This window comes from Bombina bombina, chromosome 11 (genome assembly GCF_027579735.1).
Source record: "Bombina bombina isolate aBomBom1 chromosome 11, aBomBom1.pri, whole genome shotgun sequence".
Taxonomy (NCBI): Eukaryota; Metazoa; Chordata; class Amphibia; order Anura; family Bombinatoridae; genus Bombina; species Bombina bombina.
The window spans coordinates 30,319,033-30,463,211 of NC_069509.1; the positions used below are offsets into that span (position 1 = coordinate 30,319,033).

Below are 144,179 nucleotides of genomic sequence, written 5' to 3' on the forward strand. Positions count from 1 at the left end.
ACATTTTAGAGGGGAAAAAGCACCTCAGATGGTGGAAAAGATTAAAGATTGGTTTGAGCTTCAGACCTTCACTTGTGATCGACTCAGCCAAAATAGTCACATATACAGTGGGGCAAAAAAGTATTTAGTCAGCCACCAATTGTGCAAGTTCTCCCACTTAAGAAGATGAGAGAGGCCTGTAATTTTCATCATAGGTATACCTCAACTATGAGAGACAAAATGTGGAAACAAATCCAGACAATCACATTGTCTGATTTGGAAAGAATTTATTTGCAAATTATGGTGGAAAATAAGTATTTGGTCAATATCAAAAGTTCATCTCAATAATTTGTTATATATCCTTTGTTGGCAATGACAGAGGTCAAACATTTTCTGTAAGTCTTCACAAGGTTGTCACACACTGTTGCTGGTATGTTGGCCCATTCCTGCATGCAGATCTCCTCTAGGGCAGTGATGTTTCGGGGCTGTCGCTGGGCAACACGGGTTTTCTATGGGGTTGAGATCTGGAGACTGGCTAGGCCACTCCAGGACCTTGAAATGCTTCTTACGAAGCCACTCCTTCGTTGCCCGGGCGGTGTCATGCTGAAAGACCCAGCCACGTTTCATCTTCAATGCCCTTGCTGATGGAAGGAGGTTTGCACTCAAAATCTCACGATACATGGCCCCATTCATTATTTCATGTACACGTGCATAGAAACAGCCCCAAAGCATGATGTTGCCACCCCCATGCTTCACAGTAGGTATGGTGTTCTGTGGTTGCAAGTCAGCATTCTCTCTCCTCCAAACACGATGAGTTGTGTTTCTACCAAACAGTTCTACTTTGGTTTCATCTGACCATATGACATTCTCCCAATCCACTTCTGGATCATCCAAATGCTCTCTAGCATACTTTATACGGGCCCGGACATGTACTGGCTTAAGCAGGGGGACACGTCTGGCACTGCAGGATCTGAGTCCCTGGCGGCGTAGTGTGTTACTGATGGTAGCCTTTGTTACGTTGGTCCCAGCTCTCTGCAGGTCATTCACTAGGTCCCCCTGTGTGGTTCTGGTATGTTTGTTCACCGTTCTTGTGATCATTTTGACCCCACGGGGTGAGATTTTGCGTGGAGCCCCAGATCGAGGGAGATTATCAGTGGTCTTGTATGTCTTCCATTTTCTAATTATTGCTCCCACAGTTGATTTCTTCACACCAAGCTGCTTCCCTATTGCAGATTCAGTCTTCCCAGCCTGGTGCAGGTCTACAATTTTGTTTCTGGTGTCCTTCGACAGCTCTTTGGTCTTCACCATAGTGGAGTTTGGAGTGTGACTGTTTGAGGTTGTGGACAGGTGTCTTTTATACTGATAACAAGTTCAAACAGGTGCCATTAATACAGGTAATGAGTGGAGGACAGAGGAGCCTCTTAAAGAAGAAGATACAGGTCTGTGAGAGCTAGAAATTTTGCTTGTTTGTAGGTGACTAAATACTTATTTTCCACCATAATATGCAAATAAATTCTTTCCAAATCAGACAATGTGATTGTCTGGATTTGTTTCCACATTTTGTCTCTCATAGTTGAGGTATACCTATGATGAAAATTACAGGCCTCTCTCATCTTCTTAAGTGGGAGAACTTGCACAATTGGTGGCTGACTAAATACTTTTTTGCCCCACTGTATTAATCATGTAATAAAATATTTAACAGATATCTATTTCAGAATCCTACGCGTAGTTAACATATTCATATTAGCTTTTTATATAGCTTGGGTCTAATACTGCTTTTGTACCTGTATGTTTTGATGGATCCCCTTCCTGGAATCCGTTGATATGCAGTTTATATCTGTCCTCCTCAGCAGAGATGGCGAGAGGTGAGATATAGAATTCATTATATGTAACAAACCGTTTCTCATTCTCAAAATCCTCCAAATCAACTCGAAGACGATACAGCTTATTCTGGGTGAGAAGATAAATATTCTGCAAACCTTTGAGAGGCAAATGTGAAAAAATAAAAAGACAATTAAGTGCATTAATGCCATTTCCCATTGGGAGATTAAGATTCTTTTTAGCTGCTGTTGGAAGACAAAGTAATTACCCAGCCAGTACTCCCCGTCTGCACGTCCAAATCCAGATTTATATTCTTCCCAACCGCGGTAAAAGTTTACTGAACCATCAAATCGCTTTTGAAATACCTGGAAGAAACAGAATCAGACAGAATGAAATAAATAAAAGACAGAAAGGTCACACAAGGACAAATGGAAGAATATATACATCATGTATCTATCTATCTATATTTTATCAATGTATCTATCTAACTATCTATCTCTATATCTATCTATGTATCTATCCTCTATATATCTATCTATTTATCTATCATCTACCTATCTTTTATCTATCATCTATATATCTATCTATCAATCTATCTAAAAAAGGTTTTAAAGGGTTAAATAGATATTTGGTATATGCCACACTTACTATAAACACACACACTTTTGACATAAGTCAAATACCTTGACATATGCAATATAATTTTTAACCAATTCTAATATTTTTGTATGTGTGTTTAATAGAAAATTATTTGTATTCCTATGTTCTTCACTTAGAAGAAAATGTTATTTTTAATTTTAAATATATATTTATATATATATATATATATTTTTTTTTGGAAAATATATATCTTTACATCTATCTATCATCTATCTATCTCTCTATCTATATAAACATATAGATGTATACAGGGGCGTATTTTGGCCTAGGCAAACAAGGCACCAGCCTAGGGCAGCAGACTGGGAGGGGGCAGCACTTTTTTGTGGCTATATTAGTAAGAAGCTTACAGTTATTTTAAAAGTATTATACAGGTATGTAAGGGAGATTTTGCCCAAAGAGCTTACATTCTAGGGGGGATAAGAGACTGCCCATGGATCTCACAGTTTAGAGGTAGCTCTGAACCTTTCTTTTATTCAGCTAGCTATTGCCTTTAGTTCTGTTAGCTACCAGCACTTAGTATTGTGTTTGGGGAAGTATTGTTTCAAGAAATCTGTGTTTGTTTTTTGTATATTTCAGCGATGTATATATGTGTAAGTGTATAACTCTGTGTGCATCTGTGACTGTGTGAACATTTATTTTGAAAATGCCATAAAAAAATCACCTTACTCCCTGACCAAAAAATATCACAGCTAAAAAAGGCCTAAAACCTTAGAGGGGGCCTAGGGCAGCACAATACCTTAATACGCCACTGGATGTATACGTATATCTATCTATCATCTATCTATCTAAATTGTATCTATCTCTCTATCTATGTATTTATTCTTTATATATCTATCTATTTATATATCATCTATCTACCTATCTTTTATCTATCTGTATATTTATCTATCTATCATCTATCTATCTAAATTATATCTATCTCTATATCTATGTATTTATTCTTTATATATCTATCTATTTATATATCCTCTATCTACCTATCTTTTATCTATCTGTATATTTATCTATCTATCATCTATCTAAAAAAGATTTTAAAGGGGTTAAATAGAGATTTGGTATATGCCACACTTACTATAAACACACACATTTGACATAAGTCAAATACCTTGACATATGCAATATCATTTTTAATCAATTTTAATATTTTTGTATGTGTGTTTAATAGAAAATTCTTTGTATTCCTATGTTCTTCACTTAGAAGAAAATGTTATTTTTAATTTTAAATATATATTTCTATATATATCTATATATTGTTTTGTAAAATATATATCTTTACATATATATCTATATATTGTTTTGTAAAATATATATCTTTACATATATATCTATATATTGTTTTGTAAAATATATATCTTTACATATATATCTATATATATGTATGTATGTATGTATGTATCTATCTATCTATCTATCTATCTATCTATCTATCTATCTATCTATCTATCTAGTCCTATAGATGTATAGGTATAGATATATTTTACAAAACAAATATAGATATACTGTATATAGAAGTATATATTAAATATTAGAAAAACATTTTTTTCTAAGTGAAGAACATAGGTATGTGACGTATTCCTAATGCCTCTTCGGCTTTAGTGCAGCTGGTCTAGCGCAGATTCTGGTTACCGCACAAGCGATTAAAAGAAAAGTCTTTCTTTAGTGCACCCAATAGAAGTCTATGGGGAGATAGAGTTAGAGTGGTCACAATATCCAAATTCCAGAAGTTAGCGTTCCTGAGTCTTTTTACTTTTAAACTGCAATTCCAGTACTAACTGGGAGCGCTATTGATTTACCTTGAGGGCCGTTAGCACTCACGAGTGATAACAAATGTATTGCTCTGTTTGTAATCTAGGCATAAGGGAGGTTTTAAATGTAAGAAGAGACACATTTATTACAATATTGGGCCAGATTACGAGTGGCGCACTAACTGTTACGTGCGAGCGATATTGGGGGTTTTTCACGGCAGTTTGAGCATGTAGGATGTAGCGCTCATATTACAAGTCAAAAGGAAATGCGATCGCTTGAGCATAATTGAAGTTAACACGCTTCAGGATAGTGCAACCTCAGAGCTCTGGTTATCTGTTTCGCGAAATATAAAAGTGTCATGAAACACATAAGAAATGCATTACAAAGTACAGTTACACTCACAATAACACTGTCCGACACACAAAAAAGTTACAAGGGCTCAAAGATATGAGGTCTCAGGCAAAGGGCTTTAACATAGAGATACATATATATATACACACGTCTAAATATGTATATGTATCTATGTTTATATATATATATATATATACACAATGATAGGTTGAGAGTTTAAAACTATGAGCGGTTAGGTCTGAAGATGGGAGCCAAAAAAAGGGAAACTGTGTCAGCGCCTCTCCCGACACAAACCTGGGCCTGCAGACCGGGCTGCTCACTCCCAGGTACAAACACCAACAAAGAAGAAATCCCTTGTATATTACGGTTCCCAGACCAAAAGAAATGTCCATTGAATTAGGCACAACTTAAGCACTGTACTCAGAGATGCATATAACAGTTCATACCTTTATTCGTGATGTGTAAACAAACACTCTGCATACATATACGAGGTGACTACCAGGAGACACAGGTGTAGGTGGAGTGTGACGTCATCTGACGCGTTTCACGCCCTTCTGGCGCTTTGTCAAAGATGTGGAGGTGTGTGGTATTGGCATACATTTAAATGGTCAAAACCAAAAGTGTTCCTCCCTTTTCGTGATGTCAAAGTATTAAACTATACTTCAATAAATACTAGAACAATATTGTGTAATACAAAAAATGCTGTGTGTATATTAAAAGTGCGTTTAGTGAATTGGTTGTTCAATAGCTGAATATTATAAACTAAAAGCTAAAAACTAAAAGATTACGGCTTTAAAGACAATTCATTCGCAAACTGGCCAGACAAAAGCAACACTGTTATTCATTTATTTCCAATGGGTTACTTAAATGTCGTTTAGGAATGAACTGTTAGTCAATGCTGTTGCTTATTCACAGTAATCTTAATGTTGCTAAAATTAAGATTGTATTTTTGTGTTTTAAACATGATCGAATTCTTCAATGTTTAAAGATTGGAAGCTTTTTTCAATTTATTTATCAATTTTTTATCCATTTACGATCATACTAGCATTATGTCTAGCTCTCTTATTTGTTGTTAGAAATTGCTACACTATATCTCTTTAATAGTTAAGATATTAGATAGCCGAGTTAGACTAAAAATTCTTAAAGCCGTATTATAGTACCAGCACTAAAGATTACAAGTAATTTCTTAAGAGTGTTTTCTAAAAGAATTTTTTTTTTTTTAAATTGAATTTAAAAGTTTAGTTCTAGAAGAACAGACTTTTACTTTACACCTGACTTGTAATTTAAATTTTCATTTCTAAAAACTTTAATTGTTATATTATTTGAATTTTTAAATTTATAAACTTTTGAAGTATACATATTTATTTAGTTACTTATGTTGAAAATTTCGTTACTGAATAATTATCCTTTTGTTTGTTTTATTTTATTTTATTATTTTGGTGAGCTCTTCTATACTTTAGTTTGTTATATTTGATTTAAATACTCTACATTGTAGAATGGTGGCAGTTAATGTATAGAGAGTGAGAGACAACTTTGGTAATATCAAGGTATTATTACTTATATGAGTCTTATATAACCGATGTTTAATTACCTTGGTACAAGTCTAAATCCCATCTGGAATTTATTCCCTTGGGTTCTTTGGTTCCTAATTTAAATATCCACTTGGCCTCCCTATCCAATAATTTTCTGAATCAGTCTCCTCCTCTCTTATTGGCTGGTATAAAGTCAATGGCTTGAAATTTAAAAGCTTTTTTGCTATCTTCAGTGGACACTCTATGGTTAAAGTAATGTTTGGCTACGGGTGTTTTAGGTGGGTCCTTTTCTAATGATGTTAGATGTTCACGTATTCTGTCTTTTAGAAAACGACTGGTACACCCTGTATATTGTTGTTTACAAATTTGAAAAGTTATTAAGTATACAATATATTTGGAACAACAATCTAACCTATATTTAATATTATAGGTTGTGTTGTTTGATGAAGATGTGAACGTATTGCCTATATGACAATGTTGGCATACATTACAGGGATGTTTCCCACACTTAAAGAAACCTTTTTTTGAAAGCCATGATTCTTTTGATGTTGGAGTAGAACTATTGTATACATATTGAATGACTTTACTACCTATTGTTGGCGCTTTTCTCGATACAAATTTAATACCTTTTTTTTAAACATTTATTTAATTTCTCATCTAGTTTTAGAATTTTTAAATTATTGTTTACAATATTTTTGATCTGATTATCCACTAGATTTTGTGAGTGAATTAGATAGTCACTATCATTAGTACAAATTCTCCTGATTCTTTTTAGCTGTCCCTTTGGTATTCCTTTGATAGTGTGTATTGGATGACATGAATCAGCTCTCAGAATGGTGTTTCCAGAGATTTCTTTTCTGAACAATTCAGTAATTATTTTGCCATCACTTGCCTTTAACGTAATATCTAGATAGTTAGCTTTATCTTTGTGTACTTCAAAAGTAAATTTAAGATTAAGGTCATTATTATTAAGGTATTTGACAAAATCTTGACATTGTTCATTCGTGCCACGCCAGATAAACAGAAGATCGTCTATAAATCTGGCATAGAACTCAATGAAACTGCCAAATTCATTCGTCTCCCCAAAAATGTATGTGGCCTCAAACCACCCCAAAAATAAATTGGCATACGAGGGGGCAAATTTTGCCCCCATCGCAGTGCCACAGATTTGCAAATATAGCTTGGAATCAAAGATAAAAAAATTATGCGTTAACAAAAAACTTAAGGCTTCCAAAATAAATTCTATCAATTCGGTTGGAAAAGTACTCTTCAATAACAAGTGATATTCGATTGCTTTCAACCCCAATTCATGCGGTATGCATGAATATAGGGATGAAACATCCACAGTAAGCCACATATTACTATTATCCCAAGGTTTATCTTGTAATTTTTGTAGAATATGTGTAGTATCTTTTGTGTATCCTGGGAGTGTAGGTACAAAAGGCTGTAATATATTGTCTATCCATTCTCCTAGTTTTTCTCCTAGGGACCCTACCCCAGATACTATGGGTCTACCTGGTGGTAGTAGTGGATGTTTGTGAATTTTAGGTTCAATTCTAAAATTAGCAATCGTGGGAGTAGGATTGTACAGATATTCACACATTTTCTGGTCTAAAATACCCAGATGTTTAGCCCAATTTAAGAGTTTGACCAATTGTTGTTGGTATTGGAGAGTAGGATCACTGGAAAGCAAAATATATGTGTTGGTGTCATTTATCTGTTTCTGTTTCATTGCTTCTGTATAGTAATCATGTTTGTCCTGTAGGACAATTGAACCTCCCTTGTCTGCTGGGGTAATTGTTATTTGATCGTTATTCTGAAGATTTTTAAGGGCAATTTATTGTTGTTTTGTTAAATTAGTTTTTTTATAGTTTTTGTTACCCTGTTGTATTTTTGTTTGTTCATATAGGTCTACCAATTCCATATGTGTTTTCTCTTGAAACATATCTATGTACTGATTTCTAGATTGTATTGGGTAAAAAGTACTCTTAGATTTTAATCTCGTTATATTTTTTGTGTACTTGTACACTTTCAACGTCCCTCTTCGTCTCAGCTGCCATTGCCTCTAGCTTATTAGCTGTTTGTAAATCTACAATAGAAAATTCATCTATATTGTAGTCATTAGGCTTTGTCAGCTGAGAAGATGGTTCATCTATGTAACTACTTGTAGAATGCTCAAAATTGTTTATGTTGTCATTATTATCAAAGTGACATTTCAATACAATTTTTCTTACTAAACAATTAATATCTGTAATAGTTCGAAATAAATCAAAGTCCGTGGTTGGAGCAAAACCCAGTCCTTTCTCCAAGACTTGTTGTTCTGCTTTAGTTAGACAGTGTGAGGATAAATTAATCACTGTCCGTATCTTGTTGACATCTTTTTCTTGACTTGTTGAGTCGATTTGCTGCACTTTTTTGACACCTGGGTTGTGTCCTCGTTCTTGTGTGTATTTTTTGCTGCTCCTCATTCTTTCGTCTTGGGCCTAGCTCCTAATTCTCTCTGTTCTGCTTGCAATCCTTCATGTTCTGAGCTATCTGAGCTCTCGGGTGTCCCCTCTTTTGGAGTAGATGCAGTGTCGCTACGGACTGAGAAATTAGAATCTGAAAAACTCACTCTTCTTGTATCTTTATTTGAGGTTTCTTGTTGTTGTCCTTTATGTTTATTTTTGTTTTTATTTTTGTTATGATTTTTGTTTTTATTTTTATTAGTATTTTGACTTGAATGTCCATTTTGGGATCCTTGTGTTGTTAAATTCCAGTTGTATACTTTGTTCATAGAGTAGTCCAGTTCATCTCTAAGCATTTTGTTGTCCTTTCTAGATACTAAATTTTGCTCAACTTCATCAAGATGTTGTTTTAATTCTGTATCGATGGTAGCATATTTTTCATGTTCAGTCAGTAGTTGTAATTTCTTTTGTAGTTCTTTTATCTCTAGAAGGATTTTTTCTCTTTTCTGTGTTCTGTTGATTTTCAACTTAGTCATCAATTTTAGTGAACACTCACTTAGGGTTTCTAACCAATCTTCAAGAAATTCAAAGAAAACTCGTGGAATTATAGCCGATTGTATGTATTTATCAAGATAGATTAACTCGTACGAAAGTTTTAATTCTTTAACTCTAAGATTTTCCATTGTAAGGAATAAGTAACGTAATTCATTTGATTGTACTTGGTCAGGTGTAAACTCCTCCCTGCGCTCCTGGTAAGTCATTTTTCTATTAAAAATATCTTCTAGTGCTGTTGATTGTGCCATTTTTTATTTAGTTTGTTTTTTTTGCAAGGGTGTTGTTTGTTTGAAACAAGTAAATTTCTACTTAGTGCAATTGTAGCAATGCAGTTCTCTAGTTTTCGTAGTGTGAGAATTCCAACTATTATGTGCAGTTTTATTTACGTGTATCGACAGTTCATATTGTACTTTTCTCACAATGCAAATGCTTTGAATAATCACACTTTATTGGTTACCATGTTTAAACACACCTTGCATATTGGAGACTTTTACTTACACTCGCTCTTTTTAAACTCTCTGAGACACTGAAAAGTTTATATACAATGATAGGTTGAGAGTTTAAAACTATGAGCGGTTATGAATGAAGATGGGAGCCAAAAAAAGGGAAACTGTGTCGGCGCTCACTCCCAGGTACAAACCCCAACAAAGAAGAAATCCCTTGTATATTACGGTTCCCAGACCAAAAGAAATGTCCATTGAATTAGGCACAACATAAGCACTGTACTCAGAGATGCATATAACAGTTCATACCTTTATTTGTGATGTGTAAACAAACACTCTGCATACATATACGAGGTGACTACCAGGAGACACAGGTGTAGGTGGAGTGTGACGTCATCTGACGCGTTTCACGCCCTTCTGGCGCTTTGTCACTCTCTATACATTAACTGCCATCATTCTACAATGTAGAGTATTTAAATCAAATATAACAAACTAAAGTATAGAAGAGCTCACCGAAATAATAAAATAAAATAAAACAAACAAAAGGATAATTATTCAGTAACGAAATTTTCAACATAAGTAACTAAATAAATATTTATACTTCAAAAGTTTATAAATTTAAAAATTCAAATAATATAACAATTAAAGTTTTTAGAAATGAAAATTTAAATTACAAGTCAGGTGTAAAGTAAAAGTCTGTTCTTCTAGAACTAAACTTTTAAATTCAATTAAAAAAAAAAAATTCTTTTAGAAAACACTCTTAAGAAATTACTTGTAATCTTTAGTGCTGGTACTATAATACGGCTTTAAGAATTTTTAGTCTAACTCGGCTATCTAATATCTTAACTATTAAAAAGATATAGTGTAGCAATTTCTAACAACAAATAAGAGAGCTAGACATAATGCTAGCATGATCGTAAATGGATAAAAAATTGATTAAAAAATTGAAAAAAGGTTCCAATCTTTAAACATTTAAGAATTCGATCATGTTTAAAACACAAAAATACAATCTTAATTTTAGCAACATTAAGATTACTGTGAATAAGCAACAGCATTGACTAACAGTTCATTCCTAAACGACATTTAAGTAACCCATTGGAAATAAATGAATAACAGTGTTGCTTTTGTCTGGCCAGTTAGCGAATGAATTGTCTTTAAAGCCGTAATCTTTTAGTTTTTAGTTTTTAGTTTATAATATTCAGCTATTGAACAACCAATTCACTAAACGCACTTTTAATATACACACAGCATTTTTTGTATTACACAATATTGTTCTAGTATTTATTGAAGTATAGTTTAATACTGTGACATCACGAAAAGGGAGGAACACTTTTGGTTTTGACCATTTAAATGTATGCCAATACCACACACCTCCACATCTTTGACAAAGCGCCAGAAGGGCGTGAAACGCGTCAGATGACGTCACACTCCACCTACACCTGTGTCTCCTGGTAGTCACCTCGTATATGTATGCAGAGTGTTTGTTTACACATCACGAATAAAGGTATGAACTGTTATATGCATCTCTGAGTACAGTGCTTAAGTTGTGCCTAATTCAATGGACATTTCTTTTGGTCTGGGAAACCGTAATATACAAGGGATTTCATCTTTGTTGGTATATATATATATATATATATATATATATATACTGTATGTAATTATATGTATGTACAGATGTATTTATATGTGTATATATGTATTTACAGGCATACATACATTTATAAACACATAAATACATATGTATACATATATAGACATATATATATAAGTACATCGGAGCCCTTTGCAGTTAAGTAGATGAAAACATGTGAAAGCATATTTATGCCGTATCCATATTTAATAAAGTTATACTGTGTATTTACTGTAAATATTTCACATTCCAATGTTCTGAACGTAGCAGAATATGTTCTATGTATTTTTAAACAGATATTCGATTCTATATTGTATTTATATATATATATATATATATATATATATATATATATACATGTATCTGTATATATCTATACCTATATGTAATCATATATATATATATATATATATATATATATATATATATAGGTATAGATATATATTGTACCAAAATTACTATCATGTATATTTAGAAATATGTATTTATGAATAATCAGAACATATTCTTCTATGTGAAAAACATTGGAATGTGAAATATTCATATTTTCATGTCGGGTTAGCGCACTTAAAGGGACATTAAACTAAAAAAAATGATTTCATGATTCAGATAGCGAATACAATTTTAAACAACATTCCAATTTACTTCTATTATCTAATTTGAATTATTCTTTAGATATCCTTTGTTGAAGAAATAGCAATGCTCATGGCATCTATGTGCAGCCACCAATCAGCAGCTACTGAGCCTATCTAGATATGCTTTTCCGAAAAGTATATCAAGAGAATGAAGCAAATTAGATAATAGAAGTAAATTGGAATGTTATTTAAATTTATATTTTCTATCTGAATCATGAAAGAAAAATTTTGGTTTTAATGTCCCTTTAAGAATATGCGATCAGGTTTACGAGTGAGTAGGGTGTTTTCTCAACATTTTTTGCTCCATTGACTTCTATGGAGGAATACGTTAACGTGGTTGCAATATTCTAACTTCGTCTTTTTGCACGCATGGGGTTAGCACGTGAACTTGTAATACGAGCACTACCCGACGCTCGCAAAAAGCTTACTTCTATCGGAGTTAGCGAGAGAGAGTGGGAGTGTTAAATACCGCTCTACTTGTAACATAAGCACTATCCGGCGCTCGCAAAAAGCTTACTTCTATTGGAGTTAGCGAGAGAGAGTGGGGGGTGTTACATACCGCTCTACTTGTAATATGAGCACTATCCAGCGCTCGCAAAAAGCTTACTTCTATCGGAGTTAGCGAGAGAGAGTGGGAGTGTTACATACCGCTCTACTTGTAATATGAGCACTATCCGGCGCTCGCAAAAAGCTTACTTCTATCGGAGTTAGGGAGAGAGAGTGGGAGTGTTATATACCGCTCTACTTGTAATCTGGCCCTTCATTTTTTTTAAAAAATAAACATTTTTATGTAATTTCTCTCCATGACTACAAGATTTTGATAACCGGGCCCCTTATCTCAGATCTATCATTTGTTTTTTTGTTTAAATGTTTACTGTGTTATTCTTATTATATTTTTCTTACAAAAACTATTTGTAACATATACAACAAGAAGGGGAGTCATTAAATCATTTTGAAAACTTACTGTCCATGGTCCACCTGAGCTGGTCATGTCACAGTACACAGGAACTGCAGGAGAGTTAGGCCCAGATGGGTATATGAGATACACGCCATCCGAGGTCAGTCCCTGTTTGTGGAACACATCAGAGCAGTCGTGCGGGTAACAGGAATTCTCACATGACCTAACTGTAAGAGGACGGATATGAGAGACAATACTGTATTATTTTATCTTTATATATTCATTTTTATTCCCATTTAAACTCTAGGTTTTATGTGTCACATTTTATGCAATATAACAAAATATTCAGCAGCTATTTAAAAATATTGGTAACGTTTTTAAATTAATTTGGCTATCACATTCACAAAGTTTCTAAACCGTAAGACTTTTAGATTCTCTTTTTTTGTTTTTTCTTTTATGTTTGACAATTATCACAGAAAAATGTATCAAATGATTTATGTATAAAAATCTCCATAAGCGTTAATGGTGTGTACTGTAGAAAAATCAGTAGATACACTGTTCTAAATGATTGTGATCACAGCTATATATACTGTATATCAGCCAGTGTCTGCTGCTGGAGAGAGTTCATGTATCAGTGCCAGCTACATTGTTGCACTCAAGTAACAGACAACAAGATCCCTTTATAAAGCTGGTATCAGTCTACTAACTCTCTCACCCTTTACCTCAACCTCTCTATTTATCCACCTCAAATTCACACATCTCTTATATTTATCTCCATTGAAACAAAAAGAAATACATCTATGTAAATATGCCCACATACCTCATAAGCTTCTTATTTTTGTCCCAGACTCATTAACATCATCACATAGAGATTTAGCTATATCTCTCACTATATCAAATGCACACACATCTGTTTTATCATTTAATTTTCAGTAATCTTTGCTATCTGCAGCCAATAACTATATTCACCATATAGAAAATGAGGTTATATTGTCCATCTAAGTTCTGCTCCTGTGATACTGTGTGATATGGTACTCAGCAAACCCTACCTGAATCCTATTAGTAAGGGGAAGGCTCTGTCTGTGAGGGGGGAAGATTCACTCCCTAGTAGGTGTCCTCTTTGCAACATTCCTCTTTTAGTAGGTAGATAACTCTTGTACCGTTTCCTCAGTTTTTCATGTAAATATAGTAAGAAGCATCCAATAGTGTAACACTGTTTTATTTAATATAAAGCCTTTACATGTATGTTGTGCAACTCCCATTTAAAACCCTCAATGAGGTAAGGAAACTCATCTATGAGAAAGCACCAAATGTGGGCAAGAAACGCGTAAGTTATCACAAAGTGGGTGCGGTTCCCGGAATGTTTTGCCAAACGTTTTCTTACCTCATATTGGACTGAGGGTTTTAAATGTCAGTTGCGCAACATACATGTAAAAGCTGTATTTTAGTTGAAATAATTTTTTATTGCAAAACAAATAAAGAATACATCACATATTATACCTTTTCCATTTAAATTTCGTTCCTTGTTTAGAGAGGAATTGCCTGGTATTTCGGTGCTGGACTGACCGTAATAGGCGGGATCAGACTGATATACTACAGGAAAGTTCTACTCTGTGAAAAGCATTGCTGGGCTAAAAGAAGTTGCACCCAGGTGGTAAATCGCCATAGAACAGGCTAACAATGGAATTGAGCTGGTTGTTCGTTCCTGTGAGTGCATTTCTCTCTGTGTGTATTTTAAATGTCAGTTGCGCAACATACATGTAAAAGCTGTATTTTAGTTGAAATAATTTTTTATTGCAAAACAAATAAAGAATACATCACATATTATACCTTTTGGCAAAGGCCCATCAGTTAAGAGTCTATTATATTTGTTGTGGCTTGACAAGCAAAACCAGAAAGTATACGTGATTTCCAATTGAACAATTATTGTTCGGTCATTAAGTCCGGAAAGATCTAACAATCAGTGTGATTTAACTTACAGATGCAGCAGATCAACAACAGAAGACATGACATTTTTTGTGGCATCATCCTCATCTCCGTACCACTTTGTTGTATTTTCTTAAAACTTTCCCCCCTTTCCCTCCCCCTTTATACTATAACAATAAACGATAAACTCCCCCCCCTCCCCCACTCAATGTAGTATCAAATATCAACTTGCCTGCCTCAGCACTGCACCTGCCGCCGATCCAGGGAGAGAGCCCCATCACCTCTAGACATGTATAGGTCTCTGCAGTCATTTGTCGTCTTTTAACTCCCTATATATTTCCATTCCTGTCCTAGATCTAAAGTGGCAGTGTATCTAATCTCTCTCGCTATGTCTAATCAGTATCCACTTAAAATCCAATAATTCCAGACTTTTAAAAATTGTTGATGGTTAGCCTGTATAAATGATGCTGATTCAGATAGCTTGTATGTTGTCTTAATTTTCCCCATTACCTCTCCCCATGAGGGTATCCCTAACTTCCAGTGACGCGCCACACATATCCTAGTAGCTATACATAAAATGTGTATGAATGTGTTTGTGGCTGAGTTAAAAGGTTTTATATGCTCGTTTAACAAAGCTTGAGTCATTGTCAAGGTAATATTTTCCGAGAGCACCTCGCTTAACAGTTTAGATAAGTTAGACCATACCTGTTGTATCTGTGGGCATTCCCACCACATATGAATATATGTTCCTGTCTCCATACAACCTCTATAACAATTTTTACTGCCATTTTGAGTGTAGTGTGACGTGATTATCAGAGTAAGATACCACCTAAAGACAGTCTTAATGCAGTTTTCTTTAAAATCTGCACTGATCATACCCTTTCCAGAGTTATGAAAGATCTCTTTCCATTCTTCGTTGGAATATATTATATTAGTATCTTGTTCCCACTTTTCCATTAAGAGAGATTTAGTAGTATGTTTGGTTGTCTGCAGTGTTATGTATAGGATGGAGATTAGTTTTTTATGTCGGGACCCGGTATTACAGAGTTTTTCTAGTGTCGTCAAGTTCTGTCTGGGATGTTGGGGTAAGACCCTAGTGATGGTTGATGCTATCTGCAGGTATAGGAACCATTGTAATTTTTCTGGCAGTATTTTTTCCTGTATCTGCTGGTGTGTAGCTATTTTACCTTTGTGGAGAAAATCAGCTACCCTATAAAGCCCCTTATTTGCCCATTTGCCAATTAGCCCATGAGAATCTTGACCCATCAGTGTCCTTAATGGTCTCATTAGTGAGTCTGATGGCAATAGCTTTAGAGTAGTGGACAGCGAGTGCCACATTGACATCATCTCTCCTGTAATTTCCAAGGTCTTTGTCAATTTAAGCCTATCCTTAGGGTGCTCCCACAAGATATCGTCTGAATGGTTATAGCCTGCCATCATAGTCTCCACTTTCACCCACACCAAGTAATTTTGTTTGTTGCTCATTAAGGTAGTTTGTGCTAGTCTCGCCGCTTGATAATAGTTAAGTAAATGTGGTACCCCTACCCCTCCTAATTGCCTATGTTGCATTAATATTTGTGAGGGTATCCTAGCTTTCTTGTTCCCCCTTATAAACCCGACCAAATCAGCTTGAAGTTTGTTAAGTTCTGGTAGGGGAATCCTAATTGGCAAAGCCCTGAAAAAATATAATAACCTCGGGAGAACGTTCATTTTAATTGCCGACAGTCGGCCATACCAAGAGAAACCTCCAGCCTTCCAAGTTTTGATCTCTTTTCTAATTATCTTATATAAAGGGACATAATTTAGTCTATAAAGTTCTGAAATATCACTTGACAACCGAACTCCTAAGTATTTAATTGCCTCTTTAGCCCTAAAAGCTGTATTTTAAAGGGACAGGAAACCCCAACATTTTCTTTAATGATTTGGATAGAACATACAATTTTAAACAACTTTACAATTCACTTCTGTTATCAAATTTGCTTCATTCTCTTGATAGTCTTTGCTAAAGGAACATCATTGCACTGCTGGCAGCTAGATGAATAAATCTAGTCAGCCAATCACAAGAGACAAATGTTTGCAGGCTCCAATCAGCAGCTAGCTTCAACTAGTGTAGAATATGTGTGTATTCATTAACAACAAGGGATACCGAGAGAACAAAGCACATTTGAAAATAGAAGTGAATTTAAAAGTATCTTAAAATTACATGATCTATCTGAATCATGCAAGTTTAATTTTGAATTTCCTATCCCTTTAAATAACATTGTTACACTATTGGATTGCTTGGGCAGAAGAAATCTGGAGCATAGCTTATTTTCTGTATATTTACAGTGAAGTGAGGTAGACAAATTAGAACTATTTAATGCATAATTCAGATTGAACTAAAACTCTCTCTGGTGTCTGTGTATCTAAATCAACTGAGCTTCAGCTCACCCTGAGTTTTATTCACGCCTCTCTGTTTATTAAGTCTTGTGCGCTTATATAAAAAACGTCTTTCTTGTTTATGTATTTAACCTTTTAGTGTGAGACACCCACTAGTGTTTTAACAGCACAGAATCACATAAAGTTTTCCTGTAAAAATAGATCAGAAAAACCATTGCTCAAACTATCTCCAACGTGAGAGCTAATCTAAGAACTACAGTTCACTCTGTAGCATATTTTTCTTTCTTTCCAATGTCAGTCAATTGTCTATTTTTTACTTATCCTATGAAAATGATTTCTTACACTTGACAGTTATAATGGAAAAAAACTGAAATAAAATAAAAAATATAGAACATTAAGACAATTTTGCTATTACAATATAATAAAATACTTAGGTCCAACATAAAATGTCCCACATTTGCCAAATGTATCCTCACACTCTTTAAATAATAAAATAGTTGAGTTTACTCCTTTCCTGGTGTCCTGTAAAGCAGTAGTTACATTGATGAAGAAATACAAATAGCTTCTGGTCCTGAGACAGATACTTGTTAGATTAGTGAAGTTAATTGTCACTTTATACTCACTTTTATATTGGTTCTTTGCTATCATGTCTGACGTGACAAGATCATTCTTCAGTGAAATAATCAAGGCAACAACGACTAACAGCTTCTGGTTCATAGAAAAGAAATGGTTAACTAATTTTAACTAGAAATCTATTTACTATCTATTATCTATCTATCTATCCATCCATCTATCTATCTGTCTATCATCAATCAATCAATCTATCCATCTATTTATCTATCTATCTCTATCTATTTATCTAGCTATCATCTAGCTATCTAATTCATGTTTCTTCTAAATAACCTAAATGACCAGATCTAAACTATTTAACCTAATCTATTAAAAAGAAAAAACAAATGTACATAATCTATCAAATATTTTCTGCCACCATCACATAATCTTCTGTATGTTTTTTTTCCATGTTAGCCCCCAAGAAGACTAAAAATAGTATTAACAGAAGTAGATTAGAACCTCGAGTAAATGATGTATTGTTACTACTCCGTAAAGTATTGTACGTAACTCATTTAGAGGTTTATATTTTGACTTGTTCCTAAACATGTATCTGAGCCTCAGTCTTATTTATATCCAGAAAGTAGCATTATGTCTATTCAATTCTCTTGATGTCTCAACCCCATCACCCTTGCATACCTTATCGGAAAAAGTTATCAAGGTTGCAGGCAGACAAGTTCTTTACCTGCAATCGTATGGTAAAATGTACGATTGCACGAGAACTCTCTTCTGCTAAAAAATCTTCCCCAATGTCTAACGTCTATGCCTAATTTCCCCAATATCTTATTGTTGAGGTTTCTCTCTCTGTATCTCACCTGCATGTTGTTTCCAGTCTTCTGCCTAAATACATTTGTTTATAATGATTATGAGTATTTATAGTAATTTAAGAAGCTCATATTTTCACTTAGGTCTACCAGATGTTCCCCTTTTTATTTACTCTGATACAAATTCCTATTAAACTCTGAAAACATCCGTATTCTGTGTAAGTAGGATGGATGAGCTGCCAAGAAGGAAACAGGATGGACGATATTTATCATTTATAATTCATATTAATCATTAGCTAATATTGCACAAAGTAACAAAATAAGGCAGAATAGATTGCTTTAAGTTGACTTCATAGCTTTACCTACTGCATATGTGGTCATATATATTCATGTTCACTGTGCTGAGAAACAAAATCAATTAAAATATTTAATTATTTAAGACTTTGGCTACTTCTACTTTAAAAAAATAATAATTCCTGTGGAAAACTGGTTATGGTCTATCCTCTAGAGAGTTATAAAAGCCTAAATCAATGCTGGAAATAAAAAGTGAATAATAAATCAAAAGCGTAATTGTCAATTAACTTTACTATATAATAGAACTTTAAACCAAAGAAGTCCCCAAAAACCCATGACTGCAAATACCATGATGTGAAATAAAATAGGAGAGTGCATGGATTGGTGTGCTTCAATTGCAAAGTGCCTGGTGAGAGTGCATGGTTGGGCGTATAAGAGTGGGGGAAGGCTGGTTTGTTTTTGTAAGAGTTAGGTAGTACCTGTTAATTTTTGTAAGAGTGTCAGTGGGTCTAGTTAAGTGTCTTAGAATGGTAGCGAGTCTGGTGGGATGTCAAAAGTGTGGGATACCATCTGGTGGTTGTGTAAGGGTGGGAACATACCTGGAGAGGTGTGTAAGATTAGGTTAGTGCTTGGTGGGATGTGCAAGAATAGGTAAGTGTCTGGTGGGGTGTTAAATTGGTAGTGTGGCTGGCTGGTTGTGGAAGAATGCCTGGTGGGGTTGAAAAAAGGGAGAATGGCTAATGGGGTGTGTAAATGCAGTTGAATGCCTATTATCTTGTGCAATATTAGCTAATGATTGATATGAATTATAAATGATAAATATCGTCCATCCTGTTTCCTTCTTGGCAGCTCATCCATCCTACTTACACAAGAATATAATTTATCTAATAAAACCTTCTACACTTATTTACAACTTAGAAACTATGGCCTCTAGTTATCAAGCCGTCAACCGCAAATACACTGGAATTCCGCAGCGTATTTGTGGCGAGGCTGATTCGCCTTAGTTATCAAGCCCTACAGCCCGGCAAAAGTAGAATATAGTGACGTAACCTACGATCCGCCAGACTCAGTCCGACACAGATCAATGGTTACATCACTACAGATGTTCCGAACGCAAGTTCGGAACAATCTGACTACTTTTGGTAGTTATCAAACTACTACCAGGTACGCTCGCCACTATTCCGGGCCAGCGTACCTGGTTTTCAATCCGCCGCCCTGGAGGCGGCAGATCCCATACGAATCAATGGGAGTCTGACAGCAGCGAGAGCTCATGTTCGCTGCTGCCCGATATCCCATTGATTCCTATGGGAGATGTCTGCACCTAACACCCTAACATGTACCCCGAGTCTAAACACCCCTAATCTGTCCCCCCTACACCGCCACCACCTACTTTATACTTATTAACCCCTAAACCGCCGCTCCCAGACGCCGCCGCAACTAAATAAACTTACTAACCCCTAAACTGCCGCTCCCGGACCCCGCCGCAACTATAATAAATATATTAACCTCTAAACCGCCACTCCCGGACCCCACCGCAACTATAATAAATATATTAACCCCTAAACCGCCGCCCCCTATACCGCCACCACCTATATTAAATGTATTAACCCCTATCCTGCCCCCCCTATACCGCTGCAACTATATTAAACTTATTAACCCCTAAACCTAAGTCTATCCCTAACCTAACAACCCCCTAACTTTAATATTATTTTTTATTTTTTTTTATTTTACATTTTTTATTGAAGTTTCAAAAAGCAAAAAGAATACATAATACAACATTTGCCCGTTCATAAGAATAACAGAGTACAACACCTAATATTGTGACATACATTTTATCTATGTAGCTAGTCAAGAAGTTACTGTTCTAGGTATCAAGCTGAGTCATAAGTTTAAGGGCTCACAGAGATAAGCATGACCATAAAAATACGAAAAGGTCAGTCTTTACAAGTAGTAACCTATGTTGTATCTAGAGAGGTGTCAGGAGTGAGCTTGGGCGGACTGAGATGAAACTTAATTTTATATTTTGGCAATTGAGATCTGATCTCCACACCACTAACAAAGATAAAGTGGGAATTTCTGCGGTGATGTGGGGAGTTAGCATTTAGAATGACCTCAAGTAGGCCGAGGAGAACCGGAAAGAAGAGGGATTACAGTGGGCAAAAGCCACTCAAATTGTGCAGGGGGAGGGGGGGGGGGGAAGCGAGTGGGGAACGGAGCCAGCTTTAATAGGGCTGCAGTATGGGCTAGTTTATAGGACTATGTAGGCCATAGATGTACAGGGCCATAACTAAAATAGGGAACTATGCGAGAATTCTTATGTGCTATCTGTATCTATGGGGCAAGGATATGTATATCAGTGGGAGCTGGGGTAGAGAGAGGTCAGAACATTCTAATTTCAGGCCTCTTCGGGAACTTGAAGAGGGGGGATAATTAAATTGTAATTGTGAATATTTCTGGGGGAGGGGATGGTGGTTGCGTAAAAAGAGTGCGTGGTTAATATTGAGCTAAGACTATATACATATAGGGATTACTTATGGAAAAACAGGAGGTGGCTAAGAACAATAATACAGTAAAAACAAAGAATAAAAAGAAAAGCCAGTAGTGGCATAAATGCAGATAACCATGATAATGTAACCCCCTTTGAGCAGTATATAAATAATAGCAGCTGAAGCATTGAACAAAGCTTGATATGTGGCTGCGTAGGATGGTGGGGGGGGGGGGTGAAGGAAGTGTCAGCTGCATTTAATATAGCTAAGGAATCAATGTTGCAGGTGTAAAGAGGGAGGGGAATTTGAACAAGGAGGACAACATTAGTTTTATAGTTATCTGAGTGGTGTCAGTCCCCTTACTAAGGGCAATTTGTGCTATACAGAATTCCCCTAAGCAAAATCCCCAATGAACCAATATTTTTTACCATAAAAAGTTTGCAAGATGAGTCTAAAGGTTGACCTGCTATACTTCCTACCCCACTCTAATAAACAAATGTGCATTCATAACATATACTTGAAATTCTTGGCAATATGTACATATGGCTTTATCTCCCGGTAGTTCAAATAATCCATGGTAATAAAGGGATAACAGTAGAAGCGTGTCTTTCCCTATAGGGGTCTAGTATAAGCAGCCTATGCTGATACACGTGGATTAAATACCAGAATACTAAAACATACAGAATAGGGCACCCTGTCTTGCAGAACCCAAACGTAACATTTGATTATTACAAAACCAAGACAGCGTAACATAATTAAATGAAATACCAATACATATGTAGGTAAGTGGCAAGTCCCGACAAGGGTAGTCCCCGAGTTTAGCAGAACCAGCACTCCTGCAGAAGTGTATTATTTAGCCGATACCGCTTCTCAAGGCTAGCTTGCCATGTCTATCAGTTTGCTTTTTGCGTGGTAGGTGCTCTATCAGAAACGCATCTTGTGGACTGCTGAGTTGAATCGTGGGCCATAGGTAAGATCCCCCTCCGTAATCTAGGCACCGGTCTTTCTGAGCAACATGAAACCTCTTCATAGGAGGGGAAGGATGCGTGGCAGTAAAGGACAAGAGATCCGATGGACCATCTCCAGAGCGACCAAGCAGAGGCATATCTACCCCAACTCCCACCTCGACCGGCTGCCTCGAGACAGGGGCCGGGTAAGTGGCGGTGGATTCGGAAGTAGCGTCAAATTGTTGAGGTAATGTGGAGAGGTCCCGTCTGGTCTCAGCCGCCATCTTGACCTGTTGTAGAGGGTAAGTATCCGGGGGGGGGCGAGGTATTAAAATCCCCCTCCGGAGTGTCAGAAGAAGCTTCTCGGCTGAGAGATAAACTCTGGGAGAGGATGTTAAACTGAATGACCATGCGGTGTCCTAACCTCTCTAGAGCCTGTACGATTAGCAAATCCATTTTCTCAGAACAGAGTGGGGTCAGGTCTGTCCATTAAGGGTAAGCCATAGCAGAGAGGTCAGGAGTAAAGGCTTTCAGATCGGAAGGTTGAAGATTCCAGTAGAAAGGTGGCTGGTTTTTCTTTGTTGGAGCGGTCTCTATGTCTTTATCTCCGTTGTCTCTACAAATATCTTCTTGCTTCTCCGTTCGTAGTTAGTTCTAGCCACATTCAACTACAATCCGTTCTCTTAAGGTACTGAGCACCACGCGGCCCACAAGATGGCCGCCCCTTAGCTGGGTTGTATGTAGGTTATGGGCGATAAAGGAAAGCTCCGTGCATGTAAGTTTAGATCTCCTCTGCACCACCGGGTCTTGTAGCACTGGTCTCCAAAGCATTAAGGAGACGTTTTAGGGATTCTCGGGCAACTTTGAGCGGTCTAGTTAACAGTTAAAGGTAATATGTGAGCAGAGCTCCTTCAAAGTGCGACTGCTCTGATGCCTAGCTGGCTCCGCCCCCCCTTTAATATTATTTTAATAAATCTAAATAAAACTTACTATTATTAACTAAATTATTCCTATTTAAAAATAAATACTTACCTGTAAAATGAACCCTAAGATAGCTACAATATAACTAATAATTATATTGTAGCTATTTTAGGATTTATTTTTATTTTACAGGCAAGTTTGTATTTATTTTAACTAGGTAGAATAGTTATTAAATAGTTATTAACTATTTAAAAGCTACCTAGCTAAAATACTTACAAAATTACCTGTAAAATAAATCCTAAGTTACAATTAAACCTAACACTACACTATTATTAAATTAATTAAATAAATTAACTACAATTACCTAAAATGAAATACAATTAAATAAACTAAACTATAGTACAAAAAAACAAACACTAAATTACAGAAAATAAAAAAAGAATTACAAGAAGTTTAAACTAATTACACCTAATTTAAGCCCCCTAATAAAATAATAAAGCCCCCAAAATAAAAAAATGCCCTACCCTATTCTAAATTACAAAGTAATCAGCTCTTTTACCAGCCCTTAAAAGGGCTTTTTGCGGGGCATTGCCCCAAAGTAATCAGCTCTTTTACCTGTAAAAAAAATACAACCCCCCCAACATTAAAACCCACCACCCACATACCCCTACTCTAACCCACCCAAACCCCCCTTAAAAAAAAACTAACACTAACCCCCTGAAGATCTCCCTACCTTGAGTCGTATTCACTCAGTCGAGCTAAATTCTTCATCCTGCAGACCTCCGACATCCAATAGAATGCGAGGTCAATCCGATTGGCTGATTGAATCAGCCAATCGGATTTTTCCTACCTTAATTCCGATTGGCTGATAGAATCCTATCATCCAATCGGAATTCGAGGGACGCCATCTTGGATGACGTCCCTTAAAGGAACCTTCATTCGTCGTTAGTCCGTCGGGCCAGAAGGATGTTCCGTGACGGAGGTCTGCAGGATGGAGCCGCGGTTGGATGAAGATAGAAGACCCAGCTTGGATGAAGACTTCTACCGGATGGAGGACCTCTTCTGACCCGCTTGGATGAAGACTTCTACTGGATGGAGGACCTCTTCTTGCCCCGCTTGGATGAAGAATTCGGCTTGGCTGAGTGAAGACGACTCAAGGTAGGGAGATCTTCAGGGGGTTAGTGTTAGTTTTTTTAAGGGAGGTTTGGGTGGGTTAGAGTAGGGGTATGTGGGTGGTGGGTTTTAATGTTGGGGGGGTTTGTATTTTTTTTTACAGGTAAAAGAGCTGATTACTTTGGGGCAATGCCCCGGAAAAAGCCTTTTAAGGGCTGGTAAAAGAGCTGATTACTTTGTAATTTAGAATAGGGTAGGGCATTTTTTTTTATTTTGTGGGGCTTTATTATTTTATTAGGGGGCTTAGATTAGGTGTAATTAGTTTAAACTTCTTGTAATTCTTTTTTTATTTTCTGTAATTTAGTGGGGGGGGTTGTACTATAGTTTAGTTTATTTAATTGTATTTAATTTTAGGTAATTGTAGTTAATTTATTTAATTAATTTAATGATAGTGTAGTATTATGTTAGGTTTAATTGTAACTTAGGTTAGGATTTATTTTGCAGGTAATTTTGTAAGTATTTTAATTAGGTAGCTATTAAATAGTTAATAACTATTTAATAACTATTCTACCTAGTTAAAATAAATACAAACTTGCCTGTAAAATAAAAATAAATCCTAAAATAGTAATAATATTATAATTATTAGTTATATTGTAGCTATCTTAGGGTTAATTTTACAGGTAAGTATTTAGTTTTAAATAGGAATAATTTAGTTAATAATAGTAAGTTTTATTTAGATTTATTAAAATAATATTAAAGTTAGGGGGGTGTTAGTGTTAGACTTTGGTTTAGTTAAGTTTAATATAGGTGGCGGCGGTATAGGGGAGCAGGATAGGGGTTAATAAGTTTAATATAGGTGACGGCGGGGTCCGGGAGCGGTGGTTTAGGGGTTAAACATTTAATTTAATTGTGGCGGGATCCGGGAGCGGCGGTTTAGGGGTTAATGAGTTTAATGTAGGTGGCGGCGGTGTAGTGGGGGGGCAGGATAGGGGTTAATAAATGTAATGTAGGTGGCGGTGGGCTCCGGGTGCGGCGGTTTAGGGGTTAAACAATTTATTTAGTTGCGGCGGGGTCCGGGATCCGCAGGATAGGGGTTAATAACTTTAATATAGGTGGCGGCGGTATAGGGGTTAATAGGTATAATGTAGGTAGCGGCGGGGTCCGGGAGCGGCAGTTTAAGGGGTTAATACATTTATTATAGTTGTGGCGGAGTCCAGGAGCAGCGGTTTAGGGGGTAATAACTTTATTTAGGTGCGGGGGGCTCCGGGAGCGGTGGTAGTAGTGGAGTTTAGTGTGGGTGCTTAGTGACAGGCTAGTAAGAAAGCTGCGAAGAAGACGATGAGCAGCGAGTTTGATGACTGTCAGTTAACAACAGTCCTCTGCTCATCGCTCCGTACTTGGTGCGCGGCTTCTTGACAGCTTTCTTGATAACTTTGGCAAACATATTCTGGTCCGTGGCAGCGATAGAAGGCGAGCTTAGGCGAGCGTATTGGGGCGGCGAATGCAGGAAAGTAGACGGCTTCATACATAGAGGCCTATATAGTCGGATATAAAGACACAAGGCAGGAGATTAGCCAATTTGGCAAATTAGGTGATTGTATAACCTTACATAGGGCGGGTATACATGCTATCTCATTAATGTATAAAATATTTTTAGCCAAGCAGGGACAATTAGGCTTGGAATTAGTACAGTCAAATTGGAGGACGTATTTCCAAGAGATAACATTAGAGAATATTATAGCAAGTATCGAATGGGTGAAGGAGGCACCCCTTTCTTGTGTGTGGAAAGAATCGCATATAAAGTTAATTAATAATGCCTACATTACACCTATAAAATTAGCTAAATGGACAGAAGATAGAATAAGTAATTGCCTCAAATGTAATGGAGCTTCTGCAGATTTACTTCATTGTTTTGGGTCATGACCTAAAATCAAACAGTTTTGGCTAAGGGTGGTTTTCTGGCTTTTTTTATGTTCAGGATATACCTCAACATCTTTTAAAGTAATCAATACTGCTATTATGATTGGTCGCAATTTAATTTTAAAGAACTGGGGGGAAAAGTCAGCACCATCAATGGTGGCATTTAAACAAGCAATATATTCCCAAATCATGTTTGAACAATTTAATATTCTTGTATCTTCCTCTAAACAGGTCCAAATCTTCTTTGATAAGTGGCTTAATATTATTTTACTTTGTCCTATCAGTATCCAATACGTTTTAACAAAACAATTCCACAAGACCGATACCTTTGAAATTCTGATGCTGAGAAATATCTTTCCATCAGTTTGGTATTAGCGGTTTGAGTCGGAGTGGGGGGAGGAGAGGAAGGGAGAAGAACTGTATGTATGTATGTATATATATATATATATATATATATATATATATATATATATATACACACAGTTAGCCCTCAATTTACGCCGGGGTTAGGTTCCAGAAGTAATGGTTGTAAATCAAAACCGTTGTAAACTGAAACCCAGTTTATAATGTAAGTCAATGGGAAGTAAGGGAGCTAGGTTCCAGGCCCCTCTCAAAATTGTCATAAGTAACACCTAATACATTATTTTTAAAGCTTTGAAATAAAGACTTTAAATTCTAAACAGCATTAGACACAGACTATATAATTAAACTAAGTTAAATGAACAAAAACATTTGCTAAAACAGCATTATAAACCTAATAAAAAAATCACACAACACAGACTTTACTTGCATTTTTTTGCAAACAGTTCTTTCTATGCATTCCAATCTGGACGGATTTATAGACAGGAAGATCTTGTTCCTTTGAAAGCTGCTCAATAGCTCAGGTCTAGCTAACTACACTGATTAATTTCAGCCTGCTTGTGTGCTTGGCTTGCATATCTTTGCTGCAACACAAGCAGACAGCTCCACCTACTGGCTATTTTAATTAATGCACTGCTTCTCAATGCTTTTCAATAACAGTCACATGACTGAAAAAATGGTTGTTATTCTGAAACGGTGCAAATTGAACCGTTGTAAACTGAGGGCCACCTGTATATATATATATATATATATATATATATATATATATATATATATATATATATATATATATATATATATAATTTCCCTCATTTATTTTTTTTCTCTCACTTTTTTTACATTATTAGTTTGTATGTCTATGGGAAAAACCAAGAAAACGCATCAACATGCTGTACACAATATGTTCATCAAGATATTCATTAACATTTAATTTTTACAAATATTTCTTTATTTAACATGTGGAGTTCTGAACATATAGCGTTAGTGGAGAATTTTTTGTTAGTAAGCTAATTTACCAAAAGGAATACGGTCACATGTATGCTTGTTTCTTGCTATGTATTTGAATTATGTTACTTTTCGTATTACCTTTTTCTTCTGTATTTGTATTATAATGAACTCCGAAGACATGCTAATGTACGCTGTGTTGATTATAAATAAATAAATAAAATAAAAAATAGACTGGAAAATTGACTGGTTGGGTGTTTAAGAATGGGGTGCCATGTGGGATGTGTAAGAACTGGAGAGTTTGTGTATATAACAGTATGCCTAGTCAGTGTATAAGAGTGAGAGAGTGCCTAATGGGGTAGTAAGAGTAGTATATTCCCTAGTTCAGTGTGTTTGAGTAAGAAAGTCCCTGATGGGGTGTGTAAGAGTAGTAAAGTCCCTTGTTGGGTGTGTTAAAGTAGGAGAGTGTCTAATGGGTTGTCTTAAAGTAGTAAAGAGTAGGAGAGTTCCTGGTTTGTGTGTGTTAGAGTAGGAGAGTTCCTGTTGGGTGTGTTAGAGTAGTAGAGTCCCTGGTTGGGTTTGTTAGAGTTGGAGAGTGCCTGGTGGGGTGTGTTAGAGTAGTAGAGTCTCTGATGGGGTGTCTAAGAGTAGTAGAGTCGCTGGTTGGGTGTGTTGAAGTAGGAGAGTTTTACAGAAAGGAACAAGACAGGGATGTCCTCTATCCCCTCTCTTTTTCAACATTGCTATAGAACCTTTAGCTATATTACTCATGGAAGAATTAAAAGGAATAGATCTCGGGAACCAACGTATAGTTTTATCTTTATACACAGACAACCTGCTCCTCTTTCTCAAAAATACTAGTAAAAATATCCCTATTGCCTTAAATATATTTGAACTTTTTAGCTCCTTCTCTGGATACAGACTCAATTTAACCCCTTAAGGAAAAAGTCATTTTTCAATTTCTTTCCCAGGGCTATTTTTACATTTCTGCAGTGTTTGTGTTTAGCTGTAATTTTCCTCTTACACATTACTGTACCCACACATATTATATACCGTTTTTCTCGCCATTAAAAGGCCTTTCTAAAGATACCATTGTTTTTATCATAGCTTATAATTTACTATAATTTTTTTTATAAAATATGAGGAAACCCCCCCCACTTTTTCTAACTTTGACCCCCAAAATCTGTTACACATCTACAAACACCAAAAAACAACCAAAATAAATAGTTTCTCAATTTTGTCTTGAGTTTAGAAATACCCAATGTTTACATGTTCTTTGCTTTTTTGCAAGTTATAGGGCAATAAATACAAGAAGCACTTTGCTATTACCAAACCATTTTTTTTTTTCAAAATTAGTGATAATTACATTGGATCACTGATATCTGTCAGGAATCCCTGAATATCCCTTGACATGTATATATTTTTATTAGTAGACAACCCAAAGTATTGATCTAGGCCCATTTTGGTATATTCCATGCCACCATTTCACCGCCAAATGCGATCAAATAAAAAAAATTGTTCACTTTTTTACAAACTTTTTCACAAACTTTAGGTTTCTCACTGAAATTATTTACAAACAGCTTGTGCAATTATGGCACAAATGGTTGTAAATGCTTCTCCAGGATCCCCTTTGTTCAGAAATAGCAGACATTAATGGCTTTGGCATCACTTTTTGGTAATTAGAAGGCCGCTAAATGCCGCTGCGCATCACACTTGTATTATGCCCAGCAGTGAAGGGTTAATTAGGGAGCTTGTAGGGTTAATTTTAGCTTTAGTGTAGTAGACAACCCAAGGTTTTGATCTAGGCCCATTTTGGTATATTTCATGCCACCATTTCACCGCCAAATGCGATCAAAAAAAAAAAAAAAACTTTCACTTTTTCACTAACTTTAGGTTTCTCACTGAAATGATTTACAAACAGCTTGTGCAATTATGGCACAAATGGCTGTAAATGCTTCTTTGGGATCCTTTGTTCAGAAATAGCAGACATATATGACTTTAGCGTTGCTTTTTGGTAATTAGAAGGCCTCTAAATGCCGCTGCGCACCACACTTGTATTATGCCCAGCAGTGAAGGGGTTAATTAGGTAGCTTGTAGGGAGCTTTAAGGTTTAATTTTAGCTTTAGTGTAGAGATCAGCTTCCCAACTGACACATCCCGCCCCCTGATCCCTCCCAAACAGCTCTCTTGCCTCCCCCACCCCACAAATGTCCCGCCATCTTAAGTACTGGCAAAAAGTCTGCCAGTATAAAAAAAAAGGTTTGTGTTTGTTTTTTTAATTTTATTTAAATGATATATTTTCTGCAGTGTAGGATCCCCGCTTACCACCCAACCTCTCTGATCCCCCCAAAACAGTTCTCTAACCCTCCCCCCTCTTACTATTTGATGCAATATTGGGTACTGGCAGCTGTCTGCCAGTGCCCACTTTTCAAAACTAATGTGCGTTTTTTTAATAAATTGTTTTATTTTACTGTAGTGTAGCTGGCCCCCCCCTCAATACCCCCCTCTCTCAGATCCCTTTTTTAAACAAATTTTTCCCCCACTCCCACTAACACCACAATAGGTGTAGATTGCGGGTTCGCACGTGCACACACACAAGCGCACGCCCCCCACCCCCGTGCACGCTCCCGCACGCACAAGGACTAATCCACCGGAAGTTTTCCAGCGATGGGCCACCCACCCGCCTCCCTGCAGCTGCTCCCACCCACCAACGATCAGCACCATCGCTGGCCGATGTAGAGAGGGCCACAGAGTGGCCCTCTCTGCATCGGTGTGCCAGAAAAGGTATTGCAGTGATGTTTCAATATCGAGGCATCACGGCAATACCTTTAAAGCGTCTGGAAGCGATCAGGATCGTTTCCAGCCGCTTTAAACCCCTAACGTCGTACAGGGTACGTCGCTGGTCTTTAAAGACCAGTTTGTGTAAGACGTACCCTATACAACGTGTGTCGTTAAGGGGTTAAATAAGTCTGAAGTCCTTTGGATTCACCAAAATAAAACTAGTTTCAATTCACATCCTTTTAAGGAAGTTAAGATCATCAAATACTTGGGAATTAATTGCATAGAGATCCAAATGTCTGGTACAAAATTAATTATCTGGATTTTTTTGTAAATGCTGTTAAGAAAATGCAAAGATGGTTGACATTCCCAATTTCATTTTCAGCTAAGGTAATGATAATAAATATATTCTATTTCCTCAATTAGTATATATTTTACAGAACCTGCAACTTTTTATTACAAATAAAGATATAAAGTCCTTTAATAAGGGCTGTACCAGTTTTGTTTGGAGTGGGAAAATACATTGGGGCCAAATTATCAAAGCTTCAACTGACAATACGATTGAATCCATTCGAATTTCGCATCATTTCCGACACAAATTGAATCCACCGTAATGATCAAAGTGTCAAGATCGTCAAATGTTGAAATTTGTGACGTAATATACGATCCTGCGATCTCAATCCAACGCAGATCGCTTACGTCTTTACACATGTTCCGAATACACATTCAACTCTATTTGACCTTTATCCAAATTTAAGAAACATTTAACAGGTACGCTTGTGGCTATTCCGACTCAGCGTACCTAGTTTTCAAACCGATACCCTTGAGGCCGCGGATGCCATAGAAATCAATGGGAGTCTGAAAGCACTGAAAGCTTATGTTCAATGCTGCCAGAGAATGAAGCATATAACATTGGTTTCTATGGTAGAAAAAAAGTTACGTTTACACCTAACACCCTAACATAAACCCCGAGTCTAAACACCACTAATCTGCCGCCCCCGACATCGCCAACACAAATAAAATGTATTAATCCCTATCCCACCACTCCCCGATCCCTCCACCACTAAATAAACTTATTAACCCCTAAACCTCTGGCCTCCCACATCACCACCACTAACTAAACCTATTAACCCCTAAACCGTCAGCCCACCACATCGCAAAAAACTAAATTAAGCTATTAACCCCTAAACCTAACAACCCCCTAACTTTAAATTAAAATTACAAGATCCCTATCTTAAAACTTACCTATAGAATTAAAATAAGCTAATTTTAAACTAATAATTAACCTACCCTAACTATTATACTAAAATTAAATTAAACTACCAATGTAATAAACTAAATTACATATTAAAAAAATCTAACCATACTAAATGATTTAAATATACAATTAAACATTATTACAAAGTACTTAATTACAAAAACAAACAAACACTAAATTACAAAAAATAACAAACGAAATTATCAAAAATATTTTTTTTACACCTTATCTAATAGCCCTATCAAAATAAAAAAGACCCCCCAAAATAAAAAAACCCTAGCCTACACTAAACGGCCAATAGCCCTTAAAAAGGCCTTTTGTAGGGCATTGCCCTGAGTTTAACAGCTCTATTACATGAAAAAAAAAAATACAAAGACCCCCCCCAACAGTAAAACCCACCACCCAACCAACCCACCAAAATAAAAAAACTATATAAAAAAACCTAAGCTAACCATTGCCATTCAGCTCTATTGCATTGCCCTTAAAAAGGTATTTAGCTATTTTGCATAAAGGCAGTGTAGGGCACAATTGGGCCTGGAGCAAGCTAAGGGTTAAGGCCGTAGGGAGAGATAGGAGAAGAGGGCTGGCTAGGGAGGTTAGTGGCAACAATGTTGCTTAGAGGGGAGGAGCCCACTACTCACCTTAAAAGTGGGGAATTTCAGCTTCCTGGCCCTCTTCTTCCTGGAATCCGGTGCAGACAAGTTGTTTCTGTTATTTTTCAGGGTAATTCTCAATCTCTTTGAACAATGCAGCGATCCAGATGTTCCAAACTCCCTCCACAGCGTTTCCACGAGTTGGTGTTCAGGAAGCCTGGATCTGAAAAGCAGAAAAAACAGATAAGTGCACTCGATACTATTGAGGAGCTAGATGATATCATACCACCTACACAATACACTCAAGAGACTAGGCCTCCTGCTCCCACAAAGCAGATAAGGCATACAGTTAGCAGGGCTGACATACATGTCCCTAGTGATGGAGATCCTTCGGCCTATGCACTAGTAGCAATGGCTAAGCCTGATCAGGCATCGGCCTATCTCCAAGCCCAAGGCCATCTGCCTTCAGAGCAAACAATCACTAGGGGTGGCCCTGATGGTAATTTAGGAGTTGACTTGGCCTCTCCGGTTGCTAGGCCTCAAGTACATAGTCCCCCTTCGGTTAGGCCACATGTTCAGGAGTTTACACAGGATTCGGCCTACTCGGAGGGCCTTAATATGGCCTCTCCTGTTTCGAGGCCTACTTCGGATAGGTCCCCAGCTACCAGCCTCACATTTAGTACTATGGGCCAGGCTACTACTAGTGAGGCTTCGGCCTTACCGTCGGCCCTCGTGTCAACCCCAGGGCCTTTTTCTTTATCACAGGCCCATACTGATAGCCAGGCTTCGGCCTTACCGGCGGCCCGCATGTTAACCCCAGGGCCTCTCCCTATGCTACAGGCCCATCCAGGTAGCATTGAACCTTCGGCCTTTCTGGTAGGCCACAATTTGTCCCCAGGGCCTGTTGCCTGTACTACCACTAGCGACGCCTCGGCCTTATCACTAGGCCGCATGGCGCCCTCAGGGCCCGGTTTGCGCCTGGCTAGCACTCAAGATACCCCAGGTGTAGGCCGATCCTTCGCCGGTGGGTCCTCATTGCCCCAAACACTGTCCTATGCTCCCCCACTTGCCAGTATGCCCCCATCTGCGGCCCCCAACCACCCGGCAATCTTACCTGAAGCGGCGGTTTCTTCTTTGTTCGCCGCTATCCCTCCGTCGGCTGCGTCGGCTGTCTCATCTTTCCTGGCGTCCATCGTGGCGGCGATGTCGTCTTCGGGTCCTCCTGCTCCAATCCAGGCCTCGTCCGTGGTGGGTCCTCCAAGCCAGGCCGTAAATGCGCAACCGGAAGTTCCGGTCACGTGTCCATCAACTTCCAGTTACGCATCCGTCTGGCAGAGCAGCGTCGGGATGAGCAGTGAGCGGTCGCATCCTCTTCAGGTCGCAGCAGGTGAGCACCAAAAGAGGATGTCGGCCAGGGGAGGGCTAGTAGGCCGCAGGGAAGCTCAAGTGCGGCAGCGTAAGTTAGGTGCTAAAGGTCCCTCCAGGTCAGCGGCAGCAGGTGGTGGGTCGCTTCGGGGTGACATCAGGGGCCTTAGGGTTGCTGCAGGGTCTGGCAATAACATAAACAGAGGCCTTAAGAGACAGAAAGGTGTTAACTCTCGGGGCAATATGTTAACCCCTTTGGGCAGAGGAGTTATATTGAGTCCTAATTCACAGGGACATGATACAAGCGGGCAAATAAGTGCTATGCCATCGCACCCACAAGGGCAATTAGGCTCGATGCATATGCACGCCCAGGTGTTAATAAGTACAGTGCAAGCACAAGGGCGCACGAGTGCCATGCAGGGGCAAGTTCAAGGGAATATTCAAGCGCATAGTAGTGCAGTTACTAACACGCTGAACGCGGCATTATTGCCAACCACAAAGGGGGTCAATATGCACAGTATGAATGTGTTATCAGGTTCAAATGTGGATGGTTCAGATATGAATGTCTCATCAGGTACATATGCTAACGAGTTAGGTGTCAATGTATCTGCACCATTGCAAGTGCAAACTAGGCCTGTGAATGTTGTTCATGAACGAGTTATTAGTGATGAGGTCAGGGCCACTAACATGCACCACACAGCGGGGGGAGCCAGTGCGTCTGGGGGTGATTCAGGCGCTAAGTGTGTAAGGGTGAGTGCTCAGAAAGGGTCAGGTTTGGGGGCTACTAACCATCCCTTTACCGGTGTCCGTAGTGCTCGCGATTTATTCTCTCTATTGCAGAGCGCAGTGCAGACGGAGACACAGCAGCTTGACATACCTGGGACCTCGGTCGCTTCGACAGCTCTTCAGGAGCAGGCAGGAACATCCATGCAGCAGGATATGCCTACTACTTCCAACCAGCAGGAAGGTGGTCCTATGCCCGGTCAGGACAATACAGTGGCTCTTCCCGGTAAGTCGGCCACATTTACTCATGACCGACAAGACTTAGATGACTCGTCCCTTTCAGACTCTGAATGTGACAGTGACACCTCATTGAGGCTGAGGGGTAAGGGTCAGAAATGCATGTTCTCAATGGTTAAGAGAATGTGGCAGGTACTACAGTCAGGTTCAGTTAAGAAAACAACTCAGACGCAGCTGGCAATAGCACCACCTGAACCCATGCAAGACTGCAGTTCCCCAGCTGAGCAGCGCCCGCCAGTTAGTCTAGTTTCAGAAAGGAAAGTAGCCCTTCATGGTGATTTGTTACAATCTTACACACCCTCTTTGCATGGCCATTTAAAACCAAAAACTATTAGAAAGATACAACAGGGCAAATATGTTAACATATTTGAGTTATCGGCTGAAGCTTGTAGACAGAGGGAGAAAAGTGCAGATGGTACCAGGCCAAAAAGATTTAAGCGCCCGGAAACATTTGAAGAGTGGTTAATATGTTTTAGGGTTTTTGCCTCGTGCTACTTAGAAAAATACCCTAGTCAGTGTCATGCTATTCTTAAATATAATGACAATATACATTGGATTCAGAGGAAGTTTGGCGAAGGGGCATGGAGAGAATATAATGCTGAATTTAGGCAGAAGATGGCTGGTAACCCAGTTCTCACCTTCAATACCACTGATACGCATCTTTGGCAACGCCTTGGCTCTCATGGGTCTCCCTCCTCCGCCAACACCTCTGGTAATCAGTCCTTTCGCGCCTCCAAAGCGAAGCGATGGGGGGGTACCTGCTGGGCATTCCAAGACAATAAATGTGACATAGGTAACTCATGCGCATTTAGACACGCGTGTAGATACTGTAGTGGAGCCCATGCTGGGCTTGATTGTGCCAAGAAATGGGACTTTGCGTCCGGCAGAGCACAAAACAAGCTTGCTCTTGTCCCTAAGAGCGCCAACGCCAGTGAGGGTGCACGCTCTTGAGCCTTGGCTCAGGTTGTACCCAGACCCACAAGCAGCATCTCTGCTTTTCAACGGCTTTACTGCTGGTTTTCATATCCCAGTAACGAAAGCTATTGAGGGCTTTAGATGCAACCGTAATTTGAAATCAGCATATCAATACCCGGAGGTGGTCAGGGAAAAGTTGAAAAAGGAAATCTCCTTGGGCCAGGTCATAGGCCCTTTTCCTTCCCCTCCCTTGCCAAATTTAGTAATATCACCTTTAGGTGTGGTACCTAAGAAAGAATTGGGCAAATTTCGTTTAATACAGCACCTCTCCCACCCTAGAGGCTATTCAGTCAATGATGCAATTGACCCAGAGCTTAGCTCTGTGCGTTATCAATCTTTTGATAGTGCAGTGGAATTGGTATGTAGGGTGGGACCAGGTACCTTGTTGGCGAAATTGGACATCGAATCTGCCTTTCGTTTGTTGCCTTTGCATCCTTCATCATTTCATCTGATGGGTTGCAAGTTTGAGGGGAGTTTCTATGTGGACAGGTGCCTGCCTATGGGCTGCGCCATCTCTTGCGCCTTGTTTGAAACCTTTAGTACATTCTTGCACTGGGTATTAGCTCAGCAGGCGGCCACTGATCACATAGCACACTATCTTGATGATTTCCTCTTAGTAGGGAGGCCAGGCACTGACGAATGCCAGCAACTAATAAAGTCTGTGAGGGCTCTGATGTTGCAATTTGGTGTCCCTTTAGCGGAGGATAAGTCTGAAGGCCCAGGTACTTGCATTACATTTCTGGGTATTGAAATCAATACCATAGACAAGCTCTGCAGGCTACCCTCCGGTAAAGTCCAGAATATGCTTGAGGCGGTTAAAGCGACCGTTTCTAAGGTGACGATTACACTTAGACAGTTGCAGTCACTTCTAGGCCTCCTTAATTTTGCGGGTAGAGTTATCCCGATGGGGAGGGTCTTTAATCGCAGATTGGAGGCTAAGCTAAAAGGCAAAGTTAGGCCATCTGAAAAAATCTGGGTTACTGAGGGTATGAGAGCTGATTTGCAAATTTGGAAAACCTTTCTCCAGCATTTCAATGGGATTCGATTATGGCGGTCTGAACCCATTTCCAGTCAGCTGCTGCACTTATTTAGGGGCCTAACCCGAAACCTTACCCTTTTAGAGCTCTTCCTTATAGTTTTGGCTATCGAACTTTGGGGAACGCAATTTGCAAATCGGACGGTTATTTTCTGGACAGATAATCGCAGCGTCGTACACGCTATTAACAGTCTTTCGGCCACATCAGCGGCTGTGGTTTGTCTGTTGCGGCATCTGGTATTACGCTGTCTAGAACTTAACATCCAGTTTCAAGCGCGGCATGTCCCTGGGGTTAATAAGTTCCTAGCGGACGCTCTATCAAGGTTTGATTGGGTGACATTCAGACGTTTGGCTCCTCAGGCTGCAGCTGAAGGCTTACAGCTCCTCCGTCCTGGATATCCCTGCTCCCTTTAGTGCAGGTGTCACTAGCCCCTAACACCTGGCGCTCCTACGTAAGACTTTGGCAGGAATGGGAAGAGTTTTGCCGTCGTCAGAATGTTGAGGCTGCTGAGGCGTCACAGGTCACTCTTTGTGACTGGCTGGTGAGTCTTTGGCATGCGGGCGCCCGCCAGGGAGCCGTTCACTCTCGCTTAGCGGCTTTATCCTTTTTCTACCGCACGCTCGTTTTGCCGGATCCGGCTAATTCTAAATTTGTGCGTCAAGTTGTTAAAGGTTGGGGCAAGCTGCAAACACAATGAAAGGACTCTAGAGAGCCCATCACGCACGACCGGCTTGAGCGGCTGGTGGAAGCTTTGCCGCATGTCTGCTCTACTCATTACGAGTTTTTACTATTCAGAGCCGCGTTTGCGTTAGCCTATTCAGCAGCCCTCCGGATAAGCGAACTTGTGGCGCCGTCCAAGTCTAGTATGGATAAGGGCATTCAATTTCGCCACGTAAGAGCCGCCCGGGATTCGATTTTAGTTTACTTGCCAAGATCAAAGACGGATCAAGACGGCAAAGGTTCCTGGATCCCTATATCAAAATCGGAAGGGCAATGCTGCAAGGTACTTGCAATTAACCAGTTTCTAGAGCATAGACCATTAGAACAGGGCCCCCTTTTAATTCACGCCAACGGAAATTCCCTCTCACTGTTCCAGTTTCGTAGAATTCTAGCTAGGGCTGCCTCCCACGCAGGTTTTGATGTGTCTAAAATAGCCCCTCATTCATTTCGTATAGGGGGTGCTACTAATGCAGCTTTGCGGGGTTCTTCTGCGGATGCCATCTGCCGGCTGGGCAGATGGCATTCCAATAAGTTTAAGAGTTATATTCGACCTGTTGTTGACTAATTTTGTTTCATTTGCTAACTCTATGTGTCTTTGCAGGAACATCCAGCGGCGCCAAGAGGATTTGGATCGTGGGGCACTCCTACGTGCATTGGGCCTCCATTCGTAGTTCAGCCTTTCCGGGGGGGCAGAATTTGGGCTTTCCCTCCACCCTAGTGTCAGTAAGATGGTTAGGGGAGAGAGGGATGTGTTGGCCTGCACTTCCATCACGCATATCGGAGGCTCTAGTACGCTGGGGTAAACCTCATGTGATAATTATCCACTTAGGAGGCAATGATTTGGGCACCATTCCAGTCTTGGGACTGATTAAAATTATGCAGGCAGACATTGCTTGGATCCGGGCTCGGATACCGAATGTGTTGGTCGGTTGGTCCAACATAATTCCAAGACTGGAATGGCGCCACATGTCTAGCCATAGCGCTGCATATAAGGTTAGAAAAAAGATCAATTCCTCAGTTGGTAGAACCGTCACGGGTAATAGGGGATTCATAGTCAGAAATTAGTCCATTACGGCCGACAAGGTGCATTTTTATAGGAAGGATAGGGTACATTTAGAGACCGTTGCCCTAGATATTTTTATCAAAGACATTCGTAGGGCCATAGCAACCCTCCTTTAAGTCCGGTTGGGTTTATATGTTTTGTGGCGGCGCAGTTATCATCACAATGCTATCTGGATAGCCTCAAGTGCACGTGAGGTGCCCCTCCTTCCCCTTGCGGGTGGGTCATTAACCCCTTAGTAGCAATTTTTCATGAGCAGAGGTCCCGCTCTGCTGCAGATTCCGTTTGGGCCGCTTACCTTCAGCAGTTCTGGGTTTGTCATTATAGCATTCGTTATAGCCGCCATCATATTCCTTGTCGGTTCAATAGTTATTTATTTAATTTAATAAATATTTAACCTGTGACGGATAAAAATTTACCCACAAGAAGTTGTTGTGTTTTTATTTATAGAAGTAAGTAGTTAAATGTACACTCTCTGCGGCTAGCGACTGTTAGGCATTTAATCCCTTAAGGCAGTGTAGGGCACAATTGGGCCTGGAGCAAGCTAAGGGTTAAGGCCGTAGGGAGAGATAGGAGAAGAGGGCTGGCTAGGGAGGTTAGTGGCAACAATGTTGCTTAGAGGGGAGGAGCCCACTACTCACCTTAAAAGTGGGGAATTTCAGCTTCCTGGCCCTCTTCTTCCTGGAATCCGGTGCAGACAAGTTCTTTCCCCTCCCTCCCTTACCTGTTAATACATGATGGCTTTCTAAATTTAAATTTAATGTAATAGGCACTAGGTATGCCTTCTCAGGCTAACTTAGTTAGCCACACCAGTAAATTGGGCATTTCCAAATTTAATTTACCATAATCGGCGCTAGGTATGCCTACTCAAGCTAACTTAGTTAGCCAAACCAGTAAATTAGGCGTCTACCATATTCTGTTTACCCGGTTTGTAGCGGCTGAGTAGCAGATGCCCTTCCTGGGGGTAGTCCTTATTTACACCTTCACGGCGGGAGGTAGCGGCCCTGTTGCGCTGAAAGGGTGAACGGGGGGGAGTGATGACCAATCTAAAAGTGAGAGGGGTGGATAGCCTCAAGTGCATGTGAGGTGCCCCTCCTTCCCCTTGCGGGTGGGTCACGTGATCTCATTAACCCCTTAGTAGCAATTTTTCATGAGGAGAGGTCCCGCTCTGCTGCAGATTCCGTTTGGGCCGCTTACCTTCAGCAGTGCTGGGTCTGTCATTATAGCATTCGTTATAGCCGCCATCATATTCCTTGTTGGTTCAATAGTTATTTATTTAATTTAATAAATATTTAACCTGTGACGGTTAAAAATTTACCCAGTTGTTGTGTTTTTATTTATAGAAGTAAGTAGTTAAATGTACCCTCTCTGCGGCTAGCGACTGTTAGGCATTTAATCCCTTAAACCCAAACCCTAATCTAAAAATTAAACCCACCCAAAAAAGTTTTAAAAAGCCTAACACTAACCCACGATGATCCACTTACAGTTCTGAAGTCCCGACATCCAGGTGGAGAAGTCTTCATCCATTCATCCGGCAAAGTCTTCATCCATCCAGACGGCGTCTTCTATCTTCATCCCGGAGGCGCGGAGAGGGACCATCCTGAAGACGTCCGACGCGGAGCTCCTCTTTAATATGGTCGCCACCGTAAACCAAGCTTGAATGCAAGGGCCGCGATTCAAGATGGCGTCCCTTGCATTCCTATTGGCTGATTTGAGTGTTAAATTCAAATCAGCCAACAGGAGGCGAGCTTCTAAGATCCTATTGGCTGTTCAAATCAGCCAATAGGATAAGAACTACTGAAATTCTAATGGTTTAGTTAGTGGTGGTGATGTGGGAGGTCAGAGGTTTAGGGGTTAATAAGTTTATTTAGGTTACAGCAGTGTCGGGGAGCGGCAGGATAGGGGTTAATAACCTTATTTAGGTTGCGGCGGTGTTGGGGAGTGACGGGATAGGGGCTAATAACTTTATTTAGGTGGCGGCTGTGTTGGGGAGTGATGGGATAGGGGTTAATAACTTTATTTAGGTGGCTGCAGTGTCAGGGAGTGGGGGGATAGGGGTTAATCATTTTAGTATAGTGGCGGCGTTTAGTACAGGGACGTGCAGTCATAGGAGGCAGGGCCTCCCCTGCCATATGGGCCCAAAGTTTATTATTTAAATTGAATTTAAAATTTTAAAAAATTGTTGTAAAAAAATAAATAAAGCCCTCCCCCCATGTTACGCTAATGGTACTGCCACGTTGCGCAACATGGGTGTATTGCATTGGATTACTCTATTCAGACAGAGTAGACTGGAGGATTAGAGTGACAGAACAAACCAAATAATTCACATTTTTCTCCTACCCATGTTACGCAATGGAGAGGCACTGTATTTGTGTACTTCTCCGTTGTGTAACATGGGTACATTTCTACTATCAGGCAGTGGGAGCATTACAGCGCCACCAACTGGCTAAGACTGGCTGAGCGGAACGCATTGGTAGAGAAATGGTCCAATAGGAGGCATCCCTCATAATGCCTCCTAGCGAGGGAGCCAATCAGAGACGGACATGTTCTCCTGTTGATTGACAGCACCAGGAGAACATGACCGGTATTGATTGGCTCACTGCGCATGCGCAAGGGAGCAGGATACTGAGCGGCTCAGCGTAGTACTGGCGGCAAAAGGGAAGGAGACTGAGACTGCTGCCACCTGTGACAGTCGGACCTGTCATCCCATCTGGACGGAGCCATCAACTTGGTTTGGACTAATGGATCTTTTACTACACACGGGCTATTGAAGAGCAGGGGGCACATTGCTGATGGTAAGCATTAGCAGCTATGATAAGTGGCCAGCTTCAGCACAAACTTTTTTTGGCGCGCACATCGGCTCCTGAGTACTGACAAGTTTAGTCAGTGACAGACAGTGAGTCTGCAGCGCCGTAGAAGCAGAGCTGAAGGTGTCTAGGACTGAAGCACAACGGTCGGTGAGTCAATATTATACACATATTTCTCTTATAATGTATCACTGATTTACAGCACAGGCGTAGTGCTAGATTCACTTAAACATTTTGTCTTTATATTTTCTATATTAATTCCTAGAACCATACTATTACATTATTATACACAGGAATGTTTGGTAAATTGAATGTATCTTATTTGCAGATACAGTACATTACTGTATTCTCAAATCAATAGATGTGCAAGGGCAACAAGCTTGTAAACATATTAAAGTCAGAAGCTGTAAATACAGATCAGCATTGGCACATCAAGAAATTCACACCTTTAGTTATTTTAATTGCATTTCTTATCCTGTAGCACCACCTTGTGGACATTGTGTTATTTTTAAATTGAAACCTATATATTTGTTTAACTCTCAATATTATATTGTACAACTACAATCTATTTAAAAAAAAAAAATTGAGTGTATGGTTCTGGATTAAATTCATGTGAATCTTATTATATAGAATAAAATTCATTTGAATAATAAGGGTTAGCAGGAGAGTGAAATAACCTGAAAAGGTTGATGGGTTTTTATTGGAACTGAATGCCGCTATTTCAAGTAGTGGGAATAAAATGTATTTTTTGTTTTGAGCTTGGTCATGGTTTTGGTAGTGCAATATAATTAGTCTGGGAGCTGAGTGCTTTATTTTCATTGATATTTTTTTTTTATACATAACTATTTTTAAGCAAATCTTTCTCTATAATCTGAAGAGATTTTTTTTAACCAGAAATGGCGACTGGTTAATATACATAATATAAAGGAAGCTTTTAAGCAAGCATTCAGGAAACACCTTGTTTAATTAATAATAAGACAGTGAAACAGGCAGTGACCACAGTGCTGAAATTACAGCATTGAGTCTAATCACAGGTGAAAACTCCTGTATTTTCTGCGTAGTGGAGTCATTGCTTGCCAGGGGTTATTAGCACTTTATTTTAACCAAAAGCTAAAATTCACTTTGTATCTTCACCTATAGTAACCTCCATAGGTGGAGTATTTCTGCAGGAAGGAGAGCATGTTTTTGCTTGTGTGGGACAGAGCGTCTATGTGTGTGTGTGTGTGTGTGTGTGTGTGTGTGAAAGATCATCTTTATGTGTGTGTGTGTAAGTATGAGAGAGCATCTGTGTGTGTCTGAGAGATCATCTGCATGTGCAAGTATGAGATACATCTGTGTGTGTGAGTGACAGGGTGTGTGTGTGTTTGTGAGATAGATCATCAGTATGTGCATGTGCAAGTATGAGACACATCTGTGTGTGTGAGTGACAGGGTGTGTGTGTGTTTGTGAGATAGATCATCAGTATGTGCATGTGCAAGTATGAGACGCATCTGTGTGTGTGTGTGTGTGTGTATGAGTGACAGGGTGTGTGTGTGAGAGAGAGAAATCATATGTATGAGAACATGTGTGTTTAAGTGACAAAACGTGTGTGTGTGTGTGTGTGTAAGAGAGATAGTTTGTATGTGTAAGTATGAGAGAGCAATGTGTTTGTGCAAATATGTGTTTCTCGGGCGTATCATAGCCAGTGCATCACTAGCCTCTGAGGTCACCGCACGTCACTAGTGAAAGGGTATAAATAAAGTTGGGAAAAACCTGAAATACGGCGACACTTCTGTAGTTATTTGTAATGTATATGGTCCCAATGAATTAGACTCAGGGTTCTGGGATAAACTATACATTAAACTTTTTCCATATATCAATAAGAATTTGATTATCGCTCATGACTTCAGTATGACAACAGCCCCAGGAGTAGATAGAATTAGAATTGGTAAAGGCCCCATTGGTAGAAAACCAGAAGAAAGATTATTTGGCGCTTTCCGTCACAAACTGAATATGCTTGACATATGGCAGATTAAAAATCCCGATACAAAAACATTTACCTGTATGTCAAAAACGTATAAAGTAATGTTGCGTATAGACTTAATTTTAATAAATGAAAAAATGCTGCCCCTTGACTTAAAACCTCTATAGAAGATATAACTATTTCTGATCATGCGATAATTGTTCTTTCAATAGACGGTATGTGCCAACGGAAGGCAGGCTCTAATAATTTTTTCTTCCCTAAATATCTTGTACAGGATATTGATTTCTGCGGATTTTTAGTACAAAAATGGAAACAATATAAGGCAGAAAATAATAATTATTACCATAAGATTGAAATCTTCTGGGAAGCTGCTAAAGTGGTTCTCTGCGGCGAAATAAAAGCTTATTTAGTTAAATGGAAAAAAAAAATTGGCACGTGATATACAGCAGGCAAATCAACTAAAAAACAAATATATACTGTATATTAATGACCCTAAGGATATTACTTGGCCCGGTTATATAAAAGCTAAATCAGAAAGAGACATATTTTTAAAAAATAAAAGCAGCAAAACAGGACAGGCGATTTAATGCGTTTTTTGCTAGCCACCATGGAAGATCAGCCAAATTCTTATCTAAAATAATTAAAGGGGGGAAAGATGGGAAAAAGAATATAAGCCGTATTAAACAAGGTAATATACAATTTACTGAGTCAAAAGAGATACGAGTAATGTATAAATATTTCCAAGAAGTATACACTTTGTGACCCTGTAATGGAAGGGCTAAGGAGCACTTCTGGAAAGTTTCTCTCCCACAAATGACAGCAGAGGAGAGGGCAGAATTAAACCAACCTATAATGGAAGAAGAAATTATGAAAGCTATAGACAAAGCTAAATTAAACAAAGCCCCAGGACCAGATCAAATTCCAGCCGAATTTTATAGAATCCTTAAAGAGGAATTCAGTGTTACATTAAGAGATCTATTTAATCAATTCTATATTAAAAATTTTGCAGAATCAAGCCTTTTTCTTCCCTCCACGGTTACTCTTATACATAAAAAGGACAAAGATCCGGAAAACCATAGTGCATATAGACCAATATCACTTTTAAACAACGATTATAAACTTTTTATGGCTATAGTCGCAGATACGTTAAAAAAATATATTAATAAGCTGATACATGAGGACGAAACTGGATTTATGCCGGGGAGAAACCCATTCAAAAATATTTGGAAAGTCCTATTGGTCCTGAGTTATTATTGGAATCAAGCTAAGAAGGAAGTTAAAAATTGTGAGCTTGATCTGGCCCTGGCAACTGTGGACGCTGAAAAAGCATTTGACGCAATTGTGTGGGACCATCTATTCTCTTCACTATCGTATTTTAGTCTAACGGGTAACTTTCTTAATTTCATAAAATTGATTTATAATTCTCCATATTCCTTCCTTCTGGTAAATGGACAAATCTCACCTAAAATAATTTTGACAAAAGGGACCAGACAAGGCTGCCCTCTATCGCCACTTTTGTTCAATTTGTCAATTGAACCGTTAGCGATAAGACTTAGACAGGCACTAAGGGGGACAGAAAGGTAATTTTATCACTATATGCGGATGATTTAATACTCTATCCAAAACATCTCAAAGTATTCCAATGTTAATAGAAATAATCAATGAATTTGGTTTATTCTCAGGCTACAAAGTTAACCAAGGGAAATCAGAATTATTATGGATCAAACGCCCTACAAAAGATATTCCCCGCCATCCCTTTCAAGAGGTTAAACAAATTAAATATTTAGGATTACATTTAAGTTTAAATCCCGGGTTATGGTATTCTTTGAACTTTGGAAATTTTTTCCAGGAAAGTAAAAATCTAATAGAGAAATGGAGACCCTTGCCCATCTTAGTGTCCGCTAGGATTATGATATTAAAAACATTTTTATTCCCACGTATGTTATATATAATACAAAACTTGCCAATCTTTATTAAAAACATAGATTTAAAGAAATCGGATAAAGATTGTAATTTATTTATATGGGGGAAGAGAAGGGCGCGTCTTTCAAAAAATACTCTATTTGAAGATAAAGAATTTGGAGGATTTGGACTTCCAAATCTTAGATTATATAACCAGGTCACAATGCTTAGGATAGCAGTTCATTGGATCACAGAAAAAAATAACTGTTCTTTAGTGGACATGTAGAATAGCTTAATAAAACCATTTGCTTTAAAGACAATTCTACATATCCTGATAGCGAAGTTACCACCCTCAGTATCAAATATAAAAATTATTAGCAATACGGTTAAAGTATGGCAAAAATGTTGCACAGATCTTAAAGTCAATTTTAAGATATCTAAATTTCTCCCCATTCTCGGACATCCAGATTTTATTCCATGTTTAAGCTTTGGTATTTTCCACATTTGGAAAAGAGAAGGAATAGAATATTTAATACAATTAAGGGATAAAGAGACTGGGGTGTTTAAGCCTTTTATGCAAATCCAAGAAGAATTTGATATCCCTAGACAGCATTTCTTTGAGTTCCTACAGGTTAGACAATTTTACAACCATCTAACACAAAATGAACATAGTAGTTGGGACTTAGGGATAATAGAAAGTGATATTCAAATATATCAGGCTGGCTATCATGCAATATCAATTTGGTACAAAATTATTATGAAAGATGGGGGTAAAGCGCACTTAGCAATTCTTAGTAATAAATGGCAGAAATGTTTCCCAGAACTATTACCTCATGATATTAAGCAAAGTATAGAGATAGCTGGTTTTAAGTATACTTCTTGGAAATAAACGCATAGTTTCCTTATAAATATCTCATACATTACGCCTAAATTGTTAGCTAAATGGGATACAAATTCTAAGGGGTATTTTTTTCATTGTTGGGCCCCCCAAGCGGATATACTGCATTGTTTTTGGTTTTGTCCGAGAATAGGCCAGTTTTGAAAGAAGGTTGCTTTTTGGCTTAATACATTTTTGAGCCAATCGCTTAGTCTCACCCCGGTGAGTATATTTTTTTTTATTCTTTCAAAACAATATGCAAAGGAAGAATACCTTTTAATTATTACAGCAATACAAATCGCAAGAAACCTGATCCTGCAATACTGGAAAGCAAAAAAATATCCGACGGTAGAAGAATTTAGCCAAAAAATGATCTCCCAATTAATTGTAGAGCAACTAAATGTTGAACCAAATAATGAAAGACAGTTTAAAGTCTTGTTTTCCAAATGGGCAGTTATCATTGGACATCAAACAGTGGATATGCAGTTAGAAATCCTGAAATCTTTCTTAAAAGCTGGTTATATATTACCCGGGGACCTTGTGAATGATAGTGGATGCTTTATGTTTCATTAGCACAGGAGGAAGTTCCTTGCCTACATGTAAATTATATATTATTTAAGCTATTTTTTTTTTTTTTTTTTTTGTCAAAAAATAAATGAAAACTGTTGGTAGATGTTATTTAAGATAAAAATCAAGTGAATGTTCTTTTGCTATTTACTTTGCTAGATGATTGAGATTTGTATTGACGGGAAGGTGCTTTCCCTTGTTTTGTTTTAATTTCTTTCTTTCACCTGGTGATGTATTGCACATATTCTACCAATAATAAAAAAAAACACTAAATTACAAAAAAATAACAAACAAAATGATCAAAAATAAAAATGTTTACACCTAATCTAATAGCCCTATCAAAATAAAAAAGCCCCCCAAAATAAAAAACCCTAGCCTACACTAAACTGCCAATAGCCCTTAAAAGGGCCTTTTGTAGGGCATTGCCTTGAGTTTAACAGCTCTATTACGTAGAAAAAAAAATACAAAGACCCACCCCAACAGTAAAACCCACCACCCAACCAACCCCCCCAAAATAAAAAACCTATCTAAAAAAACCTAAGCTAACCATTGCCCAGAAAAGGGCATTTGTATGGGCATTGCCATTAAAAGGGAATTCAGCTCTATTGCATTGCCCTTAAAAGGGCATTTAGCTCTTTTGTATAAAGCCCAAACTCTAATCTAAAAATTAAACCCACCCAAAAAAGTTTTAAAAAGCCTAACACTAACCCACGACGATCCACTTACAGTTCTGAAGTCCCGACATCCAGGCAGAGAAGTCTTCATCCATCCGGCGAAGTCTTCATCCATCCATCCGGCGAAGTCTTCATCCATCCAGGCGGCATCTTCTATCTTCATCCCGGAGGTGCGGAGCGGGTCCATCTTGAAGATGTCCGACGCGGAGCTCTTCTTTAATACGGCTGCCGCTGTAAACCGAGCTTGAATGCAAGGGCCGTGATTCAAGATGGGTCCCTTGCATTCCTATTGGCTGATTTGAGTGTTAAATTCAAATCAGCCAATAGGAGGCGAGCTTCTGAAATCCCATTGGCTGTTCAAATCGGCCAATAGGATGAGAGCTACTGAAATTCTATTGGTTTAGTTAGTGGTGGTGATGTGGGAGGCCAGAGGTTTAGGGGTTAATAAGTTTATTTAGGTTGCGGCGGTGACGGGGAGCGGCAGGATAGGGGTTAATAACTTTATTTAGGTTGCGGCTGTGTCGGGATAGGGGTTAATAACTTTATTTCGGTTGCGGCAGTGTCGGGGAGTGGCGGGATAGGGGTTAACCATTTTAGTATAGTGGCAGCGTTTAGTGAAAGGCTTTAAATAAAGTTCGGAAAACTCAGAATTACGGCATAATCGATCACTGTTAGTTAACAACAGTCCGATGCTCATCGCCCCGTACTTGGTGCGTGTGTTTTTGACGTTTTTTTTTATAAATAAGGGGATCGTATTCAGATCCGCGGCGAGTGTCTTGATGCCGGCAAATGCAATGAGATTGACGCTTTGATAATTCTGCCCCATTGCCTATCTATAACTAAATTATGTAAACTTCCAGAATATGGTGTTTTTTACCTTCCCGACATAAAATGGTATAGTATTATAATACTTGCGCGGTTTGCAGTTGTTCGGATAACAAGAAAGAATTATTTCACTAATCTTCAAATTGAGGAGAATCTAGTCTCTCTATTTTTGTTTGAAGCCATTATCCATTGCCCTGTATCACAGCTCCCAACAAATGTTAAAAACTTGCTTGTATTTCATAAAATTATTATAGCCTGGCAATAACTTTGCGTAGCACTAGATATAGATTTTCATGTTTCCTCTTATTTACCTATGCGAGGTAACCCTCTTTTACTGCCTGGTTTACATTCCGAAGTATTCAGAATATGGGATCAAAAGGGTCTGGTGTATGTAGCACAAGTTTTATATAGTTTTAATAAAACAAGAACCTTTGACTCCATTTCACAAGAATATAATTTATCTAATAAAACCTTCTACACTTATTTACAACTTAGACACTATATAGTCGGATATAAAGACACAAGGCAGGAGATTAGCCAATTTGGCAAATTAGGTGATTGTATTACCTTACATAGGACGCGTATACATGCTATCTCATTAATGTATTATTAGCCAAGCAGGGACAATTAGGCTTGGAATTAGTACAGTCAAATTGGAGGACGTATTTCCAAGAGATAACATCAGAGAATATTATAGCAAGTATCAAATGGGTGAAGGAGGCACCCCTTTCTTGTGTGTGGAAAGAATTGCATATAAAGTTAATTAATAATGCCTACATTACACCTATAAAATTAGCTAAATGGACAGAAGATAGAATAAGTAATTGCCTCAAATGTAATGGAGCTTCTGCAGATTTACTTCACTGCAAACTACCGCCCCATATCACTGCTTCCGCTAGCTTCTAGCTTTTTAGAGAATATCGGGCAGACTTGCTGGGCCTATGGATCTTATCTGCCGTCAGTATCTGTCGCCTAGATTTAGAGTTCTGAGTTAGCCGTCAAAACCAGCGTTAGGGGCTCCTAACGCTGGTTTTGGCCGCCTGCTGGTATTTAGAGTCAGTCAGGAAAGGGTCTAACGCTCACTTTCCAGCCGCAGATCCCCCTACGCCAATTGCGTAGCCTATCTTTTCAATGGGATCTTTCTAACGCCGGTATTTAGAGTCTTGGCTGAAGTGAGCGTTAGAAATCTAACGACAAAACTCCAGCCGCAGAGAAAAGCCAGGAGTTAAGAGCTTTCTGGGCTAACGCCGGTTCATAAAGCTCTTAACTACTGTGCTCTAAAGTACACTAACACCCATAAACTACCTATGTACCCCTAAACCGAGGCCCCCCCACATCGCCCGCCACTCTAATATTTTTTTTAACCCCTAATCTGCCGACCGCACACCGCCGCAACCTACATTATCCCTATGTACCCCTAATCTGCTGCCCCCAACACCGCTGACCCCTACATAATATTTATTAACCCCTAATCTGTCCCCCCCAACGTCGCCGCTACCTACCTACAATTATTAACCCCTAATCTGCCGACCGGACCTCCCCGCTACTTTTATAAATGTATTAACCCCTAAAGCTAAGTCTAACCCTAACCCTAACACCCCCCTAAATTAAATATAATTTTAATCTAACGAAATAAAATAAATCTTATTAAATAAATTATTCCTATTTAAAGCTAAATACTTACCTGTAAAATAAACCCTAATATAGCTACAATATAAATTATAATTATATTGTAGCTATTTTAGGATTAATATTTATTTTACAGGCAACTTTGTATTTATTTTAACCAGGTACAATAGCTATTAAATAGTTAATAACTATTTAATAGCTACCTAGTTAAAATAATTACAAAATTACCTGTAAAATAAATCCTAACCTAAGTTACAATTAAACCTAACACTACACTATCAATAAATTAATTACATACAAATACCTACAAATAAATACAATTAAATAAACTAACTAAAGTACAAAAAATAAAAAAAGAACTAAGTTACAAAAAATAAAAAAATAATTTACAAACATTATAAAAATATTACAACAATTTTAAGCTAATTACACCTACTCTAAGCCCCCTAATAAAATAACAAAGCCCCCCAAAATAAAAAAATGCCCTACCCTATTCTAAAATAAAAATTGAAAAGCTCTTTTACCTTACAAACCCTTAAAAGGGCCTTTTGCGGGGCATGCCCCAAAGAATTCTGCTCTTTTGCCTGTAAAAAAAAACATACAATACCCCCCCAACATTAAAACCCACCACCCACATACCCCTAATCTAACCCAAACCCCCCTTAAATAAACCTAACACTAAGCCCCTGAAGATCTTCCTACCTTATCTTCACCACGCCGGGTATCACTGATCCGTCCAGAAGAGGGTCCGAAGTCTTCATCCTATCCGGGCGATGTCTTCATCCAAGCGGGGGCTGAAGAGGTCCATCATCGGGCTGAAGAGGTCCATCATCCGGCTGAAGTCTTCTATCAAGCGGCATCTTCAATCTTCTTTCTTCCGGCTCCATCTTCATCCCGCCGACGCGGAACATCCATCCTGGCCGACGACTTCCCGACGAATGACGGTTCCTTTAAGGGACGTCATCCAAGATGGCGTCCCTCGAATTCCGATTGGCTGATAGGATTCTATCAGCCAATCGGAATTAAGGTAGGAAAAATCTGATTGGCTGATGGAATCAGCCAATCAGATTCAAGTTCAATCCGATTGGCTGATCCAATCAGCCAATCAGATTGAGCTCGCATTCTATTGGCTGTTCCGATTGGCTGTTGTACCTGGTTAAAATAAATACAAAGTTGCCTGTAAAATAAATATTAATCCTAAAATAGCTACAATATAATTATAATTTATATTGTAGCTATATTAGGGTTTATTTTACAGGTAAGTATTTAGCTTTAAATAGGAATAATTTATTTAATAAGATTTATTTTATTTCGTTAGATTAAAATTATATTTAATTTAGGGGGGTGTTAGGGTTAGACTTAGCTTTAGGGGTTAATACATTTATTAGAGTAGCGGTGAGGTCCGGTCGGCAGATTAGGGGTTAATAATTGTAGGTAAGGTAGCGGCGACGTTGGGGGGGCAGATTAGGGGTTAATAAATATTATGTAGGTGTCGGCGGTGTTAGGGGCAGCAGATTAGGGGTTCATAACTTTATTATAGTAGCGGTGAGGTCGGGTCGGCAGATTACGGGTTAATAATTGTAGGTAGGTAGCGGCAACGTTGGGGGGGCAGATTAGGGGGTAATAAATATAATATAGGGGTCGGCGGGGGTTAGGGGCAGCAGATTAGGGGTTCATAGGAATAACATAGGTTGCGGCGCTGTACGGAGCGGCAGATTAGGGGTTAATAATAATATGCAGGGGTCAGCGATAGTGGGGGCGGCAGATTAGGGGTTAATAAGTGTAAGGTTAGGGGTGTTTAGACTCGGGGTACATGTTAGGGTGTTAGGTGCAGACTTAGGAAGTGTTTCCCCATAGGAAACAATGGGGCTGCGTTAGGAGCTGAACGCTGCTTTTTTGCAGGTGTTAGGTTTTTTTTTCAGCTCAAACGGCCCCATTGTTTCCTATGGGGGAATCGTGCACAAGCACGTTTTTGAAGCTGGCCGCGTCCGTAAGCACCGCTGGTATTTAGAGTTGCAGTGGCGGTAAATTATGCTCTACGCTCCCTTTTTGGAGCCTACCGCAGCCCTTCTGTGAACTATAAATACCAGCGGTATTTAAAAAAAGAATACACACAAACAGTGTACAGCTCCACAGTATCACAGGTGCAAGTGGTGAGAGGGACTGTCAACCTCTATAATGTGTAGAAAAGTAGAAAAATCCACAGCACCTTAGTATATTTTCAATGCTTTATTGAAACATCTTTATCCCATACAGGTACAAAGCAGGTAGGCAGCAACGTTTCGGGATGTTATCCCTTAATCATGCTAATGAGCCTCATCTGTTGAGGTGCATTTATAGGCCTACATATTAACCCCATGTATAATGTTACAAAGTGAAATCTATCACTTAACACCACCACCTAGTGGTTACAAGTATTATTACAATTTAAACACATAAACAAAGTTAAAAACAATATACAATATACCTATTCATATGTTGTTAAAATACATATAAATTTTAACCAATACTTGTTTTTTTACAAAGTAATACTTTTTCTAAGGACCATTGCAGTATTTTTTAATACACAAGTATATATTACAGAAATACTTTGAAGTCCAGCTCTCTGTTAATACCTTTAGGAATTAAAGCATCCAATTTATATATCCAATATGACTCCTTTTGTTTTAATATGGTTTCCCTTTTGCCCCCTCTTCTTAAATTATCCACTCCATCAATTATTTGCCACCGTAACTGACTTATGTTGTGGCCTGCACTTAAAAAGTGACATGATACAGGGGCTTCCTGATCCCCACATCTGATATTGGATCTATGTTGACTCATCCTATCTCGTACCCTTCTGGTGGTCTCACCGATATAGATTTTGGAACACGGGCATTTAATGAGGTATACGACATAGGATGAGTCACACGTATAAAAATTGTTAATGCTAAAAAAAAATTCCTGTTTGAGGGTGTTGAAATTCTGTCCCTTTAATGACTGCACTACAACTTGCACAGCCCAAACATGGAAATGTTCCATAACTCTTTTTAGTAATGTATTTCTGTTTTTTCCGCGATCCCAAATCATTTCTAACTAGAATATCTCCCAAGTTTTGGACTCTGCGGTATGCCATCATTGGTGGTTTTTTAAAAGATGCAACATCCATATTACAATTTTTCAAAATATGCCAGTGTCTGGATATAATGTTTCTAATTTCTCTACTGATGGGGTTAAACTGTGTTACACAAACTACCCTTTCGTCATTCTCTTTCCTAGAAACACTAATACCTTTCTCCTCTGGCTCCTGAACCCTTTTAATCTCATTCTCAATCAATTTTGCAGGGTATCCCCTTTGTATGAATTTATCCCCCATTTCTTGTAATCTACTTGTAATTAGGGATTCTTCATTAACTATCCTTTTCACTCTTTTAAATTGACTACGTGGTAGAGAATTTTTTAAGGGTTCATTATGAAAGCTCTCATATCTTAGCAAAGTATTTCTGTCTGTTTCCTTTCGATGTAAATCAATTTTAAAATTACAATTTTCCTTATTTACATGTATTACTGTGTCCAGGAATACCACTTTTTCTTCACTGAAGGTCAGTGTGAATTTTAAATTATTAACAGCTAAGTTTAGTTCTTCAACAAATGCCAATAGGGTACCAACGTCACCCCACCATACGCCAAATATATCATCTATGAAGCGCCAATATGACGCTCCATGCTTTAGGAACAACTTATTTTCATATACAAATTTTTCTTCAACACTATTCATGAACATATTGGCGTATGCTGGGGCGACGTTGGACCCCATGGCTGTACCTCTTATCTTGAGAAACCAATCATCTTGAAACAGGAAGTAGTTATTGTATAACACTATTCTTAACAAACTCTCAAAGAACAGTATTTGACTCTCATTATACAATGTGGAATTTCTAAGTGCCAAGATACATGCACCTATACCACTCTCATGGTTAATTACCGTATATAGACTACTTACATCAAGTGTGTACAAAATACATTTTGCTTTACCCAGTGGTAAACCTTTTAATTTTTCAATAAAATCATTAGTATCTTTAATGTATGATGTTATTTTTTGTACCTCTGGCTGCAAAATCCTATCCAGATATGTGGCTATGTTAGTAAAGACTGACTCTATTCCTGCCACAATTGGCCGCCCAGGGGTTTTTGCTAGATTTTTATGTACTTTTGGGACTGTATAAAAGATTGGTGTTTTGGGCCACTCCACATACAAATATTCACTTAATTTTTTATCTATAATGCCAATCTTAAATGCCCAGTTTAGCACTCTTTTTATCTCTGCCTGTATTTTAGTAAGCGGTATTTAAAAGGTGCGGGGGGAAAAAAACACGCGTAGCTAACGCACCCCTTTGGCCGCAGAACTCTAAATCTAGCCGTATGTTTCTATGTTTCTAAAGTCCTGTAAAAACTAGTTTTCAATCGCCTAACACACTTCCTATCCTCCAACTCATTGCTTGACCCCCTGCAATCTGGCTTCCGTCCCCAACACTCAACTGAGACTGCCCTCGCCAAGGTTATTAAAGGGACAGTCAAGTCCAAAAAAAAACTTTCATTTTTCAAATAGGGCATGTAATTTTAAACAACTTTCCAATTTACTTTTATCAACAATTTTGCTTTGTTCTCTTGGTATTCTTAGTCGAAAGCAAACCTAGGAAGACACATATGATAATTTCTAAGCCCTTGAAGGCCGCCTCTATTTTATTCAATTTTCACAGCAGGGGAGAGCAAGCTCATGTAGGCCATATAGATAGCATTGTGATCACGCCCGTGGCTAGTGGCAGACACTGCCCTAATTGGCTAAAATGCAAGTCAATAGATAAAAACTAAAAGTCATGTGATTAGGGGCGGTCAAAAGATGCTTAGATACAAGTTAGTCACAGAAGTAAAAAGTATATTAATATAACAGTGTTGGTTTTGCAAAACTGGGGAATGGGTAATAAAGGGATTATCTATCTTTTTAAACAACAAAAATTCTGGTGTTGACTGTCCCTTTAACGATCTTCTTTCTGCTAAAAACAATGGCCACTATTCTATACTTATCTTACTTGACCTGTCTGCTGCCTTTGACACTGTTGACAATCCCCTCCTCCTATGGACTCTCAGCTCCCTTGGGCTCTGTGACATTGCCCTCTCCTGGATCCACTCTTATCTCTCTAATAGGTCCTTTTCTGTCTCATTTGCTGGCGACTCCTCCTCTCCATTGCCTCTGTCTGTTGGAGTACCTCAAGGCCCTCTACTCTTCTCTATTTATACTTCCTCACTGGGTAAACTTATCAGTAGGTATGGCTTCAACTATCACCTCTATGCTGATGATACTCAGATCTACCTATCCACCCCTGCACTCTCTCCTTCTGTCCTTTCCCACATCAGCGACTGCTTATCTGGCATTTCTTCCTGGATGGCCTCTCACCACCTAAAAATCAACATGTCCAAGACTGAGCTTCTTCTAATCCCCCCCATTTAATTCTACTCCAGTTTCTAACTTTACTATCACTGTTGGTGACACCACTATCTCCCTATCATCCAAAGTCTGCTGCCTAGGAGTTAAACTTGACTCCAATCTGTCCTTCATACCCCACATCCAATCGCTCTCTTCATCCTGTCGCAACCACCTACGCAATATCTCCAAAATTCGTCCTTTTCTGAGTGCTGAAACAACTAAACAGCTAATCCATTCCCTAGTAATTTCCCGGGTTGACTACTGTAACATCCTACTAACTGGCCTTCCTCTCTCCTGCCTCTCCCCCCCTTCAATCCATCCTAAATGCCTCTGCTATGTTAATCCACCTCTCCCGACGCTCTGTATCTGCTGCACCCCTCTGTGAGTCCCTTCACTGGCTCCCCATTCACAGCAGAATTAAATTCAAAATTCTCACTCTGACCTACAAAGCCCTTACCAATGCAGCCCCCCCTACCTGTCCTCACTCATCAACAAATATACTCCAGCCCGTCCCCTAAGATCCAACAATGATCTACTCCTTGCCTCTTCTACCATCACCTCCTCTCATGCTACACTACAGGACTTCTCTTGTGTGGCACCAACCCTCTGGAACACACTTCCTCAAGCTATCAGACTTTCCCCCAACCTCTCCTCCTTTAAACGCTCCCTAAAAACCTTCTTGTTCAGGGAAGCCTATCACCAAATCAGTAACTAGTGAATTCCACTTGCCTAATAGTTGCCCTCATCTAACTCCACACTAACATCATTCCCACCTTTGCAGTCCCTACCTCCTGTTTCTCACCTTCCTACCCATTTAGATTGTAAGTTCCAATGGGAACAGGGCTCCCAATTCCCCCTGTATTTGTTTGTTAAATTTTGTCTAGTGTCTCATATTGTACTGTCCTTTTATCTTTGTTACCAATGGACAGCGCTGCGGAATCTGTTGGTGCTTTATAAATAAAGAAGAATAATAATAAATTGTTTTGGGTCATGTCCAAAAATCAAACAGTTTTGGCTAAGGGTGGTTTTCTGGCTTAACAATATTCTTGATGAGAGAATTATACTAGAATCTCCCTATATTTTTTTTTATGTTCAGGATATACCTCAAAATCTTTTAAAGTAATCAATACTGCTATTATGATTAGTCACAATTTAATTTTAAAGAACTGGGGAAAAAGTCAGCACCATCAATAATGGAATTTAAACAAGCAATATATTCCCAAATCATGTTTGAACAATTTAATATTCTTGTATCTTCTTCTAAACAGGTCCAAACCTTCTTTGATAAGTGGCTTAATATTATTTTACTTCATCCTATCAGTATCCAATACGTTTTAACAAAACAATTCCACAAGACCGATACCTTTGCAATTCTGATGCTGAGAAATATCTTTCCCTCAGCTTGGTATTAGTGGTTTGAGTCGGGGGGGGGGGGGGTGTCGGGGGGGGGGGGAGGAGAGGAAGGGAGAAGAACTGTATATATATATATATATATATATATATATATAATTTCCCTTATTTATTTATTTTTTTATTTTATTTTAATTTTTTTCAATTTTTTTCTCTCTCACTATTTTTACATTATTAGTTTGTATGTCTATGGGAAAAACCAAGAAAACGCATCAACATGCTGTACACAATATGTTCATCAAGATATTCATTAACATTTAATTTTTACAAATATTTATTTATTTACCATGAGGAGTTCTGAACATATAGCGATAGTATATAATTTTTTGTTAGTAAGCTAATTTACCAAAAGGAATACGGTCGGTCACATGTATGCCTGTTTCTCGCCATGTATTTGAATTATGTTACCTTTCGTATTACCTTTTTCTTCTGTATTTGTATTATAATGAACTCGGAAGACATGCTAATGTACGCTGTGTTGATTATAATTAAATGATTTAAAAAAAAAAAAAAAGACTGGAAAATTGGCTGGTTGGGCGTTTAAGAATGGGGTGCCATGTGGGATGTGTAAGAACTGGGGAGTGCTTGTTTGTGTATATAACAGTATGCCTAGTCAGTTTATAAGAGTAAGAGAGTGCCTAATGGGGTAGTAAGAGTAGTATATTTCCAAGTTAGGTGTGTTTGAGTAAGAAAGTCCCTCATGGGGTGTATAAGAGTAGTAAAGTCCCTTGCTGGGTGTATTAAAGTAGGAGAGTGTCTGATGGGGTGTCTAAAAGTAGTAGAGTCCCTAGTTGGGTGTGTTTGAGTAGTACAGTCTCTGGTTGGGTTTGTTAGAGTGGGAGAGTGCCTGGTGGGGTGTGTTAGAGTAGTAGAGTCCCTGGTTGGATGTGTTAGAGTAGAAGAGTGTCTGATGGGGTGTCTAAGAGTAGTAGAGTCCCTGGTTGGGTGTGTTAGAGTAGGAGAGCCCCTGATAAGGTGGGTAAAAGTAGTAGGGTCCCTGGTTTGGTGTATAAGAGTAGTAGAGTCCCTGGTTGGGTGTGTTAGAATAGGAGAGTGCCTGGTTGGGTGTGTTAGAGTAGGATAGTTCCAGATTGGGTGTCTTAGAGTTAGGAGAGTGCCTGGTTGGTTGTAGACATGTGCGTTTCGAATTTTGGCTGATTCGGAGATTCAAATGCATCTGAATTTCCAAATCGGCACCATAAGTAAAATCCTCAAAAATTCCGAAAATGAATAAATCAGTTTCCGAATTTTCGGATCCATTATTCATATTTGGAATTTTTCATTGTTCTAATCTAAATCGCAGTTCGCCAACACAAACTAAATCACTAAATAAAGCTATTAACCCCTAAACCGGCAATCCCCCGACATCGCCGACACCAAATAAACCTAATAACCCCTAAACCGCAGTTCCCCAACATTGCAGATACAAACTAAACCTATTAACCCCTAAACCACAGTTCCCAAACATTTCCAACACAAACTAAACCTATTAACCCCTAAACCGCAGTTCCCAAACATCGCCAACACTAACTAAACCTATTAACCCCTAAACTGCAGTACACCCACATCGCCAACACTAACTAAACCTATTAACCCCTAAATCGCCGGCCCCCACATCCCAGCAACCTAAATTAACCCCTAAAACCTAACACCCCCTAACTTTAACATAATCAAAATACACCTAAATTAAAGTTACAATTATTAACTAACTACCTATTTAAAAATAAATTCAAACTTACCTGTGAAATAAAAATAAAACCTAAGCTAGCTACAATATAACTATTTACTACTTAGTTAAAATAAATAAAAACTTACCTGTGAAATAAAAATAAAACCTAAGCTTAAACTAAAAACACCTAACATTACAAAAACTAAAAATCCTAACATTACAAAATTAAAAAACCTAACATTACAAAAATAAAAAAACCTAGCATTACAAAAATAAAAAAACCTAACATTACAAAAATAAAAAAACCTAACATTACAAAAATAAAAAACCTAACATTACAAAAATAAAAAACCTAACATTACAAAAATAAAAAACCTAACATTACAAAAATAAAAAAACCTAACATTACAAAAATAAAAAAACCTAACATTACAAAAATAAAAAACCTAACATTACAAAAATAAAAAACCTAACATTACAAAAATAAAAAAACCTAACATTACAAAAATAAAAAAACCTAACATTACAAAAAAAAATTAAAACTACAATTACAAAAAATAAAAAACTACCATTACAAAAAATAACAAACAAAATTATACAAAATAATAAAAATTATTCCTATTCTAATACCCCCCCAAAAAAAAAAATATTCTATATATAAACTACCAAGGGCCTTAAAAGGGCCTTTTGTAGGGCATTGTCCTAAAGTTAACAGCTCTTTTGCAAACAAATAAAAACAAACACCCCCTAACATTACAAACCCCACCCCCCCCAAACCCACAAAATAAAAAAAAACCTAAGTAAAAAAAAACTAATCTACCCATTGCCCTGAAAAGGGCATTCAGCTCTTTCTCGTCCCATCAAAATAAAAAAAGCCGTAATCTAAAAAAAAAACACCCCAAAAAACACTAACCCCAAAATCGGTACTCACAGTTGCTGAAGTTCGGCTAAAGATCTTCATCCCAGCGGCAAAGCATCTTCATCCAGGCGGTTCCATCTGATTTTAACAGCCAACAGGATTTAAGCAGCTCTCATTCCTATTGGCTGATTCAAATCAACCAATAGGAATGAGAGCTGATTAAATCCTATTGACTGTTTAAATCAGCCAAAATATTTCGCTGGACTTTTTTAAAAAAAAATTTTAAATGGGGTATTAGAATAGGAATAATTTTTATTTGTATGGATAATTTCATTTGTTATTTTTTGTAATGGTAGTTATTTTTTATTTTTTGTAATTGTAGTTTTAATTTTTTTTGTAATGTTAGGTTTTTTATTTTTGTAATGTTAGGTTTTTTATTTTTAGTAATGATAGTTTATTTATTTTTGTAATGTTAGGTTTTATAGGGGGAAAGCTAAAGTTTTATTTTTATTTCACAGGTAAGTTTCTATTTATTTTAACTAGGCAGTTAATAAATAGTTATATTGTATCTAGCTTAGGTTTTATTTTTATTTCAGGTGTATTTATTTTTAAATAGGTAGTTAATAATTGTAACTTTAATGTAGGTCTATTTTAATTATGTTAAGGTTAGGGGGTGTTAGGTTTAGGGGTTAATACAGTTTAATTTAGGTTGTTGCAATGTGGGGGTGGGGGTTTAGGGGTTAATGGGTTTAGTTAGTGTTGGCGATGTCGGGGAACTGCGGTTTAGGGGTTAATAGGTTTAGATAGTGTCAGCGATGTTTGGGAACTATGGTTTAGGGGTAAATAGGTTTAGTTAGTGTCAGCGATGTCAGGGAACGGCAGTTTTGGGGTTAATAGGTTTAGTGTTGGCAATGTCGGGGAATAGCGGTGTAGGGGTTAATAGCTTTATTTAGTGTTGGCGATGTTGGGGGGGGGTGGTTTAGGGGTAAATAGGTTTAGGTAGTGTCGGCGATGTGGGTGTCAGCGGTGGTGGTTTTAGATCATTTTGTTTTGGCAATCGTTGACATATTAGTTATGTTAAATTAAATAGTTTTTTCACATCCTTTTGTTTTTTCGGATCCATTCTTTATTCATATGCATTATTCTATTCTAAACTTCAGAACAGAATAATGCATATGAATAAAGAATGGATCCAAAAAAAACAAACGGATCTGAAAAAACAATTTAACTTAACATTAACTAATTTGCCGAATTTTTTTTTTTTAAACTTTACTAAACTAATTTGCCGAAATGAAATTATTTATTTAACTAATGAAAACGAAACAAAACAATTTTTTTAGCGTTGCACATGTCTAGTTGGTTGTGTTACAGTAGAAGAGTGCCTGGTTGGGTGTGTAAGAGTAGGAGAGTACCTTGCTGGGTGTGTTAGAGTAGGAGAGTACCTTGTTGGGTGTTAGAGTAGGAGAGTACCTTGTTGGGTGTGTTAGAGTAGAAGAGTACCTTCTTGGGTGCGTTAGAGTAGGAGAGTACCTTGATGGGTGTGTTAGAGTAGGAGAGTACCTTGTTGGGTGTGTTAGAGTAGGAGAGTACCTTGTTGGGTGTTAGAGTAGGAGAGTACCTTGTTGGGTGTGTTAGAGTAGAAGAGTACCTTGTTGGGTGTGTTAGAGTAGGAGAGTACCTTGTTGGGTGTGTAAGAGAAGGAGAGTACCTTGTTGGGTGTGTAAGAGCAGGAGAGTACCTTGTTGGGTGTGTAAGAGAAGGAGAGTGCCTTGCTGGGTGTGTCAGAGTAGGAGAGTACCTTGTTGGGTGTGTAAGAGAAGGAGAGTACCTTGTTGGGTATGTAAGAGAAGGACAGTGCCTTGTCGGGTGTGTAAGAGTAGGAGAGTACCTTGTCGGTTGTGTAAGAGTAGGAGAGTACCTTGTTGGGTGTGTAAGAGAAGGAGAGTACCTTGATGGGAGTGTAAGAGAAGGAGAGTGCCTTGTTGGGTGTGTAAGAGTAGGAGAGTACCTTGTTGGGTGTGTAAGAGTAGGAGAGTACCTTGTTGGGTGTGTAAGAGTAGGAGAGTACCTTGTTGGGTGTGTAAGAGAAGGAGAGTACCTTGTTGGGAGTGTAAGAGAAGGAGAGTGCCTTGTTGGGTGTGTAAGAGTAGGAGAGTACCTTGTTGGGTGTGTAAGAGTAGGAGAGTACCTTGTTGGGTGTGTAAGAGTAGGAGAGTACCTTGTTGGGTGTGTAAGAGAAGGAGAGTACCTTATGAGGAATCGAAGAGTGGAAGAATGCCTGGTGTAGTAAATTTAAGAGTTGTTTAAAATCGTATGCTCTGTCTGAATCATGAAAGTTTAATTTTAAAGTTACTGTCATTTTAATTCAACTACTTTTCCTTCATGTTTTTTTCAGGGACAAAAATCTGTGTGTAAAATGCTGCTTTATATAGTGGATAGTGGAATAAATAATTAATTTGAGTTTAATGTTTCTTTTATTATGACATCAATAGTACAAGAGGAGTCTTTATATGTCAAGTTACATTTTCCAACTTTGGAAGGTTGGCTTGCATACTGTATAATGTAACAGCTCAATAAAATATTGCTGGAACCAAAGTGACACTTTATCAGATTACAGCACAATGCTCTACAGTTAAGATCTAGTATTCAAGGGGTTAATGAAAGGGTTTGAATTGTATACAGATCACAATACACCAGGAAGTGTGTTTCACAGCAAATAGTTTTCAGCTGAGAAGTCACTTGCCTAATAATAAATTGTGCAACTGAATGTTGACATAAAGGTTTTTAAACAATGGTCAATATAAAATATCTCCTGTAATAATTAAACACTTGGCATGAATGGCTACCTCAGATTGCATTTTATGTTATTTGTATATGTGTATTTTTACAGGTTAGTGGTGCAATAACGGGTTTTACAAGATAAACCAAGGGAGATAGATGTTTCTGAGGATTTGAGAATTTACCTGTTGAGCAATATCACAACTCCTCCGGTAAGTTTAATCACATCTGTTGTCAGACAATGGTTTCCTTTCAGTAAGTGTTGTAACATTACAGCAAATCCCCCATAAACCCAAGTTAAAGGAAGATAACTGGATTCCTATAAAAACACAGTAGTGCAGACACTTACTTGAAACATCTCCTTGTACAAGCTCTATGAACCAGGTAAATCATTTGTATTGTACATTGTATTTCAACTGGTTGCTAAAATCTAATGTATTTATTCTCCAAAGATGCATCTGTAATGATCCTACATACAATTACTGACTGCTTGGGGATTGCTTTTGATTTTTGACATTGACCACCAAAGGAAAATGTAATGTTACAGCCCTTACCAATTGCTCTTTGAGAGGGTGGCAAGTTTAGAGTCTCTCAATACACCTCCCTGTTGCCAAAACAGTTTTTTTTCCCCCTGGCAGTAAGTGAGTTAAATTGCTGCACCATGTGGAGAACTTGGTGGTCAGGGGCGGTTCTACAGGGGGGCCTACAGGGGCCAGTGCCCCTGTAAAAATGTCCCTGGCCCCCCTGAGCTGGCCACTGAGCTGACTGAAAAATACCGGACAAGATCAAGGCTATTTAGTCGCTTCCCTGTCCCTGAATCGCTGTCTAGTCAAAGCGTGGGGTTAACAAAGTGAAGTAAAACTTGAGCCCCCTCCACTTTCAGAGATGTGCTACTGTTCCCGGGTTGTTGTGGGGGCAGGGCATATTACAGCTGCAGTCTGCAGACAAGAGTTCCAGAAGTGTCACTGGTTGGTTTTGCAGACGTTCTCTCTAGCCTGTACACTGCAGAAGAGATGTAAGTCTGCCCTCTCACCTCCACAACTCTATAATGACTGCTGGAGTGTTTTCCTTATTTTTCTAATATATGTAAATAATTATTTGACACCATTTTCATTGAATGTGCTATCTGAACTATGTAGCACTAGTTAAGTGCATATTCTTCTTTTTTTATTTTTTTTAATTCTATTTAGTGTGTGTATGTATGTATGTATGTGTGTATGTATATATATGTGTGTGTGTGTATATGTGTATGGATATATGTGTGTGTGTATGTATGTGTGTGTATGTACTGTATGTATGTGTGTACATATATATATGTGTATGGATGTGTATGTATATGTGTGTGTGTATATGTATATATATATGTGTGTATATATATATATGTATATATGTGAATGGATGTGTGTATATATGTGTGTATGTATGTATGTATGTGTGTGTGTATATATATATATATATATATATATATATATACACATACACACACATATATATATATATATATATATATATCTCATTTTGTTTCCGTTTTTTAATGTGCCCCCATGATTAAACACTGGCCCCACCTTGGCCCCCCCAGTAAAATTTGTCTAGAACCGCCACTGTTGGTGGTAGAGGCTGTCTCACTGTTCTATCTGCTATCTAACTAGTTAGCTAACTGGGATGAAATAAGTGTGTGAGAGACTGGCTATATGAGGGTTAAATCACCACACCATGTAAAATACTTGTTAAAATAACGGTTAAATTACAGCACTGTGTGAAGAATTGATTATATGAGAGTTAAAGGGGTGTTAAAGGGATGTGAAACCCAGCTTTCAAATTTGCTTCATTGTCTTTTTATCCTTTGAGGGAGCAGCAAATGCATCACTGACAGTTAGCTGAAGACAGCAGTGAGCCAATGACAGTAGACCCAGATATGTTGCCACCAATCAGCAGCTAGCTCCTAGCTCCTGTGCCTATCTAGATATGATTTTCAACAAAGAATACCAAAAGAACAAAGCAAAGAAATGAATTTGAAAGTTGTTTAAAATGTTATGGTCTATTTGAATCGTGAAAGAAAAAATTAGGGTTTCATGTCCCTTTAAATCACTGCACCATGGGGCCAATTTATCAATGTCCGCCAGACATCGCTGAATGCCGACAGCGTATAACATTGCACAAGCTGTTCTGGTGAACTGCTTGTGCAATGCCGCCCCCTACAGATTTGCTGCCAGGCCGCTAGCAGGGAGTTTCAATCAACCTGATCGTATGAGATCGGGCGGTTTGATGTCCACAGCCTCAGAGGCAGCGAACGAGTTAAGGAACAGCGGTCTTAACACCACTGCTTCTTAACTCCTGTTTCTGGCGAGCCTAAAGGCACGCGCGAAAATAGGAGTATTTAGCCTCATTCATGCCATAATTAATCGGCCCCCATGTGTGAAATACTGGGTATGAAGGGGTTAAATCACTATCCCATTTTAAAGGAACATGAAACCCCAAATTTTTCTTGCATGGTTCACAGAATACAATTTTAAAAAAAGTTTCCAATTTACTTCTATTATCAAATTTGCTTTGTTCTCGTGTTATTCTTTGTTGAAGAGATCCCTAGGTAGGCAGTGTGCACATGCCTGAAGCACTACATGACAGGAAATAGTGCTGCCATCTAGTGCTCTTGCTAATGTATAACATTGTTCTAAAACTGCTGCCATCTAGTGCTCCTGCTAATGTATAACATTGTTATAAAACTGCTGCCATCTAGTGCTCTTGTAAATGTATAACAGTGTTATAAATCTGCTGCCATGTAGTGCTCTTGCTAATGTATAACAGTGTTATAAAACTGCTACCATCTAGTGCTCTTGCTAATGTATAACATTGTTATAAAACTGCTGCCATTTAGTGCTCTTGCAAATGTATAACATTGTTATAAAACTGCTGCCATCTAGTGCTCTTGCTAATGTATAACATTGTTATAAAACTGCTGCTATCTAGTGCTCTTGCTAATGTATAACATTATTATAAAGCTGCTGCAATCTAGTGCTCGTGCTAATGTATAACATTATTATAAAAAACTGCTGCCATCTACGCTCTTGCTAACGTGTAACATTGTTATAAAACTGCTGCCATCTAGTGCTCTTGCTAATGTGTAACATTGTTATAAAACTGCTGCCATCTAGTGCTCTTGCTAATGTATAACATTATTATAAAACTGCTGCTATCTAGTGCTCTTGCTAATGTGTAACATTGTTATAAAACTGCTGCCATCTAGTGGTCTTGCTAATGTATAACATTGTTATAAAACTGCTGCCATCTAGTGTTCTTGCTAATGTATAACATTATTATAAAACTGCTGCTATCTAGTGCTCTTGCTAATGTATAACATTGTTATAAATCTGCTGCCATTTAGTGCTCTTGCTAATGTATAACATTGTTATAAAACTGCTGCCATCTAGTGCTCTTGCTAATGTATAACATTGTTATAAAACTGCTGCCATCTAGTGCTCTTGCTAATGTATAACATTGTTATAAAACTGCAGTCATCTAGTGCTCTTGCTAATGTATAACATTGTTATAAAACTGCTGCCATCTAGTGCTCTTGCTAATGTATAACATTGTTATAAAACTGCTGCCATCTAGTGCTCCTGCTAATGTATAACATTGTTATAAAACTGCCATCTAGTGCTCCTGCTGATGTATAACATTGTTATTAAACTGCTGCCATCTAGTGCTCTTGCTAATCTATAACATTGTTATAAAACTGCTGCCATCTAGTGCTCTTGCTAATGTATAACATTGTTATAAAACTGCTGCCATCTAGTGCTTCTGCTAATGTATAACATTGTTATAAAACTGCTGCCATCTAGTGCGCTTGCTAATGTATGACATTATTATAAAACTGCTGCCATCTAGTGCTCTTGCTAATGTATAACATTATTATAAAACTGCTGCCATCTAGTGCTCTTGCTAATCTATAACATTGTTATAAAACTGCTGCCATCTAGTGCTCCTGCATATGTATAACATTATTATAAAACTGCTGTCATCTAGTGCTCTTGCTAATGTATAACATTGTTATAAAACTGCTGCCATCTAGTGCTCTTGCTAATGTATAACATTGTTATAAAACTGCTGCCATCTAGTGCTCTTGCTAATGTATAACATTGTTATAAAACTGCTGCCATCTAGTGCTCTTGCTAATGTATAACATTATTATAAACTGATGCCATCTACTGCTCTTGCTAATGTATAACATTGTTATAAAACTGCTGCCATCTAGTGCTTCTGCTAATGTATAACATTGTTATAAAACTGCTGCCTTCTAGTGCTCTTGCTAATGTATAACATTGTTATAAAACTGCTGCCATCTAGTGCTCCTGCATATGTATAACATTATTATAAAAATGCTGCCATCTAGTGCTCTTGCTAATGTATAACATTGTTATAAAACTGCTGCCATCTAGTGCTCTTGCTAATGTATAACATTGTTATAAAACTGCTGCCATCTAGTGCTCTTGCTAATGTATAACATTGTTATAAAACTGCTGCCATCTAGTGCTCTTGCTAATGTATAACATTGTTATAAAACTGCTGCCATCTAGTGCTCTTGCTAATGTATAACATTATTATAAAACTGCTGCTACCTACTGCTCTTGCTAATGTATAACATTGTTATAAAACTGCTGCAATCTAGTGCTCCTGCTAATGTATAACATTATTATAAAACTGCTGCCATCTAATGCTCTTGCTAATGTATAACATTGTTATAAAACTGCTGCCATCTAGTGCTCCTGCTAATGTATAACATTATTATAAAACTGCTGCCATCTAGTGCTCTTGCTAATGTATAACATTATTATAACACTGCTGCCATCTAGTACTCTTGCTAATGTATAACATTGTTATAAAACTGCTGTCATCTAGTGCTCTTGCTAATGTATAACATTATTATAACACTGCTGCCATCTAGTGCTCTTGCTAATGTATAACATTGTTATAAAAATGCTGCCATCTAGTGCTCTTGCTAATGTATAACATTGTTATAAAACTGCTACCATCTAGTGCTCTTGCTAATGTATAACATTGTTATAAAACTGCTGCCATCTAGTGCTCTTGCTAATGTATAACAGTTATAAAACTGCTGCCATCTAGTGCTCTTGCTAATGTATAACATTGTTATAAAACTGCTGCCATCTAGTGCTCTTGCTAATGTATAACATTGTTATAAAACTGCTGCCATCCAGTGCTCTTGCTAATGTATAACATTATTATAAAACTGCTGCCATCTAGTGCTCTTGCTAATGTATAACATTGTTATAAAACTGCTGCCATCTAGTGCTCTTGCTAATGTATAACATTGTTATAAAACTGCTGCCATCTAGTGCTCTTGCTAATGTATAACATTATTATAAAACTGCTGCCATCTAGTGCTCTTGCTAATGTATAACATTGTTATAAAACTGTTGCCATCTAGTGCTCCTGCTAATGTATAACATTATTATAAATCTGCTGCCATCTAGTGCTCTTGCTAATGTATAACATTGTTACAAAACTGCTGCCATGTAGTGCTCTTGCTAATGTATAACATTGTTATAAAACTGCTGCCATCTAGTGCTCTTGCTAATGTATAACATTATTATAAAACTGCTGCCATCTAGTGCTCTTGCTAATGTATAACATTATTATAAAACTGCTGCCATCTAGTGCTCTTGCTAATGTATAACATTGTTATAAAACTGCTGCCATCTAGTGCTCTTGCTAATGTATAACATTATTATAAAACTGCTGCCATCTAGTGCTCTTGCTAATGTATAACATTATTATAAAACTGCTGCCATCTAGTGCTCTTGCTAATGTATAACATTGTTATAAAACTGCTGCCATCTAGTGCTCTTGCTAATGTATAACATTGCTATAAAACTGCTGCCATCTAGTGCTCTTGCTAATGTATAACATTGTTGCAAAACTGCTGCCATATAGTACTGCAGAAACGTGCACACTCCTGAACTTAGCTTCCTGCTTTTTAACAAAGGATAACAAAAAACAAAGAAAATATGATAATAGAAGTCAATTGGAAATATGTTTAAAATTGTATTCTCTATCTGAATAATGAAAGTTTCATTGTTATGTCCCTGTTATGCAGGAAATCAGTATCAGCATGTTATTTATATTACCTTTTATAAATCTTGTTGTTGTTTTATATTTCAACTTATTTCTTTTTTTTTGTTTACAGAACTCACAAGAAGACAAAAACAAGGAAAGAGAGAGACGCGTTCCATCAGATCTGGCAGGTCTCACTGTGACATATTATAGAGAGATAGACAGACGCACAGACATACAAGACTGGAACAAATATGCAGGTAAGCCAGGGATTTGATGTGAGATCTGTGCACAATAACAAGAGGCAAGTTCAACAAAAGTTTTGGGCCAGATAACAAGTGGAGCGCTAACAGTTGCACACAAGGGATATCGAGTATATTGCGGCTGTTTGTACACACAGGATGTAGCGCACATATTACAAGTTGAAAGAAAACGCAATTGATTGAGCGCAATTTAATTTAACGTGCGCCGGGATATTGCGACCTCTGAGCTTGGGTTTCATGAAACAAAAAGTGTCCCAAAAAACCTCAAAAATACATTTAAAAGTACAGTCACACTCATGTTAACACTGTCTATAAAAATGATTAAACAAATGATTGCACACATATGTATTTATGTGTATATTTGTCTGTAAATACAGATAAACACATAAAATACATATGTACACTTGTATAGACACATATATATAAGTGCATTGGAACCCTTTGCAGTCAAGTAGATGAAAACTTGTTAAAGCATATTCATGCAATATTTATAAATGTAACTGTATTTACAGTAAATATTTCACATTCAATGTTGTGCACAAAGCAGAATATGTTCTATGTATCTTTAAATAGATATTTATATTTATATCTGTATATACAGTACCTATATAGAAAAAGCTTACTTCTAGCGAAGGTAGCACACGAGCAGAAGAGATAAATACCGCACCACTTGTAATATGGCTATGGGACTAACGCAGCAGAAGTGGGAGACAAATATTACCAGGACAGTCTAGTAAAGAAGGTGAACCTCTCAACTGACAGCACCTTCAGTTTGTGAGCTATTAATGCTCCAGCTATTGATGTGCTTTAAGCAAAGTTGTTAAACACATAGTTAAAGTCCCAGAGCTGAACAAAACGGGTGACTGCTGCTGGCGATTGTTTCACAGTCCATGTCCACTTGGGCCCTTTAAGGGACATAAACCCCATTTTTTTCTTTCATGATTCAGATAAAACCTACAATTTTTTTAATTCCTTTATCACATTTTCTTAGTTTTCTTGTTATCCTTTGTTGAAAAGCAGGGAGGTAATTTCAGGAGTGTGTCTGCAGCACTGTATGTCAGTAGTTTTGCAACAATGGTATACAAGAGCAATAGATGGCAGCACTATGTCCTGTCATGTAATTCCCCAGATATGTGCACGCTACCTACCTAGATATCTCTTCAACTAAGGGTAGCATGAGACCAAAGTAAATTTCATAATAGAAGTAAATTGGAAACTTTAAAAAACAAAAATTATTCTCTATATGAATCATAAAAGAAACATTTTGGGTTTCATGTCCCTTTAATCTATGTGTTAATGTGGCAGTAAAACACACAGAACTACATGGTCTAATAAAATACAGCGTGCATTTGTTTTCAGTGGAATGTCCCTTTAAATTACAAACACAAGCAAGATAAGTAAGAATCTCTCAGTTTTATTACTGTATTTATTGGAGAGATAGACAAACATACAACAATAATGTAATATCCTCTTCTCCAATCAGAAGCTGCCAGTGTTTCTTGCGCTTTTTTTGTCCCTGAGATGTGATTCTGCAACCCCAGACCTGACACCAAAAAACCAAGATAACAGTGAGTATAAATTTCCTAGAAGCCATTCAAACCCTTAGTAGTCTTAAAATCCCCCAATACTGCATACAATACCTGACCCTGTTTCAAACAACACTTGGTGAACAAGGCTAAAAAAGCTATAATTTTTTTCTCATGAAATGCTCATAGAAAATCCATCTTGGCTTTAAAATATGAGCTAATTTCCTTAAAATATTACCTTGTGATACATGTGAGACGTGTGTGTGTGTGACTGGGCATGTGATACATATGAGACGTGTGTGTGTGATAGGGCATGTGATACATATGAGACGTGTGTGTGTGTGACTGGGCATGTGATACATGAGACGTGTGTGTGTGACAGGGCATGTGATACATATGAGACGTGTGTGTGACTGGGCATGTGATACATATGAGACGTGTGTGTGACTGGGCATGTGATACATATGAGACGTGTGTGTGTGTGACTGGGCATGTGATACATGTGAGACGTGTGTGTGACAGGGCATGTGATACATATGAGACGTGTGTGTGTGACAGGGCATGTGATACATATGAGACGTGTGTGTGACAGGGCATGTGATACATATGAGACGTGTGTGTGACAGGGCATGTGATACATATGAGACGTGTGTGTGACTGGGCATGTGATACATATGAGACGTGTGTGTGACAGGGCATGTGATACATATGAGACGTGTGTGTGACTGGGCATGTGATACATAGGAGACGTGTGTGACAGGGCATGTGATACATATGAGACTTGTGTGTGACTGGGCATGTGATACATATGAGACGTGTGTGTGTGTGACTGGGCATGTGATACATGTGAGACGTGTGTGTGTGATAGGGCATGTGATACATATGAGACGTGTGTGTGACAGGGCATGTGATACATATGAGACGTGTGTGTGTGACAGGGCATGTGATACATATGAGACGTGTGTGTGTTACAGGGCATGTGATACATATGAGACGTGTGTGTGTGACAGGGCATGTGATACATATGAGACGTGTGTGTGTTACAGGGCATGTGATACATATGAGACGTGTGTGTGACTGGGCATGTGATACATATGAGACGTGTGTGACAGGGCATGTGATACATATGAGACGTGTGTGTGACAGGGCATGTGATACATATGAGACGTGTGTGTGACAGGGCATGTGATACATATGAGACGTGTGTGTGTGACTGGGCATGTGATACATGTGAGACGTGTGTGTGACAGGGCATGTGATACATATGAGACGTGTGTGTGACTGGGCATGTGATACATATGAGACGTGTGTGTGACTGGGCATGTGATACATATGAGACGTGTGTGTGACTGGGCATGTGATACATATGAGACGTGTGTGTGACTGGGCATGTGATACATATGAGACGTGTGTGTGACTGGGCATGTGATACATATGAGACGTGTGTGTGACTGGGCATGTGATACATATGATACGTGTGTGTGTGTGACTGGGCATGTGATACATATGAGACGTGTGTGTGACTGGGCATGTGATACATATGAGACGTGTGTGTGACTGGGCATGTGATACATATGAGACGTGTGTGTGTGTGACAGGGCATGTGATACATATGAGACGTGTGTGTGTGACAGGGCATGTGATACATATGAGATGTGTGTGTGACTGGGCATGTGATACATATGAGACGTGTGTGTGACAGGGCATGTGATACATATGAGACGTGTGTGTGACTGGGCATGTGATACATATGAGATGTGTGTGTGTGACAGGGCATGTGATACATATGAGATGTGTGTGTGTGACTGGGCATGTGATACATATGAGACGTGTGTGTGACTGGGCATGTGATACATATGAGACGTGTGTGTGACAGGGCATGTGATACATATGAGACGTGTGTGTGACAGGGCATGTGATACATATGAGATGTGTGTGTGTGATAGGGCATGTGATACATATGAGACGTGTGTGTGTGACTGGGCATGTGATACATATGAGACGTGTGTGTGACTGGGCATGTGATACATATGAGACGTGTGTGTGTGACTGGGCATGTGATACATATGAGACGTGTGTGTGACAGGGCATGTGATACATATGAGACGTGTGTGTGACAGGGCATGTGATACATATGAGACGTGTGTGTGACTGGGCATGTGATACATATGAGACGTGTGTGTGATAGGGCATGTGATACATATGAGACGTGTGTGTGACAGGGCATGTGATACATATGAGATGTGTGTGTGTGACAGGGCATGTGATACATATGAGATGTGTGTGTGTGACAGGGCATGTGATACATATGAGACGTGTGTGTGTGTGTGACTGGGCATGTGATACATATGAGACGTGTGTGTGTGACTGGGCATGTGATACATATGAGATGTGTGTGTGTGACAGGGCATGTGATACATATGAGACGTGTGTGTGACAGGGCATGTGATACATATGAGATGTGTGTGTGTGTGACAGGGCATGTGATACATATGAGACATGTGTGTGTGTGTGTGTGTGTGACTGGGCATTTGATACATATGAGACGTGTGTGTGACTGGGCATGTGATACATATGAGACGTGTGTGTGACAGGGCATGTGATACATATGAGATGTGTGTGTGTGTGTGACAGGGCATGTGATACATATGAGACGTGTGTGTGTGTGTGTGACTGGGCATGTGATACATATGAGACGTGTGTGTGACTGGGCATGTGATACATATGAGACGTGTGTGTGACAGGGCATGTGATACATATGAGACGTGTGTGTGACTGGGCATGTGATACATATGAGACGTGTGTGTGACAGGGCATGTGATACATATGAGACGTGTGTGTGACTGGGCATGTGATACATATGAGACGTGTGTGTGACAGGGCATGTGATACATATGAGACGTGTGTGTGTGACAGGGCATGTGATACATATGAGACGTGTGTGTGACTGGGCATGTGATACATATGAGACGTGTGTGTGACAGGGCATGTGATACATATGAGACGTGTGTGTGTGACTGGGCATGTGATACATATGAGACGTGTGTGTGTGACAGGGCATGTGATACATATGAGACGTGTGTGTGACTGGGCATGTGATACATATGAGACGTGTGTGTGACTGGGCATGTGATACATATGAGACGTGTGTGTGTGTGACTGGGCATGTGATACATATGAGACGTGTGTGTGACTGGGCATGTGATACATATGAGACGTGTGTGTGATAGGGCATGTGATACATATGAGACGTGTGTGTGATAGGGCATGTGATACATATGAGACGTGTGTGTGTGATAGGGCATGTGATACATATGAGACGTGTGTGTGTGACAGGGCATGTGATACATATGAGACGTGTGTGTATGACTGGGCATGTGATACATATGAGACGTGTGTGTGACAGGGCATGTGATACATATGAGACGTGTGTGTGACTGGGCATGTGATACATATGAGATGTGTGTGTGTGACAGGGCATGTGATACATGTGAGACGTGTGTGTGTGACAGGGCATGTGATACATGTGAGACGTGTGTGTGTGACAGGGCATGTAATACATATGAGACGTGTGTGTGTGTGACAGGGCATGTGATACATATGAGACGTGTGTGTGACAGGGCATGTGATACATATGAGACGGGTGTGTGACTGGGCATGTGATACATATAAGACGTGTGTGTGACAGGGCATGTGATACATATAAGACGTGTGTGTGACAGGGCATGTGATACATGTGAGAAGTGTGTGTGACTGGGCATGTGATACATATGAGACGTGTGTGTGACTGGGCATGTGATACATATGAGACGTGTGTGTGACTGGGCATGTGATACATATGAGACGTGTGTGTGACAGGGCATGTGATACATATGAGACGTGTGTGTGACTGGGCATGTGATACATATGAGACGTGTGTGTGACAGGGCATGTGATACATATGAGACGTGTGTGTGACTGGGCATGTGATACATGTGAGATGTGTGTATGTGTGACAGGGCATGTGATACATATGAGACGTGTGTGTGACTGGGCATGTGATACATATGAGACGTGTGTGTGACAGGGCATGTGATACATATGAGACGTGTGTGTGATAGGGCATGTGATACATATGAGACATGTGTGTGACAGGGCATGTGGTACATATGAGACGTGTGTGTGTGACAGGGTATGTGATACATATGAGACGTGTGTGTGTGTGACAGGGCATGTGATACATATGAGACGTGTGTGTGATAGGGCATGTGATACATATGAGACGTGTGTGTGACAGGGCATGTGATACATATGAGACGTGTGTGTGACAGGGCATGTGATACATATGAGACGTGTGTGTGACTGGGCATGTGATACATATGAGACGTGTGTGTGACAGGGCATGTGATACATATGAGACGTGTGTGTGACAGGGCATGTGATACATATGAGACGTGTGTGTGACTGGGCATGTGATACATATGAGATGTGTGTGTGACAGGGCATGTGATACATATGAGACGTATGTGTGACAGGGCATGTGATACATATGAGACGTGTGTGTGTGTGACAGGGCATGTGAGACGTGTGTGTGTGTGACAGGGCATGTGAGACGTGTGTGTGTGTGACAGGGCATGTGATACATATGAGACGTGTGTGTGATAGGGCATGTGATACATATGAGACGTGTGTGTGACTGGGCATGTGATACATGTGAGACGTGTGTGTGACTGGGCATGTGATACATGTGAGACGTGTGTGTGATAGGGCATGTGATACATATGAGACGTGTGTGTGATAGGGCATGTGATACATATGAGACGTGTGTGTGATAGGGCATGTGATACATATGAGACGTGTGTGTGACAGGGCATGTGATACATATGAGACGTGTGTGTGATAGGGCATGTGATACATATGAGACGTGTGTGTGACTGGGCATGTGATACATATGAGATGTGTGTGATAGGGCATGTGATACATATGAGACGTGTGTGTGATAGGGCATGTGATACATATGAGACGTGTGTGTGACAGGGCATGTGATACATGTGAGATGTGTGTGTGTGTGTGACAGGGCATGTGATACATATGAGACGTGTGTGTGACAGGGCATGTGATACATATGAGACGTGTGTGTGACTGGGCATGTGATACATATGAGACGTGTGTGTGACTGGGCATGTGATACATATGAGACGTGTGTGTGATAGGGCATGTGATACATATGAGACGTGTGTGTGTGACTGGGCATGTGATACATATGAGACGTGTGTGTATGACTGGGCATGTGATACATATGAGACGTGTGTGTGACTGGGCATGTGATACATATGAGACGTGTGTGTGACAGGGCATGTGATACATATGAGACGTGTGTGTGATAGGGCATGTGATACATATAAGACGTGTGTGTGACTGGGCATGTGATACATATGAGACGTGTGTGTGATAGGGCATGTGATACATATGAGACGTGTGTGTGTGACTGGGCATGTGATACATATGAGACGTGTGTGTATGACTGGGCATGTGATACATATGAGACGTGTGTGACTGGGCATGTGATACATATGAGACGTGTGTGTGACAGGGCATGTGATACATATGAGACGTGTGTGTGACAGGGCATGTGATACATATGAGACGTGTGTGTGACAGGGCATGTGATACATATGAGACGTGTGTGTATGACTGGGCATGTGATACATATGAGACGTGTGTGTGACTGGGCATGTGATACATATGAGACGTGTGTGTGACAGGGCATGTGATACATATGAGACGTGTGTGTGACAGGGCATGTGATACATATGAGACGTGTGTGTGTGTGACTGGGCATGTGATACATATGAGACGTGTGTGTGATAGGGCATGTGATACATATGAGACGTGTGTGTGATAGGGCATGTGATACATATGAGACGTGTGTGTGACTGGGCATGTGATACATATGAGACGTGTGTGTGTGTGGGCATGTGATACATATGAGACATGTGTGTGACTGGGCATGTGATACATATAAGACGTGTGTGTGACTGGGCATGTGATACATATGAGACGTGTGTGTGTGATAGGGCATGTGATACATATAAGACGTGTGTGTGACTGGGCATGTGATACATATGAGACGTGTGTGTGATAGGGCATGTGATACATATGAGACGTGTGTGTGTGACTGGGCATGTGATACATATGAGACGTGTGTGTGTGATAGGGCATGTGATACATATGAGACGTGTGTGTGACTGGGCATGTCATTGCACATAGCATGAGACCCAGAGAGATAACATTTCTCATTCCTCCTCCAGTCAGGGTCTGTATGGATTCCTGTTACCCCCACGACTGCTCGGATGTGTACAGAACACAGGGACTGACAACGGATGGGGTGTACCTGATATACCCCTCTGGAACTAACTCTCCTGCAGTACCTGTCTACTGTGACATGACTAGCCCAGGAGGACCATGGACTGTAAGTGACCATCTTTAATGGACATGAAGCCCAAATGTTTCCTTTGTGATTCAGATGGAGCAGCAATTTTAGAAAACTTTCCAATTTATTTCTATTATCTAATTTGTTTTGTTCTCTTTGTATCCTGTTGAAATGAATACCTAGGTAGGCTCAAAAGCTGCTTATTGGTGGCTGCACATATATGCAACTTGTCATTGGCTTTCAACTATCTCCCAGTCGTGCATTACTGCTCTTCATCAAAAGATACAAAGAGAATGGAACAAATAATAGAAGTAAATTAGAAAGTCGCTATCTAAATAATGAAAGGAAGATGTTGGGTTTCCTGTCCCATTAAGGGTTTGGATAGCTGTGTAACGTGTCTAAATCATTCCATCTGTCACTTTGTGCCTACGCTATCTAGCCATGTGTCTAAAAGCCCTGACTATGAATAACCCTGGCACTAACCAATAACTTCTCTCTCACCTAGATTACAGGTTTTGCGCTATAGAGGGTGTGAAAAGAAGTTGCGTTTTTTCACCCCCCATAGCGCTGACATTACAAGATTTAACAACAAGCCGCCTTGTGCGTGCGATATGGTTGCGTTGAGCTCTATAACGCACAAAATAAAAGCACTGCTTTGACGTGCTCGTGCACGCGATCCCTATAGACATCAATGAGGAGAAAGTGTTAGAAAAAAAACTAATGCCTGCGATCGAGGAATGAAAAGCTCCGTAACGCAGCCCCATTGATGTCTATGAGGAAAAAAAAGTTACATTTAAACCTAATACCCTAACATAAACCCCACGTCTAAACATCCCTAATCTGCTGCCCCTGACATCGCCAACACCTAGATAAACGTATTAACCCCTAATCTGCCACTCCAGATATCACCGCCACTATAATAAGGTTATTAACCCCTATTCCCCCGCACCCCAACATCGCCCGCACTATAATAAAGATATTAACCCCTATTATGCAACTCTCCAACATCGCCACCACTAAAGTTATTAACCCCTAAACCTCTGGCCTCCCACATCACTACCACTAAATAAACCTATTAACCCCTAAACCGCCAGTCCCCCACATCGCAACAACCTAAATTAAACTATATTAACCCCTAAACCTAACCCTAAAACCCCCTAATGTGAACATAATTAAAATAGATCTAAATTAAAGTTACAATTATTAACTAAATAATACCTATTTAAACTAAAAACAAACTTTCCTGTGAAATAAAAAATAAAACCTAAACTAGCTACAATATAACTAATATTTATATTGTATCTAGCTTAGGTTTTTATTTCACAGGAAAGTTTGTATTTATTTTACCTAGGTAGACTAGTTAGTAAATAGTTATTAACTATTTACTAACTACCTAGTTAAAATAAATACAAACTTACCTGTGAAATAAAACCTAAGCTGCCTTACACTAAAACCTAACACTACAAAAATAAAAAAACCTACCATTACAATCTACCCCGTTTAAAAAAAAAAACAAAAAAAACACCCCAAAATAAAAAACCTTAATCTATAATAAACTACCAAGGGCCCTTAAAATGACCTTTTATGGGCCATTAAAAGGGCCTTTTGTAGGGTATTGCCCTAAAGAAATCAGCTCTTTTGCTTAAAAAAAAACATCCCCTAACAGTATAAAAACCTCCACCCCCTAAACCCACAAAATAAAAAAAAAAGTTAAACCTAATCTACCCATTGCCCTGAAAATGGCATTTGTATGGGCATTTCCCTTAAAAGTACATTCAGCTCTTTTGCTGCCCAATAAAAATAAAAAATGGCTATTCTAAAAAAAAAAACACCCCAAAAAGAAAATAAATTAACACAAAATAACAAACTAATTATACAAAATAATAAAAATGATTCCTATTCTAATACCCGTTTAAAAAAAAAAACACCCAAAAATAAAAGAACCCTAATCTATAATAAACTACCAATAGCCCTTAAAGGGGCCTTTTGTAGGACATTGCCCTAAAGAAAACATCTCTTTTGCTACAAAATAAAAACAAAGACCCCCTAACATCACAAACCCCCACCCCCCAAACCCACAAAATAAAAAAAACTAACTAAAAAGACCTAATCTACCCATTGCCCTGAAAAGGGCATTTGTATGGGCATTGCCCTTAAAATGGCATTCAGCTCTTTTACTGCCCTTAAAAGGGCATTCAGCTCTTTTAGAATTGCCCAATAGCCCTAATCTAAAAAAAAAAACACCCCCAAAAAAACTTAAAAAAACCTAACACTAACCCCTCTTTAGGTACTCACAGTTGCTGATGTCCGGCTTGAACGATCTTCATCCCAGCAGCTCCATCTTTATCCATCGAGGGACCGGCATCTTCTTCATCCCTGCGGAGGCGGATCGGTCGATGCGGAGGTCCAGGCGAAGGTCCAAGGCGGAGGTCCATCGATCCGACGTGGAGGTCCTCTTCATGCGATCGCCCCGGCCACACACTGAGGATTCAAATGCAAGGTACTCTTTTTATACTGGGGGTACCATTGCATTCCTATTGGCTGAAAAAATGAAATCAGCCAATAGGAATTAGAGCTGCTGCTAAAATCCTATTGGCTGTTCAAATCACCCAATAGGATTTAAGCAGCTCTCATTCCTATTGGCTGTTTCAAATCTTCAGTAACTGTGAGTACCTAAAGAGGGGTTAGTGTTAGGGGGTTTTTTTTAAGTTTTTTTTTTTTTTTTTTTTTTTTTAGATTAGGGCTATTGGGCAATTCTAAAAGAGCTGAATGCCCTTTAAAGGGCAGTAATAGAGCTGAATGCCCTTTTAAGGGCAGTGAAAGAGCTGAATGCCCTTTTAAGGGCAGAAATAGAGCTGAATGCCCTTTTAAGGGTAATGCCTATACAAATGCCCTTTTCAGGGCAATAGGTAGCTTAGTTTTTTTTAGAGTTAGGTTTTTTATTTTGGGGGGTTGATTGGGTGGTGGGTTTTACTGTTGGGGCGTCTTTGTATTTTTTTTTTCAGGTAAAAGAGCTGATTTCTTTAGGGCAATGCCCTACAAAAGACCTTTTTAAGGGCTATTGGTAGTTTATTGTAGGCTAGGGGGTGTTTTTATTTTGGGGGGCTTTTTTATTTTTATAGGGCTTTTAGATTAGGTGTAATTGTTTTTATTTTGGATAATTTCGTTTATTTTTCATAATTTAGTGTTTGTTATTTTTTAGTAATTGTAGATTTGATTTTTTTAGTAGTGTTAGTTTTTTTTAATGAGTAATCCTATATAATAAAAGGCCAAGTGTGTTTGTCCGAAGCTGTCATGCGCAGTAGAGACTGCGTGCGAGGACAAACACACCTGGCCTGGCGTGTGGTGGAGTGGGCGTGGCCGGGTGGGTGAGATGTGGGCGGGGCCTGGACATGACACAGGTACAAGGAGTATGATTAAAAGATACAACACTCTAACTCTCATAAGCTAATCCCAAAGAAGATGGACCAACCTCAAAAGTCCACCCACAAACTATGCAAAGTAAAATGGAGTGGTGGGATAGCGCTAAAAAAGCTGAGAGGGATAATATACTGCTATAATACATTATTAGACCCTTGGATATTGTACCCAACATTATCAATTTTAATTACATTTCCCTCTCAGCTTTTTTAGTGCTATCCCACCACTCCATTTTACTTTCCCTGGACATGACGCAGACAGGGCTGGGCGTGACGTGGGTAGGGCTGGACATGGCGTGGGTGGGGCCGGGTGTGGCGCAGGCGGGGCTGGGTAGGGCTAGATGCTGGGCCGACAGAGAGCTCTAAAGAGGGGGGATAGAGGGAGAGAGACAGCAAAATAGAGGGTGAGAGAGACAGCAAAAGAGAGGGGGGGAGAGCACAAAAAAGAGGGGGGAGAGAGCACAAAAGGGAGGGGGGAGAGAGCACAAAAGAGAGGGGGGGGGGGGAGAGCAGAAAAGAGAGGGGGAGAGAGCAGAAAAGAGAGGGGGAGATTGCACAAAAGAGAGGGGGAGAGAGCACAAAAGAAAGGGGGGAGAGAGCACAAAAGAGAAGGGGGAGAGAGCAAAAAAGAGAGGGGAAGAGAGCACAAAAGAGAGGGGGGAGAGAGCACAAAAGAGAGGGGGGAGAGAGCACAAAAGAGAGGGGGGAGAGAGCACAAAAGAGAGGGGGGAGAGAGCACAAAAGAGAGGGGGGAGAGAGCACAAAAGAGAGGGGGAAGAGAGCACAAAAGAGGGGGGAGAGAGCACAAAAGAGAGGAGGAGAGAGCACAAAAGAGAGGGGGAGAGAGAGCAAAAAAGAGGGAGAGGGACAGCAAATGAGAGGAGAGGGAGAGCAAATGAGAGGAGAGAGAGAGCAAATGAGAGGAGAGAGAGCAAACAAGAGGGGGAAGAGAGAGAGCAAAAGAGAGGGGGGGAGAGAGTGCAAAAGAGGGAGAGAGACAGCAAATGAGGGGGGGAGAGAGCAAAAGAGAGGGGGGAGAGAGAGTAAAAGAGAGGGGGGAGAGAGCAAAAGAGAGGGGGGGAGAGAGAGAGCAAAAGAGAGGGGGGAGAGAGAGAGCAAAAGAGAGGGGGAGAGAGCAAAAGAGAGGGGGGAGAGAGAGTAAAAGAGAGGGGGGATAGAGAGAGAGCAAGGGGTGGGACCGCTGTACTGCAAAAAATGGCCCTTGTACACAGGATTTAGGACTAGTTTACTATATTTAATTTGTAGTTATTTTAATTTTAGTCTAATAGTTATGTTAGGTTAATTAATACAGGCAGTTCAGGGTTACAGACATCCGACTTAAGTACAACTCGTACTTACAAACAGAGAAAATAGAGCTTTATCGACAATCCTTCTTTCCAGGATAATCCAAATTACTGAAAATCGAATTGTCACAAGGACAGAAAGTGATGTGAAATTTTCTGAACAGGGGCACAGATAGCAAAACAAACTTTATCCTATGCTATCCAAAACAAAAAAAAAATGTTTGGCTAGAGTTTCACCTAAAAAAAGTGCCTGTTCCAACTTACATACAAATTCAACTTAAGAACAAACCTACAGAACCTATCTTGTTCGTAACCTGGGGACTTTTTTTTAATTTCCCAGCTAAGTTTTTATTTAATTTAAGATAGGGATCTTGTAATTTAAATGTAAAGTTAGGGGGTTGTTAGGTTTAGGGGTTAATAGTTTAATTTAGTTTTTGGCAATGTGGGGGGCTGGTGGTTTAGGGGTTAATAGGTTTATTTAGTGGTAGTGATGTGGGAGGCCAGAGGTTTAGGGTTTAATAACTTTATTTAGTGTTGGCGCTGTCGGGGAGCGGCGGAATAGGGGTTAATATCTTTATTATAGTGTGGGCAATGTTGGGTGCGGGGGAATGGGGGTTAATAACTTTGGTATAGTGGCGGCGATGTCGGGAGCGGCAGATTAGGGGTTAATATCTTTAATATAGTGTTTGCGATGCGGGAGTGCCTTGGTTTAGTGGTTAGTAGGTAGTTTATGGGTGTTAGTGTACTGTGTAACACTATAGTAATGAGTTTTATGTAACCGTTTTTTTTGCATAAAACTCATAACTACTGCTCTCAGATGGCGGTACGGATCTTGTCGTTATAGGGTGTAAAGCAAGCTTTTTAGCTTGTAATGGCCGCGCTATGGGAATCTCATGCAAAAAACGAATTTTTTTCGAGGGCGGGACTGACGTTGCGTTACAGGCTAAAAGGCTTTCAGTACAGCTATACCTACAAGACTCGTAATGGCTGTGTTGCTGTTTTAACGCTGAAATGGCCATTTTTTCAGCATTAAAACACGAACGCAAAACTCGTAATCTAGGTGTCTGTGAGCTGTTTCTTAAAGTGGTATCTTCTGCTCCTTGTATCCATATATATCTTCAGTTCTACATCTATACTAAAGATATATCTGCAATGTCCATGAAGGTATTTAATGTGCAATCTGCAAATCATAATGTCTTTTATTTACCCGTCTCTCACACTATAGGAAGGTGGCCCAAGTGCCCATCTCTTATTTCTGTGGCATCATTTATTCACATGACCTATGGTTTCTTCCAGGTATTTCAAAAGCGATTTAATGGTTCAGTAAACTTTTACCGTGGTTGGGAAGAATATAAATCTGGATTTGGACTTGCAGACGGGGAGTACTGGCTGGGTAATTATTGCAACCACCCAATTATGCTATCTTCACAAGTTCCTACATTTTATACAGGATTCTAGATCGCTACCCTTCCTTGCCCTGTACAATATGAGGGAAGCGCAACATGATATATATTCTACAGATATATTTACATTTTTTTAACCATTGTAGGATTGCAGAATATTCATCGTCTTCTGCAGAAAAAGTCCTATTATCTGAGAATTGACATGGAAGATTTTGAGAATGAGAAAAGATTTGTTACATATGGTACATTCTACATCTCACCTCTTGCAATATCTCCTGAGGAGGATGGGTACAGACTGCATATCAGCGGATTCAAGGAAGGCGATGAATTAAAACCGACAGGTACAACAATATTTACTTTCTATATGCACCAATATTTAGTGTTCACAATGAGAATCAATTATTCATATTTTATCATTTTTGTGCTGACTAAAGTGACATGGGATAGACCAGATCTAATAAAAAGATCTTTATTGGAAGAAAGCATGCCCCTATATAGCTTTTAATAACCAGTGATCTCTGTGGTAATAGGGATCACCTGGTGTTCATAATTGGGCATTTATTTGTGTAGAGGCTTGGGGGAGGCCCTATGTGCAGATAAAGGTTATTTAAAGGGACACTGAACCCAAATTTTTTTCTTTCGTGATTCAGATAGAGCATGCAATTTTAAGCAACTTTCTAATTTACTCACATTATCAATTTTTCTTCGTTCACTTGCTATCTTTATTTGGAAAAAAAGGCATCTAAGCTTTTTTTTATTGGTTCAGACTCTGGACAGCACTTTTTTATTGGTGGATAAATGTATCCACCAATCAGCAAGAACAACCCAGGTTGTTCACCAAAAATGGGCCGGCATCTAAACTTACATTCTTGCATTTCAAATAAAGATACCAAGAGAATGAAGACAAGTTGATAATAGGAGTAAATTAGAAAGTTGCTTACAATTGTATGCTCTATCTGAATCACGAAAGAAATAATTTGGGTTCAGTATCCCTTTAACTATATCCACATTTTTTTTATATGCGGATAACCTTTTCTTCTTTTAACAAGAGTTTAGAAAAAAAAACACACAATATTTTTTACAATTTTTTTTTATTAAACTTTTAATAAAATGATTAATTTTTTAACACATTTTGTTGCAGGGTTCTCACATGTTTATATAAATAAAGTAATGGTACAGTTTGAATGTGCTGGGACTGCTGAAAAAAACAACAACGTTTTTTGTCACTAACAATGATCTAAAGCGGGGCTTAATATGAGCAGCATCTTAAACTCCAAAACAGCTTAGCACAAGGGTGGAAATGGCTCAGCAGTTAAAGAGTTAAACTGGAGGTGATATTTGCAGTTCCTCCAATGGTGATGAGTCCCTGAGTCAGGAGTCTGCCTAACCCTGCACAATTGGGTGCTGCAGTGTTTGTGAGTTTAACGTTGTTCATTAAAACTAATCTGCCTTGAATTTTCGGGGCAACCTACATCATGTGACACAATGTGTGACTTGTTCTTGTCTTATTAAAAGAAAAAACTTCCCTAACATGTGAAAATAACACAAGCAATACGTTCCATAGCTCTAAAAAGGCTGATATATATATATATATATATATATAGTGTTTTTACAAACCATGTGTATGTGTGTGTATATATATATATATATATAGTGTTTTTACAAACCATGTGTATGTGTGTGTATATATATATATATATAGTGTTTTTACAAACCATGTGTATGTGTGTGTATATATATATATATAGTGTTTTTACAAACCATGCATATATATATATATATAGGGCGCAATCCGATATACGGCGTAGTTTTCGGCGCAAGCGAGGGAACCCGCGCCGCCCGTAGTTTCACCGGGCACATCGGGGTATTACATATACCCCGCCGGCAGTTGCTAAAGTGCCGTAAATCGGATAAACTAGCGATGTCCAGAAATCAGCGTAACTACAAATTTCTGGAGTCGCCAGTGACTTACGGCACTTTAGAAACTGCCTGCACCTAAAAAAAGTAACTAAAATATTAAATCTCCCATAACTGTCTAACACGCCTCCCAAAAATAAGCCCGACACGTATACCCCTATATCCGCAATCCCCCCTCTCACTCCTAATAATAAATGTATTAACCCCTAGACCCACAACGCAATAAGCCTAATTATTAACCCCTAAATCACCATAGCCCACACCGCAATAAACCTATCCTAGTATTATTACTGGAATAACATAAATCACAAGTGTGTGAATTATGTTAGAAAGGGTTATGCTTTTATACACTGTGTTAGAGTTGTCATCACATGTCAAAGAAATAGATTGCGTTATAAAATATAACTTTTATTTTTATTGATTAAAATAGACAGCTGATATTGTGTTGCTGTCCTCACTAGACTTGTTAAAAACACTTCTCCTTTAAGTTGGCAATTATTATTATTAATTCTTCAGTTGGTTTTCATCATCATCATCATCATCATCATCATCATCATCATAGGTATTGTAAAATATAACATTTAAAGCCTTAAAGAAGGATGTTCCGCGCCGGAGGTCTTCAAGATGGAGCCGTTCCTCATCGGATGGATGAAGATAGAAGATGCCGCTTGGATGAAGACGTCTGCCGGTCCGGATGTCCTCTTCTGCCCGGATAGGATGAAGACTTCTGCCGGTCTGGATGTCATCTTCTGGCCCATCGGATGAAGACTTTGGCCTGGCTGGGTAAAGACGGCTCAAGGTAGGGTGATCTTCAATGGGGTAGTGTTAGTTTTTTTTAAGGGGAGATCGGGTGGGTTTTAGAGTAGGGGTGTGTGGGTGGTGGGTTGTAATGTTGGGGGGGATTGTTCTTTTTTTACAGGTAAAAGAGCTGATTACTTTGGGGCAGTGCCCCGCAAAAGGCCCTTTTAAGGGCTATTTGTAATTTAGTTTAGGATAGGGAATTTTATTATTTTGGGGGCCTTTTTTATTTTATTAGGGGGCTTAGATTAGGTGTAATTAGTTTAAACTTCTTGTAATATTTTTTTATTTTTTGTAATTTAGTGGGGGGGGGTTGTACTATAGTTTAGTTTATTTAATTGTATTTTATTTTAGATAATTGTAGTTAATTTATTTAATTAATTTATTGATAATGTAGAGTTAGGTGTATTTGTAACTTAGGTTAGGATTTATTTTACAGGTAATTTTGTAATTTATTTTAACTAGGTAGCTATTAAATAGTTAATAACTATTTAATAGCTATTGTACCTAGTTAAAATAAATACAAAGTTGCCTGTCAAATAAATATAAACCCTAAAATAGCTACAATGTAATTATTAATTATATTGTAGCTATATTAGGGTTTATTTTATAGGTAAGTATATAGTTTTAAATAGGAATAATTTAGTTAATAATATTAATATTATTTATATTTATTTAAATAATAGTTAAGTTGGGGGGTGTTAGGGTTAGACTTAGGTTTAGGGGTTAATAAATTTAATGTAGGTGGAGGCAGGGTCCGGGAGCGGCGGTTTAGGGGTTAAACACTTTATTTAGGTGTGACGGGGTCCGGGAGCGGCGGTTTAGGGGTTAATACATATAATGTAGGTGGCGGTGGGCTCCGGGAGCGGCGGTTTAGGGGTTAATACACTTTATTAGGTTTTGCGGTGGGGGATTGCGGTTGACAGGTAGATAGACATTGCGCATGCGTTAGGTGTTAGGTTTTTTTTGCAGGCATTTTAGGGAGTTACGGTGCTCCCATACTCAGCGCAAGGCCTGCTACGGCTGCATTTTATGGCGAGGTGAAAATGGAGTAAGATTTCTCCATTTTTGCCACGTAAGGCCTTGCGCTGGATATTGGATACCGAATTGTGCGGGTTTTATATGTTAGTCTATGGGTGAAATATAGGGTACCAAACCCGTGCAAAAACCAGCGTCGCCGACTTTTGCGGGCGACGCTGCATATCGGATGGGGCCCTTAGTGTTTATACAAACCATGCGCATATATATAATATATATATATATATATATATATATATATATATATACACAGTATATTTAGTGTTTCTAAAAACCATGCATATATAACCTAATGTGAATTATCATACTTGTTAACGGGACAGTAAAGTCAACATTAAACTTTCACGATTCAGACAGAGCATGCCATTTAAAAATAATTAAATTATCTAATTTGCTTGTTCTCTTTGTATCTTTTGTTGAAAGCATACCTAGATAGGCTCAAGAGCAGCAAAGCAGTACTGGAAGCTAGCTGCTGATTGGTGACAACACATATCTCATGTCATTGACTCACTCTGTGTGTCAGCTAGCTCCCAGAAGTTCATTTCTACTCCTTTAACAAAGGATACCAAGAGAATGAGGCTAATTTTATAATAGAAGTAAACTGGAATATTTTTAAAACTAAATGCTCTATCTGAATCATGAAAGAAAAGGCTTAATGTCTCTTTAAATGGAGCTTAAACCATTGGTTACTATTAGGGATGGGCGAATGTGCTGAAAGTCCAATTTGTTTTGTAGAACTAATAGTCCTGTGGACATTTGTTTGGTAGAACTAATAGTCCTGTGGACATTTGTTTGGTAGAACTAATAGTCCTGTGGACATTTGTTTGGTAGAACTAATAGTCCTGTGAACATTTGTTTGGTAGAACTAATAGTCCTGTGGACATTTGTTTTGGACAAAATCCATTACAATTCTGTAATTTAATGTTATTTTTGTATTTCTAATGTTACTTTTCATTTAGAATGTTCATAATTAGATTGAATGTCCACATTTGAAACTTTGAATGTAACATTTGATTTAACAAATACTATTCAGAAGTTCAGTAGTTCATGTGCTAGGGCATTTAGTAAAATGATACTTAATAGATACAAGTATATCAATTTGAATTTTTCTATTTCAAATATTATATTTAAAGACAACATTAGAAATACTATTACATTAGTTGAATGTTAGAATATTTTATAAACATTCGAAATTCAAATGAAATTTGTTTCATTTTTCGAATGTTGCAAAACATTTGCCCATCCCTAGTTACTACTCACCATGTTATTGTATTTTCCTCTTGCACCTGCAACTCTCTCCAAAGTCATATTCTAATTTGAACCGTTTACAAGCGCTGGATAGTGAAACTCTGTCTCGTTACACTGGGTGCCACCATTTTGGAGTACAACAAGTATTCTCACACACTGGGTTGGAGTACAACAAGTATTCTCACACACTGGGTTGGAGTACAACAAGTATTCTCACACACTGGGTTGGAGTACAACAAGTATTCTCACACACTGGGTGCCGCCATCTTGGAGTACAACAAGTATTCTCACACACTGGGTGCCACCATCTTGGAGTACAACAAGTATTCTCACACACTGGGTGCCGCCATCTTGGAGTACAACAAGTATTCTTACACAATGGGTGCAACCATCTTGGAGTACAACAAGTATTCTCACACACTGGGTGCCGCCATCTTGGTGTACAACAAGTATTCTCACACACTGGGTGCCGCCATCTTGGAGTAAAAGTATTCTCACACACTGGCATCTATTTATCAACCCGTCAACTGTGCAGCATTCGCTGGCACCAATACGCTCGCCTAAGATCGCCAAACATCGCTGCCGCGGACCTGAATACATTCTCCAAAGTTACCAAAAAAGCTGTCAAAAAGCCGTGCACCAAGTACGGGGCGATGACTAACAGTCATCGATCTTGCTGCTCTTCAGCTTTTTCACAGCTTTATTGGTACCCTGTCACTAAACACCCACACTATACTATACTGTTTTACCCCTAAACCGCTGCTCCCGGACCCCGCTGCAACTAAATAAAGTTATTAACCCCTAAACCGCCGCTCCCTGAGCCCACCGCCACTCTAATAAACGTATTAACCCCTATCCTGCTGCTCCCGGAGCCCACCGCCACCTACATTATACTTATTAACCCATAATCTGCCCCCCCTACACCGCTGCCACCTACATAACACTTATTAACCCCTAATCTGCCGCCCTGATACCTTATTAACCCATAATCTGCCCCCCCTACACCGCTGCCACCTACATAACACTTATTAACCCCTAATCTGCCGCCCTGATACCGCCGCCACCTACATTATGTTATTAACCTCTAATCTACCACCCCTACACCGCCGCCACCTACATTACACTTATTAACCCCTAATCTGCCGTCCCCAACATCGCGGACACTATATTAAATTTATTAACCCCTAAACCTAAGTCTAACCCTAACACCCCCTAACTTAAATATAATTTAAAAAAATATAAATAAATATTAATATCATTAACTACATTATTCCTATTTAAAACTAAATACTTACCTATAAAATAAACCCTAAGATAGCTACAATATAACTAATAGTTACATTGTAGCTAGTTTAGGATTTATTTTTATTTTACAAGCAAGTTTGTATTTATTTTAACTAGGTACAATAGTTACTAAATAGTTATTCACTATGTAATAACTACCTAGTTAAAATAAAGACAAAAGTACCTGTAAAATAAAACCTAACCTAAGTTACAATTACACCTAACACTACACTATAATTAAATAAATTAAATACAATTAATTACAATTAAATAAAAGTACAAAAAAACCCCACTAAATTACAGAAAATAATAAAATAATTACAAGATTTTTAAACTAATTACACCTAATCTAATCCCCCTAACAAAATAATAAAGCCCCCCCAAAATAAAAAAAAGCCCTACCCTACATTACCTTAGAATTCTATCAGCCAATCGGAATTGAAGGGATGCCATCTTGGATGACGTCACTTAAAGGAACCTTCATTCGTCGGGTAGTCGTCGGCCGAGAAGGATGCTCCGCGTCGGATGTCTTGAAGATGGACCCGCTCCGTGCCGGATGGATAAGGATAGAAGATGCCGTCTGGATGAAGACTTCTGCCCGTCTGGAGGACCACTTCTGCCCGGCTTGGATGAAGACTTCTCCCGGCTTCGTTGAGGACTTCGGCCCGGTTGGGTGAAGACGTCTCCCGGTAAGGTGATCTTCAAGGGGTTAGTGTTAGGTTTTTTAAGGGGGGATTGGGTGGGTTTTAGAGTAGGGTTGGTTGTGTGGGTGGTGGGTTTTAATGTTGGGGGGGGGGATTTGTATTTTTTTTTACAGGTAAGAGCTGATTACTTTGGGGCAATGCCCCGCAAAAGACCCTTTTAAGGGCTATTTGTAATTTAGTGTAGGGTAGGGCTTTTTTATTTTGGGGGGGCTTTATTATTTTGTTAGGGGGATTAGATTAGGTGTAATTAGTTTAAAAATCTTGTAATTATTTTATTATTTTCTGTAATTTAGTGTTTTTTGTACTTTAGATAAATTTTATTATAATTTTAAGACCGCTGCTACTTAACTGCTGTTTCCGGCAAGCCTAAAGGCTCACGCTGAAACAGGGGGATCAGGGGCCATTTATCCCTTGATAATTCGACCCCATTGTATCATAGTTAAAATAAATACAAACTTGCCTGTAAAATAAAAATAAACCCTGAGACAGCTACAATGTAGCTATTAGTTATATTGTAGCTATCTTAGGGTTTATTTTATAGGTAAGTATTTTTAAATAGGAATTATTTAGGTAATCATATTAATTTTTATTTAGATTTATTTAAATAATATTTAAGTTAGGGGGTGTTAGGGTTATACTTAGGTTTAGGGGTTAATACATTTCGAATAGTGGTGGCGGTGTAGGGGGCGGCAGATTAGGGGTTAATAAGTGTAATGTAGGTGGCGGTGGGCTCCGGGAGTGGTGGTTTAGGGGTTAATAGGTTTATTTGGTGCGGCGGTGTAGGGGGCGGCAGATTAGGGGTGTTTAGACTCGAGGGTTATGTTAGGGTGTTACGTGTAAACAATACCATAGGAATCAATAGGATATCGGGCAACAGCGAGCATGAGCTTTCGATGCTTTCAGACTCCAATTGATTCCTATGGCATCCACCGCCTCCAGGGCGGCGGATTGAGACCAGGTACGCTGGGCCGGAATAGTGGCGAGTGTACCTGCTAGTTATTTGATAACTAGCAAAAGTAGTCAGATAGTGCCGAATTTGCATTCGGAACATCTGTAGTGACGTAAGCATCGATCTGTGTCGAACTGAGACCGGCGGATCGTATGTTACGTCACAGATTTCTACTTTTGCCGCTTTGTAGGGTTTGATAACTAAGGGGAATCAGGCTCGCCACAAATACGCTGCAGAATTCCAGGGTATTTGCGGTTGACGGCTTTATAAATAGATGCCACTGGGTGCCTCTATCTTGGAGTACAACAAGTATTCTCACACGCTGGGTGCCGCTATCTTGGAGTACAACAAGTATTCTCACACACTGGGTGCCGCTATCTTGGAGTACAACAAGTATTCTCACACACTGTGACAGAAGTAATGCACATTCATAGCTCAGTGATATTGTTGTCTTCATGACGCAGCTTAATAAGCACTTCGGTTTAGTGCGCACAATACAGAGCAGGGCTGTACGTTTTTGTAGTGGCTGCATTGCTCTGAATCTTTAGTTATGTAACTTTTAAACTGTGTATAAAACATGCACATATATAAAGTTTCTGCTTTCCATTTTACAAGCTAACCCAAAGGGGGCCGATTTATCAATGTCTGGTAGACATGATATGATGTAGCGTATCATGTCCACCAGACATCGCTGAATGCCGACAGCATACGCTGTCGGCATTTAACATTGCACAAGCAGTTCTGGTGAACTGCTTGTGCAATGCCACCCCCTGCAGATTTGCGGTCAATCGGCCGCTAGCAGGGGGTGTCAAGCAAACCGATCGTATCCGATTGGGCGGATTGATGTCCACAGTCTCAGAGGCGGCAGACGAGTTAAGGAGCAGCAGTCTTAAGGCTTATTAACACCTATTGTTCGTGAGCTAACCCGATTGCATTTAACCAAGTGCTCTATAGCTGATGTGGGTTATGAAGTTTGTACTTTCCAATGTCCTTCACATATTAGAAAATGTTATATTTATATTAAATATATACCGGTTATAATAGTTTTTTTGTAAAATATATATATTTACCCAAATATTTATATGTATATACAGGTAAAGTTAAATAACCAGAACATTTTCCCTTGTGTAAAGAACCTTTGAAATGTAAAATATTTACAGTATATATACACATTAAAGGGATACAAAGCCCAGATTTTTTCTTTAATGATTCAGATGAACCCATTTTTGGTTCAGCCCCCTAGGTAGTGCTACATTTAGCCACCAATCAGCAAGCGCTGCGCTACCCAGATTCTGAACCAAAAATGGGCCGGCTCCTAAGCTATAATTCCTACTTTTCAAATAAAGATAGCAAAAGAATGAATAAAAAATTATAATATAAGTAAATTAGAAAGTTGCTTAAAATTGCTGCTCTATATGAATCATTAAAGAAAAAAAATCTGGGTTTAGTATCCCTTTAATAAATATTAATACTAATTATAAACATAAATTATGCTTACCTGATCATTTCATTTCCTTCTGTATGAGGAGAGTCCACAGCATCATTGCTGTTGGGAAATACTGAACCTGGCCACCAGGAGGAGGCAAAGACACCGCAGCCAAAGGCTCAAATACTCCCCCTACTTCCCTCATATCCCCAGTCATTGTGCCAAGGGAACAAGGAACAGTAGGAGAAATATCAGGGTATAAATGGTGCCGAAAGAGAAAACAAATTTTGGTCCGCCATCGGAATATACGGCTGGGGGACGTGGACTCTCCTCATACAGAAGGAAATGAAATTATCAGGTAAGCATAATTTATGTTTTTCTTCTTAATATGAGGAGAGACCACGGCATCATTCCTTACTGTTGGGAAACTTATACCCAAGCTCTAGCGGACACTGAATGATAACGGGAGGGGTAAAAAAGGGGGACTCTAATCTGAGGGCACCACAGCCTGTAAAACCTTTCTCCCAAAAGCTGCTTCAGCCGAAGCAAAAACATCAAATTTGTACAATTTTGAAAAAGAATGTAAGGAGGACCAGGTAGCCGCCTTACAAATCTGATCCATAGAGGCCTCATTCTTAAAGGCCCAAGAGGAAGCCACCGCTCTAGTGGAATGAGTCGTAATCCTCTGAGGAGGTCTAAGTCCCGCTGACTTGTAAGCTAAGCGTATAACACTCCTCAACTATAAAGATAAGGAAGTCGAAGAGGCCTTCAGATCCTTACACTTCCCAGAGTAGATAACAAACAAAGACGAAGTTTGTCTAAAATCGTTAGTAGCTTGAAGATAAAACTTCAAAGCCCGAACAACATCCAGATTATGAAGTAACCAGTTCTTTAAAGAAGAAGGATTAGGACACAAGGAAGAAACCACAATCTCCTGATGTTACGATCAGACACCACCTTAGGAAGAAACCCCAAGCGGGTATGTAGAACAGCCTTATCCGAGTGGAACACCAGATAAGGAGGCTCATATTGCAAGGCCACCATTTCAGAAACTCTGCGTGCCGACACAATAGCCAATAGAAAAAGAACCTTCCAGGACAACAGTTTAATGTCTAACGAATGCATAGGCTCACACGGAGCTCGTTGTAAAAACTTAAGAACAAGATTCAAACTCTAAGGAGGTGCGTTAAATCTAAACACAGGTCTCATCCTGATCAGAGCCTTAACGAAGGACTGCACGTCAGTGAGCTCTGCGAGCCTCTTGTGCAGCAAAACAGAAAAGGCCGAAATCGGTCCTTGCAGGGAACTGGAAGAAAGGCCCTTCTCCAGACCCTCCTGTAGAATGGAAAGAATCCTGGCAGCCTTGATCTTATGCCAGACGAAACCACGCTCTTCACACCAGAACAAGTAAGCTCTCCACACATTATGGTAGATGCGACGAGTAACAGGCTTACAAGCCTGAATGAGAGTGTCAATAACCCTCTCAGAGAAACCTCTCTTGGCTAAGACTAAGCGTTCAATCTCCACGCAGTCAGCCTCAGAGAATCTATATTTTGATGAACAAAGGGACCCTGTACAAGCAGATCCCTGCGACAAAGTAACCTCCATGGAGGAGATGAGAACATCCCCACCAGGTCCACATCCTTCACTGCCATGTTGGAGCAAACAGTATCACTGATGCTCGCTCCTGCTTGATGCGGGCCACTACACAAGGGAGAAGTGGAAAAAAGGAAATTTATACTTACCTGATAAATTGATTTCTTCTACGATACGACGAGTCCACGGATTTCACCCTTACTTGTGGGATATTAACCTCCTGCTGAAAAAAGAGGAGTAGACCGAGCGCCAAGGGTGTAACCTTGAGCTTATATACAAGGACCTCCTAGCCGGCCCGAAAAAAAGCTAATCAGTGTTAGAATGTATAATGCGCCTGAGAAGGCAGAGGTGATAAGGTACAGTGGTGGGTCAAGATATAAAACTCCTAGGTGGCCGGGAATGTAGTAAATATTATTTAATACATATTATGCAATAGAGAAATATACTTATACAAAAGGTTAAAAGGCTAATCAGAAATAAAATAAATAAAGCGTCATAAACAATGTACATAAAAAGCAATTGAAATGCTAGAATATTAAACACAACAGTTGATAGAAATATGGAATCATAAATAAGATAGGCAAATGATGAATGGAGGTGAGATAGGTATACCAATTTGTGGAATAGTGTCCAGTGGCATGATTAATGTCCAACAGAAGAAAATCCAGTGTCCAAGTGTCAACAAGTACTCCAAATAGTGTGTAGTCCAAATGTCAAATAAACATCCAAATGGTGCTGCTGGTGGAATAAAAAACTAACACTGCAAAAATGAAGGAAGCAAATAGTGGTGGGTGTCTGGGTGTAAAGACACAAAAAAACAAATAAAAATAGAAAAAATGGGAAAAAATGTGTGCCCAAAATATATATAAAAAGGTATAAAAAATTATAAAAAGGTATAAAAAATTAAAAACGAAGTGAATGTTCCTCCAATATGGTCCTAATGGTGCTCAGTGTCCTTAAAAAATGATCAAAAAAATCCTAAAAAGAAAAATGAAAAAGACATAGTGTAGATGTACAAAAGGATAAAAGCTTGTTGAAAATGTGCTTACCAACTGTCGACGCGTTTCGGCCTTATGCAAGGCCTTTTTCAAGACAATAGAGTATGTGGCATTAAGTGGCCTTATATAGGGTAAGCATAGATATGTTTAGGCGCCAAAATCACTATTTTGGACCACCCACTTCCTGGTGGAATGCATTATGGGTAAAGACTAATCAAATTGAATAAAAATGGTTAAAAATGGTTAAAAATCAGAACTATCAATAGTAGTAGTGCTTGGAATAACTGATAACCTGAATGTGGTGATGTTGACATGATACTAATATTTTATACATGTTTATAATAATATGATATCGCATTTAGGGGTCAAATGTATTACTTCCGGTTTCGGCCAAAAGGCACTTCCAGTTTCAGTAAGGGAGTATATAGATTGATATAGAAGAGAGATGTATGGCTTCATAATCTAGTCATTAGGTTTAGGGGTGCTAATATATAGCCATAATTCGAGTGTAGTTAATTCATAATAACTGGTCACGGAGAACCGGAAGTTGAAATGTGACGTGACACACATATTGGGTTGAACTGTCACAAGTCAACTCACTTTAGCATTTAAAACCTTATATAGAAATATCCAAATAGTCTGTATATATCCATGGTGGTGGATATCGTAAGCGTTGCTATTGTGGAGCTCTTTGATGATGTTTGATTTGTTTGGTGTTTATGTGTACATTGAGCGATTCTTGCTATAACCAGGACCTGTGCTATTGCCTACACCGGAAGTGATACCATTCTCACACTTACAGTTTTCCGTAAGCTAACAAGGTTCATTACAAGAACCATCCACTTCATATTGGGTAATAAGCTTGGTTAATAATCCACCAAGTAATTACATACTAAGATACAATCTTCTGTACAAACGTATTTCCCTTGATGTTCCTTACTCTACTAAGACCGGAAGTGATGTGAGTTCCAGTCCGGCGTAATAAGAGACACTTTTATATATTTATTTATATTCCACAAGATTTAGTAAACATTTGGACTATTGTCCATTTTTTAGTGTTCATTTGAATTTAAGTTGAAAAGTCCCCTTGTACGAATGATCCCCATCCCAGCAGTCTCCCATTTTTGATAATAAAAGAAACCAGGAGGATATATATTTTCAATCCACAATGACACCCTTAGGATATTGACGAAACCGGAAGTACGCCCCATTTCCGGTTTGTCACATTCTGGTATTTACCGTAAGGAATATACCATTCACATCAATAGCCACTATAATCTATCAGACCTCGTTTTTTGCTAACCTAATTAGCCTAATCTATATACACCATCTCCTAAGAGGGACCCTGTTAATGCCGATACCGGAAGTCATGTCACATTTCAACTTCCGGATCTCCGTGACCAGTTTATTATGAATTAACTACACTTGAATTATGGCTATATATTAGCACCCCTAAACCCAATGACTAGATTATGAAGCCATACATCTCTCTTCTATATCAATCTATATACTCCCTTACTGAAACCGGAAGTGCGTTTTGGCCGAAACTGGAAGTAATACATTTGACCCCTAAATGCGATATCATATTATTATAAACATGCATAAAATATTAGTATCATGTCAACATCACCACATTCAGGTTATCAGTTATTCCAAGCACTACTACTATTGATAGTTCTGATTTGTAACCATTTTTAACCATTTTTATTCAATTTGATTAGTCTTTACCCATAATGCATTTCACCAGGAAGTGGGTGGTCCAAAATAGTGATTTTGGCGCCCAAACATATCTATGCTTACCCTATATAAGGCCACTTAATGCCACATACTCTATTGTCTTGAAAAAGGCCTTGCATAAGGCCGAAACGCGTAGACAGTTGGTAAGCACATTTTCAACAAGCTTTTATCCTTTTGTACATCTACACTATGTCTTTTTCATTTTTCTTTTTAGGATTTTTTTTATCATTTTTTATAAGGACACTGAGAACCATTAGGACCATATTGGAGGAACATTCACTTCGTTTTTAATTTTTTATACCTTTTTATAATTTTTTTATACCTTTTTATATATATATTGTATACATTTTTTCTATTTTTATTTGTTTGTTTGTGTCTTTACACCCAGACACCCACCACTATTTGCTTCCTTCATTTTTGCAGTGTTAGTTTTTTATTCCACCAACAGCACAATTTGGACTACACACTATTTGGAGTACTTGTTGTTGACACTTGGACACTGGATTTTCTTTTGTTGGACATTAATCACGCCACTGGACACTATTCCTCAAATTGGTATACCTATCTTACCTCCATCCATCATTTGCCTATCTTATTTATGATTCCATATTTATATCAACTGTTGTTTTTAATATTCTAGAATTCCAATTGCTTTGTATGTACATTGTATAGGATGCTTTATTTATTTTATTTTATTTCTGGTTAGCCATTTAACCTTTTGTATAAGTATATTTCTCTATTGCATAATATGTATTAAATAATATTTACTACATTCCCGGCCACCGAGGAGTTTTATATCTTGACCCACCACTGTACCTTATTAACCTCCTGCTAACAGGAAGTGGCAAAGAGCACCACAACAGAGCTGTTTATATATAGCTCCTCCCTTCCCTCCACCCCCAGTCATTCGACAGAAGGTTTAGGAAGAGAAAGGAAAAGCTAAAGGTGCAGAGGTGACTGAAGTTGTAAAAATTAAATATAATCTGTCTTAATATGACAGGGAGGGCCGTGGACTCGTCGTATCGTAGAAGAAATCAATTTATCAGGTAAGCATAAATTTCCTTTTCTTCTACAAGATACGACGAGTCCACGGATTTCATCCTTACTTGTGGGATACAATACCAAAGCTACAGGACACGGATGAAAGGGAGGGACAAGACAGAGACCTAAATGGAAGGCACCACTGCTTGAAGAACCTTTCTCCCAAAAACAGCCTCAGAAGAAGCAAAAGTATCAAATTTGTAAAATTTGGAAAAAGTATGAAGAGACGACCAAGTCGCAGCCTTACAAATCTGTTCAACAGAAGCATCATTTTTAAAGGCCCATGTGGAAGCCACAGCCCTAGTAGAATGAGCCGTAATTCTTTCAGGAGGCTGCTGTCCAGCAGTCTCATATGCCAGGCAGATGATACTCTTCAGCCAAAAAGAAAGAGAGGTAGCCTAGCTTTCTGACCCCTACGCTTTCCAGAATAAACAATGAATAATGAAGATGATTGACGTAAATCCTTGGTTGCCTGTAAGTAAAACTTCAAGGCACGGACCACATCCAGGTTATGTAACAGACGCTCCTTCTTAGAAGAAGGATTAGGACACAAGGAAGGAACAACAATTTCCTGATTAATATTCTTATTTGAAACAACCTTAGGAAGAAATCCAGGTTTGGTATGTAAAACCACCTTATCAGAATGAAGTATAAGATAAGGTGAATCACATTGTAACGCTGAAAGCTCAAACTCTTCGAGCAGAAGCAATAGCAACCAAAAACAGAACTTTCCAAGATAACAATTTAATATCTATGGAATGCATGGGTTCACATGAAACCCCTTGAAGAACTCGAAGAACTAAATTCAAACTCCAGGGAGGAGTAATTGGTCTGAATACAGGCTTAATTCTGGTTAGAGCTTGACAAAAAGACTGAACATCTGGCACATCTGCCAAACGTTTGTGAAGCAAAATTGACAAAGCAGAAATCTATCCCTTTAAGGAACTTGCTGATAACCCTTTCTCCAATCCTTCTTGGAGAAAAGACAGAATCCTGGGAATCCTAACTTTACTCCATGAGTAACCCTTGGATTCACACCAATAAATATATTTACGCCATATCTTATGGTAGATTTTTCTAGTGACAGGCTTACGAGCCTGTATCAAGGTATCGATGACCAAATCAGAGAATCCCCGCTTAGATAAAATCAAGCGTTCAATCTCCAAGCAGTCAGCTGCAGAGAATTTTGATTTGGATGTTGAAAAGGTCCTTGAATGAGAAGGTCCTGTCTCAAAGGAATTTTCCACGGTGGCAGAGATGACATGTCCACTAGATCCACATACCAAGTCCTGCGTGGCCACGCAGGCGCTATCAGGATTACTGAAGCTCTCTCCTGTTTGATCCAAGCAATCACGCGTGGAAGGAGAGGAAACGGTGGAAACACATAAGCTAGGCCGAACGACCAAGGTACTGCCAAGGCATCTATCAGTTCAGCCTGAGGATCCCTCGACCTGGATCCGTAACGAGGAAGCTTGGCATTCTGACGAGATGCCATCAGATCTAATTCCGGTCTGCCCCATTGGCGAATCAATGAGGCAAACACCTCCAGATGGAGTTCCCACTCCCCCGGATGAAAAGTCTGACGACTTAGAAAATCCGCTTCCCAGTTCTCTACTCCTGGGATGTAGATTGCCGATAGATAGCAAGAGTGGGCCTCCGCCCATCGGATTATCTTTGATACTTCTATCATCGCTAAGGAACTCCTTGTTCCCCCCTGATGATTGATATATGCCACAGTCGTGATATTGTCCGACTGGAATCTGATTAATTTGGCCGAAGCCAACTGAGGCCACGCCTGAAGCGCATTGAATATTGCTCTCAGTTCCAGAATATTGATTGGAAGTAGAGACTCCGCCTGAGTCCAAATACCCTGAGCCTTCAGGGAATTCCAGACTGCACCCCAGCCCAGAAGACTGGCGTCCGTTGTCACTATCACCCACGAGGGTCTGCGGAAACACGTCCCCTGGGACAGATGATCCGGTGACAACCACCAAAGAAGAGAGTCTCTGGTCTCTTGATCCAGATTTATCTGAGGAGATAAATTCGCATAGTCCCCATTCCACTGTCCGAGCATGCACAGCTGCAGTGGTCTGAGATGAAAGCGAGCAAACGGAATGATGTCTATTGCCGCTACCATTAATCCAATGACCTCCATACACTGATTCACTGATGGCCGAGGAATGGACTGAAGTGCTCGGCAAGTATTTAGAATCTTTGATCTTCTGACCTCCGTCAGAAATATTTTCATGTCTACCGAGTCTATCAGAGTTCCCAAGAAGGGAACCCTTGTCCGTGGAACTAGTGAACTCTTTTCTATGTTCACCTTCCAACCGAGTTCTCAGGAAAGACAACACTGTGTCCGTGTGAGATTTTGTCAGATAAGTCGACGCCTGAATCAAAATATCATCCAGATAAGGTGCCACTGCTATGCCCCGTGGTCTGAGAACCACTAGTAGGGCCCCTAGAACCTTTGTAAAGATTCTGGGTGCAGTGGCCAACCCGAAAAGAAGAGCCACGAACTGAGAATGTTTGTCCAGGAAGGCAAACCTTAGGAATTGATGATGATCCTTATGAATAAGGATATGAAGGTATGCATCCTTCAAGTCCACGGTAGTCATATATTGACCCTCCTGGATCATTGGTAAGATTGTTCGTATAGTCTCCATCTTGAACGATGGGACTCTGAGAAACTTGTTTAGACACTTGAGATCTAAAATGGGTCTGAAAGTTCCCTCTTTTTTGGGAACCACAAAGAGATTTGAGTAAAACCCCTGTCCCTGCTCCAGTTTTGGAACTGAACAAATTACTCCCATGGTAGAGAGGTCTTCTACACAGCGTAAGAACGCCTCTCTTATTATCTGGTCTACAGACAATCGTGAAAGATTAAATCTCCCTCTTGAGAGAAAATCCTTTAATTCCAGTTGATACCCGTGGGTCACGATTTCCAATGCCCATGGGTCCTGAACATCTCTCGCCCAAGCCTGGGTAAAGAAAGAAAGTCTGCCCCCTACAAGATCCGGTCCCGGATCAGGGGCCGTCCCTTCATGCTGTCTTTGTAGTAGCAGCGGGTTTCTTGGATTGTTTACCTTTATTCCAAGCCTGGTTGGGTCTCCAGACGGACTTGGATTGAGCAAAATTCCCTTCCTGCTTTGTGGAGGAAGAGGAAGCAGAGGGCATTTCTTTAAAATTTCGAAAGGAACGAAAATTATTTTGTTTGCCCCTCATCTTAACAGACTTATCCTGAGGTAGGGCGTGACCTTTACCTCCAGTAATGTCAGAAATAATTTCCTTCAATTTAGGCCCGAATAGGGTCTTGCCCTTGAAAGGAATAACTAAAAGCTTAGATTTTGATGACACATCAGCAGACCACGATTTGAGCCATAACACTCTACGTGCTAAAATGGCAAATCCTGCATTTTTCGCCGCTAATTTAGCAATTTGAAAAGCGGCATCTGTAATGAAAGAATAAGCTAGCTTGAGCACCTTAATTCTATCCAAAATATCCTCTAATGGGGTCTCTACCTTCAGAGACTCTTCTAGAGCATTAAACCAGAAAGCTGCTGCAGTAGTAACTGGAACAATGCAGGCTGTAGGTTGTAAAAGAAAACCCTGATGAATAAATAATTTCTTTAGAAGACCCTCTAACTTTTTATCCATAGGGTCTTTGAAAGCACAACTGTCCTCAATAGGTATAGTTGTACACTTAGCCAGGGTAGATATAGCTCCCTCCATCTTAGGGACCGACTGCCAAGAGTCCCGAATGGTGTCTGATATGGGAAACATTTTCTTAAAATTAGGAGGAGGAGAGAACGGTATACCTGGTCTATCCCATTCCTTTTTTACAATTTCCGAAATTCTTTTAGGAACCAGAAAAACATCAGTGTAAGTAGGCACCTCTAGATATTTGTCCATCTTACACAATTTCTCTGGTGGTATCACAATAGGGTCACAATCATCCAGAGTCGCTTAAACCTCCCGAAGTAACAGGCAGAGTAGTTCCAGCTTAAATTAAAAGGACATGACGTCCGAATCTGTCTGAGATAATATCTTTCCTGAATCTAAAAGTTCTCCCTCAGACAGCAATTCTCTGACCCTCAACTCAGAGCACTGTGAGGGTACGTCGGAAATAGCCAATAAAGCATCAGAGGATTCAGTATTCACATTAATACCTGACCTACTGCGTTTACCCTGTAACACTGGTAATTTAGATAATACCTCTGTAAGGGTAGTTGACATAACTGCAGCCATCTCCTGCAGAGTAAAAGAATTAGACGCACTAGAGGTACTTGCCGTCGTTTGTGTGGGCGTTAAAGGTTGTGACACTTGGGGAGAATTAGATGGCATATCCTGATTCTCTTCAGACTGAGAATCATCCTTAGGCACACTTTCTTTACTTAAAATATGCTTTTTACATTGTAAGGCCCTTTCAGTACAAGAGGTACACAACGTAAGAGGGGGATCCACAATGGCTTCTAAACACATAGAGCAATTAGTATCCTCAATGTCAGACATGTTGAACAGACTAGCAATAACCACAATAGTCGTTAAACACTTTATTTATTGATTAAAACAATTTTTTGAAAAACGTGTACTGCGCCTTTAAGGAATAAAAAAGCGCACAAATTTTTCCAAACTGCCCAAAAACGTTAAATAACGCTGTAAAATTAGCTACACATAATCAATAGTGCCAAAAATTATTGCACCCTAAGAGCAAAGGGTGAAATTAACCTCTAAAAGATATTTATAGCAAAAAATATGTTTAATTTGAAAAAATAACCCCTGCACCTTGCCACAGCTCTGCTGTGGCGCCTACCTGCCCCCAGGGTACTGCAAAATGACTCGACAACAATCCGGTTAACAGAACACTAGTTTAGGCCCAACCGGAGCTAATGCCTGCTGCCTTCTCAGCCAGAGTAAGCTGCACGTCTGAGCGAGCGAAAATAGGCCCCGCCCATCATGGACGATGTTCGCATTAGACTGTACAACCGCATGGGAAGCGGTTAGCATAAAGCCATGTGGTCCCTCAGTACAACATAAATAAACAGCCATACTGATTATTTGATCTTCCCAAATAAAAAACATTAAGCTGCCTCTCCCAGTGTCCCTTTATATATTTTATCTTCCATCCATGAGATCGAAGAAGATATAGAAGAGCTTTCGAATGGTCTTCTGCCAGACGACAGGATGGTGCTTGAACCAGAATATCGTCCAAGTATTGCGCCACTGCTATACCTCTGGTTCTGGGCACTGCAAGCAGAGCCCCAAGAACCTTCATAAAGACTCTTGGAGCAGAAGCTAGACCAAACGGAAGTGCAACAAACTTGAAGTGCTGGTCCAGGAACGCAAACCTTAGGAACTTGAAGTGTTCCTTGTGTATTAGAATGTGAAGGTAAGCATCATTCAGATCTATCATCTATCGTGGTCATGAACTGTCCTTCCTGAACTAAAGGAAGGATGGACCTTATTGTCTCCATCTTGAACGAGGGTACAGCTAGGAATTTATTTAAGCACTTTAGGTCCAGAATCGGGGGGAAAGTTCCCTCCTTCTTTGGGACCACAAAAGGATTTGAGTAGTTTCTCAGACCTCTTTCTGCAAGAGGTACCGGTACAATGACTCCCAGGGATGAGAGATCCCTAACGCACCCCAGAAAGGCTTCTTGCTTTTCTGGCCTTAAAGACAGGTTTGACAAGAGGAATCTGCCCCTGGGTGGATGAGACTTGAAACCTATCCTGTATCCCTGAGTGATGATCTCCAGGACCCACGGGTCTTGCATGTCCTCAAACCAAGCGTCCAAAAAGAACAATAGTCTGCCCTCTACTAGATCAATAGCCAAATCGGGGTCTGACGCTTCTTGTTTTGCTTGTACTTATTCCAGGACTGAGCTGGCTTCCAAGTCCCCTTGGATTGCTCTGGCTTTGCGGAGGGATGCTGACTTTGGGATATATCTGAACGAAAGGAACGAAAATTAGGACCTTGTCCCTTAGGTTTGTTCTTCTTATCCTGCAGTAAAAAGGCACCTTTGCCTCCCGTAACAGTGGAGATAATTGAGTCCAGGCCTGGACCAAATAGAATATTTCCCTTAAATGGGAGGGAAAGAAGTCTTGACTTCGATGTCATGTCCGCAGACCAGGACTTCAGCCAAAGTGCCCAGCGGGCTTGAACAGAAAAACCTGAAGCCTTATCATTCAGGCAAATAATCTGCATATTTGCATCACAAATCAAAGAATTAGCCACCCTTAAAGCCTTAATTCTTTCCAGGATGACATTGAGGGGGCCCTCCACCTTGATCAACTCAGATAAGGAGTCACACCAGTAGGTAGCCACTCCAGCAACAGCCGCTGCCGGTTGAAATATCCCGTATGTTGAAACATCTTTCTTAACGGAGTTTCTATCTTTTTATCCATGGGCTCTTTAAATTACGAACTATCCTCAAGCGGGATAGTAGTGAATTTAGCCAGTGTGGAGATAGCGCCATCCACCTTGGGGGTGGAACCCCAAACTCCAATTGAAAGTCTGGAACCGGGAATCATTTCTTAAAGGAAGAAGAAGGGGAAAAAGAACCAATTCTTTACCATTCATTCTTAATAATGTTCGCCATCTTTACGGGAACCGGGAAAGTCTGTGGTACAACCCTGTCCTCGTAGACCCTATCTAATTTAGGAATCAAAGGCTCCTCAGGCAATTTAGGCTCTGGGACCTCCAGTAGCCAAAACTTCCTTTAGCAGAAAGCGTTCAATCCTAAATCTAAAGTCTGGTTTCTCCACAGCTGGAGGCCTAGAGGCAGCAGATTCCGACCCAGAAAGAGCACCCTCTGAAGTATCAGAGACATCTTCATCAGCGGATAATCTTGTATTAGATAAATCCAATAAGCTAGTAGATGATCCCTGGGAAGGATAGCAATATTTGACTTTTCGCTTGCGGTTAGCAGGGTGAGGCCACAGACACTGCCGTTAGTAACTGCTCAGTAAAGTCTGGTGGTAAAAGGGCTCCTCCAGATGGAGGATTAGGAGTGCTATGGGAAGCTGCATGTGTATTAGGAGATGACTGTAGGGTGCGCACCTCACGGGACGGAGACTTCTCAGTGGTGCTAAACATATTAACTTTTTTTTACATGATTACATTATCAATGTATGTGGAACATAATTGAGCAGGAGGGTATACTACGGCCTCCTCACAATATAGACAGGTATTAGACTTAGGTAAAGAGGGAGTACCCTCTAATGCATCAGAATCCTCTATAGCTTGCGCTTATAAAACAGACTATAGAGTAATAAGATAAACGGCACCTTTATACCCCCAATGGCTGGGGCACTCACCACCTCCTATGACCCAAGCCAAACAGAGAAACTGATTCTTCTCCGGTAAACCGCACGGTCAGGAAAGAGGAAACTAGTGCCTAGATTTAGAGTTTTGCGGCCAAAGGAGCTCTCTGAAGGGCTGCGTTAGGCTCCAAAAAGGGAGCGTACAGGCATATTTACCGCCACTTCAACTCTCAATACCAGCGTTGCTTACGGTAGCGGCTAGCTGGAAAAACGTGCTCGTGCATGATATACCCATAGAAAACAATGGGGCAGTTTGGGCTGAAAACAAACCTAACACCTGCAAAAAAGCAGCGTTAAGCTCCGAACGTAGCCCCATTATTTCCTATGGGGAAACACTTTCTAAGTCTGCACCTAACACCCTAACATGTACCCCGAGTCTAAACACCCATAACCTTACACTTATTAACCCCTAATCTGCCGCCCCCACTATCGCTGACCCCTGTATTGTATTATTAACCCCTAATCTGCCGCTCCGTACACCGCCGCAACCTACATTATACCTATGTACCCCTAATCTGCTGCCCCTAACATCGCCGACCCCTATATTATATTTATTAACCCCTAATCTGCCGCCCCCAACCTACACTTATTAACCCCTAATCTGCCGACCGGACCTCGCCGCCACTCTAATAAATGTATTAACCCCTAAACCGCCGCACTCCCGCCTCGCAAACCCTTTAATAAATAGTATTAACCCCTAATCTGCCCTCCCTAACATCGCCGACACCTAACTTCAAGTATTAACCCCTAATCTGCCGACCGGACCTCGCCGCTACTCTAATAAATGTATTAACCCCTAAAGCTAAGTCTAACCCTAACACCCCCTAAATTAAATATAATTTTAATCTAACGAAATAAATTAAATATTATTAACTAAAGTCTTCCTATTTAAAACTAAATACTTACCTGTAAAATAAACCCTAATATAGCTACAATATAACGAATAATTATATTGTAGCTATTTTAGGATTTATATTTATATTACAGGCAACTTTGTATTTATTTTAACTAGGCACAATAGCTATTAAATAGTTATTTACTATTTAATAGCTACCTAGTTAAAATAATTACAAAATTACCTGTAAAATAAATCCTAACCTAAGTTACAATTAAACCTAACACTACACTATCAATAAATAAATTAAATCAATTAACTACAAGTACCTACAATTACCTACAATTAAATAAACTAAACTAAATTACAAAAAAAAACAACACTAAATTACAAAAAATAAAAAAAGATTACAAGAATGTTAAGCTAATTACACCTACTCTAAGCCCCCTAATAAAATAACAAAGCCCCCCAAAATAAAAAAATTCCCTACCCTAATCTAAATTAAAATAGTTAACATCTCTATTACCTTACCAGCCCTTAAAAGGGCTTTTTGCGGGGCATGCCCCAAAGAAATCAGCTCTTTTGCCTGTAAAAAAAAACACAATACCACCCCCCAACATTACAACCCACCACCCACATACCCCTACTCTAACCCAAACCCCCCTTAAATAAACCTAACACTACCCCCCTGAAGATCTCCCTACCTTGAGTCGTCTTCACCCAACCGGGCCGAACTCTTCATCCGATGGACCAAAAGAAGACATCCGGAGCGGCACAAGTCTTCATCCTATCTGGGCAGAAGAGGACATCCGGACCGGCAGACATCTTCATCCAAGCGGCATCTTCTATCTTCATCCATCCGACTAGGAGTGGCTCCATCTTCAAGACCTCCGGCGCGGAACATCCTTCTTCACCGACGACTACCGACGAATGAAGGTTCCTTTAAGTGACGTCATCCAAGATGGCGTCCCTCGAATTCCGATTGGCTGATAGGATTCTACCAGCCAATCGGAATTAAGGTAGGAAAAATCTGATTGGCTGATTGAATCAGCCAATCAGATTCAAGTTCAATCCGATTGGCTGATCCAATCAGCCAATCAGATTGAGCTCGCATTCTATTGGCTGATCGGAACAGCCAATAGAATGCGAGCTCAATCTGATTTTTCCTACCTTAATTCCAATTGGCTGATAGAATCCTATCAGCCAATCGGAATTCGAGGGACGCCATCTTGGATGACGTCACTTAAAGGAACCTTCATTCGTCGGGTAGTCGTCGTTGAAGAAGGATGTTCCGCGCTGGAGGTCTTGAAGATGGAGCTGCTCCTCGTCGGATGGATGAAGATAGAAGATGCCGCTTGGATGAAGATGTCTGCCGGTCTGGATGTCCTCTTCTGCCCGGATAGGATGAAGACTTCTGCCGCTCCGGATGTCTTCTTTTGGTCCATCGGATGAAGAGTTCGGCCCGGTTGGGTGAAGACGACTCAAGGTAGGAAGATCTTCAGGGGGGTAGTGTTAGGTTTATTTTAGGGGGGTTTGGGTTAGAGTAGGGGTATGTGGGTGGTGGGTTGTAATGTTGGGGGTGGTATTGTGTTTTTTTTTTACAGGCAAAAGAGCTGATTTCTTTGGGGCATGCCCCGCAAAAAGCCCTTTTAAGGGATGGTAAGGTAATAGAGCTGCTATTTTAATTTAGATTAGGGTAGGGAATTTTTTTATTTTGGGGGGCTTTGTTATTTTATTAGGGGGCTTAGAGTAGGTGTAATTAGCTTAAAATTCTTGTAATCTTTTTTTATTTTTTGTAATTTACTGTTTGTTTGTTTTTGTAATTTAGTTTAGTTTATTTAATTGTAGGTACTTGTAGTTAATTGATTTAATTTAATTTATTTATTGATAGTGTAGTGTTAGGTTTAATTGTAACTTAGGTTAGGATTTATTTTACAGGTAATTTTGTAATTATTTTAACTAGGTAGCTATTAAATAGTAAATAACTATTTAATAGCTATTGTACCTAGTTAAAATAAATACAAAGTTGCCTGTAAAATAAATATAAATCCTAAAATATCTACAATATAATTATTCGTTATATTGTAGCTATATTAGGGTTTATTTTACAGGTAAGTATTTAGTTTTAAATAGGAAGACTTTAGTTAATAATATTTAATTTATTTCGTTAGATTAAAATTATATTTAACTTAGGGGGTGTTAGGGTTAGGGTTAGACTTAGCTTTAGGGGTTAATACATTTATTAGAGTAGCGGCGAGGTCCGGTCGGCAGATTAGGGGTTAATACTTGAAGTTAAGTGTCGGCAATGTTAGGAAAGGGCAGATTAGGGGTTAATACTATTTATTATAGGGTTTTTGAGGCGGGAGTGAGGCGGTTTAGGGGTTAATACATTTATTAGAGTAGCGGTGAGGTCCGGTCGGCAGATTAGGGGTTAATAAGTGTAGGTAGGTGGTGGCGACGTTGGGGGGGCAGATTAGGGGTTAATAAATATTATGTAGGTGTCGGCGATGTTAGGGGCAGCAGATTAGGGGTACATAGGGATAATGTAGGTGGCGGCGGTGTGCGTTCGGCAGATTAGGGGTTAAAATGATTTATTAGAGTGGCGGCGATGTGGGGGGACCTCGGTTTAGGGGTATATAGGTAGTTTATGGGTGTTAGTGTACTTTAGAGCACAGTAGTTAAGAGCTTTATAAACCGGCGTTAGCCCAGAAAGCTCTTAACTATTGACTTTTTTCTGCGGATGGAGTCTTGTTGGTAGAGGCTCTACTGCTTACTTCAGCCAAGACTCTAAATACCAGCATTAGGAAGATCCCATTGAAAAGATAGGATACGCAATTGGCGTAAAGGGATCTGTGGTATGGAAAAGTCGCGGCTTGGAAGTGAGCGTTAGACCCTTTCCTGGCTGACTCTAAATACCAGCGGGCAGTAAAAAGCAGCGTTAGGACCCCTTAACGCTGCTTTTGACGGCTAACGCAGAACTCTAAATCTAGGCGAGTGTGACCACACCCGGTCACATGGTGCGCAATGCAGGACCGCCCCTGCTATAGGAAAAAGCACGCCAAGCCATCAGCCTGCACAGCTTACAAAAACGAATGTGAAAACCTGTACGTTTCAACATCTGCCTGAGCCTTATCTCACACATGTCACAGCATAATCATAATAAAATAAAATTATTTGATTAATCCCCCCTGTTCAATAATCCCCCTCCGGAAATATTAACCCTTGATTCCATACAGATAAAAGGAGCCACACAGTGACCCTGTCTTCTTGCGTTATCATATGTGTATAAAAATGAAACAATCTTACCGGAATCTATGCCGGGGAACAGAAACACGGTCCTTCAAGTGTGACAGACCGTAGCATCGCTTCTGACATGGACTTGAGTGAAGCTGACATGGACTGATTGCTTAGGAGCTGTTAATCTGAGTCTGGATGGTTTCGCAGAAAGACTCTCCCTGCATCTCCAGACTCTAACTTTCTACAACGCTCTCACTGAGAGGCTGACAAGACTACTTAAAACTCCAGTCCTATTTCTAAGGGCAGATACCTTTATAAGGAACTACTCCTAATCTTCTGACACTTCTCTGCCAACCTCCTGTGATGAAAGGCAAAGAATGACTGGGATATGAGAAAAGTAGGGGGGAGTATTTGAGCCTTTGGCTGGGGTGTCTTTGCCTCCTCCTGGGGGCCAGGTTCAGTATTTCCCAACAGTAAGGAATGATGCCGTGGACTCTCCTCATATTAAGAAGGAAAATTATTTAATGTTTTGAGGTATTTTGGTGGCAAGGGCTACAAAAAATAAATTGCAACCACTTACTAAATCCTTATTATCCATATTAAACATTTTATTGCAGGGCAACTAGAAGCAGGAATCCCTGTACAATAGACATATACAGAAATAATAGCAATACAGCATACAGGTGATTAGATCTAATTGTTATTATGTTACAGAAAATCTTCAGTTGAAACTAAACTGTTTCAATTTACAACTCTTAGGCCTAGATTTGGAGTTTGGCGGTAGCCGTGAAAACCAGCGTTAGAGGCTCCTAACGCTGGTTTTAGGCTACCTCCGGTATTTGGAGTCACTCAAAATAGGGTCTAACGTTCACTTTTCAGCCGCGACTTTTCCATACCGCAGATCCCCTTACGTAAATTGCGTATCCTATCTTTTCAATGGGATTTTTCTAACTCCGGTATTTAGAGTCGTGGCTGAAGTGAGCGTTAGAAATCTAACGACAAAACTCCAGCCGCAGAAAAAAGTCAGTAGTTAAGAGCTTTTTGGGCTAACGCCGGTTCATAAAGCTCTTAACTACTGTACTCTAAAGTACACTAACACCCATAAACTACCTATGTACCCCTAAACCGAGGTCCCCCCACATCGCCGCCACTCGATTAAATTTTTTTAACCCCTAATCTGCCGACCGCCACCTACGTTATACTTATGTACCCCTAATCTGCTGCCCCTAACACCGCCGACCCCTGTATTATATTTATTAACCCCTAATCTGCCCCCCACAACGTCGCCGCCAGCTACCTACAATAATTAACCCCTAATCTGCCGACCGCAAAGCTCCGCCACCTACATTATAGCTATGTACCCCTAATCTGCTGCCCCTAACACCGCCGACCCCTATATTATATTTATTAACCCCTAATCTGCCCCCCTCAACGTCGCCTCCACCTACCTACACTTATTAACCCCTAATCTGCCGAGCGGACCACACCGCTATTATAATAAAGTTATTAACCCCTAATCCGCCTCACTAACCCTATAATAAATAGTATTAACCCCTAATCTGCCCTCCCTAACATCGCCGACACCTAACTTCAATTATTAACCCCTAATCTGCCGACCGGAGCTCACCGCTATTCTAATAAATGTATTAACCCCTAAAGCTAAGTCTAACCCTAACACTAACACCCCCCTAAATTAAATATAATTTTAATCTAACGAAATTAATTAACTCTTATTAAATAAATTATTCCTATTTAAAGCTAAATACTTACCTGTAAAATAAATCCTAATATAGCTACAATATAAATTATAATTACATTGTAGCTATTTTAGGATTAATATTTATTTTACAGGCCAATAGAATGCGAGCTCAATCTGATTGGCTGATTGGATCAGCCAATCGGATTGAACTTGATTCTGATTGGCTGATTCCATCAGCCAATCAGAATATTCCTACCTTAATTCCGATTGGCTGATAGAATCCTATCAGCCAATCGGAATTCGAGGGACGCCATCTTGGATGACGTCCCTTAAAGGAACCGTCATTCTTCAGTTGGACGTCGCTGGAAGAAGATGGGTCCGCGGTGGAGGTCTTCAGGATGGAGCCGGTCGTCATCGGATGAAGATAGAAGATGCCGCTTGGATCAAGATGGTTGCCGGTCCGGATCGCCTCTTCTTCCCGGATAGGATGAAGACTTTGGAGCCTCTTCTGGAACTCTTCAGCCACCGGATGATGGATCGCCAGCCCCCGCTTGGGTTGGATGAAGATTTTGGAGCCAGGATGGATCGGTGATACCTGGTGAGGTGAAGACAAGGTAGGATGATCTTCAGGGTCTTAGTGTTAGGTTTATTTAAGGGGGGTTTGGGTTAGATTAGGGGTATGTGGGTGGTGGGTTGTAATGTTGGGGGGGGTATTGTATGTTTTTTTTTACAGGCAAAAGAGCTGAACTTCTTGGGCCATGCCCCGCAAAGGGCCCTGTTCAGGGCTGGTAAGGTAAAAGAGCTTTGAACTTTAGTAATTTAGAATAGGGTAGGGCATTTTTTATTTTGGGGGTCTTTGTTATTTTATTAGGGGGCTTAGAGTAGGTGTAATTATTTTAAAATTGTTGTAATATTTTTCTTATGTTTGTAAATATTTTTTTATTTTTTGTAACTTAGTTCTTTTTTATTTTTTGTACTTTAGTTAGTTTATTTCATTGTAGTTATTTGTAGATATTGTATTTAATTAATGTATTGATAGTGTAGTGTTAGGTTTAATTGTAGGTAATTGTAGGTATTTTATTTAATTAATTTATTGATAGTATAGTGTTAGGTTTAAATGTTAAAAAACATACATACACAGATTGTAGCATCATTACATTTCATGTAAATACATCTCATCTTTTAAATCATTTGATATGTTTACAGAGACATTTTTAATCTATTTGGTTGCCAAAAGCATTATTTCTATATCTGCAGAAAATAAACAACAGGCAAAAAGAATCAATAATATATACAACTATAGAAAAATAGAAAGATCCCATTCTTTGTTCATTCCTTTAGGGGTAAGTGTCCCTAATATTAGGGACACTTACCCCTAAAGGAATGAACAAAGAATGGGATCTTTCTATTTTTCTATATAATATAGAATATAGAAATAATGCTTTTGGCAACCAAATAGATTAAAAATGTCTCTGTAAACATATCAAATGATTTAAAAGATGAGATGTATTTACATGAAATGTAATGTAATAATGCTACAATCTGTGTATGTATGTTTTTTTAACATTTGATGTATTGATAGGGTTAAATTCTCTCTATCGCCACCTAGTGGTGTTTAGGTATATAAAGGTGTGAGAATTGTTTGTTTGGCATGGCATGAATACGTTGCCCGAAACGTTGCCCGTTATTTGTCTTATCTAATAAATATTAGATTTATGCTGTCACCTTCCTGACTGTTCTTAGCTAGACACATCTAGTTAGCCAATCACAAGAGACAAATGTGTGCAGGCACCAATCAGTAGCTAGTCCCCACTAGTGTAGGATATGTGCATATTCTTTTTTAACAAGGTATACCAAGAGAACGAAGCACATTTGATAATAGAAGTGAATTTAAAAGTGTCTTAACATTACATGCTCTATCTGAATCATGCAAGTATAATTTTGACTTTCCTATCCCTTTAATAAGTGATTCACACTCATTGAAAGTATAAATGATCCTTTGCTCAGAGATAAAAAAAATAATAGATCCACTGGGGAGCAGTTGATCTATATACCATATACCTCTGAACCCTTATATCTTTTTTGTAATATTTTTATGAATAATTTTTATCAGTGTATATATGAGTGTAACTGTATATTTTCATGTATTTATGTTGTGCTTGGTGCAACTTTTAACTCCTTGGCTCCGAATTATCAAATGGTGGGCGGACATGATTAGCTGTAGCAAATGATGTCTGCCCGACATAGCTAAATGGTTCTGGTGAACTGTTAAATGCTGCCCCCTACAGATTCGGGGGTGTCAATCAACCTGATCGTATCTGATCGGGTTGATTGCTCTCCGCCGCATCAGAGGCGGCGGACTAGTTAAGAAGCAGTGGTCTTAAGACAGCTGCTTCTTAACTGTTGTTTCTGGTGAGACTGAAGGCTCGCTCGGAAACAGGGGGATCAGGGACCATTTGGCCCTTGTTAAATCGCCCCCCTTATCCATTATGTGAGGTCTTCAGTTGCGCTAACTTGAAGAGCGTAAAATGCAAATGCTCTTGCATGTTAATGCGGGCGCAATATAAAGTTAGCATGCCTCCTGTAATTTAGCCTTTAATGTTTGAAATGTTTAAGGTGAATTTTTTTTTTCCAGGAAATGGTCTAGCAACACAAAACGGTATGAAATTCTCCACTTACGACCGAGATGGAGATATATATCATGCAAACTGTGCTTTGATCTTTAAGGGGGCATCTTGGTACAGCAACTGCCACAGCGCAAACTTGAATGGTAAATATCTGAAAGGTGAAACCACGGAGTATGCAACTGGCATGACGTGGTCTCCCTGGAAAGGACAATACTACTCCCTAAAGACATGTGAGATGAAGATAGCGCCAGCCGAGTAACCCTCACATCACCATCCTGAGTGTGCGCTGATATTACTGCTGAACAAACAACTCTTCACAACTTATATTTGTCTGCAAAATACAGTTTAAACAATTCTGTCTATTAAGAAATATATTTGTTTTGCTTTTTTCAAAAAAATAATAATAAAAAATAAAGCATTTTTATTTCATAATTTTTTTAAATGTTTGATATTATGTGTGCAGGGTCTGAGATACTAGGCACAGGGTAATTAAATATTTCCTGGCAGGTTTAAGCTGGGATTACAAATAGTCCTAGACTGATTTAAAGGCTTTGAAAGCTGCAAAAATGTATACAGCTGTGGAGCAGGGAGATGTGACTGAGGTTTTTAGGGTTATCAGGTGTCCTCTGTAAAATACTACATGACCAGCAGATGAATGAGCAGTAGTTGTGTCTATCATTAGACCTCAAAGCAGACCAGTGCCCCTGCATCCCCGCTGTCAGTCACATGACAACATCAAATCACTAATTAGAGCACTGCCCCTGCAGCCCCTCTGTCATTCACATGCCCAAATCAAACCACTAATTAGAGCACTGCCCCTGCAGCCCCTCTGTCATTCACATGCCCAAATCAAACCACTAATTAGAGCACTGCCCCTGCAGCCCCTCTGTCATTCACATGCCCAAATCAAACCACTAATTAGAGCACTGCCCCTGCAGCCCCTCTGTCATTCACATGCCCAAATCAAACCACTAATTAGAGCACTGCCCCTGCAGCCCCTCTGTCATTCACATGCCCAAATCAAACCACTAATTAGAGCACTGCCCCTGCATCCCCGCTGTCAGTCATATGACAACATCAAACCACTAATTAGTGCACTGCCCCTGCATCCCCTCTGTCAGTCACATGACCAAATCAAACCACTAATTAGAGCACTGCCCCTGAAGACCCTTTGTCATTCACATGCCCAAATCAAACCACTAATTAGACCACTGCCCCTGCATCCCCGCTGTCAGTCACATGACAACATCAAACCACTAATTAGTGCACTGCCCCTACAGCCCCTCTGTCAGTCACATGACCAAATCAAACCACTAATTAGAGCACTGCCCCTGAAGACCCTCTGTCATTCACATGCCCAAATCAAACCACTAATTAGAGCACTGCCCCTGAAGCCCCGCTGTCAGTCACATGCCCAAATCAAACCACTAATTAGAGCAATGCCCCTGAAGCCCCTCTGTCAGTCACATGCCCACATCAAACCACTTATTAGAGCACTGCCCCTGAAGCCCCTCTGTTAGTCACATGACCACATCAAACCACTAATTAGAGCACTGCCCCTGAAGCCCCTCTGTCAGTCTCATGCCAACATCAAACCACTAATTAGAGCACTTGCCCTGTGACACTTCTGTGAGCACCATACTCACATTATATGTCAGATCAGACCCCTGGCTCTGAAGCCCTTTTGTTATGGATATGCCACATCAGACCTCAGATCAGACCCAATGCCCTGCACCCCTCTGTCAACTACATACCCACATACCCCACAGCCCTTACCTTGATATGCCCTGTCAGCTGCTGTGTGTATATGTACATATTTATCAAGCTATATTTTACATAATTAATATAAGATCCATAGGATTCAATGGATAACATTAATTATGCAGATAGATCAATATTTATTTCTATGGTTAACTAGGATCCTAAGATTATAAATAACTCTTGTGTTTATTGCTTTGGTGTCATCCTTTTTACGTTTGGCAGTGTCAACAGGTGAAGGTGACCTAATACATATAGTGTGAGTGTAAATACAGTGATTCCTACTCAAGACAAGGTTTACTGAGAAATGAGATTGCAATTATATATTTAATGAGGTAACAGTACTCAATAGAAATAATATGTGACTTGAAACAAAGCACTGATGAGAGATACACAAACAGTGCATCTAATCCTTAAGGGACTGTACAACATTTATCAGCAAATATTCTTTGCATTGCAAGGTATATGTTTTAAAATCAAAATAATATAATTTTGCTACCATAAATTAGATACTCCCCACTGTATAACCTGCTTTAGGCAATCAGAGCCAGATGTAAATAAGTTCCAGCTCTTAGCTAACTAATCACTGTGGAGGATGTTGCAGGGCCAGGTAAATGTCACCATAAGTATGATAATAGCACCACATTCTCTCTGGTAGAAAGTGGAACAAGCACACATGTCAGAGGCATTTTACAGCAAACAGCTAATGTCGAGACACAAGGTGGGCGTGAACAGCTGATTAAGCAGCTCCGAGGAGCGGTAATTTTAAACTATTTTAGCCGCATTTGCAGCGGTTCTATCTGGGACATCTTACACGGAGCCCACGCTGAGTGAGGACATATCAAAGTGTATAATCCGTGCATTAAAGCCTGGGAATTGGGACACTGGGATACCCATTCAGCATTGAGCAAACAGTGACTGCTAAACAACCAGAACTGCCAGTGAGCCTTTAAACTGTTTGGAGCCTGTACATACCTCATTTTGTTTGAGGGCACTTCCTGTGAGTAGAAACCCTGAAGGGGCTCACCTTGTATATGTTTATGTATGTTTTTTAAAAATATAAAATTGATTTGCACTATGTAGGTACTTTTGTGCGCTTTTCTGTTCTTATCTTTGCCTTAGATCTTTTCTTCTATCCGTGGGATAACGGATGTGTTTGTGAATACAGCAGCCAGCACCTACCTAGATCCCCTAACATTGTGTGGGGCCATCACATATCCTTTTTTATAAAACACCAATAAATTACAATATTAAGAATTGTCCAGAATTGTATATACTACATGTGATTGATAGTGAGTATAAGTGCTTGTAAAATCATCATATTATATGTTGTATATTTTTTCATTCATTATTTGTTTGTGAGTTATTCAACTCTTAGAGAGCGCAGTTTTTTAGTATTCTATCACCCTTAGGAGTGATTTATACTTAATTTTGTTTTTATATATATATATATATATATATACATATATTAATTTATTTAAAAATTTCTAAGATAGATGTGCAAGATTTGTGAGTGCACTATAATCACACAGAGGACTAACAAAGAAGTGTAACATTAGACAATGGGAGAGTTAAAAGTGTCACAGGCAAAGGTCATCAGTACAATGTGAATTACTGTTAAGATACAAATAGCAATAAAGTTTATAAACAGATATAAGGTAAGTTGCCAATTGTAAACCATCCTGGCACAATACACAAAGGTTACTCTGTATACATAGAATAGGCACTTTGTTTCACTTGCAAATACAAACCTAGGTCAGTGTGTTTGAATTGCAACAATTACTAGGGAAGATGTTGCAATACACAGAGCTGACACACGGCTAGATTTGGAGTTTTGTCGGTAAGGACCCGCGTAGCTAACGCCGGCTTTTTTCTGGCCGCACCATAAAAATAACTCTGGTATTGAGAGTCCACATAAAGGCTGCGTTAGGCTCCAAAAAAGGAGCGTAGAGCATTTTTAACGCAGCTTCAACTCTCGATACCAGAGTTGCTTACGCAAGCGGCCAGCCTCAAAAACGTGCTTGTGCACGATTCCCCCATAGGAAACAATGGGGCTGTTTGAGCTGAAAAAAAAACCTAACACCTGCAAAAAAGCCGCGTTCAGCTCCTAACGCAGCCCCATTGTTTGCTATGGGGAAACACTTCCTAAGTCTGCACCTAACACCCTAACATGAACCCCGAGTCTAAACACCCCTAACCTTACACTTATTAACCCCTAATCTGCCGCCCCCGCTATCGCTGACACCTGCATTTTATTTTTAACCCCTAATCTGCCGCTCCGTAAACCGCCGCTACTTACATTATCCCTATGTACCCCTAATCTGCTGCCCCTAACACCGCCGACCCCAATGTTATATTTATTAACCCCTAATCTGCCCCCCACAACGTCGCCTCCCCCTGCCTACACTTATTAACCCCTAATCTGCCGAGCCGACCTGAGCGCTACTATAATAAAGTTATTAACCCCTAATCCGCCTCACTAACCCTATAATAAATAGTATTAACCCCTAATCTGCCCTCCCTAACATCGCCGACACCTAACTTCAATTATTAACCCCTAATCTGCCGACCGGAGCTCACCGCTATTCTAATAAATGTATTAACCCCTAAAGCTAAGTCTAACCCTAACACTAACAACCCCCTAAATTAAATATAATTTTAATCTAACAAAATTAATTAACTCTTATTAAATAAATTATTCCTATTTAAAGCTAAATACTTACCTGTAAAATAAATCCTAATATAGCTACAATATAAATTATAATTACATTGTAGCTATTTTAGGATTAATATTTATTTTACAGGCAACTTTGTAATTATTTTAACCAGGTACAATAGCTATTAAATAGTTAAGAACTATTTAATAGTTACCTAGTTAAAATAATTACAAAATTACCTGTAAAATAAATCCTAACCTAAGTTACAATTAAACCTAACACTACACTATCAATAAATTAATTAAATAAAATACCTACAATTACCTACAATTAAACCTAACACTACACTATCAATACATTAATTAAATACAATATCTACAAATAACTACAATGAAATAAACTAACTAAAGTACAAAAAATAAAAAAGAACTAAGTTACAAAAAATAAAAAAATATTTACAAACATAAGAAAAATATTACAACAATTTTAAACTAATTACACCTACTCTAAGCCCCCTAATAAAATAACAAAGACCCCCAAAATAAAAAATGCCCTACCCTATTCTAAATTACTAAAGTTCAAAGCTCTTTTACCTTACCAGCCCTGAACAGGGCCCTTTGCGGGGCATGCCCCAAGAAGTTCAGCTCTTTTGCCTGTAAAAAAAAACATACAATACCCCCCCCCAACATTACAACCCACCACCCACATACCCCTAATCTAACCCAAACCCCCCTTAAATAAACCTAACACTAAGACCCTGAAGATCATCCTACCTTGTCTTCACCTCACCAGGTATCACCGATCCGTCCTGGCTCCAAAATCTTCATCCAACCCAAGCGGGGGTTGGCGATCCATCATCCGGTGGCTGAAGAGGTCCAGAAGAGGCTCCAAAGTCTTCATCCTATCCGGGAAGAAGAGGCGATCCGGACCGGCAACCATCTTGATCCAAGCGGCATCTTCTATCTTCATCCGATGACGACCGGCTCCATCCTGAAGACCTCCACCGCGGACCCATCTTCTTCCGGCGACGTCCAACTGAAGAATGACGGTTCCTTTAAGGGACGTCATCCAAGATGGCGTCCCTCGAATTCCGATTGGCTGATAGGATTCTATCAGCCAATCGGAATTAAGGTAGGAATATTCTGATTGGCTAAATAAAGCTAACACTAAGCCCCTGAAGATCTTAAATAAACCTAACACTAAGCCCCTGAAGATCTTCCTACCTTGTCTTCACCTCACCAGGTATCACCGATCCGTCCTGGAGAGCTCCTCCGATGTCCTGATCCAAGCCCAAGCAGGGGGCTGAAGATGTCCATGATCCGGTCGAAGTCTTCATCCAAGCGGGGCAGAAGAGGTCTTCCATCCGATTGAAGTCTTCATCCAAGCGGGGCAGAAGAGGTCTTCCATCCGATTGAAGTCTTCATCCAGGCGGCATCTTCTATCGACATCCATCTGGAGCGGAGCGGCAGCATCCTGAAGACCTCCGACGCGGAACATCCATCCTGGCCGACGACTGAACGACGAATGACGGTTCCTTTAAATGACGTCATCCAAGATGGCGTCCCTCGAATTCCGATTGGCTGATAGGATTCTAACAGCCAATAGAATGCGAGCTCAATCTGATTGGCTGATTGGATCAGCCAATCGGATTGAACTTGATTCTGATTGGCTGATTCCATCAGCCAATCAGAATATTCCTACCTTAATTCCGATTGGCTGATAGAATCCTATCAGCCAATCGGAATTCGACGATGTTAGGGAGGGCGATGTTAGGGAGGGCAGATTAGGGGTTAATACTATTTATTATAGGGTTAGTGAGGCGGATTAGGGGTTAATAACTTTATTATAATAGCGGTGCGGTCCGCTCGGCAGATTAGGGGTTAATAAGTGTAGGCAGGTGGAGGCGACGTTGAGGGCGGCAGATTAGGGGTTAATAAATATAATATAGGGGTCGGCGGTGTTAGGGGCAGCAGATTAGGGGTACATAGCTATAATGTAGGTGGCGGAGCTTTGCTGTCGGCAGATTAGGGGTTAATTATTGTAGGTAGCTGGCGGCGACGTTGTGGGGGGCAGGTTAGGGGTTAATAAATATAATATAGGGGTCGGCGGTGTTAGGGGCAGCAGATTAGGGGTACATAGGGATAACTTAGCTGGCGGCGCTTTGCGGTCGGCAGATTAGGGGTTAAAAAAATAAATCGAGTGGCGGCGATGTGGGGGGACCTCAGTTTAGGGGTACATAGGTAGTTTATGGGTGTTAGTGTACTTTAGAGTACAGTAGTTAAGAGCTTTATGAACCGGCGTTAGCCCAGAAAGCTCTTAACTACTGACTTTTTCCTGCGGCTGGAGTTTTGTCGTTAGATTTCTAACGCTCACTTCAGACACGACTCTAAATACCGGAGTTAGAAAGATCCCATTGAAAAGATAGGATACGCAAATGACGTAAGGGGATCTGCGGTATGGAAAAGTCGCGGCTGAAAAGTGAGCGTTAGACCCTTTTTTGAGTGACTCAAAATACCGGAGTTAGCCTAAAACCAGCGTTAGGAGCCTCTAACGCTGGTTTTCACGGCTAACGCCAAACTCCAAATCTAGGCCACAGTATGGTGCTGTTTTCTCATATAACATAAGACATAATACCTGTGAATGTGTCACTAGCAATGATATATACATCTTTTTTATTTGTAAAGCGTGTAGTGTTTTACAGTAAATGGACACACCCATTGAAAAGCATCTTGAATGCTAATTATCATATCCTTTAAGTGTCTAGTTAGGGACACATGTTCCTGTATATTTCAAACAATAATTGTGCAGCTGCATGAAGGTTTGGGATTCCATGGAATGCACCACAGTGTCTCTGCTGAGAGTTGAAAAAAATGCAATTTTTAGATTTTAATTGCTAGATAATCAGTAATAACAATTGATGAAAGGTCACTGCGACATTGTAACTGCATAATTGCCTTTTATGAGGAATTGCATTCAGATATAATTCAAATTGAGCGCCATATACTGTGAGGGAAAAAGTTATTTGATCCCCTGCTGATATTGTGTGTTTGCCCACTGACAAAGCAATGATCAGTCTATAATTTTAATGGTAGGTTTATTTGAACAGTGAGAGACAGAATAACAACAACAAAATCCAGAAAAACGCATTTCAAAAAAGCTATAAATTGATTTGCATTTTAATAAATGAAATAAGTATTTGATCCCCTATCAATCAGCAAGATTTCTGGCTCCCTGGTGTCTTTTATACAGGTAATGAGCTGAGATTAGGAGCACTCTCTTAAAGGGAGTGCTCCTAATCCCAGTGTGTTACCTGTATAAAAGACACCTGTCCACCGAGGCAATCAATCGATCAGATTCCAAACTCTCCACCATGGCCAAGACCAAAGAGCTATACAAGGATGTCAAGGACAAGATTGTAGACCTACACAAGTCTGGAATGGGCTAAAAGACCATCGCCAGGCAGCTTGGTGAGAAGGTGACAACAGTTGGTGCAATTATTTGCAAATGGAAAAAACACAAAATAACTGTCAATCTCCCTCGGTCTGGGGCTCCATGCAGGATCTCACCTCGTGGAGTTGCAATGATCATGAGAATGGTTAGGAATCAGCCCAGAACTACACTGGAGGATCTTGTTAATGATCTCAAGGCAGCTGGGACCATAGTCACCAAGAAAACAATTGGTAATACACTACACCATGAAGACTGAAATCCTGCAGTGCCTGCGAGGTCCCCCTGCTCAAGAAAGCACATGTACAGGCCCGTCTGAAGTTTTCCAATGAACATCTGAATGATTCAGAGGGGAACTGGGTGAAAGTCTTGTTGTCAGATGAGACCAAAATCGAGCTCTTTGGCCTCTGTGATTGCCAACAAGGGCTTTGCCACCAAGTACTAAGTCATGTTTTGCAAACAGGTTAAATACTTAATTCCGAGAATACAATTGCAAGGAATGTACTTGAATAGCACTCTACATCACAGCTAGAATTCGTCACAGAGTACTGTCATGGGAAACTGACCCATAGAAATGGGGAAAATAAAACTTAACCTGTATTAATTAAAGATAAATATCAAATAAAAATTAAAAACCACAGTTGGTGAATAAGTGTATGACAGGAGTTGCTAATATACCCCAGAGATATAATGTCACTGGGATTAAAATTAGTACCCCATTAGATAGGTAATAGGCCAAGGGCTCAACCTGGAAGGTATGTGGGGATGATTGTGACCATCAAACAGCAACTAGATATTCTACAACAGAAAACATAATTTATGTAAAAACTTACCTGATAAATTCATTTCTTTCATATTGGCAAGAGTCCATGAGCTAGTGACGTATGGGATATACATTCCTACCAGGAGGGGCAAAGTTTCCCAAACCTCAAAATGCCTATAAATACACCCCTCACCACACCCACAATTCAGTTTAACGAATAGCCAAGAAGTGGGGTGATAAGAAAGGAGCGAAAGCATCAAACAAGGAATTGGAATAATTGTGCTTTATACAAAAAAAATCATAACCACCACAAAAAAGGGTGGGCCTCATGGACTCTTGCCAATATGAAAGAAATTAATTTATCAGGTAAGTTTTTACATAAATTATATTTTCTTTCATGTAATTGGCAAGAGTCCATGAGCTAGTGACGTATGGGATAGCAGATACCAAAGATGTGGAACTTCCACGCAAGAGTCACTAGAGAGGGAGGGATAAAATAAAGACAGCCAATTCCGCTGAAAAAACAATCCACAACCCAAATCAAAAAGTTTTAATCTTTATAATGAAAAAAACTGAAATTATAAGCAGAAGAATCAAACTGAAACAGCTGCCTGAAGTACTTTTCTACCAAAAACTGCTTCTGAGGAAGAAAAAACATCAAAATGGTAGAATTTAGTAAAAGTATGCAAAGAAGACCAAGTTGCTGCTTTGCAAATCTGATCAACAGAAGCTTCATTCTTAAAAGCCCAGGAAGTAGAAACTGACCTAGTAGAATGAGCCGTAATCCTCTGAGGAGGGGATTTACCCGACTCCACATAAGCATGATGAATCAAAAGCTTTATCCAAGACGCCAAAGAAATGGAAGAAGCCTTCTGACCTTTCCCAGAACCAGAAAAGATAACAAATAGACTAGAAGTCTTTCTGAAATCTTTAGTAGCTTCAACATAATATTTCAAAGCTCTTACTACATCCAAAGAATGTAAAGATCTCTCCAGAGAATTCTTAGGATTAGGACACAACGAAGGGACAACAATTTCTCTTCTAATGTTGTTAGAATTCCCAACTTTAGGTAAAAATTTAAATGAAGTCCGCAAAACCGCCTTATCCTGATGAAAAATCAGAAAAGGAGACTCACAAGAAAGAGTAGATAACTCAGAAACTCTTCTAGCAGAAGAGATGGTCAAAAGGAACAAGACTTTCCAAGAAAGTAATTTAATGTCCAAAGAATGCATAGGCTCAAACGGAGGAGCCTGTAAAGCCCTCAAAACCAAATTAAGAATCCGAGGAGAGATTGACTTAATGACAGGCTTGATACGAACCAAAGCCTGTACAAAACAATGAATATCAGGAAGATTAGCAATTTTTCTGTGAAACAGAACAGAAAGAGCACAGATTTGTCCTTTCAAGGAACTTGCAGACAAACCCTTATCCAAACCATCCTGAAGAAACTGTAAAATTCTAGGAATTCTAAAAGAATGCCAAGAGAATCTATGAGAAGAACACCAAGAAATGTAAGTCTTCCAAACTCTGTAATAAATCTTTCTAGACACAGATTTACGAGCCTGTAAGATAGTATTAATCACTGAGTCAAAGAAACCTCTATGACTAAGCATTAAGCGTTCAATCTCCATACCTTCAAATTTAATGATTTGAGATCCTGATGGAAAAATGGGCCTTGAGATAGGTCTGGCCTTAACGGAAGTGTCCAAGGTTGGCAACTGGCCATCCGAACGAGATCCGCATACCAAAACCTGTGAGGCCATGCTGGAGCCACCAGCAGTACAAACGAACGCTCCGTTAGGATTTTGGAAATCACTTTTGGAAGAAGAACTAGAGGCGGAAAGATATAAGCAGGTTGATAATTCCAAGGAAGTGACAACGCATCCACCGCTTCCGCCTGAGGATCCCTGGATCTGGACAGGCACCTGGGAAGTTTCTTGTTTAGATGAGAAGCCATCAGATCTATTTCTGGATGTACCCAGATTTGAACAATCTGAAGAAATACCTCTGGGTGAAGAGACCATTCGCCCGGATGTAACGTCTGGCGACTGAGATAATCCGCTTCCCAATTGTCTATACCTGGGATGTGAACCGCAGAGATTAGACAGGAGCTGGATTTCGCCCATACAAGTATCCGAGATACTTCTTTCATAGCCTGAGGACTGTGAGTCCCACCTTGATGATTGACATACGCCACGGTTGTGACATTGTCTGTCTGAAAACAAATAAACGATTCTCTCTTCAGAAGAGGCCAGAACTGAAGAGCTCTGAAAATCGCATACAAAGCTGGAGAGGTCTCATGTGAAAACGAGCAAAGGGGATCGCGTCTGATGCAGCAATCATGAGACTTAGAATTTCCATGCACAAAGCTACCGAAGGGAATGATTGAGACTGAAGGTTTCGACAAGCTGAAACCAATTTCAGACATCTCTTTTCTGTTAGAGAGAAAGTCATGGACACTGAATCTATGTGGAAACCCAAAAAGGTTACCCTTGTCTGAGGAATCAAGGAACTCTTTGGTAAATTGATCCTCCAACCATGTCTTTGAAGAAACAACACAAGTTGATTCGTATGAAATTCTGCAGAATGTAAAGACTGAGCAAGTACCAAGATATCGTTTAAATAAGGAAATACCGCAATACCCTGCTCTCTGATTACAGAGAGAAGGGCACCGAGAACTTTTGAAAAGATCCTTGGAGCTGTTGCTAGGCCAAAAGGAAGAGCAACAAACTGATAATGCTTGTCTAGAAAAGAGAATCTCAGGAACTGATAGTGGTCTGGATGAATTGGAATATGATGATATGCATCCTGAAAGTCTATTGTGGACATATAATGCCCTTGCTGAACAAAAGGCAGAATAGTCCTTATAGTCACCATTTTGAATGTTGGTATCCTTACATAATGATTCAATATTTTTAAATCCAGAACTGGTCTGAAAGAATTCTCCTTCTTTGGTACAATGAACAGATTTGAGTAAAACCCCAGGCCCCGTTCCAGATCTGGAACTGGCACAATTACCCCAGCTGACTCCAGGTCTGAAACACATTTCAGAAATGCCTGATCCTTTACTGGGTTTACTGGAATGCGTGAGAGAAAAAATCTTCTCACAGGTGGTCTTACCTTGAAACCTATTCTGTACCCTTGAGAAACAATGTTCTGAATCCAAAGATTTTTTTTGCTGGAATGAGGGCCGCACCTTCATGCGGACTTGGGAGCTGGTTTTGTTTTTCTAAAAGGCTTGGATTTATTCCAGACTGGAAGTTTCCAAACGGAAACTGTTCCTTTAGGGGAAGGGTCAGGCTTCTGTTCCTTATTCTGACGAAAGGAACGAAAACGATTAGCAGCCCTATATTTACCCTTAGATTTTTTATCCCGAGGCAAAAAAGCTCCCTTCCCCCCAGTAACAGTTGAAATTATAGAATCCAACTGAGAACCAAATAATTTATTAACTTGGAAAGAAAGAGAAAGCAACGTTGACTTCAAAGTCATATCGGCATTCCAAGACTTAAGCCATAAAGCTCTTCTAACTAAAATAGCTAAAGACATATACCTGACATCAATTCTAATGATCTCAAACATGGCATCACAAACAAAGTTATTAGCATGTTGAAGAAGTTTAACAATGCTATAAGCATTATGGTCTGACACTTGTTGCGCTAAAGCCTCCAACCAGAAGGTGGAAGCCGCAGCAACATCAGCCAAAGAAATAGCAGGTCTAAGAAGATTACCTGAACATAAATAAGCCTTCCTTAGAAAGGATTCAAGCTTCCTATCTAAAGGATCCTTAAAAGAAGTACTATCTGCCGTAGGAATAGTAGTACGTTTAGCAAGAGTAGAGATAGCCCCATCAACTTTGGGGATTTTTTCCCAAAACTCTAATCTATCAGACGGCAAAGGGTACAATTTCTTAAACCTTGGAGAAGGAGTAAATGAAGTACCTAGACTATTCCATTCCCTAGAAATTACTTCTGAAATAGCATCAGGAACTGGAAAAACTTCTGGAATAACTACATGAAGTTTAAAAAACGAATTTAAACGCTTATTCGTTTTAATATCAAGAGGACTAGACTCCTCCATATCTAATGCAATCAACACTTCTTTCAGTAAAGAACGAATAAACTCCATCTTAAACAAATATGAAGATTTATCAGTGTCAATATCTGAGGCAGAATCTTCTGAATCAGATAGATCCTCATCAGAAATAGATAAGTCAGAATGATGGCGGTCATTTAAAAATTCATCTGAAATATGAGAAGTTTTAAAAGACCTTTTACGTTTACTAGAAGGAGGAATAACAGACAGAGCCTTCCGAATAGAATTAGAAACAAATTCTTTTACATTAACAGGAACATCCTGAACATTAGATGTTGAAGGAACAACAACAGGTAATGGATTATTACTAATGGAAATATTATCCGCGTTTGATAGTTTATCATGACAACTAACACAAACTACAGCCGGAGGAACAGTTACCAAAAGTTTACAAGAAATGCACTTAGCTTTGGTAGAACCAACATCAGGCAGCGTCTTTCCAGAAGTAGATTCTGATCCAGGGTCAGGTAGTGACATCTTGCAATATGTAATAGAAAAAACAACATATAAAGCAAAATTATCAAATTCCTTAAATGACAGTTTCAGGAATGGGAAAAAATGCAAAACAAAACAAGCCTCTAGAAACCAGAAGCAACTAAAAAGTGAGACTGAAATAATGTGAAAAAAACTGGCACCAAGTATGACGCCCACATTTTTTGGCGCCATAAACGTCTGCAACAAACACGAGTCAAAAATGACGCAACTACGTGAAAACTTCCGGCGTCAACTACGACGCCGGAAATGACGTAATTCTCGCGCCAAAAAAGTCTTGCGCCAAAAATGACGCAATAAATTCTAGCATTTTCTGCACCCGCGAGCCTAATAGCCCGCAATTTAGAAGAAAAAAGTCAATTGAAAATTTTAAGGTAAGAATTTTTTTTAATTCATATGCATTTTCCCAAAAAATGAAACTGACAGTCTGAAAGAAGGAACACTGATTGACCTGAATCATGGCAAATATAAGTTTAAAACATATATTTAGAACGTTACATATAAAGTGCCAAACCATAGCTTAAAGTGTCATAAATAAAATAAGACTTACTTACCCTAAGACACTCATATAGTAGATAGCCAAACCAGTACTGAAACGAGAATCAGTAGAGGTAATGGTATATAATAGTATATCGTCGATCTGAAAAGGGAGGTAGGAGAAGAAATCTCTACGACCGATAACAGAGAACCTATGAAATAGATCCCCTAGAGGAAGACCATGGTATTCAAATAGGCAATACTCTCTTCACATCCCTCTGACATTCACTGCACTCTGAGAGGAAAACCGGGCTTCAGCCTGCTGCAAAGCGCATATCAACGTAGAAATCTAGCACAAACTTACTTCACCACCTCCATGGGAGGCAAAGTTTGTAAAACTGAATTGTGGGTGTGGTGAGGGATGTATTTATAGGCATTTTGAGGCTTGGGAAACTTTGCCCCTCCTGGTAGGAATGTATATCCCATACGTCACTAGCTCATGGACTCTTGCCAATTACATGAAAGAAATCTATTTTTAGCTCATCAGCTAATCACTAGAATATACTTGTGCTGGTGGTACCATTATAAGGATCCTAAATTGGTGTGTGGGAGCTATTCGATCTGTGTTACATGTAAATATATTGATATTCCCTGAATATTGGGTACCAGACCAAATAAACACACATAAAAACCTCCCTTATATTCTATGGAAATGATTCGATCTCCAGGGTGGCGTCAGTATTATTGATATAGTTTGTAATAGCCAATATATGTTAATATTGATTATAGGTAATAGTGGCATAAATCTTTCATAAAGGAAATCCCTGTATAGTCGTGTGTTTGTCACACTTTCATTGGATTAGAGTTGTGTTAATAACCTGGAGTTATTACAATTGACAACTACATGGGTAACCGTGAAAGGTTTATTTAGGTGTACTTCTTATACTAATAGTAGCTTGCACCAAGCAACATAACATGTTTAAGGTCAGCACGTGATCGGAGCACAAACATACTTGGAGTTAGTGTAACAAAGTGGGTCTACCCCTTTGAAATAATCGCTACAGGTAAGCTCCTACTAATAGTATTTAATAATCTTGTATGAGACGTACACACACAACAATTGTAGCTGTTATGGAAAGAAACACCTCCAACCCTATTAGTGATAAATGAACCCGGGATTACTTCCCTTAGTTATGTAATTAATAATTACGGGTGTTGGGCTTCTATATAATATAAATCGAGTATTGTTGTGTCTGTATCTATCGGTACTGTACCCTTGTGTTTCTTTGGTAATACTGAAAAAAGCACTCCCGCTATAATTCGGGTTTATAATAGTATCCATTGGGATCCGAAATTTGTTTGACTAGAGCATGAGGTATATATTATTTATATTATTAAAATAACAATTATCCGGTTTACAAATTACAGGTCCCACGGGTGAAGATTAATCCACATCCTATGTATATTTAAAGTAAGGTTGAGATAATTACGTTAATATACTGGCAAAGCCGAAAGGCGAAACATGTCAGGGCGTATGGAGACTCTGTGTCTTGTTTTTAACTAAACAGTTGCGTGAATGTGTGTGACCCAATATAGAATTAATTTACTTTAAGTCAAGGACTCATAGTTCATTATTTCTGTGGATAATTTGTGGATAAGTGTCAGTATATTAACGTAATTATCTCAACCTTACTTTAAATATACATAGGATGTGGATTAATCTTCACCCGTGGGACCTGTAATTTGTAAACCGGATAATTGTTATTTTAATAATATAAATAATATATACCTTATGCTCTAGTCAAACAAATTTCGGATCCCACTGGATACTATTATAAACCTGCATTATAGTGGGAGTGCTTTTTTCAGTATTACCAAAGAAACACAAGGGTACAGTACCGATAGATACAGACACAACAATATCCAATTTATATTATATAGAAGCCTAACACCCGTAATTATTAATATCATAACTAAGGGAAGTAATCCCGGGTTCATTTATCACTAATAGGGTGGGAGGTGTTTCTTTCCATAACAGCTACAATTGTTGTGTGTGTACGTCTCATACAAGATTATTAAATACTATTAGTAGGAGCTTACCTGTAGCGATTATGTCAAAGGGGTAGACCCACTTTTATACGCTAACTCCTAGTATGTTTGTGCTCCGATCACGTGCTGACCTTAAACATGTTATGTTGCTTGGTGCAAGCTACTATTAGTATAAGAAGTACACCTAAATAAACCTTTCACGGTTACTCTTGTAGTTGTCAATAGTAATAACTCCAGGTTATTAACACAACTCTAATCCAATGAAACTGTGACAAACACACGACTATACAGGGATTTCCTTTATGAAAGATTTATGCCACTATTACCTAGAATCAATATTAACATATATTGGTAATTACAAACTATATCAATAATACTGACGCCACCCTGGAGATCAAATAATTTCCATAGAATATAAGGGAGGTTTTTATGTGTGTTTATTTGGTCTGGTACCCAATATTCAGGGAATATCAATATATCTACATGTAACACAGATCGAATAGCTCCCACACACCAATTTAGGATACTAATAATGGTACCACCAGCACAAGTATATTCTAGTGATTAGCTGACGAGCTAAAAATATATTTCTGTTGTAGAATATCTAGTTGCTGTTTGATGGTCACAATCATCCCCACATACCTCCCAGGTTGAGCCCTTGGCCTATTACCTATCTAATGGGGTACTAATTTTAATCCCAGTGACATTATATCTCTGGGGTATATTAGCAACTCCTGTCATACACTTATTCACCAACTGTGGTTTTTAATTTTTATTTGATTTTTATCTTTAATTAATACAGGTTAAGTTTAATTTTCCCCATTTCTATGGGTCAGTTTCCCATGACAGTACTCTGTGACGAATTCTAGCTGTGATGTAGAGTGCTATTCAAGTACATTCTTTGCAATTGCCTTGCAATTGTATTCTCTTAGTTGCTCTCTCTCATATGTACAGCACCTAGGTCCCTCCCTGACAACATTGTATCCTCTTTTGCCCCCCATATTACAGGGGCAGGAGTATTGGGTTATTGGGACACATCACCTGTAGTGCCATCGTTATTTCTTATTGTCCTTCTAAATACTTGATTCACTCATTAAAATGCAAATCAATGTATAACTTTTTTTAAAATGCGTTTTTCTGGATTTTTTGTTGTTATTCTGTCTCTCACTGTTCAAATAAAAAATTACTGATCATTTCCTTATAGGACACGGATGAAAAGGAGGGACAAGACAGGAACCTAAACGGAAGGCACCACTGCTTGAAGAATCTTTCTCTTAAAAACAGCCCGGACGAGGCAAAAGTATCAAATTTGTAAAATTTGGAAAAAGTGTGAAGAGACGACCAAGTTGCAGCCTTGCAAATCTGTTCAACAGAAGCATCATTTTTAAATGCCCATGAGGAAGCCACAGCCCTAGTAGAATGAGCCGTAATTCTTTTAGGAGGCTGCTGTCCAGCAGTCTCATATGTAAAACGGATGATACTCTTCAGCCAAAAAGAAAGAGAGGTAGCCGTAGCTTTCTGGCCCCTACGTTTTCCGGAAAAAAACAACAAATAATGAAGATGATTGACGAAATTCTTTAGTCGCCTGCAAGTAAAACTTCAGGGCACGGACCACGTCCAAGTTATGTAACAGACGCTCCTTCTTAGAAGGATTAGGACACAATGAAGGAACAATAATTTCCTGATTAATATTTTTGTTGGAAACAACCTTAGGAAGAAAACCAGGTTTGATACGTAACACTACCTTATCGGAATGAAAAATAAGGTAAGCAGAATCACATTGTAATGCCGAAAGCTCAGAAACTCTGCGAGCAGAAGAAATAGCAACCAAAAATAAAACTTTCCAACATAACAATTTAATATCTATGGAATGCATAGGTTCAAATGGAACCCCTTGAAGAACCTTAAGAACTAAATTCAAACTCCAAGGAGGAGCAATAGGTCTAAACACAGGCCTGATTCTAGTCAGAGCCTGACAAAAAGATTGAACATCCGGAATATCTGCCAGACGTTTGTGTAGCAAAATAGATAAAGCAGAAATCTGTCCCTTTAAGGAACTTGCTGATAACCCTTTCTCCAATCCTTCTTGGAGAAAAGATAAAATCCTAGGAATCCTAATCTTACTCCATGAGTAGCCCTTGGATTTGCACTAATAAAGATATTTATTCCATATCTTATGGTAAATCTTTCTAGTAACAGGCTTACGTGCCTGGATCAAGGTATCAATGACCGAATCAGAGAACCCTCGCTTAGATAAAATCAAGTGTTCAATCTCCAAGCAGTCAGCTGCAGAGAAATTAGATTTGGATAATGGAAGGGTCCCTGAATGAGAAGGTCCTGCCTCAGTGGAAGCTTCCACAGCGGCAGAGAGGACATGCCCACCAGATCGGCATACCAAGTCCTGCGAGGCCACGTAGGAGCGATGAGAATCACCGAAGCCCTCTCCTGTTTGACTCAAGCAATCACCCAGGGAAGGAGAGCAAATGTCGGAAACACATAAGCTAGGTTGAATGACCAAGGCACTGCCAAGGTATCTATCAGTTCGGCATTAGGATCCCTGGACCTGGATCCGTATCTCGGGAGCTTGGCATTCTGACGAGATGCCATAAGATCCAGCTCCGGTCTGCCCAATCTGAGAATCAGGTTGGCAAAGACCTCCGGATGGAGTTCCCATTCCCCCGGATGAAACGTCTGTCTGCTCAAAAAATCTGCTTCCCAGTTGTCCACTCCTGGGATGTAGATTGCTGACAGAGAACAAGAGTGAGCTTCCGCCCACCGAATTATCTTGGATACTTCTGTGATTGCTAAGGAACTCCTTGTTCCTCCCTGATGATTGATGTAAGCCACAGTCGTGATGTTGTCCCACTGAAATCGGATGAATTTGTCTGAAGCCAACTGAGGCCAAGCCTGAAGCACATTGAATATTGCTCTCAACTCCAGAATATTGATGGGAAGTAGAGACTCCGACCGAGTCCACACACCTTGAGCCTTCAGGGAATTCCAAACTTCACCCCATCCTAGTAGGCTGGCGTCCGTTGTCACCCATGTGGGTCTGCGGAAGCACGTACCTTGGGACAGATGATACGGCGACAACCACCAAAGAAGACAGTCCCTCGTCTCCTGTTCCAGGTCTATTTGAGGAGACAAATTTGCATAATCGCCATTCCATTGTCTGAGCATGCTCAGTTGTAGAGGTCTGAGATGAAAACGAGCAAACCGAGTGATGTCCATTGCAGCCACCATTAATCCAATTACCTCCATGCACTGAGCCACTGATGGCTGAGGATTGGCCTGAAGGGATCTGCAGGTATTCAGAATCTTTAACTTTCTGACTTCTGTCAAAAAGATTTTCATGGATAGAGGGTCTATTAGAGCAGTGTTTTTCAACCAGTGTGCCGAGATCCTCAGGCGTGCCACGGCAGACTGACAACAGTGTGACATATTTTTTAAATTTTGCTTGTTTTTTACTCTGGGCATCTATGTATGCTTGTGTGTGTGTGTGTGTATATATATATATATATATATATATATATATACACACCCACTGTGCTCTACAGATAACACTTTTCCCAGTGCAGGGGTGTCCCTCTTTCAAATTTTGAAGTATTGGGAGGTATGAGACAGGCTCATCAGGCAGGCATCATTTACAAACATGACATATTGACATTCATTCACAGACAATCATTATGATTGTTTGTGAATGAATGTCAATATGGCACGTATAGTTTGTAGGAGGCACAGTACAGTATGTGTGTGTGTGTGTATATATATATATATATATATATATATATATATATATATATATACTGTATATAAATGCTGTATTAGGCTACAATGTGTGATTTTGTTAAATTTTGGGATGGTGGTGTGCCGCAGGATTTTTTAATGTAAAAAAGTGTGCCATGGCAAAATAATGGTTGAAAATCACTGTATTAGAGTTCCCAGGAAATGAACCCTTGTCTGTGGAATTAGTGAACTCTTTTCTAGATTCACCTTCTACCCGTGAGTCCTTAGAAAGGATAGAACAATGTCGGTATGAGACTTTGCCAGCTGATAAGACGACGCCTGGATCAGAATATCGTCCAGATAAGGCGCCACTGCAATGCCCCGCGGCCTGAGAACCGCCAGCAGAGACCCTAGAACCTTTTGTGAAGATTCTGGGTGCCGTGGCCAGCCCGAAAGGAAGGGCCACGAACTGAAAATGTTTGTCCAGAAAGGCAAACATCAGGAACTTGTGATGATCTCTGTGGATAGGAATATGAAGATATGCATCCTTTAAGTCCACGGAAGTCATATATTGACCCTCCTGGATCAATGGAAGAATTGTCCGAATAGCCTCCATCTTGAAGGATGGAACTCTGAGAAACTTGTTTAGACTCTTGAGATCTAAAATGGGTCGGAACATTCCCTCTTTTTTGGGAACCACAAAAAGATTTGAGTAAAACCCCTGCCCCTGTTCTGGAACGGGACAAATTACTCCCATAGTGGAGAGGTCTTTTACACAACGTAAGAACGCCTCTCTTTTTATCTGGTCTACAGACAATCATGAAAGAAGAAACCTTCCCCTTGGGAAGGAATTTCTGAACTCCAACTGATACCCTTGAGACACGATTTCTAGTGTCCAGGGATCCTGAACGTCTCTTATCCAAGCCTGGACAAAGAGAGAAAATCTGCCCCTTACTAGATCTGGTCCCGGATCGGGGGCCACCCCTTCATGCTGTCTTGGGAGCAGCAGCGGGATTCTTGGGTTGTTTACCCTTGTTCCAAGCCTGGTTGGGTCTCCAGGTGGGCTTGGCTTGTGAATAATTCCCTTCCTGTTTAGCGGAAGAGGAAGGGGGGACTCCTTTGAAATTACGAAAGGAACGAAAATTACTCTGTCGTCCCCTTTGCTTAGATGTTTTATCTTGAGGGAGGAGATGACCCTTACCTCCCATAATAATAAATGATTTCTTTTAAGTCAGGCCCGAATAGGGTCTTTCCCCTGAAAGGAATAGCCAAAAGCTTGGATTTAGAGGACACATCCGCAGACCAAGATTTTAACTATAAAGCTCTTTGTGCTAAGATGGAGAATCCCAAACTCTTAGCCGCTAATTTGGTGATCTGAAAGGAAGCATCTGAAATAAAAGAATTAGCCATCTTAAGGGCCTTAATTCTGGTCTGTATTTCCTCTAAAAAGGTCTCAGTTCTAAGAGACTCTTCTAGAGTGTCAAACCAAAAAGTAACCACAGTCGTGACTGTTACAATGCAGGCCGCCGGTTGCAATAAAAACCCTTAATGAACATAGAGTTATTTGAGAAGACCCTCCAACTTCTTATCCATGGGGTCTTTGAAACCACAACTGTCCTAGATAGGAATAGTTGTACGCTTCGCCAGGGTAGAGATAGCTCCCTCCACCTTAGGGACCGTCTGCCAAGATCCCGAACGGTGTCAGCTATAGGGTACATTTTCTTAAAAATAGGGGAAGGGGAGAACGGGATACCCGGTCTTTCCCATTCCCTTGCAATAATTTCCGAAATTCTCTTAGTAACCGGAAAAACATCGGAATAAGAAGGGACCTCTAAGTATTTGTCCATCTTACTCAATTTCTCTGGTGGGACCACAATAGAATCACAGTCGTCCAGAGTCACCAAAACCTCTCGCAGCAAAAGACAGAGGTGTTCAAGCTTAAATCTGAAGGACATGACGTCCGAATCTGTCGGGGGCAATGCACTTCCTGAGTCAGACAGTTCCCCCTCAGACAAGGCCTCCCTACCCCCCATTTCAGAGCCCTGGGAGGGTACATCGGAGATAGCCATCAAAGCATCAAAAGTTGCAGAGACCACATGGGCCTCTGTCCTACTGCGTTTGCCTTGTAAAACTGGCAACTTAGATAAAACTTCTGTAAGAGTGGATGACATAACTGCAGCCATATCCTGCAGAGTGAATGAAGTGGACGCAGTTGAAGAACATGGCGTCGTTTGAGCGGGCGTTAAAGGTTGTGACGCTTGGGGAGAAAGTTGCGCAATACCCTGAGTCTCATCAGGCTGAAAATCATCCTTAGATACACTTGCATTAGACGACGAATGAAGGTTCTTTTAAGTGACGTCATCCAAGATGGCGTCCCTCGAATTCCGATTGGCTGATAGGATTCTATCAGCCAATCGGAATTAAGGTAGGAAAAATCTGATTGGCTGATTGAATCAGCCAATCAGATTCAAGTTCAATCCGATTGGCTGATCCAATCAGCCAATCAGATTGAGCTCGCATTCTATTGGCTGTTCCGATCAGCCAATAGAATGCAAGCTCAATCTGATGGGCTGATTGGATCAGCCAATTGGATTGAACTTGAATCTGATTGGCTGATTCAATCGGCCAATCAGATTTTTCCTACCTTAATTCCAATTGGCTGATAGAATCCTATCAGCCAATCGGAATTCGAGGGACGCCATCTTGGATGACGTCACTTAAAGGAACCTTCATTCGTCGTCTAGTCTTCATGCAGGAAGGATGTTCCGCGCCGGAGGTCTTGAAGATGGAGCCGCTCCTCGTTGGATGGATGAAGATAGAAGATGCCGCTTGGATGAAGATGTCTGCCGGTCCGGATGTCCTCTTCTGCCCAGATAGGATGAAGACTTCTGCCGGTCTGGATGTCCTCTTCTGGTCCATCGGATGAAGACTTCGGCCCGGTTGGGTGAAGACGACTCAAGGTAGGGAGATCTTCAGGGGGGTAGTGTTAGGTTTATTTAAGGGGGGTTTGGGTTAGAGTAGGGGTATGTGGGTGGTGGGTTGTAATGTTGGGGGGTGGTATTGTGTTTTTTTTACAGGCAAAAGAGCTGATTTCTTTGGGGCATGCCCCGCAAAAAGCCCTTTTAAGGGCTGGTAAGGTAATAGAGCTGTTAACTTTTTTAATTTAGATTAGGGTAGGGAATTTTTTTTATTTTGGGGGGCTTTGTTATTTTATTAGGGGGCTTAGAGTAGGTGTAAATAGCTTAAAATTCTTGTAATCTTTTTTTTTTTTTTATTTAGTTTAGTTTATTTAATTGTAGGTAATTGTAGGTACTTGTAGTTCATTTATTTAATTTATTTATTGATAGTGTAGTGTTAGGTTTAATTGTAACTTAGGTTAGGATTTATTTTACAGGTAATTTGGTAATTATTTTAACTAGGTAGCTATTAAATAGTAAATAACTATTTAATAGCTATTGTACCTAGTTAAAATAAATACAAAGTTGCCGGTAAAATAAATATAAATCCTAAAATAGCTACAATATAATTATTCGTTATATTGTAGCTATATTAGGGTTTATTTTACAGGTAAGTATTTAGTTTTAAATAGGAATACTTTAGTTAATTAGAGTTCATTTATTTCGTTAGATTAAAAACATAATTTATGCTTACCTGATAAATTCCTTTCTCCTGTAGTGTAGTCAGTCCACGGGTCATCATTACTTATGGGATATTAACTCCTCCCCAACAGGAAGTGCAAGAGGATCACCCAAGCAGAGCTGCTATATAGCTCCTCCCCTCTACGTCACACCCAGTCATTCGACCGAGAACCAAACGAGAAAGGAGAAACTATAGGGTGCAGTGGTGACTGGAGTATAATATAAAAATTTAGACCTGCCATAAAAAACAGGGCGGGCCGTGGACTGACTACACTACAGGAGAAAGGAATTTATCAGGTAAGCATAAATTATGTTTTCTCCTGTTAAGTGTAGTCAGTCCACGGGTCATCATTACTTATGGGATACCAATACCAAAGCTAAAGTACACGGATGACGGGAGGGACAGGCAGGATCTTTATACGGAAGGAACCACTGCCTGAAGAACCTTTCTCCCAAAAACAGCCTCCGAAGAAGCAAAAGTGTCAAATTTGTAAAATTTGGAAAAAGTATGAAGAGAAGACCAAGTTGCAGCCTTGCAAATCTGTTCAACAGAGGCCTCATTCTTAAAGGCCCAAGTGGAAGCCACAGCTCTAGTAGAATGAGCTGTAATTCTTTCAGGAGGCTGCTGTCCAGCAGTCTCATAGGCTAAACGTATTATGCTACGAAGCCAGAAAGAGAGAGAGGTAGCTGAAGCTTTTTGACCTCTCCTCTGTCCAGAATAAACGACAAACAGGGAAGAAGTTTGTCGAAAATCTTTAGTTGCCTGTAAATAAAATTTCAGGGCACGGACTACATCCAGATTGTGTAGAAGTCGTTCCTTCTTTGAAGAAGGGTTAGGACACAATGATGGAACAACAATCTCTTGATTGATATTCCTATTAGTGACTACCTTAGGTAAGAACCCAGGTTTAGTACGCAGAACAACCTTGTCTGAATGAAAAATCAGATAAGGAGAATCACAATGTAAGGCCGATAACTCAGAGACTCTTCGAGCCGAGGAAATAGCCATTAAAAACAGAACTTTCCAAGATAACAATTTGATATCAATGGAATGAAGGGGTTCAAACGGAACACCCTGTAAAACGTTAAGAACTAAATTTAAGCTCCATGGTGGAGCAACAGTTTTAAACACAGGCTTAATCCTGGCCAAAGCCTGACAAAAAGCCTGAACGTCTGGAACTTCTGCCAGACGTTTGTGTAAAAGAATGGACAGAGCTGAGATCTGTCCCTTTAAGGAACTAGCAGATAAACCCTTTTCTAAACCTTCTTGTAGAAAAGACAATATCCTAGGAATCCTAACCTTACTCCATGAGTAACTCTTGGATTCGCACCAATGTAAGTATTTACGCCATATTTTATGGTAAATCTTTCTGGTAACAGGTTTCCTAGCCTGTATTAAGGTATCAATTACTGACTCCGAAAATCCACGCTTTGATAAAATCAAACGTTCAATTTCCAAGCAGTCAGCTTCAGAGAAACTAGATTTTGATGTTTGAAAGGACCCTGAATCAGAAGGTCCTGTCTCAGAGGCAGAGACCAAGGTGGACAGGATGACATGCCCACTAGATCTGCATACCAGGTCCTGCGTGGCCACGCAGGCGCTATTAGAATCACTGATGCTCTCTCCTGTTTGATCCTGGCAATCAATCGAGGAAGCATCGGGAAGGGTGGAAACACATAAGCCATCCCGAAGGTCCAAGGTGCTGTCAAAGCATCTACCAGGACCGCTCCCGGGTCCCTGGACCTGGACCCGTAACAAGGAAGCTTGGCGTTCTGGCGAGACGCCATGAGATCTATCTCTGGTTTGCCCCAACGTCGAAGTATTTGGGCAAAGACCTCCGGATGAAGTTCCCACTCCCCCGGATGAAAAGTCTGACGACTTAGGAAATCCGCCTCCCAGTTCTCCACTCCCGGAATGTGGATCGCTGACAGGTGGCAAGAGTGAGACTCTGCCCAGCGAATTATCTTTGATACTTCCATCATCGCTAGGGAACTTCTTGTCCCTCCTTGATGGTTGATGTAAGCTACAGTCGTGATGTTGTCCGACTGAAACCTGATGAACCTCCGAGTTGTTAACTGAGGCCAAGCCAGAAGGGCATTGAGAACTGCTCTCAATTCCAGAATGTTTATTGGAAGGAGACTCTCCTCCTGAGTCCATGATCCCTGAGCCTTCAGGGAATTCCAGACAGCGCCCCAACCTAGTAGGCTGGCGTCTGTTGTTACAATTGTCCAGTCTGGCCTGCTGAAGGGCATCCCCCTGGACAGATGTGGCCGAGAAAGCCACCATAGAAGAGAATTTCTGGTCTCTTGATCCAGATTCAGAGTAGGGGACAAATCTGAGTAATCCCCATTCCACTGACTTAGCATGCACAATTGCAGCGGTCTGAGATGCAGGCTTGCAAAGGGTACTATGTCCATTGCCGCTACCATTAAGCCGATTACCTCCATGCATTGAGCCACTGACGGGTGTTGAATGGAATGAAGGACACGGCAAGCATTTTGAAGCTTTGTTAACCTGTCTTCTGTCAGGTAAATCTTCATTTCTACAGAATCTATAAGAGTCCCCAAGAAAGGAACTCTTGTGAGTGGAAAGAGAGAACTCTTCTTTTCGTTCACCTTCCACCCATGCGACCTTAGAAATGCCAGTACTAACTCTGTATGAGACTTGGCAGTTTGAAAGCTCGACGCTTGTATCAGAATGTCGTCTAGGTACGGAGCCACCGAAATTCCTCGCGGTCTTAGCACCGCCAGAAGAGAGCCCAGAACCTTTGAGAAGATTCTTGGAGCCGTAGCTAATCCGAATGGAAGAGCGACAAACTGGTAATGCCTGTCTAGGAAGGCAAACCTTAGATACCGGTAATGATCTTTGTGAATCGGTATGTGAAGGTAGGCATCCTTTAAATCCACTGTGGTCATGTACTGACCCTTTTGGATCATGGGTAAGATTGTCCAAATAGTTTCCATTTTGAACGATGGAACTCTTAGGAATTTGTTTAGAATCTTTAAATCCAAGATTGGTCTGAAGGTTCCTTCTTTCTTGGGAACCACAAACAGATTTGAGTAAAACCCCAGTCCGTGTTCCGACCGCGGAACCGGGTGGATCACTCCCATTAGTAAAAGATCTTGTACACAGCGTAGAAACGCCTCTTTCTTTATTTGGTTTGTTGACAACCTTGAAAGATTAAATCTCCCTTTTGGGGGAGAGGTTTTGAAGTCCAGAAGATATCCCTGAGATATGATCTCTAACGCCCAGGGATCCTGAACATCTCTTGCCCAAGCCTGGGCGAAGAGAGAAAGTCTGCCCCCCACTAGATCCGTTCCCGGATCGGGGGCCCTCAATTCATGCTGTCTTAGGGGCAGCAGCAGGTTTTCTGGCCTGCTTGCCCTTGTTCCAGGACTGGTTAGGTTTCCAGCCTTGTCTGTAGCGAGCAACAGCTCCTTCCTGTTTTGGTGCAGAGGAAGTTGATGCTGCTCCTGCCTTGAAGTTACGAAAGGCACGAAAATGAGACTGTCTAGCCCTAGGTTTGGCTCTGTCTTGAGGCAGGGCATGGCCTTTACCTCCTGTAATGTCAGCGATAATTTCCTTCAAACCGGGCCCGAATAAGGTCTGCCCCTTGAAAGGTATGTTAAGTAATTTAGATTTAGAAGTAACATCAGCTGACCAGGATTTTAGCCACAGTGCTCTACGTGCCTGAATGGCGAATCCGGAATTCTTAGCCGTAAGTTTAGTTAAATGTACTACGGCATCTGAAATAAATTAATTAGCTAGCTTAAGGGTTTTAAGCTTATTTGAAATCTCATCTATAGTTGCTGAGTCAAGAGTCTCTTCCAGAGACTCGGACCAAAATGCGGCCGCAGCCGTGACAGACGCAATACATGCAAGGGGTTGCAATATAAAACCTTGTTGAACAAACATTTTCTTAAGGTAACCCTCTAATTTTTTATCCATTGGATCTGAAAAGGCACAGCTATCCTCCACCGGGATAGTGGTACGCTTAGCCAGAGTAGAAACCGCTCCCTCCACCTTAGGGACCGTCTGCCATAAGTCCCGTGTGGTGGCGTCTATTGGAAACATTTTTCTAAATACAGGAGGGGGGGAAAAGGGTACACCGGGCCTATCCCACTCCTTAGTAATTATCTCTGTAAGCCTCTTAGGTATAGGAAATACGTCAGTACTCGCTGGTACCGCATAGTATCTATCCAGCCTACATAATTTCTCTGGGATTGCAACGGTGTTACAATCATTCAGAGCCGCTAATACCTCCCCTAGCAGTACACAGAGGTTTTCTAGTTTAAACTTAAAATTTGAAATGTCTGAATCCACTCTATTTGGATCAGATCCGTCACCTGCAGATTGAAGCTCTCCGTCCTCATGTTCTGCAAATTGTGACGCAGTATCTGACATGGCCCTATTATTATCAGCGCACTCTGTTCTCACCCCAGAGTGATCTCGCTTACCTCTAAGTTCTGGTAATTTAGACAAAACTTCAGTCATAACATTAGCCATGTCCTGTAGGGTGATTTGTAATGGCCGCCCTGAAGTACTCGGCGTTACAATATCACGCACCTCCCGAGCGGGAGATGCAGGTACTGACACGTGAGGCAAGTTAGTCGGCATAACTTTCCCCTTGTTGTTTGGTGAATGATGTTCAATTTGTACAGATTGACTTTTATTTAAAGTAGCATCAATGCAATTAGTACATAAATTTCTATTGGGCTCCACCTTGGCTTTTGCACATATAGCACAGAGATATTCCTCTGAGTCAGACATGTTTAACAAACTAGCAATTAGACTAGCAAGCTTGGAAATACTTTTCAACTCAATTTACAAATAATATGTAAAACGTACTGTGCCTTTAAGAAGCACAGAAAAGAACTATGACAGTTGAATAACAATGAACCGGAGAAGTTATAAAAACCAAATTCTTCCCAGTAAAGGCATAAATTTAGCAAGGATTGCCCCCATTAGCAATGGATAACTAACCCTTAATAGCAGAAAAAAATGTACAAAATATAAACGTTTTTTTATCACAGTCAAAGCACAATCTCACAGGTCTGCTGTGAGTGATTACCTCCCTCAAAATAAGTTTTGAAGACCCTTGAGCTCTGTAGAGACGATCCGGATCATGCAGGGAGAGAAAACAGACTTGTGACTGAATTTCTGATGCGTAGCAAAAGCGCCAAAATAGGCCCCTCCCCCTCACACACAACAGTGAGGGAAGTTCATTGAAACTGTCTTAAATTTAAAATAAACGAAGCCAAGTGGAAAAACAGTGCCCAAAACAATTTTTCACCAAGTACCTCAGATAATTAAACGATTTAACATACCAGCAAACGTTTAAAATCTAATAATATGAAATGTTATTAAAAAGCCTGCTGCTAGTCGTTCCCACTGCAAGATAGGCTAAAAGTTATATGCATACAGTATTGTCCCAGTGAAGTGCCATTCCCCAGAATACTGAAGTGTAAACATATATATACATAACAGCCTGATACCAGTTGCTACTACTGCATTTAAGGCTGAACTTACATTATATCGGTATTGGCAGTATTTTCTTAGTCAATTCCATTCCTCAGAAAATAATATACTGCAACATACCTCTTTGCAGGTGAACCTGCCCGCTGTCCCCTGATCTGAAGTTTACCTCACTCCTCAGAATGGCCGAGAACAGCAAAATGAATCTTAGCTACGCCGGCTAAGATCATACAAAAACTCAGGTAGATTCTTCTTCAAATTCTACCTGAGAAGGAACAACACACTCCGGTGCTGTTTAAAATAACAAACTTTTGATTGAAGATATAAAAACTAAGTATAATCACCACAGTCCTCTCACACATCCTATCTATTAGTTGGGTGCAAGAGAATGACTGGGTGTGACGTAGAGGGGAGGAGCTATATAGCAGCTCTGCTTGGGTGATCCTCTTGCACTTCCTGTTGGGGAGGAGTTAATATCCCATAAGTAATGATGACCCGTGGACTGACTACACTTAACAGGAGAAATTATATTTAACTTAGGGGGGTGTTAGGGTTAGGGTTAGACTTAGCTTTAGGGGTTAATACATTTATTAGAGTAGCGGCGAGCTCCGGTCGGCAGATTAGGGGTTAATGAGTGTAGGTAGGTAGCGGCGACGTTGGGGGGGGCAGATTTGGGGTTAATAAATATTATGTAGGTGTCGGCGATGTTAGGGGCAGCAGATTAGGGGTTCATAGGTATAATGTAGGTGGCGGCGATGTGCGGTCGGCAGATTAGGGGTTAAAAAAATTATTAGAGTGGCGGCGATGTGGGGGGGTCTCGGTTTAGGGGTACATAGGTAGTTTATGGGTGTTAGTGTACTTTAGAGCACAGTAGTTAAGAGCTTTATAAACCGGCGTTAGCCCAGAAAGCTCTTAACTACTGACTTTTTTCTGCAGATGGAGTCTTGTCGGTACAGGGTCTACCGCTCACTTCAGCCAAGATTCTAAATACCAGCGTTAGTAAGATCCCATTGAAAAGATAGGATACGCAATTGGCGTAAGGGGATCTTCGGTATGGAAAAATCGTGGCTTGGAAGTAAGCGTTAGACCCTTTCCTGGCTGACTCTAAATACCAGCGGGCGACCAAAAGCAGCGTTAGGAGCCCTTAACGCTGCTTTTGACGGCTAACGCCAAACTCTAAATCTAGGCGTTAGGAACTAAATTAAACCCTTGAACTGTCCCAACGAGTCACTGAATAGACCAACGTGAATGGCGCTCCTAAGACCGCTTGTGATAATTGCAAACACAAGCTGACTTAGGCCACACCGGAGCCTAGAGGCATGCTGCTCAAAGACAGGATCCGGATAGTAATTGCGCGTATAAGCGCGCAAAACGCTAAGCCCCGCCCATCGTAGGCGCAACTAAAGTCCCCGGCTACAGTAAGAACCGCATGGGAAATAAAAATGTCGGTATCTTATAAAGAGTACCTTGAACCACCAATGTGTCCCCTCAAAATAAAAACACACTCTCCTGTCCAACCATTATATTAGCAAAAGTTAATGTTAGGACACTTTGCTACTCATGCCACAATCTCCCAGCGTCAAGCCCACAATTAAACATAGCCACCGGTTAACCCTTTATTAGGTCAATGATTATGCTGAATTTCCAAATAAAAAGGGGATACCTATGCACACAATTTGACCCTGTGCAAACTGATTACCCCTTCCCGGTACAGGGAATAAGTGCCAGTCTGTTCTGAGATACTTCAGTCTCCCCAGAAGTAAATGACTGTACATACCTCAATGCTGAGCGCAGTATGAAGCTGTCCCACACAATGAAGATGTTCCTTTTCCTCGCCTCCAGCACATCTGTGGGGACAAACAGGGTCTTAGATAATATCTGCTAAGACCATCAGCAGGGCAGCAATCAATATGGGAGCGTAGAAAGAATGAAAATCTCCCCAGTCCATTGCTGAAAAGCGTGAAGCTCTAGCCCTGAGAAAAATAGCACACACTGGTACCATTTAAAAATAATAAACTCTTGATTGAAGAATCTAAACTAAAACCTCACTTTACCTCTTCCTATCACTAACACAGTCAAAGAGAATGACTAGAATGGGAGGGAAGGGAGGAGCTATATATACAGCTCTGCTGTGGTGCTCTTTGCCTCCTCCTGCTGACCAGGAGGCGATATCCCATAAGTAAGGATGAAATCCTTGGACTCGTCATATCTTGTAAAAGAAAAAGCCTGTTTCTGAATAGTGAGCCATATCCATTTAGGAGATAGTTTGGACAACACTATATTCTATAGGCTTCTTGCACCATAGCATCAGCAGTTGGCTCCATAACCTCCAAACCAGAGGATCAAATGTAGAATAATAATGTTCTCCACATGCTTCGCTGTTTTCTTTGGCATTTTCCACAAATCAGATTCTTGGAGTACAACAGAGAATGCACCATGGAATGGTTACCGGCCATATTGATTGATAGTTGAGGTAAAATATTGCATTGTTAACATAACAGGAAAGAGTTGGTTAAGATATTCTGGGTCCTGGGTGGCTAATACATAAGAATTTAATATAATTCCTCCTTTATATTGCTCCATAGGTAAACATTAAGGAGCAGATACTGAGTGACCTTATATCTTTATATGTTACAGGGTCTGCTGACGAGCGGCCAGAGGATCAAACATCACTCAGAATTCTAGCATGGGCGCCATTAACTGTAATGCTGCCTATAGCACATCTTCATGATGGCATTCATGGCTTCAATAAATACATTCATAAAAAGAATACAGATGATCCACCTGGATTTGTACTAAAAAAAAAAGTCTATAAGATTCTATCGATCCCTCTCATAAATGTATCTGTGCTCTGTCTCAATACAATTCATGTAACACAATTGATAAAATGACTACATCACCTTTTTCTGGCGTTTTGAAACACTTTATCATAAATATACACACAAAAACTTATACTCACATATACATAAACACACACAAATACATATACACACATATACAGAAACACACACATACATAAACGCACACATATATACATACATATACAGTAACACACACAAATACATATACACACATATACAGAAACACACACATACATATACACACACATATATACATACACATACAGTAATACACACACATACATTTACACACATATA

At 39.6% G+C, this 144,179-nt stretch overlaps 2 protein-coding genes across 5 annotated transcripts in view; one reads left to right on the forward strand and one right to left on the reverse strand.

Moving 5' to 3' along the window:
* The window catches only part of LOC128641621 (microfibril-associated glycoprotein 4-like), a 22,722-nt gene extending 6,662 nt beyond the window's left edge, over window positions 1–16,060 (reverse strand). The window contains exons 1-4 of the mRNA XM_053694159.1: window positions 15,811–16,060; window positions 12,764–12,924; window positions 2,069–2,165; window positions 1,764–1,958 (exon numbers count right to left, since the gene is read on the reverse strand). Coding sequence (XP_053550134.1) covers window positions 1,764–1,958; window positions 2,069–2,165; window positions 12,764–12,924; window positions 15,811–16,060 — 703 coding nt within the window. The remainder of the gene's footprint in view (window positions 1–1,763; window positions 1,959–2,068; window positions 2,166–12,763; window positions 12,925–15,810) is intronic.
* Window positions 16,061–61,712: 45,652 nt separating this feature from the next.
* LOC128642352 (microfibril-associated glycoprotein 4) lies at window positions 61,713–112,741 on the forward strand. Of its 4 annotated transcripts, none has more exons than XM_053695097.1 (7): window positions 61,713–61,802; window positions 67,796–67,922; window positions 69,409–69,493; window positions 75,742–75,902; window positions 81,883–81,979; window positions 82,136–82,330; window positions 112,455–112,741. In XM_053695097.1, exons 2-7 carry the CDS (start codon window positions 67,917–67,919, stop codon window positions 112,703–112,705), a joined length of 795 nt encoding a protein of 264 aa, XP_053551072.1. In that variant the 5' UTR covers window positions 61,713–61,802; window positions 67,796–67,916; the 3' UTR covers window positions 112,706–112,741. The 4 variants fall into 4 exon arrangements, with proteins under 4 accessions (XP_053551072.1, XP_053551073.1, XP_053551074.1 ...); XM_053695098.1 differs by lacking the exon at window positions 61,713–61,802 and adding an exon at window positions 61,912–61,974; XM_053695099.1 differs by lacking the exon at window positions 61,713–61,802 and adding an exon at window positions 62,585–62,605.
* The last annotated feature ends 31,438 nt before the right edge of the window (window positions 112,742–144,179 follow it).

Bases quoted from the DNA above. Each gene is read 5' to 3' on its own strand.
- LOC128642352 (XM_053695097.1), top strand. The intron at 75,903-81,882 runs GTAAGTGACCAT...GGTTTCTTCCAG, and splicing joins GCCCAGGAGGACCATGGACT to GTATTTCAAAAGCGATTTAA. The intron at 82,331-112,454 runs GTACAACAATAT...TTTTTTTTCCAG, and splicing joins CGATGAATTAAAACCGACAG to GAAATGGTCTAGCAACACAA.